The 123,878-nt window shown below is 35.7% G+C and overlaps 2 protein-coding genes, 2 non-coding genes and 2 pseudogenes across 8 annotated transcripts; 5 read left to right on the forward strand and 1 right to left on the reverse strand.

Moving 5' to 3' along the window:
- The first annotated feature begins 3,501 nt into the window (after window positions 1-3,501).
- RPL5 (ribosomal protein L5) lies at window positions 3,502-11,791 on the forward strand. Of its 2 annotated transcripts, none has more exons than XM_016134260.2 (8): window positions 3,502-3,602; window positions 4,822-4,891; window positions 4,979-5,094; window positions 6,280-6,414; window positions 7,361-7,563; window positions 8,626-8,803; window positions 11,054-11,142; window positions 11,620-11,791. In XM_016134260.2, exons 1-8 carry the CDS (start codon window positions 3,600-3,602, stop codon window positions 11,717-11,719), a joined length of 894 nt encoding a protein of 297 aa, XP_015989746.1. In that variant the 5' UTR covers window positions 3,502-3,599; the 3' UTR covers window positions 11,720-11,791. The 2 variants fall into 2 exon arrangements, with proteins under 2 accessions (XP_015989746.1, XP_015989747.1); XM_016134261.2 differs by having other exon boundaries at window positions 11,057-11,142.
- LOC118606462 lies at window positions 8,457-8,553 on the forward strand. The gene has a single exon (XR_004952417.1). It is a non-coding gene; the product is annotated as a small nucleolar RNA SNORD21 (small nucleolar RNA).
- On the forward strand, window positions 11,234-11,366 carry LOC118606466. The gene has a single exon (XR_004952422.1). It is a non-coding gene; the product is annotated as a small nucleolar RNA SNORA66 (small nucleolar RNA).
- Window positions 11,792-12,656: 865 nt separating the features above from the next.
- Window positions 12,657-103,449, reverse strand: DIPK1A (divergent protein kinase domain 1A). Of its 4 annotated transcripts, none has more exons than XM_016134257.2 (5): window positions 103,151-103,449; window positions 35,740-35,874; window positions 19,872-19,979; window positions 14,795-14,971; window positions 12,657-13,953 (listed from the first exon to the last, which is right to left on the reverse strand). In XM_016134257.2, exons 2-5 carry the CDS (start codon window positions 35,851-35,853, stop codon window positions 13,141-13,143), a joined length of 1,212 nt encoding a protein of 403 aa, XP_015989743.1. In that variant the 5' UTR covers window positions 35,854-35,874; window positions 103,151-103,449; the 3' UTR covers window positions 12,657-13,140. The 4 variants fall into 4 exon arrangements, with proteins under 4 accessions (XP_015989743.1, XP_015989742.1, XP_015989745.1 ...); XM_016134256.2 differs by lacking the exon at window positions 103,151-103,449 and adding an exon at window positions 102,579-102,707; XM_016134259.2 differs by lacking the exon at window positions 103,151-103,449 and adding an exon at window positions 102,144-102,349.
- LOC118602645 lies at window positions 49,547-58,139 on the forward strand (annotated as a pseudogene).
- An 8,437-nt stretch (window positions 103,450-111,886) lies between the features above and the next one.
- On the forward strand, window positions 111,887-112,005 carry LOC118604405 (annotated as a pseudogene).
- The last annotated feature ends 11,873 nt before the right edge of the window (window positions 112,006-123,878 follow it).

The raw sequence follows: 123,878 nt of genomic DNA on the forward strand, positions 1-123,878 counted from the left end.
CAATAGCCTAACAACAGAACAACTTGACATCCTCAATCTTAATTATGTTTGGTTGTCCTTGATATTCTGCTGATTCTTGGTCTCATTACAAACCATAGCTTTACACATTTTTTTTAAGAAACAAAGATTATTCTTTCATTGAGAGATAATTATTTTTTGTAGATAAAAGTACAGGTTTAAAATGTTTAAAATGTTTCTAATGGATGAATATCAATAAAGGATCCAACTGTAAAGTAGTTCACTCTTTTTCCTACTCTTCATGGATAACCATAAACTAAACTAAAAACCAATCGTAAAGAAAAAAACTTTTGAAATAACAAGATACTTTTTGATTGCAACTATGAAAGTTGATGGTTTCAATTACATAACTTGCTAATTAGGGCAGTAAGTAGGTACCTCAAAATTATAATATATGGGTAACATCATAGAAATATTTTCATATTTTGGTATTGTCATCACTATCAAAACTAAAAATTGCTGAATCATTTTCTATTTATAATGTACATTTGACACTTTATAATGCTTAGTTTACTTTCATTTTAAATAATAAAATAAATCTTTCTCATTCCAGCAGGAATCAACATTTTATTTTCTATTTTGAAATCATTTCAAAATAACAAATTTATTGTAAGAACAATACAAAGATTTTCCATATACTCTTCTCCCAGATTCCCCATTGGTAACATTTTAACACATTTGCCTTATAATTTTCTTTCTTTTTACAGACACGCACATTTTTCCTGAGTCATTTGTTGAGAGTAAGTTGCAGGAGTAATGCCTGTTACTACAAAATAGTTAAGAATGTATTTCCTAAAGAACAGTCTCGTACATAACCATAGTGAGCCTATCAAAATAAAATTAACATTGATCTATTTCTACCATCTAATCAACAGATTCCATTCAGATTTCAATGATTGTTTCGAGGATGTCCTTGCACAAAAGAAATAAAAAGCCTTCCTTTTTCTTTTTCCTTTATTGTCCAGGATGCAATCTAGGATCACACATTACATACAGTTGTTATGTAACCTTGTTCTCTTTAAATATGGAATATTTCTTTAGTCTTTCCTTATCTATTATGATTTCATCATTTTTAAATACAGACCATTTACTTTGTAGAATGTCCTTCAATTTGGGTTTGTTTGCAGTTTCATGATACATCAGATTAGATAAATTATGTAACTAGGTTAGACTAGATAAATTTGGCATGAAGTGCTTTGGTGTTCTTCTATCAGGAGGAACACAAAGTTAACTTGTCCAATTACAGGTAATTTTTAACTTTTACCACTTGAACAAGATTAGTTGGTCAAAGGTACTGGGCAAGCTCCCCCGGTTCCTGGTGTCACCAACTGCAGCGGCTGAGCCAGTCATCCTAGCCATGAACCCCCAGCTGCAACCAAGGGGAATAGATACACACATATTTTCTAAAATTTTTTAAATTTTTCAATTATAGTTGGTATATAATGTTATATTAGTTTTAGGCGTACAACATGGTGATTAGATATTTATATAACTTACAAAGCGATCACCTCGATAAGTCTGGTACTCATATGACACCATACATAGTTATTACAATATTATTGACTATATTCCTTGTGCTATACTTACATCCCCACAATTATTTTGTTATCCCTAAATTGTACTTCTTAATCTCCTCCTTTTTTTCACTCACCCCTCTCAGCCCTGCTCCCATCTGACAACCTCAAAATGTTCTCTGTAGATACACATATTTTTAACTTTATGGTCATAAATATTTATAAGGTAAGAAAAAGCAGGTTACAAAGAATATAACATTTAATTCAACAATGTGTTAGCTTGCTTCATAACTTCAAAACATTCATATGAATGGTATGTGGGCCTTCATATGTACTCTTGCCCTAAAACATGGAGAATTTAGGGCGGACCTATTTTCTATAGACTTTCCTTCCTGATGCTTCCACCTCCAATGTAAACAGGGCCTGACTATACTTGTGGCACTTTTTGTAGACTAATAACTTTATGAACAACCAAAATGAAAGTCTTTAAGTTTTTTTCTATAAATACAAATTGTATGCCTCTTTTTTTTACATTTCCAAAAGCCCCTCAACAAAGATTGAATTACACTCGTTTGTGAGGAGTGTTTTAGCATTTCTGCTTGAGGGTTCTGTCAACATTAGCCAGAGTGGACTCAGTCTACATTTTTTTCATAGAAGGATTTACAAACTGAAAATAGAGTAAAATGGCATCATAATTCTAATTTATTCTAGTGGTGCTTTTTTTGGAACCACTCAACCTTGTCACGTTGTTGGGAGGATCCTTCTCCCAGTTTTAACAGTGAGTAGTTTACACACTGATTCTTTCATGCTAGATTAAACTCATGAACACCCATTTCCCAAGAGAAGGCTTATATCACTGGGGGACGGAGGTACAGAGTTAAAATTCATTCTGAAGATGTCAATATTTTAAACTGCTGCACTGGTAAGTAATTTATCTTCTTTTCCTAGAAGAGTCAGTTAATTCCACTTTTGGGCAAACTGCAGTTTGTTTTCTACTTTCCTAAGACTTCTTGACTTGCTTAAGATTGAGGCCAGTTTTAAAATGTACATTCCAGCCCCCAAATCAGCGAGAATGATTCAGTAGAGCTGGTGGATATTCATATATCTGCATCTTAACCAGTACCCAAATAATTCCCATGCAATAGCACAAAGACCACCCTTGAAATATTGTTAGGTGAGGGAATTATTTCTCTTGAGATGTTTTTTGGTTGGTTGGTTGGTTCTCTTCAGTCTTCATATGGAGAATAGTAAAATGACTTACTTACAGTTATAATTAGTTTTAAAAAATGGAAAAAGGATTGAAACAGAAAAAAGTTAAGCTGGCTACATTAGAGCGATGGAGACAGGGAAAAGGAACTAAGTGGTCAGAGACCAGGGAAGATGATGTAGGTAAAAAGGTGGAAAGGAAAGAACAGTAGTTCTCTTATCATTTAACAAATCCCAAGCACTCACCAAATGTCAATACCATGCTAGGTGCTGGAGATTGAACTTGACTGCGAGGCCTACCCTCAGGAAGATTACAATCTAGGGTGAGCATAAGCAGGTACGAAGGTGCTGTGGGAAAGCAGAAGAGGGGCTCCTAACCCAGGTTAGAGCACCAAGGCAAGGCTTCCTGGGCGACTCTATGTTCCAGACCAGGACGAATAGTCCAGGAGGTAGTTTTCTGTAGAAGCAAAAGAGTCCCACAGCAAATTCATTCTATTTAATTTTTAAACTCTTTTCCTGCTTACCAAAGTAATATGTGTTTGTTATGAAACAACTTCCTAACATAGGGAAGTGAAAGCCTCCCTGCTACTGCTCACCGTCAATCCCTATGGATTGACGTCATCAGCTAGGAACACCGAAAATTTGTCGCGGCAGGGAGAAATCCAGCAGGATTCCTCCTACCAGCAGGGGGCGGCATGCCGCACGCCAGACGGCCGGCGGATTTCTCTTCCGCACGTCGCTTACGTGATCGCTGGCGCTACATACTGCGCCTGCGCACAAGCTGGGGTCTTTTCCACCCCGGAGCTGTACTTGGCCTGTAGGTCTGTGGCGAGCCGCGGACGCGGGTCTCTGTTCCACAGGATGGTAAGTGGGTATCCCGATCCCAGGGCTACAGATGGACGGGGGTTCTTTTTCCTAACCCTAACGCCAACCTACGGCCGGTCTTGCGTGGCGCAGGGGTCGGATGGCATTAGATTGCAGGCTCTGCCCAGGTCGGGCTGCAGCTCCCAGCGTGGCCTTAATGGCTGCCGCCGGGCGCGCAAACTTGGTGGGAAGGGAATTGACGAAGAAGAGCAGGACCTGGAGCGGCGGGCTGTGGAGGGTATTGAGTTCAGTAGACAAGCCAGGGAGACAGTGCCGGTTCTCCAAGGGAGCCACAGCAGGCGCTCGGGCAGGCGAGGTTGCATCAGTCAATCTCAAAGCTCGGTGGGGGATACCTGATTGGAGACGGGCTGCGACTTCTTGGACCCAGCCCCACCCTTGACTGCTTGGTGGTTTTCCCGGGAGAGCTTTGGGTCCAGCAGGTGTTTTCAGAAGCCTGTGTCGTTGGTTTGAAGAAGTTACTTCTAAGCCAAAACCGTCAGTAGATCTGGGAGGCTGCGGCGTCTGTGAGCCCCGAAAGGAAGCTCCTTTGGCGTAGTATGCGCTTTCTGCCTCTTTACATAGACTGTCTCTGGTACCAGTTTTTAATGATTCTTGGAGCGAGTGTTGCTAAGTTGGTGGGGGACAGCCCTGTATTAATCGGAAGTAATTGCTGAATATAATCTAGCAAGTTCAGTTTAGAGGCATAGTTTAGGCTTTTGAAAATTGTCCGTGGATGGAAAGTGATGGAAAAGAGTTTAGATTCTTGAAATGGGATAGTGTTCAGAACAGACGGGCGTTTGGCAGGACTGACTGCTGTCTGGAGCAGGGCTTTGCAAAAGTTGGCACAAGGATAAGTGTTGATCCGAGAATGAAGAAGTAGAAAAGTTGAGAGTAAGCATTAAAAAAAATAGTGACAGTTTTATATCTGCTGAATATAAGAAATCGGCTTGTGTTTTGTATGTTTGCTTTTTTATTCCATTTTTCCCCCAGTGATTCATCTTTATTTTGTTATATACAAAACTGTCTTTAGAAATGGAAAGTAGAAGAAAAAGTGATTTTTGACTCCAGATGGTTTGAGAAACACTGGACTCTATAAAGTGACAGTTGTCTAGATTCACTTCTGAAGTTCAAATGTTATTTTGTTTCAATTTCAGCTGTCAACAACTATAAGCTAAAACAGTTACCAGAGTTTTAATAACATTCTTTTTTTCTTTTTAAGGGGTTTGTTAAAGTTGTCAAGAATAAGGCCTACTTCAAGAGATACCAAGTGAAATTCAGAAGACGAAGAGGTATGGTCAGGTTTTCGTGTTCATAGTAGTGAAAAAGTCTGCTTACAGTGGTGTAGACTTTCTTAAACTTTTTTTTTTTTCTTTCAGAGGGTAAAACTGATTACTATGCCCGAAAACGTTTGGTAATCCAGGATAAAAATAAGTACAACACACCCAAATACAGGATGATAGTTCGTGTAACCAATAGAGATATCATTTGTCAGGTAAGTTGCATTCTAGACTCGAGCAGCGATGGTAAACCTATCTCCCCATAATTTACTGTGCTAGAGAAATTGTACTTGGAAAACAAAAACACATGTATAGGTTAAAAGGGCCGAGTGTAGTGCCTGGGACTCCAAAAATATTAAGTGAGTAGTTCTTTTCCTTTTTGTAGGTCTTAAATTGGAGCCTGGAAATTAATGCTTAAAAACATATTCTGACTGAAGGTCAGCCATGTTTATCAATCCTGGCCCAGTTTAATCCCATTTATTTTCTAATTGGGAGAGCAAAGAGGGTTAGAGCAATTTATGGTTCTGCCTTATTTTACAGGGGCGGGTGGTGTGGAGGATAATTTAGAGAGCAAGTAGAAGGTTTTTGCTCACACAGATTCCAGTAGAACAATAGAATATGCTGTGGACTAAGGACTGCCTTTTGCTGTATAGTCTTACATACCACATATTCATTACTCTGAAGAAGGGGATAGTTGTAAAGGTTAAATTAGGCTTTTAAGATTGTTCTTATTCCTGTTTTTTGTTTGAAGTAAGTTCTAATTGTTATATATGAAAGTGTCTCTTAAATTGCTCCAAGAAAGTGGCAGTTTGCTCCTAGAAGACAATTTTATGGGCTTTTAACAACTAGGGAAAATTTTTATACTTGAGATTTGCTGGGCCTTTGCAGGAGGCAGACCTCTTTTCTGGGCAAAAGAATTTGTTGGTTTTGTAGGCAAAGTCTTCCTCCGTGCCTGAGTTCACATAACTAAACACTGAGTGTCCAAAAACATTATTGGACTTAAATATGCTTAATTCAAAAGATGTTTGAAATAATTGGGGATTCCTTTGACTTTTCAAAGTGCCTCTTTAATTCATCAGCTAATCTGCTAAGTCTTCTATGTTTAGAAGGAAGTATAATTTATCCCAAAGGCATTTTAGTATTCAGTGTCTATATGATAATTTTAGTCTTACATACTGTGACATTAGTCAAACGTATTTACAGAGTCATAAATCTACCTGCTATAATTGACCAAGCCATATGTAGTTGGATGTGAGTAGGTTTAACAAAGGCAACTTTTAAGTGATGTGGGTCTATGTCTGGCGTTATTTTTGTTGTTGTTGTTTTTCCTTCAAGTCCTTGGAACAAGAAGGTACTTAAACAGCGAAAGCAGATTACTAGCCTTTTTTTTTCTCTTACAGATCGCTTATGCCCGTATAGAAGGAGATATGATAGTTTGTGCAGCTTATGCTCATGAACTTCCAAAGTATGGTGTGAAGGTTGGCCTGACAAATTATGCTGCAGCATATTGTACTGGCCTGTTGCTGGCCCGCAGGGTATGTACAGGACTATTTTAACTGATGTTTTTTGGAATTAGATCATTGTTTGAAATTTTCTGCAAGATAAATGTTCACACATGGATAAAATACCCTCACCTTTGAGGTCAATAGAGTGCTTGTTGCCTTGTGGCTTATAAGGACATCATTGGGAAAGATGATTTTATAAAAAGAAGGTTTGATTGAAACACCATACATTTTCTGACAAATTTGGGGGAAGCAGTTGTTTTCCTGTTTTTCTGCCCTGTTTGTTAGATGTATTTAGACTGGTAGAATTTTCTGCGTTGGCAGTTATCTTTAATCTGTGCTATTGATACAGTAACTAGTAGACACGTGGTTTTTGAGCACTTGAAATGTATCTAGTACTACTGATTAACTGAATTTTTAATTTACATTTTAATAGCCACTTGTGGCTAGTTAGTGGGTGCCTTGTTGGGCAGATCTACTTGAGTAGATCTGATTAGAAGCATACACAAATGTGCAGACTGTGCTCCAGATCCTGAGAATCTAGTTTAGTAGGATGTCCAAGTGATTTATGTGTATGTTAAATTTTGAGAAGCAATTTCTTAAACTTTTGGGGATGGGGCAGGTATTATGGAAGATTCATTTTTGTTTTAATCATCTCTGCCTCTGGGTGGCAGTATTTCCCATCATGCAGAAAAGATGAAAATGATTTTGCCTTGTTTTTGTTTCCTGAGTTACTGACATTGTTTTGCAGTGAGATTGTTAAGCATGCATCATTGTTGGGGACCCACATCTTCATTGGTTATAAATATGTTTGGGTGTGGGGAACATTGTCATTAACTATGAGAGCAGATTGGTGCAGAGTAGGATAAAGGGAGAAATGAATTGGAAGGAAATTTTTTCTCAGGTCATTAAAGTTGTGACTTGAGATGTTGTTTGAATATATTCAGATAGGTATTTAGATTGGTGTCTTTGTTAATAGCTTCTCAATAGGTTTGGCATGGACAAGATCTATGAAGGCCAAGTGGAGGTGACCGGAGATGAATACAATGTGGAAAGCATTGATGGTCAACCTGGTGCCTTTACCTGCTATTTGGATGCAGGGCTTGCAAGAACTACTACTGGAAATAAAGTTTTTGGGGCCCTGAAGGGAGCTGTGGATGGAGGCTTGTCTATTCCTCACAGGTAATATAGTATTCAAGGCCTCATTGCCTGGACTCCATACTTCACTGTTTCTAACTCAGACTTGGAGATTACTGAATCAGTTAAAGTAATAGTAGCTGTCATTGAGTGCCTGGTGTATTGTATACTAGGTGCTTGCAAAAGGAACCTGGTGGGGCTGGAAGGAACTGGTAACATTTTTATAAGAGACGGGTTGAGAGGTAAAAATGGTTTATCCAAGATTTTGGAACCAAGAAGTAGAAGAGCCGGGGTTGAAACCACTACCTTTTGTTTGTGACTTAATTTTTGGTTAGAAACAAGAGCTTGATTTCATCACAACCCCCCTTCCCCTTCCAATGCATTTTTTTTTTTTCCTATTCAGAAAGAAAATTACTGAGTTATGTAAAAATGTCTCAAGGAAAAAAGATTCATGAAAAAGGCTTATGATGGATTTCTAAACAACTGGATATAAGATTGTAGGCCATTCTTAGAAGCTAATTAAGTTGTTTTAATTGGGATGTTCCTTCGGATTAATGATGTCTGTTGAGTAGACACATCTTTAAATGATTTATTAGCTTTTTAGGAATGTTTTAATGGTTGGTGATTTAACATCCAAAAGAGTTGTGTGTATATATACGAAATGTAACCTAACTAGAACTTAATCTTATAATGTTGGGGAGGAGGGGTTGTGGATCTGCAGTTCTGTTTCAAGACAGCTATGTGTTCTTGAGTGACTCACTTAATTCCCATTTACCCTGAAGCACCAATGTGAAATTCTAGGATGAGTGGGGGGCAGTTTTAAAACTTTCCTATGATGATAAGGACTAACTTTATAGTGGTGAAAAGGCTTGGTTTATTTAATGGTTTTTAAAGGTGTCTGTGGCATGATTTTCCATCCTGGAATTCAGAAATTAGCTGCTGAATGATGATATCCCACTAACTGAGCAGTCAACAGTTGGTCCTTTGGTTGCACATGATGCAATTTAATTGTTTCAAGACGGGACTGAAGGCAGCTACAGAAATGAATTCCTACTAGTGAACTGATGTAAATCAGTGTATACTAAAATATGAAAAACTTTCTTTTAGTACCAAACGATTCCCTGGTTATGATTCAGAAAGCAAGGAATTCAATGCAGAAGTACATCGGAAGCACATCATGGGTCAGAACGTTGCAGATTACATGCGCTACCTAATGGAAGAAGATGAAGATGCTTATAAGAAACAATTCTCTCAATACATAAAGAACAACGTAACTCCAGACATGGTAAAATTTTTACCTAAAAATTCCTGTGGTTAATTATAGAACTAGGTTTACTATTTGTTTTTAGTGGGTACATTATATGGCTTCATTTCACGTTAACAGTTAATAGTTGAACATGGGCATGTTCACAGGTATAGACAGACTCAAATAAGCTGTCCTTGGCCTAAAATGAAATGACATGAAATTAGGATGTTGGATCTAGGGCAGGTTATAAACTAGGATAAGGAAGGTAGTATGAGGCTCGTCAACATGCTTTTTGGAATCTTTAGAAGACAAAGGATGGCAGGTTTCAGGCATCCAAATTTAAAGCCTTCGGTAGCTTTTATGTATTTGGCTGTTCTATATAGATTTCATTTCTGTGGTCATAGTTAATCTGTGTCTCTTATGAGGTTCTAGTTACTACACTTCACTCATTTTGAGGCCATGAGGAAGAAAGGTTCTTTCATAGCAAGTACGTGCTATGTTTTGGACTTTTCGAATGTCTTAAGCATGCAAACAGAAAGGGATATCTACAGATCTATTACTAGTCCTGCATGATGCTGAAGAAGTGAACCATGTTTGCTAAAGTGAGTTTAATGTTGGAGAATTTATCACCCTTAAAGTTGAGTCTCCAGGGCTATCTATCAACACACTGGAGTGACTGAACGTGATAATACCAGTTTTGAAATTGTAGTGAAAGCATAGAACACAGATCACACTGTTATAAAACTACTACAAATACAGAATTATATACAAATGAATGGATTACATATTAAGTGTTACATACTGAGTAATTGTTAGATTTTTTTCTGTTAGTGCAGTTAGATTTAGGCACTGCTTTGGTTATGAAAATTATTTTTAAAATAGCGTTTAAATTGGGAAAAGACTACCTTGTTATTTGTATGCTCAGTATAAAGGCTAGGGCTGATTGAGTTTTGAGCTAGGAAAAGTAGTTTTATATTAGTAATGTAGATAGGTGCATGTTTTTGAAGTCATCGAATGGATTTGTTAAGTACAGGGGAGAGCTGTAATCAAGTGCCAAGAGAGGTAGAGAAATTAACTTTCAAACGCAATTTAGGTAGTTGAGGTCTTGTGCAGTGAAAAATTTCCCATTATTTTTCCTTTGCTAATTAAGCTTTACACAAATGCATGTAGTAATTGAATTTTCTCCACTTTGAATAATTTTAGAGACCTGGATTACCTTATTCATTTTAGGGGCCTGTAATTTTTACTAGATTTTGGTAATGAACACTCAGGCATTTTACAGTTGCTCTTCATGACTTGATCTTGCATAGCTGACCCTTGGATAATGTTGGCAGGGGCGGGGGGAGGAGTAAAGGGTGCCAACCCACGCCATCCCTCAAGCAGTCAAAAATCCACTCCTCCCAAACTAACTATAATCGTCCCTCAATATGTGCAGGGATAAGGAGACCTGCTATATATTTATTGGACAAAATCAGTGTATAAATGAATCTATGCAGTTCAAATTCATGTTTTTCAAGGTTAGACTCTATTCTTAGTTGGTAATTGAAACAATTCAGAGTTGCAACATTGTTTTTTGATGAGTTTTAGAACAAAATTCTCACCAAGATGTCCAACTGGATAAGCTTTCAGGGTATGCTAGAGAAATTCGTACCTCTTTTTGGTTCCACAGAGGCTTAATGTTGCCAAGATACTAGTAACTCGTGGTGGTGTAATAATAGTAGTAGTAGTACAAGATATGAGGTCCCTGCTTCTGCAGTACTGAGATAGCCTTGAAAAACCTTTCAGATACCAATGGCAAATTTAAATCTGGGGAATGTGGGGAAGACAGAAATTAATTTGGCAATCACTTGGCCCCTTAAACACTTGTCATCTTAACATCTTAAAGCTTTGTTCTGTGTGTATCCTTACTTGAATTAATTTAGGTTAGACAGTATTTTAAATGACTATAAAATGTGTTTCTACAGAAATCAGTCTGCTTCAAACTTGAGTGACTTAAATATAGCCAAAATCCTCAGAAATGCATGAAAAAGTTTTTTGAGGAAGATCGAGTTTTGTGAATAGTGTCAACTCATGTTGCCTATGGTAAAAATTGGGAATTTCTTAGGAAAATCAATTTAGAAATATATATTTAGAAGTTTAAGCAGATACCACCACTGACCCAGTTTAGTACCTTTTGAGAATTTGGCTAAGAAGGACAAAATAGGCTTAAATAGTAGATTATAGTATGCTGTATTATTGTTTAGGGCATATGAAATGAAACCAAGTACTGTTTGCTTTGCTTTGTTTCAGATGGAGGAGATGTATAAGAAAGCTCATGCTGCTATACGAGAGAATCCAGTCTATGAGAAGAAGCCTAAGAAAGAAGTTAAAAAGAAGAGGTATACATCTTATTGTTGTCTTTTCAAGGGAAAGAGGTTGGGAGGGAGGGGTTCCCTGCCTTGTTTCATCTCACTCAAACTGGGTAAAGTTGGGCAAACTCGATCACTAACTCTGCATGATGTTGCAGAAGTGAGGGGAACCAGGTTTGCTAAAGTAATTGTGGTGGTAGAATTGTATTAGCCTCAGAAGCTACTGAGGTGGCCCATTCTATCCTAGTACAATTTCTGCTAATACTTAATGATTCTAAGCATTGTATTAACATGTTTGATTTGGGGCCCCATATGGTAATGAACAGTATTACAAAAAGTTGGGGTTTAGAAAAGTTAGCTTAAAATTTTAAATACATGTATTGGAATTTGGATTGCTTGACCTCCATCTTGTTACAAAAGTCTGTCTTTTCCAATTGAAGTTAAATGTTCTCTATCTTCCTCAGCTGCAGTTTTTAAAAATAACAGTCCTGTCTCTTTGTTTTATAGGTGGAACCGTCCCAAAATGTCTCTTGCCCAGAAGAAAGATCGGGTAGCTCAGAAGAAGGCAAGCTTCCTCAGAGCTCAGGAACGGGCTGCTGAGAGCTAATAAACCAAACTGTAATTTTCTACTAAGAGTTTTCATATAAAGAAAGTAATAAAATTATTGAGCATGCACCTATTTCTGTGTTAAGACCTTGTTAATCTGTAGGAAATACCTTGAAATTGACAGTACTTTTCTTTAAGAAACAAGTATAGCTTTTCCCAGAAAAAGTTGTCATACATATTGACTAATTGGGCTGTTCTCCCTGACAAGAGTTATCCTTCAAATTGTATGATGTGCTCTCCCAAAAAGTTTGGCAAGCAACAGACCAACCTTCCACTAGGAAATGTTTCATTTCTTTTAACCAGATGTTCGGTGGGAAAAAAAGATACCTTCAAAGTATACAATTTTAGAGAAAAAATCTGGCACTAATCCATGACTTTAATTTTTGAGAGAAAGCTGTCTAAGAGGTGTATCATATTAATGGAGATGTTGAGAGGTACATGCCAGATCTGAATAAATATAAAAGAATTGCAAATAAATAACTCATGTCAAGTCTACATGAGAAAATATTAGATAAATTTATGTGCCTCTTAAAAAATAGCCCTTTGGCCAACAAAATATAGTTTGAAAATGGAAAATTATTACTAAAAAAGTCTTAGGGTATCAGAATCCTGCTCTCAATGTCCTACTTGCCCATAACACAGATTCAATATCTGGATCTGGATTGGGTGGATGGTCTTAAGATGTTACTTTTGAAGGACTCGGATGGTTAAATAAGATGGATAGACCATATGAATCTAAGATGATAAAAGTTCATCCATTTTCAGCCTCTAAAATTGGCAATTACATGTTGCCAAATAAAACACTTCCTGAGGGATTCTTGGATTTTTAAAAGGCTTGGTAAGAGCCAATCAAAACATTGAGGCCACATTACATTTAATGTCATTTTAAATGAGTTAAAGTGTTTTAAGCTTATAACACAACAAACCATACTATTAACATCTGTTTATAAAGGAGTAATTTTAATTTACCTGCTTTGCAGTCTTAATTTCTGTTAATGTGCAAACTTTACCATGCTAACACATTAGTAAATTTATGTATAAATTTTCTTTTAAACAGCAGCTTCAATGCAAACACAATGTGTCCAGCAATGGTATTTTGGCTAACAAATCTACAGAATACTTTCACTGTTGATGTTTATGGAATGAGGCTTTTCACAGCATTATTTTAAGTCAGTCAAAATAGTTAACACAGTGAATCTACTGGGAAATGTACCAGGGTTTCCAAAAAAGCAGGAAGGAAATCTTTTTGAATGTTGATCCTATACCTCCTGCCATTACTTCAGCATTCAACATGTATTTTATGATGGCTTCTTGGGACCAGGGGAAAGGAGTTTTGTGTAACTGTCAGGGATCCGAATCAGAAGCCAAAATTTTTCTTTTTAAGTGGCAGGTTTTCTACCATTGTCACAATGTCCAAATGAACTAAGAGTCATTTGTGTAGGAAATTTTCTTCCACAGTAATGTTTTTAGATTATTTAGTATCAAAGAATGTTCCATTTCCATTTGATTCGCTGTGACTTTGAGAGCAATACAAGAATAAAGTTGCTTTTCTAATTCTTCACGAATTTCACTTGGAGCACCGCGAAGTAGGTAGTCTTTGAGTAACTGACAGGCTTTTGCCAAATTTGGTTGTATCACTTCTGAAGTACACTTCATTGTACTCTGGTCACAGCTAGTTCGACAATCTGTGCCATAGACACAGTCCAGATCAGTCTCACAGTGACGATCCTTTATAAGTTCTTTCAGGTTTGTCTCTGGCACAATTTTTCTCATGTCCACCATTTTCAAATCATATTTATCGTTATATCCTAGGTTTTTGGCACTAGTATCGCACATGAGGAAGTTTCCATAGGGTCCGTGGAAAACATCTTCCACAAATTCTAGGAGTCCTATGGCTATTTTAGCCTTTCTGGGCCATGATGGTGTGAACAACTGATCCATGCTTCTTCTGAACCCAGATGGAATAAAAAGTTCAATGACCCATGGAAGGCTTATTCCATAAAGAGAGGTATATTCAACACTTTCCATTACATAGAGATCACCACAGAATCCCATTAATTTGGGAGTATGTTCTTTGTCTTGAAGTATCACCATAAGAAGAAACTCATTTAATTGAAGAAGTGCCCATGCTGACTTTGCTTCTCCCAAGGAAACCTGGCCATCTTTGTCTCCATCAGCCACTGTCAAGATGAGATTAACCAGTTCAGAGAGGTTTCCTTGATCACCCAATTTTGCCTGTAAAGATAAGAATTTAGCTAATTATACAGAAAGAATGAAAATACGTCATGTTAACATACTAATAACTTCCTTTAGTACCATGCTAATAATTTTGCCACTGAATATTTATGATGCTAAATGAGTCAAAACTGTTTTATGTAATTGCAGTAAAACTCACTTGGCAAGTATATCTCTTAAGAAATGGCCACCCTAAGTCCTGTAACCCCCTTACACTAGATAAAATACAGTTAACCAAGATGCTAATTATTCTTCGTCTTATACATTTACTTGCAAAGTTGCAGTATAATGTGCTCATATCCAAAGTTATAAGAAGGGTCAACTAGAAATTATTTTCTATTTTATAGTTATCACATTAACAATTATTTTGTTGAAGTTGTATTGTTCCAATGATGAAAGTTAAAAAATGTTTCCCTGTGAAGCTTCTGTGGAAGAAAATAGTCTGAAAATATAAACTGTCCAAAGAAAGATGAGTGAAAGAGCAATAAAAATGAAAAAAAGATTATTTCCAAAAGGTGATTATTTTCATCTTTTAATATCTCTTTAATTTTTAAATATTTCTTTAAGAATAATTTGCAAGCAGGATGTACTAATTTTATTTCATCTTTTAAAAAAATGTCTCAGTTATGTCAAACTATAGAATGCAATCCCCTCTCATAACTGGACATTTTTAGCTATTAAAGTAGATATCTCTACACAGTTTTCTTTGAATTATTGCCTCAAGATGGAGTCCCTGATACAGGTCAAAGAATAGCCACATTTTTGTGGTTTAGGATGAGGTCCTGCCAATTCTTCCAGAAGAGTGCCGCTTCACACTAGTAATGTGAATGGGAATACTTACTTTAAAGAGACTGTAGACCATTTCCTTGAATTTCTGTACAGTAGTTCCCCTAGTCGGTTTATCAAATAGCACTATTTCTTTTCTTGGTTCCAATTCTGTTCCAAAATCAAGATGAAGTGCTTGTTCCATTTGACATTTCACAACCCCTGGTAGATTATCCCAAATCCCTAAATACATCTGTGAAAAAGAATGGCAAGTTATGCTTCAAGCTGAGTAGACAATTCTACCACTTTATTTTTAGTGTCCTCCTCTAAAAGAACACAAGCAACAACACATTTGAGATTGACTGACTGATATGCAACTTTGAAGTAATACTCCAAAGCGTTTTTCCTTTTTAAGTTATAAAAGTAATATATTACTAAATATTTTTGACCATGATCGTCAATTTTATTTTGTACATTGGTGTGGTAATATATCAAAAACATAAAATTTACCATCTGAACCATTCAGTGGTACTGCATTGATGAAATTGTGCTACCATCACCACTGTCCTTTAGAAGTCTTTTCATCCTGTAAAACTGACACTCTATACTCATCAAACAATAACTATTACCCCTTCCCCCCTCAGCCCCTGGCACAACCATTCTATTTTGTCTTTATGATCTTGACTACTCACTCTAAATAACTCATAAATGGAATCATACAGAATTTGTCTCTCTGTGACTGGCTTATTTCATTTAGCATTATGTCCTCAAGGTTCATCCATATTGTGGCATATGTCAGAATTTCCTTCCTTTTTAAAGTTGACTAGTTTTCCATTATAGATATAATACCACATTTTGCATTCCCATTCATCAGCCAATGGACACTTGGGTTGCTTCCATGTTTTGGCTATTGTGAATAATGTTGACATGGACATGGGTGTTAAAATATCTCTTTTGAGACCCTGCTTTCAATTCTTTTAGGTATATACCCAGGAGTGTTTTTGTTTTTGTTTTTGTTTTTGTTTTGAGGAGCTGCCATGCTGTTTTTTGTAGCAGCTGTACCATTTTATATTCCCACCAATAGTGCACAACAGTTCCTATTTTTCTACATCTTCACCACACTTATTTTGTTTTGTTGTTTTCTGGTTTTTTAAAATAATAGCCATCCTAATGGGTATGAGGTGGCATCTCACTGTGGTTTTAATTTGCACTTCCCTGATGATCAGTGATGCTAAACATCTTTTCGTATACTTATTGACCATTTGTACATCTTTTTGGAGAACTGTCTATCCGTGTCTTTTGCCCATTTTTGAACCCAGTTTTTTGTTGTTGTTGTTGTTGCTGCATTTTAGTTCTCTATACATTCTGGTTATTAATCCCTTACCGTATATATGATTTGCAAATATTCTCTCCCATTCTTTGGTTTGAGATTTTATTCTATTGATATTGTCCTTTGATACATAAAATTTATTAATTTTCATGAAGTCCAATTTCTCTATTTTTTCTTTTGTTGACTGTGCCTTTGAAACCATATTCAAGAAATAATTGCGAATCCAATATCATGAATGAAGATTTTACCCTATGTTTTCATCTAAGAGTTCTATAGTTTTAGCCCTTGCATTTAGATCTTTGATCCATTTTGACTTAAATTTTGCATATGGTGTTAGGTAAGAGTCCAACTTCATTCTTTTGCATATGGATATCCAGTTTTTCCAGCACCATTTGTTGAAAAGGCAATCCTTTCCTATTAAATGGTCTTAACATCCTTATTAAAAATCATTTGACCACATATGTGAGGGCTTATTTCTGAGCTATTTTATTTCATTGGTTTAGTCCAGTACCACACTGTTTTGATTACTGTAGCTTTATAGTATAACTAGAAATCAGGAAGTGCAAATCCTCCAGCTTTGTGGTTCTTTTTCCAACATTGTTTTGGCTATTCAGGGTCCACTGAGATTCCATATAAATTTTAGGATGAGTTTTTCTATTTCTGCAAAAATTGTCATTGGGATTTTGACAGGGATCTCACTGCATCTGTAGATCACATCTTAATGATATTAAGTATACCAATCCATGAACATAGGACATGTTCCATTTGTTTATGCCTTTAATTTCTTTCAGCAATGTTTTGAAGTTTTCATTATACAAGTCTCCCTGGTTAAGTTAATTCCTAAATATTCTTTTTGTTGCTTTTGTACATGTAATGATTTTCTTAATGTCCCTTTTGGATAGTTCATTGTTAGTGTATAGAGATATAATTAATTTTTGTGTGTTAACTTTGTTTCCTACTACTTTGCTAAATTTGCCTGTTAGCTCTATTTTGTGTGTAAAATCTTTTGGTTTTTCTATATTAGATCATATTGTCTGTCGACAGGAGATAATTTTACTAATTCCTTTCCAATTTGGATGCATTTAATTTTTTCCTTGTCTAACTGATCTGGCTAGAACTTTGTTGAATAGAAGTGGCAAAACTGGGCATCCTTGCTTTGTTCCTTATCTTAGAGGAAAAACTTTCCATGTTTCACCATGTTAGCTGTGGGTTTTTCATATATGGGTTTTGTTATGCTGAGGTAGTAGCTTTCTATTCCTAGTTTGTTGAGTGCTTTTATCATGAAAGTGTACTGAATTTTGTTAAATACTTGCTCTACATCAATTGAGAAGATCCCTTTTCCTCTCATCTGTTATTGTGGTGTATACTGATCAATTTTCTTATGTTGAACCATCCTTGCATTCCAGTAATAAATCTCATTTGGTCGTGATCTATGATCCTTTTAATATGCTACTGATTTTGGTTTGTTAGTATTTTGTTGAGGACTTTTGCATAAATGTTCATAAGGGATATTGTTTTGTAGTTTTCTTGTAGTGTCTTTATCTGGTATTGGTATTAGGGTAATGTCGGCCTTATAGTATAAGTCAGGAAATATTTTCTCCTCTTCAATTTTTTGAAAAAGGCTGAAATGAATTGGTGTTCTTTAAATGTTTGCTAGAATTCACCAGTGAAGGTCCAGGGGCTTTTCTTGTTGGGAGACTTTCGATTACTGATTCACTCTCCTTACTAGTTATATATAGATCTATTCAGATTTTCTATATCTTGGAAGGTTTTGTATTTATAGAAATTTGGCTGTTTCATCTAGATTATGCAATTTTTTGGTGTACAATTTGTCATTGTACTCATATAAACCTTTTTATTGTTGTAGAATTGGTACTAATGTCTCCACTTTATTTCTGATTTTAGTAATTTAAGTTCATCTAGCTAAAGGTTGGTAAATTTTGTTGATATTTTCAAAGAACCAATTTTTGGTTTCGTTGATTTTCTCTTTTGTTTTCGTAGTCTTTCCTTTATCTCTGTTGTAATTTGTATTATTTCCTTCCTTCTGCTGGCTTTGAGTTTAGTTTGTTCTTTTCTAGTTCCTTAAATTGTAAAGTTAGGCTGTTTATCTGAGGCCTCTCTTATTTCTTAATGTAAGCATTTATACCTATACATATAATTTTTAAAATTTCAAATTACACAGAAAGATGAAAGGCAAAGTTCATCTATATCCATTTCCCTAATCCCAAACTCCAAATTTAGTCATTATTAACTATCTAGCTATTTATCAAACTAATATTATATGGTGTTTATTATGTGCTCTGGTCTACTAATTTATTTTATTCTTTTACTCTTCATATCAATCCTATGAAGTAGATACTATTATCTTCATTTTACTGATGGGAAACCGAAGTAGAGAGAAGTGAAAGTAACACTATAGTGTTACTTAGTATGCTAAAGGTAACACAATAGTGGCAAAGCCAGCAATTGAGCCCAGGCAGTCTACGCCATGCTTATATATAAAAAACAAATAAGATTATTATATTAATCCAAACAAAGAAGATTATATCACTCACCTGCTTCAAATCCTCTAATTTAATTAGTATAAAATCCAAAGTCCTTTCCATTACCTGTTAGGCTTCCTATGAGCTGGCCTGGCCTACTTCTCCAATCTGACCTTGTCCCACTTACTCCCTGAGTATATCCCAGCTACACTGGTCTTCCTTGGGTTCCTTACACCTATCAATCCTATCACTGTTTCATGACATGCTTCATCTGCTGTTGATTCTCAAAGATCTTCATAGACCCAGCTCCTTCACGTCATTCAAGTCGTGGCTCAGATGTCAACCTTAGATAGGCCTTCCCTAACCACTCTCTCTCTAACTCATTACCCCATTTTATTTTCTTCACAGCCTTTAGCACTGTCTGAACATGGTCTTACTTATTAATTTATTGACCTATTATCTGTCTTCTTTCACATGAAACATAAGGCACAAGAGACCAGAGACTTTTATCTGTCTTGCGCCTCATGGTCTCTCCCAATGTCCTAAACAGTACCTGGCATGTACTAGATATTCAAATGTTGGACTTTGTTTCAGAAATTCTCTTAAATATGGTTAGTATCCAACTTAGAATTTATTTTAAATTTCTATAATTGTAAGAGTAATGTATATTTATACTGGAAATTGAGAAATAATACAAAGAAAAGAGATAAAAATCATGCAATATTCCACTGTCCAAGGATAGCCAATGCTGATGTTTGTTACATTTTCTTCTAGCCCGATAGTATTCCATTGTTTTAATTTATATTTCTTTGATATAAAGGAGGTAGAACATTTTTTCCATTATGTTTATCAGCTATTTACAGTTCTTGTGATTTGGCTCATCCTGCCCTTCGCCCATGCTGCAGTTTAATTCTTCATGCAGGTATGAGCTCAAATGTTATATTAAAAAGGCCTTCCCTGATCACCTCCTCTAAAGCACATCTCTACCATGCCCATCCCCTGAGTTCTCCACCAATTTGCCCTGTATATATCCTGTATAAAACAGACCACATTCTGTAATTACCTTGCTTATATATCTATCTATTAACTGTTTATATTCCCCACTCCTCTGGGATAATGTAAGAACCATAGGGAAGTAATTTTTTTTATCTTAATCACCATTGGATTCCTAGTAGCTAAAATATTGTCTGGAATATACTGGGAATAGGGAATGAAAGCATACAAAATTAAAATATATAAAATGTCTTAAAGCTCTGGTTCAATAATTATAATAATGCTTTAATTTAAAGTAAAATTGGAGTGCACCATCAACCTGGAATGTTTATTCATAATGTCCATACCTGATTGTTTGGCTTGGTAGATAAGCATTTTCCAAAGTAAAGAGTTTCTGTAACACAAAGGCTATTACATGCAGGCCCATCAATAACTCCAGTCTTGTACTTGTCACACTAAAAGCCAGGAAATATAAAAGTAGTTAACAGAAAAATGTTCACAAGCAGAAACGTAATAAAGACACCATAAAGAGATACCTACCTCTTTCAGAAAAGGTGCTATGATGAAAATAACTTACACTTTGGATTTGGACAAACTTAGATTTGAATCCAAGCTCGGTTCCTTAACTACCTATGTGATGAGATATCTTGTTGTGACTATAGTGTGCACAGAATTTTGAAACTATTTTTCCCACTTACCATGGTCTGAGGTGGCATGGTACCTATTCTCACCAAGAATAAAGACACTGTATTTTTTAAAATGGCTCTGGTTCTAAAATAAATTTAAAAATAAAGTTTAAATTACCAAAATGTTTTTAAATAAAAAACAAACATACCTCTGTCATCTTACCATCTTTGAGATCACCCAAAAACAAAAAAGAAAATTAAATCCTATCTTTGATAAAATAAGGTACCAACGTAACCCTAAGGCACAATAAACGAGTATGGCCTGCCAAATTCAGTGAAAATTACACCAGATTCCAAACATATGCTGAGATTAAATACCGCTGTGACCTCAATTCTCAAACAAAGTTAGCAGAACACTGAATAGGTGGTACGCCTGAAGAGAAGTACCATCACTCTATTTTGCAACGAAGACTTATGGGGGACAACAAGCTGTGGAAACTTCCAAGACTCTGTTTGGCATCATGATTAGCAGGGCCAGGCAGTTCTGAATGATAAAATCCTTAAAAATGTTATCTATATTGGAGGCAGTCTGTTAATGAAATGGGGGCTGAAAGAGACTATATTGTGAGCATCTTTAGTTGTTAGGGAGATGCTCAGGCAAAACCAACTGTGTGAGTGTCTCTCTGTCTCATCTTTTTTTCTCTATTTTGCACACACAACACACAGATACACATACTCTGGGCACAGCAGCTCCGCTATAAGCTCAGTTCGCTGACCCAGTTGTTTCCTACAAATACTCATGAATAATTTTTAAAAAAACAAACAAACAAGCATAAGATCTGTACAACAAATCTATAAGGAAAAGGAGGAAAGAAACAGAAAAAGCAAATGTTAGATAAATTTTCCAGAAAAATGTTACCATGAAGCAGGCCAAACATATTGCTATGAATTCAAAGGTCTTAATTAAATGGTTTAAAACAAGACCTCAAAGCAGAGGGCATGATGACATGAAACAGAAGAAAATATAAAATAAGCTAGCAGAACTCAGAAAGAAAAGAAAAAATCCTAGAAATTAAAGGTACATTATAAATGGGGGAAATGGGTCAGACAAAGATAAGACAGACTTATAAAGGGTAAGGTCAGAAAAGTGAGCAAAGTGAAACAGAATTTTAAAAAGAACTAAAAAGAATTTGAGATATAATTATAAATATAGGAGTTAAAAGGCATTCAGTATGTCCACATGAGGGAGAATGAAACAAGTAGCAAAGAAAAAATATTCAAGACAACTTTATATAAGTGAAAGAACACTTTAATCTACAGACTGAAAGACATAAGAAATGTCCCAAAGAAATCTGACATCGAATGACCTCTGGGATATATCCCATTGAATTTTACTGGACTTCAAAAAAAATAAATAATCTTTTTAGCATCCAGGCAAGAAGATAAGATACTATTAAAGGGAAAGAAATCAAATTGGCCTCAGATTTCTCTGAAGCCACAGTGAATGGTAGATAATAGTTGTGTAATGCCAGCAAAGTGTCTGAGAAAGGATGTTTAACTTGCCTGTCTCCCAATTTGCACATTTGTGAAAAAGAATGTGAACAGTACTTGATATATAGCGTTGTGAGGTAGATGGTATAATGAGTATAGAGAATCTGTGATTTAATAAGTGCTCAATAATAGCAGTTATTATTTTCCATAGCCAAACTTTCAAGTAAAAGGCATCAAATGATTTTGAATGTAAAAGAATCAGAAAATATAATACCCACTTACCATGAACTATTAGAGAATAAATTTCAGGCAACCAACAGAGAAACTAAAGATGGAAGCCATGTGAAAGGTAGGACTGGGATAAAAACGACCCTGGGAACCTATTTCATAATAATCATTAATTTGCTATCTGGTGGTTACTAGATGCTAACTATCTGTCAGGCACTGTTCTAGCGCTATACTTTTATAATCATGACAACAACTCTGTTATATCCATGGAACCTATTGTTATATCCATTGTAATAATAAGAAAACAAATATCTGTTGAGTAACTTGCTCGAGGTCACACAGTTATAACCTGATAACAAGATTCCAACCTAGGCAGTCTGGTTCCAGAGTTCATTCTCCTAAGCATTACTGTATATTGTTTAGAATATTATTAACTATACTAGTAAAATTAATAAAATTAACAAAAACCAAGAAGGGGAAATGTAAGAAGATGGGAGGTGGTATAAAGTTGTTGATTTCCTTATCTTTAACATCCAAGATCAAAATATAACATTTACATCTAATTAACCAAATAAGAGAGACAAAAGTATATTCATCTCAGTAGAGATGATCATGCACAAATAATGATGCGATAAATATCTTAGTGGCTAAAAATAAATAGAGATGATCACTTGAAGAACTCATAATAATGACTGATTCAAATTAAGTGGAGGAAAGGAGATGGGATGAATGGCAGTACAATAATTTTATCATTGATTGTGGTGGGGAATAAACAGATATGGTCCAAGGAAACAGAGAATGAAGTACATTTTTAAAAGTTATAGTATAGAGTTAACCACTAGAAGAGCTAAAAATAGAATACAACCCTTCCTAAATTATCAGAAGGAACACACGTAAAAAAATTAAAGAAATACACACCTCCTAGAGGAAGAGAGAAACCAAATGAATCCTAAAAACAGAAAGTAGATCATAAAATATGATACAGAACTAAGTCATATCTATAAATGTCAATGGGATAAGTACACCTATTGAAAGAAAAATATCCTCAGAAAAGTGACAAAAAAGTTGAAAATAAAAGATGGCACAGATGTACTAGCCAAATGCAAAGGGAAAAAAATAAGTCATAATCTTATACCAGATGAGGTTGAATTCGGAGGGTAGGGGAGAGTGAAATCATTAAATAAAGCCAAAAGGATGAAAGGCTCTCTATAATTATAAAGCACAAAATCCACAATGAAGACATTGCAGTCATGACTTCCTTATAAAGCAAATAAAGTAGCATTAAAATTCATTAAGTGGAATGTATAAGAAATAGAAAAATAAATAGAAAGGCATTAGAAGTAGGAGATCCTAATTTACTTTTCTTAGTTCGTGACAGATAAAAAAGTTTACAGAAAAAGGATATAAAAGAACTAAATAACCTGACTAATAAGGTAGATCTAATTGCCCTGAAAAGAGAGAACAGACTTTTCAAATGTCCTTTGAACATTTACAAAATTAGGCCCAAACTTTAATACATTCCACTTAGTAGAAATGGCACAAACAGTATTTTATAATCATAATATAATAAAACTTGAAATTAACAAAAATCTTATCCAGAAATTTTAAATACTCTTTTAACTCTTGAGTCAAAGAAAAAGTACAAATTGACATTTTCAGTCTCTAGGAAATAAATAACATTTTAAAATATATATCAGAAATAAAGCTAAAGATAAATTTGAAGAACTGTTTAAAGAATATTAAGTTGTAATTACACTAATAAATGGCAAAGAACAAAATAAATGAATTCAAAATTCAAGAAATTAAAAAAAAATGAAAAGCAAAAAAAGGAATTAACCAATACAAAATAAAAATAAAGGCTATATTCTCTATGTAGCCGAGACAATTCCTCTGATCTTCATCTCCCAATCTCTGCTTTAGACCTTCTTGCTATTCTCTGGCTTCTACAATTACCTTCTGTTTGCTCTTTCCCAGAATTCTCCCTGTCCATCTGGTTCCCTTAGTCTGATAACATGCTGCTCACAGATCGGTATTGTCCAGCTCTGGCTCTCTGGATCTTACACCCTATCAGAGGGCCAACATTGGGCTTCCTCTTACGTGGCACAGGAACTCAGGATAGTTTCTAGAGCCCTTCATTTTGGTGGTTTAAATTTTTCCGTGATCTCAAGGAAACATCCAAAGCACAGTGGACTCTGGTAAGTACTTAATATTTAAAAGAGGCCAAGGTGGCTCCTCAAAGCTGCCCACTGGTCCCCCCTACCAACACTTCCTACAGTTTGCCGTGCTGATAAGAACCTTGAAAGAGATCCAAACCCCTGCCCATGTGTAGAGTTAAATGCCAACACCTAGGAGCTGTTGCCCTTCACCTAGCAGAGCAGTTCCTGGGTGAGCCCTTGACCATGCCTGCTTTCTCTTTCAGACCTGGCTGTAACCAAAAATAACAGGTTTCATCTTCATAGGAGGAGCAGACTCAAGTTTGAGGTGGGGGCACACAGGGAGATGCTTAATACTTTCTTCCCCAGGTCATCTTCTGGGTATTTTAAAGAAATGCAGAGCCATCTGGTTGGTATCTCTGCTCAGAGCGAATGGCTATCAATTTCATTGGCATGTTTCTTCACTGAGGCAAAGGTGGTATGAATTCTGAGGGCTTACTCAGGGGCAGGAGTGAAACCTCCTGCAGGGATAGCTTAGGTTTCTGAGGAATTAAGATTGCATGGACTACGTTCTTTGACCACAAAGAAATAAGAAATCAACAATAAAAATAACAAAATAAACACAGGCATGTTCGGAAACTAAAAAGCACATTCCTAACTAATTTGTGGATTAAAGAAGAAATCACACTGGAAATGCAGAATATCTGCAATAAACAACAATAAAGGTATACATATCAAAACTGTGGGATTCAGCTAAAGCGGTTCTTAGAGGTAAATTTTTGGCTTCAAATGCAATGATGGAAAGATAAGAGACAATATAAATAGTAAGCATTCAACTAAAAAGGCTTTTAAAAATCCATTGTTGTTATAACACTAACAGTGTAAACCCTCAAAAGGTTTAAAGATAGAGAAATTAATGGAAAAAAGTCAACAATATCAAAAGCTCTGAAAATTCTAATAAAAGAGTAAACATTTAGCACGACTGATCATAAGGAAAAGAGGAGGCACAAATAAAGATGATTAGAAAAGGGTAGTGATAGTGAAAAAAATAATCTATGGCAATACATTTGATATGAACAATATTTCTAGAAAAATATAAATGATACAAGAATAGAAAATCTTAATATTAATAAGACTAATACAATTTTAAAAATTAGATCAGTAATGAAAAATTAGTAACAAAAATATCAGGTGAAGGAACAGGCTAGGAGAACCTCAGGGTGCCCACCCATCAAGAGAACAGCTGAATAAACTGTGGTATATTCATGAAATACTACATAGTAATTAAAATGAAAGAACTTGGCCAATACTTATGAACATGGAAAAATGTTGAAAACATAGTATCAAATGGACAAAGTTGCAGAATGATATGTATGGTTTAATACCATTTATTAAAGCTTAGGAACATGCAAAGCAATACTATATATTATTTATGTACCCATATACACATAGTGAAAGTACGAAAACATGAAGGCAAGGACGCACACTCAAAGATGGTGGTTAACCCTGGGGAGGAAGAAGGAGACTATCAGGGAAGTTAAGGAGAGCTTTGACTATACTGTAGTGTGTTTTTTTTTCTTTTTTAAAAATGAAGAAAATACAGCAAAAGGTTAAGGTCTGTTATATAGGTGGTAGGTATATGGGTGTTTATCCTGTTTTCTATATGTCAACATTGTTCTAGGATATTTTCATATATGTCTCTTTAACCCTCATAACCTCCTTATGAAAGAAGTATTGTCATTATCTACATTTTGCTGATAAAGAAACTGAGGCAAGAGAGGTTAAGAAACTTGAGGGTAGGTTAGTGATGGCACTGGAATCTGACTAAACTTGACAGTCTGCTTCCAGAGCCTGTACTTTAAACTATTAAGGTAAAAGGACCAGAAGTATCTTGGAGAGGAACATGCAGAGCAGGTTTAAAAATGGCTGTGTCAGAGGTCTGACCCCAGTGCTCCTACTAAGGGGCCCTGGGCACATTCATTTTCTCTGCACAAGTGACTCAAAGTTGGGCCAGGACTTCCATCTTGGTTTTCTTAAAACTGCACAAATGCCTGACACATTACCAAATGCATATAAAATGCACTTGCTGAACGGATGAAGTATATTCTGGGTTTTTACCCAGAAACATGGCATTTTATTATGAACAATTTCTGAGATAGGTCAAATAGAACTATCCCCTTCAACTACCCTGACCTTTGGCTCCTGAATCTTGAAGAAAACTTTATCCATAATTCTGCACCAGGTAAGATCTAAGCATGACCTTTTGGGAATTAACATTCCTAAATCTAACACCATTTATGTTCATATTATCTTCCCTGGTAGACAGTAAGATGACTTGAAGACAGAGACACTGTCATATTTACCTTTGAACTTCCCCTTCCCCTCTAGCAAATAGCACAGATTTTGGCCTTGAAGTGTCTGGTAAACGTTTATTAAACAACCACCATAAAGAGCATAGTAATTTTTATTTTAAACCCTCATTGAGGATAAAATAAATACTCTTTCATAACAAACAGACAAACAAAAAAGAACAAACCAGTATCTTATCAGTAAACTGGTAAGCAGTGAAGACAAGTCTGGCATTCAGCTACAAGAATCACATTCCTGTTTTGAGCAAAGACCTTGAGCCAACCCTGCATCAAAGAGGTAGTCACAAAGAACAGGCTCTTCAACTTGTGGCTTCCATCACAAACCAAAAGCAAATTTCTCTTATGCTTGTATAAAAAGGATGTTTGGCCACACATCACTTAGTTTTGTTTTTCAGACACAGCCATATACACAAACTTTAATCAGTCAATAATCTGCTCTTATGACTAAAAAGACAGAGATTATAAAGAATGTTCAACTTTACAAAAGGAAACTCAGTGGAAAACATCAAAGATTTTTCCAGCCCTAAGATTTTATTACCACAATAATTTGACTGGACAGCCTCTTTTGCTTGCACATAACTCATAGTACCAGAAGATGGCACTCATTGGCTAAATTTTACAAAATCCATCCAAGCTGAAGGAATAATTTCATGAACTATGGAAACTGTACCACAAGGGGAGATAACAATGAACAGATTGCATAGTACTAAGTTTTAAATAGTTTTCTCAGATCCATGTTCTAAAAATGTATTCCAGACAATCTTATCAATTTCTCCTTAGGAAAAAACAGCCGAGTTGGGTTCTTACACAATACCTGAGAATTCTCCAAGTCTCTAGTCAGCAACCTCTCCGTTGGCCTATATCAACTATTTAAAATCTTCACCATTCCCTGCACTCTCAGTGTCTTCAACTTTTCATTTTTTGCCTCTCTCCTGACTTTTTTCTTGGCCATTAATGGTTCTCCTTCACATTCCCTTTTCCTCTTCCTCTACACACACACACAAACACTCTCCCTTCTTCCCTTACCTTCTCTTATAATGTCTCTAATTTTTAAAAAATTCTTCAGCATACACAGCGTTTGTGCATGTGTATGTGCAAGTGAATTTATAGTCCTGGTGCCTCTAATATCCTAATCAGGAATGCAGGAATGTTCAGGTGCTCAGCTAATGTTCTAATAAGATAATAAGGAAACTCATACTCCATATCTTGATCAAGATTGATCCATTTCCGAGATTTTGTTAATTAGCAAATTTGGATTCTTTTGGTGAAAATTGTGGCTTGTTAAAATGCATGGTAATGGTAGAAATGGGCTATTGTTGAAATTAAAGGTATTTAAAATATGTGGATTGGCTAAAATATGAGATGTTCTCTACCTCTTCACAGAAAGGGCATAAGAACCAGTTGATGCTACAACTTCTATCTTTAGGGAGGTATTCAGAAATAATTGTTTTAAAACAGAGGTTCTCAAACTTTAGGGAGCTTCAGATCTCCTGGAGATCTTGTTAAAACAAAGACTGGTGAAACTCGGTGTCAGAGTTTCTGACTCATTAGGTTTAGGTGGGGCTGAAAATCTTCTTTTCTGGAAAGCTGCCAGGTAATCCTAATACTGCTGGTCAAAGAGACCACATTTCAAGAATCACTGGTTCAGAATTTCTAGTTCCCCAATGCTAATTGTAAGGGTACCAAGCCTGCCTCTGCAGTATCACTGCTTCTGCCTTGAGTAAATCTTGCATGCAAAATGACAGAGCACCTAAAAGGACAGAGTTAGAACTGTAATGAGTGAGTTTAGACTAATTATATAAAATAATCTATGACTATGTGTTGAACCGATGTCTATATGTGTAGCAGAAATAATTTTCATTATAACTTAGTAATAAGGTTGTGTGGGAGTAGTTAATACTCACCTATATCAAACATCTACCATTATCTTTCAAAATAGAATCTAAAGAGGATACATGGCCAGATCAGATTAGGTTAATTTAAAACAATTTCCCAGCCAAAAGGTAGAAGCAACCCAAAGGTCCATCAGATGACTAGATAAACAAAATATGGCATATACATAAAATAGAATATCATTCAACTTTTAAAAGGACATTCTGACACATGCTACAATATGGATGAAACTTCAGGATATTATGCTAAGTGAAATAAAATAGTCACAAAAAGACAAATACTACGTGATTCCAGTTTTGAGGTCTCTAAAGTAGTCAAACTCATAGAAACAGGAAGTAGAAGTGTGGATGCCAGGTCCTGGGGGTGGGAGGGGAGGGAAGGAAAATGAGAAGCTGTTTAATGGCTATAGAGTTTCAGTTTTGCAAGATGAAAACGTTATGGAGACTGGCTGCACACAATGTGAATACACTTAACACTACTAAACTAAACACTTAAAAATGATTAAGATGCACTACGGAAAACAATATGGACATTCCTCAGGAAATTAAAAATAGAACTACCATACAATCCAGCAATCCCATTTCTGGATATTTATCCAAAGAAAATGAAAACAGTAACCTTAAAAGATATATGCGCCCCAAATGTTAATTACAGCAGTATTTACAATAGCCGAGATCCTGGTGTTTTGTTTTGTTTTGTTTTGTTGCTAAATCTACCAACACTACTCCCAGTGTCAAGTATGTGCTTCTTGTTTATTTTTCTATATTCTCTTCTTGTCTATAAGCATCTTCAGGGTGGAGATATGTCTTATCTCTGCATTTCCAGGTTCTAGCACAGTGCTGGTAATCACATAACTAAAATAACATGGTGTTTCATTGCTGACTTGTTCTTCAAAACTGGCTTTAACCCTTAATCTCTTTATTGCTTCTCAGGAATGATGTGAATGATAACAATGATACCACCTGTCTCAGTATCACGGTGAACATCACATGACATAAGTATGCGTGCAGCATAATACATGAAGGCCACTAGAAATGCTATTATAATTTAACCAGTAAGATTATCCTTAGAATAAAGCTTATGTATGTTAAGATTTGAAATAAACTTGTTCTGTAAATATTTTTTGTAAGTTCATAAAGAAAAAATTAGTAACCTAATGAAAGTTGACATAAAGGAAGACTATACTTTTCTTCAAAGGAAAAAACTAAGCTTGAACTTTAAAAATAGTATATTCCAAGTAGATCGATTCTATATCTTTTAAAAATATAAGATAATAGCACAAAATGAACCTCTAGAGACAAATAATTGATGCTAAGCAAATGCAAAACTAAATAAAATCATTAATTATGTGTTGCTATCTAACTGAAAACACGGTTCTAAATATCTTAAATTTAGTATATATTAAGCTAGTTGTCTTAAGGAACAAACCATCACCTCTAGAAATCAAATCTTAAAAGAGACTGTAATAAAATTTAGAGGCTCTTTCATCTTTTAATGCTTCCATTTTAAAGCACATGCTCATAAAACAGTCACAAAGGTTCACCAGAATAACAATGAGTTTTATTAGTACCTCATTAGTACCCAGATAGAACCGCATTCTTGATTATAGAGGAACATGCCCAAAATATCAATATTAAACAACACTGTCCTGAAAAAATGTATAGAAGGAAAATTTATCTCCCTCTCCAACTTTTTTTCTTTTTTAAAGAACCCAGCAAACTGAAGAGTCATGCTGCGCCAAAAATTCTTTATAATTAAGCTCCAAATAGGATTTACTGAAATACTGAGTAAATTAGTGATTTCTATGATGGAGAAAATGTACAGTACAATGAGTTATATAACATATTATAATTAGGTTAGTAGAAGAAAAGAGAAAAGTACAACTGGAAAAAAAAATGAATCCTTCCAAGCACATCTAATTAGGGTTAGTTAGTGGTCGCTCTCAGTTTTAGAGAGCAGCCTTCAAACAAAGAGCAGAACACAATCCTCATTCCTTACAACTTCCACAAGGTTAACCTTGGCTTCCCATGGTGCACCAGCCCCACTTTATTTCCCTTCTCTGAGTTTTAAAAGCTTATTTTAACATTTGACTAGAATTGAGATTTAAATAATGAATGTGACAATGGAAGGTTTCATAGTTATAAAAAAAAACTGAAAACAAGAAACTTGAATTCAAACTGCAATAAATGTACAATGTGCAAAATTAATCTCAGTTTTGGTTCCTAGCTCCCTAAAAACTTAAGATAAATTAAGAATACATTAAGTTTATAACATCTTTTAACTAAAATTATTTATTAATCTTATTAAAGAAAACATCTCAGGGAAATAATAGTAATATTTTACAGTGATTTACAATGTTGAAGAAATAGACTTGATTACTAAAAGAGACTAATACACAGAGTACATGATTTATATGAACTACATATCTGGTCTGTTCAACATTCTAGGTTTATTTTTTAAATTTACAACAAAAGGACAAAAGAAGAAACTATATTAATTTATAGGCAGCCAATAGGCCCGACCACCAAGGCTATTAATGCATGATTCTGGAAATTCTCAGATTTTATATTAATCAGAATCTTGCTCTTTGGGATAAAAGTGCTAAGGCAAGCTGGGTATATAATTAGAAGGAGGAAGATGTTCCTCAATCCCTTTCTAAATTCCTTCTATTCCATAAAGCCCTGCAGAAGTTCTAGCTCCTCTGTGAAGCCTGTCTCTATTATTCTATCCACAGTAGAATAGTAGAGAAAGATCTGTCTTTCACTGAAACCTTCTTTAAATTTTAGTGGTGCAACTATTTATAGTACAAACTAAATATTTTTAATGTGATGTGATGGTCTGCGGGTGTGTCAACTTAGCTAGGCTGTAGTCTCCAGTTAATGAAGCAAACAATAATCTAGGTGTTGCTGTGAAGGTACTTTGTAGTCGTGATTAAAGTCTATAATCAATCGACTTTGAGAGAAATTATCTTAGATGGTCTGGGTGGGCCTGATTCAATTAGTTCAAGGGCCTGAAAAGAACTGCTGAGGCCTCCCTGATGAAGAAGAAATTCCATCTATGGACAGCAGCTTCAGCCCAAGCCCAGAAGTTCCAGACTGTCCTGGACAGCCTACCCTATGGATTTTGGACTTTTTTAGCCAGTCTCCACAACAGGCTAAGCCAATTCCTTATAATTAATCCCTTTCTTTTCTTAAATTGAGATATAACTGACATACAACATTATATTAGTTTCAGGTGTATAACATAATAATTTGATATTTGTATATATAGATGCTCCTTAGCTTATGATGGAGTTACATCCTGATAAATCCACTATAAATTTAAAATACTGTAAACCAAAAGTGCGTTTAATACACCTAACCTACTAAACCTCATATCTTAAATGTGCTCAGAACACTTACGGTAGCCTACAGTTGGGCAAAGTCATCTAACACAAAGCATGTTTTATAATAAAGTATTGAGCAGCTCATAATTTATTATGTGTATCACTTTCATACCACCATAAAGTCCAAAAATCTAAACTGAACCATCATAAAGTGGGGACTATCTATAATGTGAAATAATCACCACAATGAGTCTAGTTAACATCCATCACCATACATAGTTAGAAATTTTTTTCTTGTGGTAACTTTTAAATCTACTCTTTAACAACTTTTAAATATACAATACGGTATTAATAAGCTTTTAATACATGAGCTCATTTTATCCTCACAACCACTTGATGAGACATATAGTATTATTAATCCCCTTTTTACAGAGGCTAAATAACTTGCCCAGCTAAGGAATGGCAAATGTGGAATTCAAACCTGAAGCTCTTTAGTTCCAATGCAGATGCTCTTGACCACTAAAACAGACATGACTCCTTACATGCAGACAGAGAGGGAGAGAAAAAGACAGAAATACAGAGAAGAAAAAAAGCTATGTCAGCTGAGATATACTATGAATTTTAAACCTAAGTAAATTGCTCATCACACTCTGTTGATCACCTGTCATCCCTAACTCCTAAACAGTGATCTCAGCTTGGAGGCAAAGCTCCAAATGGGACAGCCGCAGTCATCCTCTGGAGACTTTAATTGATAAGAAATGGAAGCAGAATATAATTCTAGCATAATTCAATGCTTATTTTACAAAACCTTGAAAATGATAAAAATAAAAAAAAATTTCTGAGACTAAAATATATCTTTTCCTAAGGCTGGCTTTAAAAAAAAAATTGTAGTTGCTTTGTATTCAGGAGTTATGTTCTTGAAACTTAACGAAACTGGTAATACTAAGGTCAGTAGTACTAAGATAGCACTAATATTGCATAGGAATTGTTTGATTAGAACTAAAAAGTGAGCAGAAAAATATTTCTAAGGTATATAATAAAGCTGCAAAGTGCTAACAAGATAGTGAAAAATTACTCAGTCGAGATCTGGGAGAGGATAAAATTCAAGAGAGGTGAGCCTATCTTTGGTGGCTGAGTTTGCCTGGAGATGTATACCTGAAATACACAGTCTTGTGGAAGATAAAAATCTAGGCCAGTTCCTACCAAGGGTGGTACCCTGGAACACCATGCTTTGGGCTGAGACCCTGAAGGACCAAACCCCAAGAGTAAAGGTGAGCTAAAAGAACCTCAGAAGGTGAGTTGACTCTTACAACCTCTTTTTCCCTTAGGGATTTTGCTGATACAGGCATGCACAAGAGTATGAGAACCAGTACTGTATACTGGTAGGGAGCTGCTTTTATAGGAAACTAAGGGAACCTCAAGTACACAGCCAGTTATCTTGTTGGGATTTGCCAAATTTGAGGTTTTACAAAATGGGAGGCTAAAAATCTCATTGGAAAGCCTTTGAAAAGCAGAACAGATGTTTTTGCAGTCTTACAAGATATAGACTAGAGTTATGAACCTGCCAGAGGGAGACACCCCAATGAATTTGCAGGCTCTCAGCTGAAATTCCCGGAAGGCTATCCTCTTGGAATGGAAATGAGTCAAAAATAGCTTGAGCTTTACTGCAGGTGCAACCTAGCTCCCACTCAGCATAGCCCTGTTTAGGTGATCGGCTACCATTATATCTGCCTATTAGACGGAAGGGAAACTCACTCTGGAGGCATTATGAAAAAATTACAGGACATGCCAAAAGACAAAATGACATGATTAAAAAACAAGAGCTAAAATGGACAATAGAAATAGGTCCACAGATGATCCAGATGTTGGAGTCATCCAAAAAGGATTTTATAATGATGTTCATGTTCAAGTAAATATGGAAAAAGGTAGAGAAAAATAAATAAAACAACAGACAGTTTCAACAGAGAATTGACCTGTATTTAAGAGAATCAGGGAGACATTACTATATGATTCACCAATTTCACTTCTAGGTATATACACCCAAAAGAACTGAAAGCAGGAACTCAAACAGATACTTGACACCAATGCTCACAGCAGCATTATTTACAATAGCCAAAAAGTGGAAACAACTCTACAGCTGACCCTTGAACACCATGGGTTTACACTGCACAGGTTTACTTTTATATGGTTTTTAAAAAGCTTTAATATAGACTTCTAAAATATCTTTTCTGTTTGCATCTTAGTTTCATCAATTAAAGTGAAATTAAAGAAAAAATAATGAGGTATTTCAACTATAATTCATACTCTAAATATTAAAAACAAATCATGTACCAACATATGCCCTCCTTTTGAAAGCTATCGTATTAACATTAGGTAAAAGCGTATCTATTTCATTTTGGCTTAATTTCTTAGAACAGTATTTCTAATATCACCAGACGATGTTATAGGTCTTCCTGGGAGGACTGCAGTGGGGATGTATTTTTTCCTAATCAACTATATTTGCCTTCTCTGGAGATGTACAATGCACATTAGTATATTAAAGATCTTGAGAAGTCCTCAGTAAAGTCCGGTATTTATCTTCATTTAACCCTCTGTTTTCAAATACATATGACCATGGATATCTTTCCTTCCATGAAATACCTTTTAATATGCCCCAAGGCACATTAAGAAATATGGCCTGGAAGAAGGGAAATGAACATTTCAAATAGTTCGGTTATTTATATGTTATTATAGTTAATTACATAACTTCTGCTTCTTTCTTCTTCAGGTGAGTTTTGTGAGAGGCTTTGTTAGCTTTATTAAACTTTGTCAGTCTTTTCTGATACAGGGTAGCAGAAAGAGCATGAGCTTTAAATAGAGACAGAATTAGGATCAAATTCTGGCTCTACATTACAAGCAAATTCTTCTCTCTCTTAGTCACACTTCTTTATTTGTAAAATGAGCTTTTGGGGCTTTCAGAGTATTATCTTAAGTATTAATGACCATGTAAAGTACCCAATACATTGCCTGGTTCCAGGGGTTCCTCCTATCTTAAAGTTCCTTATAGATGTAGAATGGCCAATTGGAACGAGCATAAGAGTCACATCTTTGAACCTTGATTTGGGACTCTTCTTTACTAATTAATTCCCCTGGTTCTTATATTTCTTATGTTAGTAATTTCTCCTTTGCCTACCTAGTTAAGAGGCTGTAATACTCCTGGGGAATTTTTGTTTTTTTTTTAAATCTTGACTGATAAGAGTACCTACAGTTCTATTGATTTGTATTTTCTTAGAATGTTGGAAAGCTCAGATCTCCCTCTTATGTTCCTATAATACTTGCTATTGTAATATTTATCTTACTTTACTATAATTATTCATTTTTTTCCCTGCTAGACTATAAGTTTGTGTCATGTCCCCTGTTACATGCACTCACCTAGCACCACTGGCCTGGGTTAAGAGTAACCACTCAATAATTAAGGAATCTTTAATAAGTCATAACGATTGGGATCCCAACAATCATTGTTATCAAAAAATGTAATTATCAGATGAAATGGCTTAATATCATTTATATCAGAATATATTAGCAGAAAACAAGGAGTTAAATTTACTTATCCTCAAACATTTAAAATACAAGTGCTATGGAACGAATAATTATTACTAGAAATCTTAGACTGACAGAACAATTTTCCTGAGACATATCCAATTATTAGGACAGAAATTAAATAATAAATGTACTTATATGCCTTTTAGATACATTTACAGTATTAGAGAATAACTCCATTTCTTCAAAAGACATGTTCTGGAAAAGGTTGCCGGTACACACTTTCATACTCTAAACATTAAAAAACCCATCTGATTAAACTAAATTTCAAGTATATTTAAAAAATAAAAATCCCTCTTTGTAATTAGGAAGCTCTCATACTAGTCTGTATTATATATTTAGATTTCTGAATATCAGATTTTTCAAAGTAGAGAACAGTCCTATTATCTTGGTCATATAGAAATGTCGAGAAGTTCAGTACAACTTGAGGGTCAAATTAACTTTTACTTTTTGAAAATATTTATTAGTAAATACAAATAGTAAATATGTGTTATTAATATTATCTATTAATACAGATTTTTTCATATACTAGGAAATAAAAAAATACTTACTATTATTTTCTTACAGTCCTTTCCTCTGCACAGTTCTGTATAGGTGGAGTACTGCACATATATTATCCAGCTTCCAACAAAAACCACCAACCAGGAAAAGAAAAGAAATTTCATCCGCACATATGAAAAACGAGCCTGTGAGTAAAAGAGCACATAATAATCATTCATTCAGCATCAAGTCAGCATTCATTGTCCTAAAACATGATTTTTCCACTCTTCCTGGAAGAACTCGATATATATTCTAGGCTTTCATATGGCAATTCTCCTAGAACAAAGTGTACTTTCACTGAGTCCAAAAAGCACTGGTCTTAGAAAAGGAAGCTCCTTGGTCCTGCCAAGGAAAAGGGAACAAAATACCCTTTAAAGTGTACAACCTTTCAAACACCACTAGCATTGAAGTTTACTTATTAAGCACAAGCACGTGCACCATGCTACCCTGGACATCCTGTAAGATCAGGTAAAGAGAGATACAATTCCTATTTATACAAGCTTACAGAAGACTGTTTCAAATAAGAATCTTAAAGTTCTTTATGGATAATCATAAAGATAAAATTATATTTTAGAAAATAAGAACAGAGAATTTGGCTAATATCTCACAGTGAGGTACAAACAGAATAAGAAAATACACTTCTATTTCCCTGTTGTAGTCCCTAAGGCTTTACATTCCTTCTATTCAAGTGAACCAGATGCTTCACTTAATATGTATTCTAGAGAACTGAGAATATTACAACTATTAATGGCAAGTGACTGGAGAAGACAGGTTAAGATGTATAAAGAATACATTATTTTTTGCATGTCAGCTTGTAAAGCTACACAATGGGATCTTCTTTGCATTGTTTTGCTCCCAGAATTCTGGTATCAAATTGCAACGTGGACTGGTTGGTGGCTTTTCTCCATCAACCTATGAACAAAATATTGATGCCACCATGTATCCCCAATTGGGAAGTGCAGTAAAAGAAGCAGCTTTATTCAGGTGAATAGTTTGCAAACTGGGGAACACAGCCTCCAGTGAAAAGCAAAGTGTGCTCCCCCCACCCCAAAGAAGAGGCTAGTTTATATGGAGAACATGCCTGCCCTGGTCCCTTATTGGTCCATTTCTATACGCATGAAGAATCCAATTTTGCACAGTTTGATTGGTCCAAATAACACTGCCCTGATTGTTCATAATCTCACGTCTTGATTGGTTGTTATGGAGCTGCTATGATTGGTCAGTAAAGATGCAAATGAGGATATAGCTGTATAGCTGTGCAGCTCCAATTGGACAGAGCAGGTCTTAGTCCATTGGTGGAAATATGATTCCAGGGACTCCTTTTATAACGTTTGTGCTCACACAGCAGGAACACAGTGCAAGAGGCTGGCAGCTCACTCTGAGGCTTTTCCTGATGAGTGGTGTGCTTTAGAGACATCTGTAAACAACAGCTACTAGACTCTGGCTATAAATTTCAGCCCTGTTAACTATAAAGTGTTTGACATCATCAAACACTTTAATCTTCAAAAATGTGAGTTGGTCCAGATAATTTGACATTTATTTTTTGAGTCTGGAGCTCCAATGGTCTGGTTTTATAAACAGCAGAATTTAGGACTATGGAGAGAATGGAGCAGAATAAATTAAAGATACATAAACAAACAACGAAAAGCTAGTTTTGCTTTTACAATCACAAGCCAGTTTCTCACACTAGGAAACAGTAGGATACTGTGAGCACTGCGAGCACACAATGAAAGCAGAAAGAGAAGAAAGAAACATAAAAGTGCACCTGCAGAAGACAATGAGTGCAAAGGAAAAAGAAACTCATGAAATACTGAATTCTGTTAGCCATATATGGTTTAGATATCAGTCTATGAAGTTGACAGATGGCGAATTCTAGTACAATAGGCTTGAGTACAACAAATTCACGGTTAAATGATAGGTTTTGAGTATTATTACTTTAACTTATTAAAATATCAGAAAATGTCTTTAATGCAAGATATTTTTATATAGTCTAAATTAATCCAATGAAAGTTAGGATAATTCCAAATTAAATCACATACATGACAATGAGGGTATTTACTAAAGAGTTTGTTTGAAAGACATTTACGATTATTTGGCCCCAATAAGAGGTCTAGTCATTAAATAGGAATGGATATGTAATAGTATTATGAGGCTTAAATATGATTAAATGACATAATACCTATAGAAATAAGCACATTGCTAGGCACAGAGAAAATACTTAACAAATGTTAGCTAAATCAATATGCAAGGGACTGAGCAAAAGGTCAATAATACTGTCATTATGATTTATCCACTACCTTCTTTTTGGACTTGCCAAAAAGAAAACTGAATCTGAATCTGATCGAGCCTTTAGCTCCAACTACCAGTTTACAGAAAATACAGGAGACAGAGGAACATAAGTGACATTTAGATAAGTGACACTATTAGGATGCAATCAGCAAACTCTAGGCTGTGGGAAACACTGCAACAAAACAACCCAGTTTCTTAAAGAAATAAATTATAAGGGGGAAAATAAAGAGAAGCTGAAAAAAACCAAAGATTAAAAAGTATTTAAGAAATAAATAATCACAATACATAGATCGTTTTTGAGTCCTGATTCAAATGAAAAAATGTGTGAGAGGGAATGATATTTATGGGACAATTAAAAATTTGAAGACTGACAGGATACTTGATGGTATTAAAGAATCATTTTAATATTTTAGATATGATAATGGTCTGCAGTAATGTTTAAAAAAGAGCCCTAATCTTTTAGAGAAAGACACTGAAATATTTATAAATGAAATGATATTGTATCTGGAATTTGCTTCAAAACATGATGGAATGGGAAAAGTTTGTGGTATACAGTTAAAGCAAAATTGTCCATGAGTTGATAATTGTTCAAGCTAGGCAATGCGTACCTGCCTTCTTTTGTATCTTTTGATCTACTGGTTTAAAAATCTTTCTACTGTATAAAACGACACACTGCCACACCAAAATACATCCTTCCCACACATTCAGTCAGCAACTATTTAATGACTGTCTCCTATGTCCCAGGTACTGCCTTGACACTTTCAGCACATCTCCAGTTAGAGACAAACACAATAAATCTACTATACAAGTACCCTTAAAATTGTTAGAAATGTCACTTGAAGGACTGTAGCATGGCATGATTTTACTTTTAGAAATCTAATCTTATAGTAACATTTTATATGATATTTTCGATACAGAGTTTTAAAACGAAAAATCTCAATTCATTTAGTAAAAGAATCAGAAAAGACCTTACACAATTTTCTTTCTTCTTCTTTCTGCCTTGCTCCACAGCAGGAATAAGTCACCAAGTAAAGGAAACCAACACAAGCCTGGTAAGTAGAGCCCTCAGTCAGTGTTCAGGATTTGGTCCTATTTTACCTTCTTCTGGACAACCTGCCTCAAGGAGTCTAGTGATGTCACCTGTCCTTCAGATTCTCCATCAATAATTTTTACTCAGGTTTTTGTACAAGTGTTCAATAAAACTATCATAAAATGCTCTCAAATGAGCAGTAAGATTCATAGGTGTTGGGAGCTGAGACTTGTGTATATTTCTCCCTCCTGCTTATATAATTTAATAAATTTGAACGTGTTTTGCTTTTCTACATCACTCGAATAGCTCCATTTTTTATTATCTCTGGCATATGCTTAAACTGAAAAACACCTTGTGAACTGGTTTGCCTGCTGAGTTCTCGTCACGACACAGAATCCAAAAATTTTGGAGAGAAGTCAGATTAATGACGTTCCCAGCAGGGCACTGGACATCACCTCTTGTAGACATAATGACAAAAGGAGTGAAACACATTTTTATTCCAGCATGCCATGGAAAATTACTGTGATTTTGAGGTAACCCAAAACAGGAGAAGGATCTTCACGTGTCCTTTAATATCTGCAGATCCTGCTACCTCATATTTAAAAATAATGACTAAAGGAAAACAGCCATAAATGACATCTGCAGCTATTAACTAATTATATTTCCTTGTGTGGCACTCAGTGAAATGTTTCCAGTGGTCTGTTCTGTACCAATTACCTAGACAATCTAGTCTTTGATTAAGAAATGTAGTTATTGTTTCTGACTTTTTTTATTTTTGTTGAACTATAGAACTATCCAAAATACTGCCTAGTAGCATTTCTATTCTGCTGATTTTGTCCCCAGCTACTAATGGCACACTGCTTTATTCTATATTATGCTCCTGAAAAGCACGATAAAAATTTTAGTAAATATACTATAGTAGTGATTCTCAACTGGAGTCAATTTTGTCCCCTAGGGGAAACCTGGCAACGTCTGGAAAGGGTTTTACAACTGGTGAAACTTTTGATTTTGCTAAATAATTTTACGATAAGCTTCAAAAATAGGCATAAACAGGCAACACATCAAAATTTCACCATTTAAGACTATTACTATTTATTTTATATTCAACATCTTTCATAAACATATAAAGTCCCATTTACTTTACCCCTAAATAATCTCTATGTGGATGTTCTTAATTTGGGGAAGTAGGGAAGAAAAATAGTTACCATATCCTCACTTTTACTCACAAATATTTTATTTAACATATTTAGTGGACTTGAACACTCAAGAAATTTAATAGGTAAGGTTACTGCAAAACTTGAATACAATCATTTCATCATTTCATAGATAAAGCTGACAGACATGTTTGTCCATTTTATTCAAATTGTTAAATTACCAATTACTCTAAAACAATCTTCAAAAAATATATTTTCTTATTGTTATAGTGACATTGTATCTAGCTGACATATACAGTATATTTTGACGTAATCTGGCTGAAAAAACTAGAGTTAAAATTATTGACGCATATCCTCAAATACGACTTTTAACCTTTTCTTTAAATAAATTCTAGATAGTTATAGTAATATTTTTGAAAATTATGCTAGCCATAAAAAACAGAAACATGAAGAAACCATTTAATAGGGTAAATATTTACTCTATATCACAACACATGCAGATAAACTTTATTTGGAATGGATCCTATCCCTTCATTAAAAATTTATGCACTGCTAGCTGGAAGGCTATTGAAAAACCACTAAGAAGAATATCTAAATGTACCAAATTTATCCTACTGATAATTTTCACAAAAAAAGACAACTATGGTAATAAAAGAAACATTAAAAAAAGAACTTCTATGTCATTCAAAACAAGGAAAAATCTTAAAAATATGTAAGTTAAAAATAATGAAAAAAAAGGTTCTAAAAATGTACAAATTCCCCAGCTTGTCAAGAATGGTGGGATTATTGATTATTTCTATTTGTCTTCTCTATTAGACAGATTTTCTATAATGAAAAAATATTTTTTTAATCAGAAAAGAGGCATTTATATATGTATTTCAAAATATATCTCTAGGAGGTATAAATTTCCTGATTACTTTTTAAAAACTTCTTTACTGTTAAACGTATCATTCATATAGAATTATTAAAATATACAACTTAAATTATAATTAGAAAGCAAATAACCATGTAACTACCATTTAGGTTAAGAAATAAAATTTTTCTATAGCCTTCACTGTCTCCCATGGGCCCCTCTCCAATAAAGAGTTAATTAACAAGCTCCCAACTTCTATGATAATCATGTATGTGCTTTTCAATATAGTTTACCTACTGATCATGTATCTCTAAAATGTCTGATATTCACTGCTCTTTAACTTTACAGAAATAGAAGCGTACACCGTATATCTTATTGTGACTTGCATACTTCTTTCAGCATTATATAGTGAGATTCAACCACAATGATGCATATATCCATAGTTTGTTCATTTTCTTTGCTCTAGAGTATTCAACTGTCCAATTTTTTATTAAACCATTTAATTCATTTTATGCATAGTCAATATAAAAATTTTTAAATATATACATTTCTCTTCAAGTTCTGTCAAAAAAAAAAAAAAAAAGAAAAAAGAACACATAATACGAAGCCACAATCTATGCCTGGCTTCATGTGAGACTCTCTGGGTACTCTCCTATATTTCATCCAATGCTCTTGGAAATCATGGACCTATAAAGTTTGGGAGAGACAATGAGGGAATATACTTCAACCACATGCTGATGTGATATGGTACTTAGAATGATTAAATAGTTTGGCCTTCAATCAGTTGTGCCAGGAGGAAGTTTAAGGCATTACATAGGAAGTGACATAGAACTGTCCGGGTGGGTATGTGCAACTTTGGTTCTTAGGCAATGAAGAAATGACTTTTCCTGCCAAAAGTTGAAATCTACAAACTTTGCTTTGCTGCAACTTTAGAGAACACAAGCCAGGATATGTATAAGAGAGCTGCAAGGCCAAGAAAAGCCATCCTAGGATTAAAAAAGAGGGCGCACAGAAGGCTTTTATTGAACAAGAAGACACTCAAAATTTTACAAGGCATATGGGAGGGAGGTATAGCCTCTATTAGCATTTTGCATAAAAGGAAAATTAGCATTTGCAATAGCAAATGAAAAGAACTCAGTCATCAGGTTCTTTATTCTAGTACAAAAGGACAGGACTCAAGAAAGCAAAATGAAACTAGACTGCTATCTGTTACCATACAGCAAAATTAACTCAGAATGGATCAAAGACCTAAATATAAGACCTGAAACAATAAATTGCATAGAAGAAAACATAGGTACTAAACTCATGAACCTTGGATTTAAAGAGGATTTTATAAATTTGACTTCAAAGGTAAAGGAAGTAAAAGCAAAATTAAGTGAATGAGACTATATAAAACTAAAAAGCTTCTGCACAGCAAAAGAACTCATCGACAAAACAAAGAGGCAATCGACTAGATGGGAGAAGATATTTAACAACAATGCCTCCAATAAGGGGTTAATATCCAACATATATAAAGAATTTATACAACTCGACAATAACAAAAAACAATCTATCAAATTAAAACATGGGCAAAGAACCTGAATAGATACTTCTCCCAAGAAGTCATACATACGGCCAACAGATACATGTTCAACTTCACTAGCTATAAGGGAAATGCAAATCAAAACCACAATGAGATACTACCTCATGCCTGTTAGAATGGCTATTATCAATAAGACAAGAAATAACAAGTGTTAGAGAATATGTGGGAAAAAAGGAACCCTCGTATACTGCTCGTGGAATGTAAATTGGTACAGTCACTACGGAAAACAGTAAGGAGGTTCCTCAAAAAATTAAGAATAGAGCTACCATATGACTCAGCAATCCCTCTTCTGGGTACCTACCCCAAATTTTTGAAAACATTTCTTTTTAAAGATATACATACCCCTATGTTCATTGCAGCTTTATTCATGGTGGCTAAGACACAGAAACAACCAAAGTGCCCTTCAAAAGATTATTAGATAAAGAAGATGTGGTACATATATACAATGGAATATTACTCGGCCATAAGAAAAGATGAAATGCTGCAATTTGTGACAATATGGACGGATTTTTGAGATTATCATGCTAAGCAAAATAATATGAAAAAGTCAAGAACCATATGATTTCACTTATAAATGAGGTAAAAACTGAAAGTGACAAACAAACAAGACAAACAAAAACTCATAGACACAGACAACAGGTCAGGGGTTTCAAGAGGCAAATAAGGGTAAACAGGGTCAAATAAATGATGAAGGAAGGAGATTTCACTTTGGGTGGTGAACACACAATGCAGTATATAGATGATGTATTATTGAATTCTACACTTAAAACCCATATAATTTTATTAAGCAATGTCACTCTGATAAATTTAATAATAAAAAAAGAAAGCTAAATGTTCCAATTTTCTATTGCTGTATAACCAACTATCCCAAAACTTAGTGGGTTACAACAATAATTTATGTCTTTCATGGTTCCGAGGGTTGACTAGACTCTTCCGGTCAGTTATCTCATTTTTCATGCATTTGTGACTAGGGCTGGAGTCATGTGATGAAGGACTGACTTGGGTTGGATATGCAGATGGCTTCCTCATTCACATGTCCAACCCCTCAGCTAGAATAGCTGGAACAGTTTCATGAGGCTAGCCAGACTTCTTTAGAAAATGGTGTCAGGGTAGTCAGGATGGTTGACTTACTCCAGAGCAAGTGGAGTAAGAGACCAAGGTGGAAGCTGCATCATTTCTGCCACATTCTTTTGGTTACACAGGGCCACATCAGATTGAATGTGGGGCGGGGCACTACATAAGGGCATGGTTTACTGAGGGGGTCATCTTTGGAGACTAGCTCCCACTCCAGGATAGGAGCAGCAAAGCAGGGTCTAGGGGTGAGAAAGCAATATAGAGGTCCTAGCTAAAACAGAGACAATTTTCTCGGTCATTCTGATGAAGGGTTCTTCTTTCTTAGTTAGGAAGAACTGGAAATTGCAATTAAAATCCATTAATAGTATGTGTAGTGGTATTTATATTTAAAGTTAAATGAATATAGTTTTCCTTCTATATCATGGGCTCAACAACCATCAACCAATCTTTGGCTTCTACACACAATTCTCAAGTTAAAGAACTACTTCAGATGTGGTTATAGGTAAGTTTCTGAATAAGATTCACATTATCTTATTATTTCTGTTGAGATTCTGGCACCAAGAATGGGCTAATCAGGTGTCTGTTTTCCCCTTTTAATCAGCCAGAGGCACCATACTGGATTTAAAATTTACTAAAACATACCATAGTCACATGCAAATTTTATATGGGAATCCTAGTTGGGACTTAAATTCACTAACAGTTCACTTACTAAAAATAAAGTTTAGCTACATTTTACCTAAACTTGAAGATTAAAAAGCCTGGTCTTCTTAAATTTCAGATTCTAAAACATATTTTAGGGCAAAAATTACTTGGAATAGTTACTTATAAGGTAGCACCACCTTATTAATATAACATAATTTTCAACACAGTTTAGAATCTTGGCGTATCCAGAGGCTAACTGATTATCATTTAGATGAAACTTGATCATTGTAAAGGGACTTTAAAAAAGAAATTAATTTTAGTTAATATTCTGTGAGATTAATGCAGGAGGCTGCTGGGTTGTGAAGCTTCCTTTCCCTGTACTCATTTGTGTGGCTTCTAGACACACAGTGACAATTAAATATTGAAACCTAACACCCCTCTGACACATGAGAAAAGCAGATGTGTACATTCAAATTCTAGGATGACTGGGGAAGGGGTGGGGGAAGTTGTTCACTTCTGTGTGACAACATTTTGCCTTTGTACCGTGGAAAGGGCTGTCAGGGAATGTGGTCCATCAAATTTGGTCCATCAAACCTCCATCAAATTCAGATCTTAAGAGCTGTTGTAGTTGATTACTTTAGGCCTAGAATAATTATAAGCACAGAGAAATCTAAGATAAGCCTTCAGGTTATGTGGATCCAAGAAATGAGAAATATGGCCTTACATTGCCCATATCAGTCTCTCAGAGAACAGAGAAGTTACAGGAGCATTCCTTATTAAAATAAACATCACCAACAGTTTGATAGTAAAAAGTTCATAGCTGCAGCAGGTTTTAAATTAAGTATTATTTTATGATAGTCAAAAAAATCTGTTTGGAATGGTAAGATCCTATTTTGAAAATATTACAAATCATGCAAACCAGATGGCCACCTCTAATTTTGCAATTTCTCAGACAGGTGTTAATCTAAAATCGTCTTCCCACTTCTCTTTTAAATTCCAAAGAAAGCTAAAACAAAACCTATAGAAAATGCTTCAGAGGCAAATGACAGCTATTTTGATCATAGCAATTTCTTATTTAGAAAAAAAGGAACTGAATTCTAAAGAAAATGCACTGAACTGAGACAGTCTGTGAATGAAAATGTTTTTGCTGACATTGTGGAGAGAAGGGCATCTACCACATTGGCAGTTATTTACTGCAACCTGGGTACTTAGAGAAATAATAGGCTTCACTTTGAGGCAAGGGGAAATGCTGAAAAGTAATTACCTAAAAATCCTCATGAAAATATATTAATGGAATTACCTATAGTACTTAAGATAATGGATATCTTGTAAATTATGTTTGAAGTAATTGTTGCTACCAACCTCTTAAATACAGTAGTCTCCCTTTATCTATGGTTTTTCTTCCTATTGTTTCAGTTAATTGCAGACAACCTCAGTCTGAAAAGATTAAATGAAAAATTACAGAAATAAGCACTTTTAAGTTTTACATTTCATGCCGTTCTGAGTAGTGTGATGAAACATTGTGACACCCTACTCTGTCCTACCCTGGATGTGAATCTTATCTAGTGACTCCACACTGCAGTTGATGTTTCCCGACTGTCAGTCACTTAGTAGCCGTCTTGGTTGTAAGATCTACTATCATGGTATCACAGTGCTTGTATTCAAAGTAACCCATATTTCACTTAAAAATGACTCCAAAGCACAAGAGTAGTGATGCTGGCAATTCTTCAAATATACCAAAGAGAAGCCATAAAGTGCTTCCTTTAAATGAAAAGGTGAAAGTTCCCGACTTAATAAGAAAATACATTGTAATGCTGAGTTTGCTAAGACAGACAATAAGAACAAATCTTCAATCTAAGAAATTGTGAAGAAAGAAGAAATTTGTGTTAGTTTTGCTATCACTATTCAAACGACAAAAGTTTAGGCCACAATGCATGACAAGTGCTTAGTTAAGATGAAAAAGCATTAAATTTGTGAGTGGAAAATATAAACAGATAAATGTGGTCTAATAGATGGCAATATGTTTCTCCAGAAAGCATTGAGCCTATACAAAGACTTGAGCAAAGGATTCCTGAAATGAGTAACACCAAGTGATTTACAAGTAAGTGGTGGTTACATAGATTCAGGCCTAAGTTTAGTCTAAAAAGGATAAAAATTACTGGAGTGAGAAAGAGAGAGATAATTAAAATTTATCATAGATATGAATATATAGGAAAAAACATAGTATATATAGAGTTGGGTACTATCCAAAGTTTCATGCATCCATTGAAGGTCTTGGAAAGTATCCCCTGAAGATAAGGGAGAACTACTGTATGTAGCATATACTTGTAGGCAAAAAGTACCAATGGATTTTTAAAATTAGTCATGCCCACATAACAACAGTCAGATCAACCATGGACTGCATATACGACGGTGATCCCGTAAGATTAAAATGGAGTTGAAAATTCCTATTGTCTAATGATATCATAGCTATTGTTATGTGTTGGAGGTGATGCTGGTGTAGACAAACCTACTGCGCAGCCAGTCATATAAAAGTATATATAGCATATGCAACTGTGTCCAGTACATAATATTTGATAATGATGATAAGTGACTATGTTACTGGTATATTTATTATACTATACTTTTTTTCATTATTTTGGAGTGTACTCTTACACACAAAAAAAGTTTGCAGTAAAATAGTGTGACGTGTTACGTCAGCAGCAGCCTCATACATCCCATGTTTATTATGTCTTTTGACTGCTTGATTTAACCTCATATGTTTTGTACAGTAACATGCTGTATAGGCTTGTAGCCTAGGAGCAATGGGCTATACCATACAGCTTAGGTGTGTAGCAGGTTATACCATCTAGGTTTGTGTAAGTGCACTCTATGATGTTCACACAATGATGCTCGCACAACGGCAAAATCGCCTAATGATGCATTTCTCAGAATGATATCCCCATCATTAAGCGGAGCATGACTATACCAAAGACCAAAGTAACATGACACTATTTTAAGTATTTAGTTTCTCTTCTGCTGCCAATTCCTAAAAGTTCTAGTTATTACTATAAGGATCATAGTAACATTATTTGCTAAGAAATATTAAATCTGCGATTATGTCTTAGATAGGTATTAGCAACATCACAGAAGCATAAGTTGTTCAGAGCTAGGAGAGGCCTTGCAGATTACAGCTGGAATCTGTAACTTTATAACTGAGGCCTCAAATTGTTTGGAATTTGTCAGATACAAACCAGTTAGTAGGTTCTGTGATCTTGGACAAGTTGTTAAAACTTCCCTGAGCTTTATTACCTTCATTTGTAAAATGCGGATGTTATAAAAATTAAGCAAAATCACAGACAAAACGAAAGTATACTTAGAAATTCCCATTCATGGAAGTATAAAATGTATTTAAAATTAATACTGTGACACATATTAGGGGTATCTACTCCAAAAATTTTCCCAATAGAGATGCACAATGAAAAAAGTGCAGAGATCAGTGAAAAAAGACACAGCACTTGGGGACCTGGTATTGTTCTTTTCTCCAAAGTAACTGTCAGGTCTAGCCCACTTGCTCTTTTCACTATACCATGGGTCTCTACCCAGAATCTAATGACCCCAAACCAGCCCAGTTGTAAAGAAAAAGAGCGGAGTTACCTGTAAGGAGGAGCCTAGCCTCTTATCCTTAACGATGATCCCTCTGAATTAGAACTGCACCACCCAGCGATGGGCCAGTATAGGCAAGCTCACATTCTGGCTGCCTCTACTGTACCTATCCTATGATTAACAAAAGAGGTCAGCTTCTGAGTTCAACTAGGTTCTTTAAATGTTTAATATTCAAGTTAATGAAAAATAACTTAAAATGTCCAATCTATATTTTTAACCACTACGAGTTTTAAGGTACATATGTATGTATAAAATGTACATAAGTTTTATGTGCATGTATGTATAAAATGTCCTCAATAGATATTAATATATTTACATTTTTTCTGGACTCATTTCTTTCATCTCCTCAGCTCTAAGAATTCCCCAAAAATATGGTATATGTGTGTGTATATGTACCTATCTGTCTGTCTATTTATCTATCCATTAGAATTAGAATAGTGTTGAAGTTATAAGTTAACTAAAAAAGGTTAGTCTAAAATATTTCTATCATACTTAATGGGTAGCTTAAAAATCAGCAAATATTTTCGTACCTATTTATATTAAACTTAATAGTAAAAAGTTTATAGCTTACAAAACGGGATAGCTAAAGTTAAACACCAGATGCCACAGGCTCTATGTTTTACAATAGCTCCACATCAAAACTCACAACAATTTACCTTTATGGTTTTGAACATCATTTTGTGTTTTTTTTTTTTCTGGAGTGTTTTTCTTTTTAAAAATATATTAAAAATATATTTTTAAAATTTTATCAGTGGCACTGAGAGGTGACTGGGTGGGAAAGGTCACTAGAGAAATTTCTAGGGAGATGGAAATGTTCTGTATCTTAAAAGGGGTAGGGATTACATGAGGTAATACATTTGTCAAAGCTGATCAAATCGTGCAGCTTTATATCTGAGCATTACACTATATGTAACTTATACTTCAATAAGAACTTATACTGGCTCAACAAGTATAGAGACACTACTAGACTAAAAATATCTAAATTTCAAATATATAGCCCTCACAGAGTTAAAAAAGAAAAGTCAGGATTTACTGCACTAAAGCTTTGGCAATGAGAAATGACAGGAAACGAGGAAGGTTTGAAAGATAATTAGGAGGTAGAATTAACAGGATTTTATGGTTTAATGGACATGGGGTGATGGTGAAGGAGAAATCAAGCACTCCCAGGTTTCTGGCTTGAGCAATGGCATGGATCATGGTGCCATTTCCTAAAACGGAATAGTGGAGGACAAAAAAATTAGGGAAAGGATAAATGCATAAGTTCAGTTTTGCACTTTCTGTGACTAAAGTATCTGTAAGTCACGCAGGTGATATTTAAGAGGCAGCTGGAAATATAGGTCAGAGCTAAAAGTAGAGGTTGGGGGTAGGGGCAGTCACAAGGAAAGCTCAGAGGAGATATAGAGAAGGTAACAGAAACCACAGAAGTAGCTGCTGTCACTTCCAGAAAAAATTCAAAGGGATAAAAGGGTTGAGGACTGAGCCCTGGCAATCTCCACTAACAGCTGGAGATTAACAGCTGGTTGAAAAAAAGGAAATGATACAAGAGAGCATGGAGGAGCAGACAGGTTGGAAGAAAACCGGAAGAATGTTATAAGGTGGAAATCAGGAAAGAGGATTTCAAGAGGTCAAATGGTGCTGAGAGGTGACAAAGCTGAAACTGAAAGGTATCCATTGGATTTAGTGACACAGAAGTCCTGTTAATCTCGACAAGAGAAACTTCATGGGAAAGAAGCCAGATTACAGTAGGTTTAAGAGTAGGAGGTATGAAAATAAAGACAACAGAGTAAGCATTTCTTAAGAGAAGTTTGACTATGAAGAAGAAGAAAGACAAAGAGCATTAGCTGGGCTTAAGGCAGAGGTTTTTTAAAGTGAAGAGAAACTACTACATATTTAAATGTGCACAAGGTGTCGTCAGTAGAAAGAGAGAGGCTGAAAAAAGTAAGATGTTGACGGATTAAGAACACAAGTTTCCTGAGGTTAGAAGGGATGGGGTACCGAGTATAGATGAAGAGATAGCAACTCTACTGTACCTAGACGGAAGAAGGAAATGATGGGTGCACATATATCTGAGGGTGGGGAGCTGGGATAGTTTCTATCAGATGACTTCTCTTTTCTCTATCTTTGAGAATAGAGAGAGAGGGAAACCTAAAGCAGAAAAATTGCTGTAATCTAGATTTATTTTTCCTTTATTTTTAAATGATAAAACATTTCAAACAAATAGAAAAAATGTCTGTATAATTAGAGAAAGTAATATAAAAGGTAGCTCTGTATCCTCCACTAAATGTAAAAGGATGTCCACAGTTTGCTGCCACATTACTTTAAAACTCTTTTCTAAGAAGAAGGTTGTTATAAGCAGACCTAAACCCTCTCGTCTTAAATTCCTCACCTTTCCCTTCATCCTCAGAGGAAATCATTATCTGGAAATCAGTGTCTATCAGTCCCATTTATATTTTTGTATCTTTACTACATAAAGTACCAAGTTGTGTGTGATACACAGTACTATGTGCTCTGTGCTGTGAGGCACACAGATACAATAAAAGCTGCATACCAAAATGAGGTGTCTAAGACAACACACACATTAAAAGCCAAAAGGGCCAGGGCTGGTTTTCTGACTCCATCTCAGTCAGACCTTGGGTAGAGAAGAGAGAGGCTGAGAAGGGGTTTCTTTGGAGAGATGTATTGTTCTGCTATGAATACTCTTAAGAGGAATGGGTAGGGTCAATCTTTCCTTGCCACACGCCTAGAGAGAGTAGGCTTCCATAGAACAACTAGCTAGCTCAAGGCGTACACCCTGGAGTTTGGGAACTGGCTGGACAACTCTGAAGTAAACCTAAAGACTCCCCAGATGAAAATGTTTAGATTATTTGCTCAAAGTGGCAGAACAGAGAGAGGTCATTCAGATTTCAACAAACTGTAAACTACGTACCCCCAAAAAGCAGACTAGAATAATTTCTTTTCATCTGTTTTTCAGTAACAACAATCAATTTAAATGACTTCACTACTAGGGTTTGGGGGGAAAAATAAGGGTCAATTACTTTAGTTGGAACCTCATTTATAAAAAAAAAAATAAAGAATTAACGAGTATATTATCTTCAGAGCTTATAAAGTGCTTCAGCATTCCTCACCCTAGCTGAGCATTCCCTCTATACAGTCTGTGTAACTAAAACAGGAGTCTTTGCCTTCTTTATACCAAATAAATTATGAATGGTCAGGCAAGCCAAATAGTTAAGAAATGGGGCAGGACTTCTTCAAAATGATTAAGAACCAAAGGCAAGCAAGCTCCTTTTTGTTCAAAGATCTTGTTGATTCGGAACAAGTACATACTTAATTTGGTTAAACATTCTTTATCAACATGTGGGTGTTTGAAAAATTTTATCAGAGCTTTGCTCTCAAAATTCTCACCTAACCACAAATGTTGTATGCCACAAAGGAATTTAAAGGGCTCTTAGTCTATGGCCATGCTACCCTTAACAAACCGGATCCCGTCTGATCTTGGAAGCATCTCAGAAGCTAAGCAGAGTAGGGCCTTGTTAGTACTTGGATGGAAGACCACCTAGGAATACCAGGTGCTGTAGGTGTAAAAAGAAAAAAAAGTGGGGGGGGGGGAGGAAATTGTAAGCAGACAAGGTCCTTGCAATCTGTGAGGTCAACCAAGGGTTACCTCACCAAATATAAATAAATAAATAAATAAACAAACGGCTCTCATTTATTCACCATAAAAATTATAATTCAGTATTTCTCAAAGTGTGCTCCATTGATCTTTTGAATCAGAATATGCTGATATAATTTTTTAAGTGCATGTTGTCAGGACCTACTGAATCAATCTTTAGGGGGTGAAGCCTAGGAATATACACTTTAAAGTTCTCCAGATTATTCATATTAAATTGAGGGAGGAAGGGTTATAGACAAAAGCTAAATAAATCACCTCTCAGAGCACTCCTGTCTAGTTTACTAAAATGAGATTTTACTGAACAACTGCTTTACTGGTAACAGTGCCACGACTAGATTGTATCATGCAAGGTCCCTTTCATTCCAAGATTTCATTAAATAATAAATGATTTATTAATAGGTAATAAAAACTATTCTTAATAAAATAAATGCTGTAGCCCTTAAAAATCTGAACCAATAATTTAGTTATTTAAAATAAGACTTCTATTTGGGTTTTGTGTCTTCATTTTGAGATAACTATAGAATTATATGCAGTTTTAGGAATAATGCTAAGATCCCTTTGACCAGTTTTCCCAATGGTAACATTTTAAAAATTACAATATCACAACCATGAAAATGACATTGATATAATCTACTGATTTTATTCAGATTTCCTGTTTTACTTGTACTCACTTGTGTTTGTGAGAATGTACTTATTAGTTCTATACCATACTGTAGGTTTGTGTATCCACTACTACAGTCAAGCTCACGACAGTTTCATCACTATGAGGATTCCCACGCTGGTCTTTTATAACCATATCCACCTCCATTCCCACCACCCAGTCTTTGGCAGCCATTAATTGGTTTTCTATTTCTACAATTTCAGGAATGTTATATAAATGGATTCATACAGGATGTAAAGTTTTTGGATTGGCTTTTTCATTCAGCATAATTCCCTGCAGATCCTTCCAGGTTGTTGTATATATCAATTATAGTTCTTCATTTTCGTTGCTGAGTAGTATCCAACAGGTGTGTGCCACAGTTTATTTAACCATTCACCAATGAAGGACGTCTGGGCTGATCCCAGTTTTAAAGTATTATGATTAAAGATGCTATGAACTCTCATATACAGGTTTTTGTAGGAAAATAAATTTTAATTTCTCTGGAGTTAATGCCCAAAAGTGTAATTGCTGGGTTGTATTACAGTTTTATGTTCAGTTCTTAAAGGAACTGCCAAACTATTTTCCAGAGTCACTACACCATTTTACATTTCCACCAGCAATGAATGAAGATCCAGTTTCTCTGCATCCTCACCAACATTTGGTGTTGTCACTCATTTCAATTTGTTTTAATCACAACAATGCATACTTTAAAAATGAGTAATGATATGTATCGATATAAAGATACTTATTAGAAAGAGCTCTGGATTTTGGATGAGAATGTTTCACTTCCTGCTACCTTTCCCAGCACTTACTAACATGGAGAGATTTTACCTTAAAATAATTACCTTTGGAAGTTGACCTGTGGCAAATGTGGCTACCCTATCATGTAGAAGAGAAAGTACAAGAAGAGGGCCAAAGCGAAATGATGAAATTCACTCATGGGACTGATCAGATGAGGCACCTAAAATTTGTAGACTGCAGATTCAAGCATGAATGAAACAACATCTAAACCCAAGAGGGCAGCTGCTGCAGCATCCAGGTCATCTTAAGGATTTCAGTAATTAGTCATGCAATAAATGTCTTGGTTTAAAAAAATAAAAACAAAACACTTATATTATGATAGGTTCATGGCTGTTATGTTTTTATATTATGATTCATAACTTACAAATGTGATATGCATATTTATTTGTATGTGTCACACACCATAGAAATTTTTAAAAGAATGCAATACATCTCTCATTATAGATCTAAAGAATTCCTTACACCTAAAGGGGTAAAGGCAGAGAACAAAAGTGTTCTATGAAAATATAATTTTCAAAATACTATTGATTAGATACCTGTAAACATGTTTCTCCTGCTTGAACCTTGCAGCCCCTAGGCCCCCTTCTCCAAGGCCTGATGATGACTCTAAAGGTCTAGAACTTAAGAGTCTTAACATTTTCACTCCAATTTCCTCCAAAACCCAAGTTGGCCATGAGAAGCTAAATGTCAGAGGTCAGGTTTATAATCTAAAATACGCACTATTTTTTCTGATGTAGCTGTACGGAATATATCACTAGCCACAAAATCATGTACACATGTATAGGCATACCTTGTTTTATTGTGCTTCATTTTATTGCACTTTGCAGGTATTTTGTTTTTTTCAAATTGAAGTTTTGTTGCCACCCTGTATGGAGAAGTCCGTTGGCACCATTCTCCCAACAGCATTTGCTTACTTCATGTCTCTTTGCCACATTTTGGTAATTTTTGCAGTATTTCAAACTTTATCATTATTAGTATATTTTTTATGGTGATCTGTGATAAGTGATCTTTGATATTACGATTATAATTGTTTTGGGGCACCACGAACCTCACCCATGCAAGACAGTGAACTTAACTGATAAATGTGTGCGTTCTGTTTGCTCCACCAGCCACTGTACCTCCACCCCCCAACCCAGGCCTCTCTATTCCCTGAAACACAACAATATTGAAATTAGGCCTATTAATAACCTTACAATGGCCTCTAAGTGAAAGGAAGAGTCACATGGCTCTCGCTTTTAATCAAAAGCCAGAAATGATTAAGCTTAGTGAGAAAGGCATGTTGAAAGCTGAGACAGGCTCAAAAGCTAGGCCTCTTTTGCCAGTTAGCTAAGTTATGAATGCAAAGGAAAAGTTCTTGAAGGAAATTAAAAGTGCTACTCCAATGAACACACAGATAAGAAAGCAAAACAGCCTTATTGATGATAAGGTGCGCAAGTACGGTGGTCTGGATAGATCAAGCCAGCCACAACATTCACCCAAGACAAAGCCTAACCCAGAGCAAGGCTCTACCTCTTCAGTTCTATGAAGGCTAAGAGAAGTGAGGAAGCTGAAGAAGAAAAGTCTGAAGCTAGCAGAGGCTGATTTATGAGATTTAAGGAAAGACATCTCCATAACATAAAAGTACAAGATGAAGCTGCAAGTGTTGATGCAGAAGCTACAACAAGTTATCCAGAAGGTCTAGCTAAGATAATTAATGAAGGTGGCTACATTAAACAATAGATTTTCAAAGTAGGTGAAACAGCCAGTCTTTTAATTTTGACTACTTTTAGTAAGAGGTAAAATTCAAAACTGACTCACCATAATACTATGTCTTACGCAATTTATTCCTGAGCTCTGCAATTGGTGTATGAGATAGGGTTACAGATGGGTTGAGATAGTAATCACCTCAACCTTAGGTCAGTCACCTCCAGTAAACAATAGCCTTGTTTGTTTGCCCTAGTGCTTTACAAATTATCGTTCTCTTTTATGCTATGATGTGAAAAAAAAGGGAGTAGAATACCGGTTTATTCATTTGTCTCCCTAGTTGGAAAACATTTCCGCTTTGAGACCACTATGAGTATAGCTTCTGAGTTAGTAAATAAAGGATATAAAAAATATCCAATTTATTCTTCCTATTATTAGCCCCTTTATATCAATTAGGGTGAAAATAGGGTATTTTGCATGCTCCATGACATATTTTTTTGTAAGTGAATTAAATAATCCCTAAATTTTCTTCTAGCTCCATGGGCTGTAACTAATCGACTTTACTGAATTGACACATAAGGACAACATAATGTAACAATACTGAATATAAGATATTATATGCCCAGAGGCCTCAATCACTTCTCTAACTCACAGCCCCCGCTCTGCAAGAGACTTTCATTTTGTCCCACTCTGCCAGTCTCCTCTGATATATATATCTTTCTTTCTCCTCCTGCCAGGACCTCCTTCCTATTTTGCCAGACTTAGAAAATAAAGGACAAATCAATATTGCAATCCTAGAAAAAGGTAAGATAATTAGCAAGAAGTCCTTAAATCCAATGCACACACAAATGGGATGTCTTCTCACACAAAACTGAGGCATTCAAGCAAAACGTACTATGTTTTGAAATCAAAGAAAATCGGTGAAATTATTATTAGAATATGCAGAGAATATAATATATATGTAAGAAGTCCATTCTATAATTTTTTTTATCTTATTTGTATCTCTCTGACTTAAAAATCTGAGAAAGAAAGGGATTGAAAGAAAGTTTTAAAAAGTGGGAGCAAAAGGTGATAGAGGAGTGGAGTAGGTGCCTAAAACAATGCCTGGCATATATTAAGAGATCAATAGAAATCTGTAGAATGAATTGGATTAATGGGCATGAAAAGGAAGAAAATATTTTTTTAAATGTGGCATTGGGGGAAAAAACCATGAAAGTTGTTGAACAATGCCTTGAACTAGGCCTTGTTGTGGTCAACATTTTAATTATTAATCGTGTATGAAACTGCTTTTTATGAACTTTCTCTTAAAACAGGAATAGGAAGCATGAGGAGGTAGTAAGGGAGTGAGGGAGGAGGAATATGGCAAAGGAGGTGAAAAGAGGAAATCACACGTAAGAAAGTGAGCACACACAGCCATATGCCCTACTGCACTTCTAACCTTGGTGATCCTGGTGTTCTAGGCCCAGGTCTCTATTTTCCTTCTTCATCTTCCTTTGCTCTAACAGACTGCCGTTATGCCACAGCAGCACCTGCTGATCTGTCTCCTACTCTTTATTCAGGGCAGTAGGACTGGGGACCCAGGAAGATGAATTAGCATCCTCTAAATATATGAATACATATATTTACTTGTTACAGACTTTAGAACTATATCATGTCATTTATTTGAGTAGAAAGGAGTAAATTCACACACACATGCTGACAATCTCTCTCTCTCTCTCTCTCTAAAATATAATTAAGGAAAAATCTATATCATTACCAAGTAATGAGAGTTTAAAAAGCCAAAATATAACTTAGTGCAGGTCACAATACAGTAACTTCATTTTACTTACAGACAATGGATCTCAAGGCAATTTCCAGTTTTCTCTAATAACAGTGAGGACGGTATCAGTAAGAATAATTGGCATCTATTCAGTGTTCACTACATGCCAAGCACTGTGTTAAGAACTAGAAGGGATGTCAAAAGATCATCAGGGAACCCTCATACATTGCTGGTGGGAGTGCAAAATGATACAGCCACTTTCGAAAGCATTTTGATGATTCCTCTAAATGTTAAACACAGATTTATCATATGACCCAACAGTTCTCTTACGTATATACCCAAAAGACCTGAAAACATATGTCCACACGAAAAATTTTACACAAATGTTCATAGCAGCATTACTCATAACAGCCAAAAAGCGGGAGGGGAACAACCCAAATGTCCATCAACTCATAAATGGATAAACAAAATGTGCCATATGATACAATGGAATACTATTTGATCATGAAAAAGAATGAAGTACTAATATGTGCTACAACATGGATGAAATTTGAAATCATTATGCTAACTGAAAGCAGACACAAAAGGCCACATATTGTAGGATTCCATTTATATGAAATGTCTAGAATAGGCAAATCATAGAGACAGAAGGTACTAGTATGGTTGTACAAATCTGTAAATATACTAAATATACTAAAAACTACTGATTGTGTACTTTAAAAGGGTGGATTTTATGGTTTATGAATTTTATCTCAATAGAGCAGTTACTAAATATTATAAGACTTGGAGGAGAGCTTGTGCCCAGGGGCCTCTGCTTCCCGTGGCTGTGCAGGGAGATGCCAGCCAGGCCTCAACCGGGGGCATTGCCTGTGCCATGGATGCCCTCTACCTGTGCCTCGGCGGTGTGGCCCCCTCACTTCCTCCAGGAGAGAGCTAAGCCTCTGCTGGGTGCCTGCAGCTGCAGCGCAAATGCCAATTTCACCTCTTCTGCGAGTAGGAAGCTCTTTTGACATTCATACCTTAGTGTGTTTACTTGAAGAAAATGGGTTTACTACTCAACAAGCAGAAATCATTGTTATTTGCACTGGTCAAGATCACAAAGGCCAACATGGATCTCAACTACAAAGACATGGTGAAGATACAACAGGAGATCACTCTTTAGCAAATAATATCTCAGACTGCTAATCTGGAAAAAAAAGATATGATTATTTTGGAGAAGAGTACATTTTCAGCCCTCAGAGCAGAAAATAAGAAAGTAAAACCTGAACTACATTGGTTAAAAAAACAAATAATGGATAAAGTAATGAAAGTTTGAACAGATACCAAATCAGACTTCAATATATAAAAGCAGAGTAAAATAACTGAATTCTTTAAATGAATGGAAGCTGCTGGAAATGAGTATAGAAATGGTGACATTGCATGCCCAGCAAGATCGGGCAGTCACCTAGACAGACAGGAACACAGACACTGAGGTTGCTGGTCTCAAAACCATACTCGAGTCTCACAAGCTTGATAATCTTAAATATTTAGCAGGGTCTATATTAATGTGCCTAACAGTAGCCCTGGGACTTCATTGCCTATGGATATAATAAAATTTCTATTTAAAGAGAAAAAAATATCAGATTTGTTCCATCTTTAGTGATATGAATAAATAAACCACAACGACTTTCTAATTTTACTTAAAGATTTCTAAGAATGGAATTTACAATCTTCCCCCAGGATGCCATTCCAGTATCATATGCCCCCTAAGAAAGTATAGGTTTTCTTCTTTTGACTAATAAAAGAGAGAGGAACAGTCCTGATCCCAGAGTTCTTTCTTCTTTTTGCTGTAAAAGTCCCAGAATGACAATAATCAGAATTGACAATCTGAAACTCTTTAAATTTTTCCAATTTTATTTATTGGAAAGACATTTAGTAAAGTTTAAATATTCACCCATAATTCCACTACACTAGAATGACAGCAGTTTTTAATTATCCATTTTACCTTCTAGTTTTCCATGTGTAATTCATGTTGTACACAATATAGAATATTGTAGTTTTTCATATTATGCTATGCTTGTTAACATAGTTTTTTATAACAATCATTCTCGGTGTTGCAATAATGTTCCATCCAGTTGCTGTATCATTATTTCTCTATTTTCCCCTTATGTTCACTTTAAAGTCCTCTTCCCCCATTTTTTCTGTGTATAGACAAGCTGTATATAAATTTTAATATTTTCTTTCTTTTGAATTATTTCTTTAGGTTATTTCTCAAAAGTATAGTTTCTGGGTTATACGATATGAATATTTTTATTGCTTTTGCTTTATAAATGAGTATGAGTTTTTCAACACTATTTTGCACTGTGGTGTGTGTAGTGTGTTGATATAGATGGATAGGTTAATTTAACAGACCTGAAATGGCACTAACGGCTCTATTATTGAGTTTCATTTTTCAAAACTGAATCATCTTTACTTCTTAATTATGAAAATAGCAAATGCTCATTACCAAACTTGAATAATTTATAAGTATACAAAAAGAAAGTCGAAGGTTCCCTATCCTTCTCTCGGAGGATTAAAACATATTGCCTTCTAAAATGAGTTTACCAAAGTGTGAAATGTGATTTAATGATCAAAGGCACCAGGAAGATCCACGTAAAAACCCTATAACCTGGAAGCAACCGAAGTGTCCTAAGATAGATGACTGGATAAAGAAAATGTGGTACATATATGTAATAGAATGCTACTTGTGAAAAGATGAAATACTGCCATTTGCGACAACATGGATGGTTCTTGAGATAATCATGTTTAGTGAAATAAGAAAGAAAAGGTAGAAAACTATATGATTTCACTCATATGTGAGATACAAAACTGAAAGCAACAAAAAAATGGACACGGACAGTGGATTAGTGGTTACCAGACAGAATCGGGGGTGCAGGGGGTGGGGGGTAAAAGGGATTAAATATTTGGTGATAGAAATCTAGCTTTCAGTAGTGAACACACAATGGAACATATATATGACATACTGCTGAATCGTACACCTTATTTGATTTTATTAATCAATGAAACCCCAATAATTTTTCATTGAAAAAGAAAAAAAAAACCACTATGGCCTACAGAAGTCCACACTAGCTCCATGAAAGGAAAGAATATCTAAGTAGAGGGCTTTGGGGATGTGAGGACTAGTGGGACAAGGAGAAGACATTGGGTTAATACATTCCAAAAGGAAAAAGACAGAGGCTGTGGTTTATTTTCAAGAGTAAAGAGCTGAAACGAGAAGCTAAGATAATCACAATGCAGTCTAGACAGAATGGCTTGGCAGAAACACAGGGACCCATTTTATATCAACAAACAATCTCTTAAGGCAAACTGACACATAAAAGTACATTAAAATAAAATTAGTGGAAAATAAGTGTTAACTAAAGACTTTAACACAGCCTCATGTCCTTGGTAGAGAATAAGAAAATAAATTTATTACAAAGGAAAAATAAAATTGGCTCCTGCTTATACTATAAAGCTCAAAGATGATTGCTGGTCTAGCCAGAAGGTCATTTCTTGACTACAGACTACAGATCATTAAAAGTTTCTAATTTACAAGTATATTCCTCAATTTTACACTTTCCATGCTAAGCTAGCTCTGATGGATACTGTTTTACTTAAACCAAAAAACAGGTTGTCTCTTTATAATCCCACACTTTTCTAATCATTCTTACAACCCAAAGTCATGAGTGTGCCTATATACCATCTTTACAATTTTAGTTTTACTGATCTGTAGAATCTGTTTGTGTGGGTATATTCTGTATCCTTAATAAGACCATAAACTTCAGGGAGCATTTTCTTTTCATTTTTATCCACCCACACAGTTAATACTAAAATGTAGCTACATGATCACAGAACTTTCCTTAATTTTACAACGAAAGAAGATGGAGAACGGTAATACACAGCTTCACATTTGAATTACTAACGCCACCCACTATATCAGAGACTACCATTCTTTTTACTAAAAAGTTGCCCAAACATGAAATATCTTAACACTTCAAATATTGTCTATTACCTTAGCTTCATCTCTTACCCCACTCCACCTTACTGAACTTTATGCTGCAGAGATATCTAAGTATTATTGTTTTGGGAACATATGGTACTATTTCAAATCTCTGGGCCTTGGCACATGCTCTTTCTTCTCACTGGAGTACCTTTCACCCACTTGAGCATCTGAAGTATCTTCTTGTCCTTTACAACTCACTCATTAGTCACCTCTTCCCGGATCCCCCATGTCTACCCTAAAAATTCTACGATTCTTTCTTCTGTGCTGTCTCTATACCTGGAACACACTTCTATTGTTGCACCAAGTATACTGTATTGTAATTAACCTTTTTATATGAATTTATTCCAGTAGACACAATTCCAGGCTCAATAAAAATTATCCAGACAGAAGAGAATGGAGAAATAGGGGGAGAGAGAGACCCAAAGAAGTTTCTGTGACCTCTGTTATGCAGGAACCATGTCTTATTCACCTCCATATCTCCAGGGAGTAGGGAAGTACTTTGGACGCACAGTGATCATTAAATGTTTGATAAATTCATTTGACATAAACCTTACAGGAGAAAGAAGTAAACCACCTTAGCATAAAATTCTCAAAAGGAAAACTACACTAATCAAAACAATGTGTTATTTGAACCAAATCAACTGTGGTGCACACAGTACATTGGAGCCCAGCTTGAGAACCTATGGAATCTTAGTGCCAGAGCTAAGCTAGACACTTGGAATTCAAAGATAAGACAAGATTCCCTGAAAGGCTTCATAGTTTCAATGGAGAATCAGATTCATAAAAAGATAATTATCATGTAATATGATTAAAACTACATCCAGGACTTGTTCAGAACACCATAGGACAAAGAAGAGATAGATAGATCTTATCTATCTAGAAGTGATGGGTGTGGTGAATGGGAGGGAGGGAATTCAGGAAGGCCAGAGTGTTAAGTAGAAGGAAAGGGGTGTGGTGGCAGAGAGAAAAACATCAATGGAATACACGCCGGGGAACATGGCTACCCGCAAAGTAGCCCAGAGAACTGTATTCCAACGCAGATCTGAGCTCTCCCTGGGGACTCTCTGAACTAGTTGGGAAAGAGTGTGGAGGAAGCCAGAATTTCCACAACTGGGAGGCCAATGCAGAGTGAGAAATGTTTACTTGCTGCTGTTATGGACACTTTAATTATGTTTTCAATCCCAGGTTGCTTTGTCCAATGTTGTTGCATAAGAAAAGTATGAAGTACTATTCCAGTCCACAAGGAGTTTACGATTGTGTTTGGAAAGCAATTGCGTTTTAGTTTTTAAGTGCTACAGAAACACACTTTAGATGGAAAAATTGTGAAAGACTTCCCAGAAAAGGAAGGAATGAAAACAGAATGCAATTATGATATCAGACCAAGTCCTGAGGATATTTATAGAAAAAGTATGTGTGAAAAAAATTGAAGTAAAATAAGGTAGCATATACAGGCTTACTAATTAAGAGAAGAGAGCTTAGAGGTAGAGAGTTTAAAAAGAAAAAAAAGACAATTTGCTACATTCTGAGTACCTTTGAGGATAGCAGGAGGGTTGGAAGCTAGGAACCAGACTCAGGTGAGAGAGTGGCTGACTACAGGGCAAAGTCTCGGGCAGGATGTCTCAGAAGTAAAAACAATCTGGAGAAAGATCAATTCCTCGAGATTGGGTTACAGCCAGGAACTGGATCCAGGGGAAGGACCTACAATATTCTGACAAAGGAGGTGTCTCGAAAGATTTCCTGAGTTGGGAGCAGCAGATACAGAAAACTATCCAAGAAATCCTCATTTAAGAGGTGAGTTATTAACTGTCCCCACCTGGAACAGACAGGCGGCTCTCAACAAAAACTCTAGAACTTAATCACCTTGTGCTGCCCAGTGTTGGCAGGCAGGGAGTGAACATGTGGAACTGTCCAGAGCCAGCAAGGTAGTAGATTTCTGCTTTTCTCTTCAGATATCTGAGGAGGGGTGATCAGGAGGGCTACTTATTGCAAGAGATGGAGCGTGTTAGGTTTGGGTGTGGCTAAAAGTTTGTTCTCACCTCTACTTACAAGTACTAAATCAGGGTAGTCAAGAAGAAGAAGCACAATCAAGTCATCTACAAGAGGTGCGAGGCAAGAGACCAGGAGTTCTGTCCTCCGTCCCTTGGCACGCCAATTACCTGGAAATCCATCACACTTGAAGGTCATCAGAATGTGGTTTTATTGTTTACCCCTGGTTGGAGGACACTACACAAGGGTATTAAGGCCTCATAGTTGTCTTACAGTGTGCTTTTAAATTTAAAATTTTTAAATTGAAAAGGTTAATGCTTTAAATGCTCCCTTTTACATTGTTTTAGCTAATACTATAGTTTGAATAATATTTGTATTCTCTCATTTCACTGTTTAATAAAACCTTAGTTGTTCTGGCTCTTATTCTACTAGTTTATTATTATTAAGACTTTTTTGCTCAATAATAGCATTTTCATCAATTTTCCTTTAGTTTTTTCACTGAAAACAATGCTCATTTCAAAAGCTGAAAAACATAATAGATTAATCATACATAACCATTTAATTTGTTTAATTAGTATTTCCTTTCAGTCTTTTTTCTGAGAAGTTATTCTTTTCTTAAAAAAACATTATTGTACTGTAATCTTATTTAACTGAACTTCTAAATTTTGTGGTAAACAGTGCCCCACGAAGAGGAGTTTCCAAATGAATTGCTTGTGCCTGATGACACAACTTTGTCCTGGGGGAATAACAACTCATAAGGAAATTGCTTGCTTTTAAGTTTAATCCAGATGCCACAAGATACACATTCCTGCAGATTCATCAGTGTGCTCAGTTCCATCGGCGTGGTTTACTAGGATGAAGAGTCTACTAAGAACCCGTGATGACCTTCTACTTACTGGTAGTCGTTCCAAAAGTTTTCCAGGCCTTTGATAACATATACAGGTTTCCCCAGCTATCCAAAAGTAGAGCATTCCTATGTCAGCCAAAATGGCATAAATCGAAGAAGCAATTAACTACCTTAGGACACATCTTGCTAACAGACGCACAAAATAAATTGTGATGAAGCACAGATCCTCACAGACATGGCTCTAAGCTATAGTGGCTTGATGCTGAGATGCTGAGTGTGGTTCCCAGGGAAGAAGTTTAGTGGGGCCACTCCTGCTGCTGGAGGTGGGCTCTGTCTCTGCAATGGCTTGCTGTAAAATGAACGCTGAATGTTATTTTCACTTTTTGACTTTTTTTCATAAAAGTGAAAATCCTCCTCAGATTTCTTTTGGTTAGTGAAAACAGGTACTAATGTAGGTTTTTGTAAATAGTGAAGTGGCTGGCATAAATCGAACTTTTAAAAAATGTGATACCTGTATTCTATTCTTAAGTGCCTCATTTTGATTTTTCAGTCAACTTAGTGCTTTCTTTTGTTTTGTTTCAACAAGGTTATATGAATGGTGGGCATAGTGTTGAACCCTGGCATACAGAAATGTTTGTTACCACCACAAATGAAACGAAATGCATCTAGGTATAACATTCTCTAGTCACCACCTTTTCCTCTGAAAATTTTGGATCACTTTCTGACATTTGATGTTATCCATAGTCACCATGTTTTCCATAGTTTTCATCTATTTTACTTTTTTTCCAAGTTCCACGAAAATGTCTCGAATGTTTTGCACATCACTGCTTTAGTATACCTCAATGTGAATCCTACTTTTCATGTCTCCAATTTGTATTTAAATTCTGCTACTGCACGTTCAGAATTTAAATACAAATTGGAGACATGAAAAGATGGATAAGTAGACTATACTTATCCATCTTTATTGCCCCTTTTCATCTCAGTCTGCTTTTATACTTTTGTTTCAGTTCCATAGAGGCTACGTCTTTCTGCATCGACACAGGATACCAGAAAAGTTTGTAAAATTTTTTATAGCTCTTAATATAAATAAGTTTAAGAAAGTTGCTCTTCCTTTAAATCTTCACAATAATGTTTCCTTTCCCTTGTCCTAAAGTTTTTTAAGTCCCATATTATATGTGACCTCTTATTTGAGGATGAAAAAAACATCCAGACCTGGTATTTGACAAGAAGGAAATGCAACTGCCACAGGCCCTATTCTATCAAAGTATGTGCTAGTGTATTTACTCTAATCTACAGGTTTACAGTTGAGTTGATGGGCATAACTTCTGATCTAATTCTTGGTGTCTAACAGGCTTCCATCTGGTACAGGTCTGCTAAACTGAGATAAGGTCCAACTACCAGGCTTACTGATATGCAGAAATGATGAAATTTTTTTTTAAAAAACATTACAATCTCAAGTTTACTGTTCAACATGCTTTTGATTATGAATAACAGAAAATCTGTCTCTAATTTGTTTCAATGGAAACAGAATTTATGGTCAAATAACTGGAAAGTTTTGTACTATGGTGGGATACAGGGTTGTTGTTTTTTTTTTAACTTATTATGGAAAATTTCAAAACTATACAAATAGAAAGGTAGGATGAACCCCTATGTACCCATCACCCAGGTTTGACAATTTAAGATTCTGCTATTCTTGTTATCACCTAGGCCTCTACCTTCTCTCTATTCCTACTTGTCATTCTTTTAATGGACTTTTTTAGGTAACATTTACATAACACTTCCATTTCATCAGAAAGTTCCCTCATGTCTCTTCCCAGTCAACCCACAGGTCCTCAACTCCAGCCCTAGGTAAAATTTGTTCCAGTTTTTTTTCACCAGAGACAAGTTTTGCTTCTTTTACAAGTTCATAAAAATGAAATCCTTCTGCATATCTTTTTAATGTCTGGTTTCTTTTATTAGTGAGCAGTATTCCATTGTGTGCATATAACCACAATTGTTTACCTATTCTCCTGTTGATTAACACATGGGTTATGAAATTTGTATAAGGTGAGTAAACTGTGAGCAAAGCTGCTATGAACACTCTTGCACATGTCTTTTAGTACATGTTTTGATCTCTCCTGTATACATATGTAGAAACTGAATTACTGAGTCAAAGAACAGGTGTATGTTTAACTTCCTAAGAAACTGCCAAAAAAACTTCCATCCAGTGTATGATAATTCCAGTTGCTGCACATTCTTGACAACATATGGTGTTTAAAGTCTCACTAAATTAGGGCATTTGAAAGAACAGGAAGTATCTCATTGTGGTGTCTTGTATTTTTATGCTTATTAGCCATTCAGGTATCTTTTTTTGTGTGTTTTTAAGTCTTTTCAATCTTTGGGGGCATGTCATTTATGGAGTTTTAGGAGCAATTTATTTTATATTCTTGATACAAGGTTTTTGTCAGATATGTTTTGTGACTCCCCTACACCTTTATCTGTGTGTTCTGCATTCATATTTATTTCCTTAATCGCATCTTTTAATGAACATTGCATCTTTTAAAGTTTGATGAACTTTAACACACGAATGTTCTCATTCAGTGTTATTGTTTTCTGTGCCTAGGAAAATTCTGCCTCTCAAGTTGCGAATATATTCTATATTTTCTTCAAAAAACTTTATAATTCTAACTTATACACTTAGATCTCTAATCCAACTTGAATTAATTTTTGTGTATGATATAATATAGGGACTGAGGTTAATTATTTTTTTCCAGATAGCAGTAATTTCAACTCCATTTCTTCAAGCGTTTCTTTTCTTCATGAAATTGCTTTGGTGCTTCTAGAAAAAATCAACTGATTGTATACATGTGCCTATTTCTGGACCTCTATTTCTATCTACTTCTCTGTGTATCTGTCCTTATACCAATACCATGTGTATTGATTATTGTCACTTTATAACTAAGCCCTGATGTCAGAATAAGTCCCCCAGCTTTGTTCTCCTTTCTCAATATTGTTTTGTTAATTCTAAGTCTTTGGCATTTCTATACATTTTAGAAATCAATTCATCTGTTTTTATTTGCACAACAAATTGGCTAGGATTATGACGGGCACTACATTGCATCTAGAGATTAATCCTGGAAGAAGTGATATGCTAACAAAATAAGAGAATTCCAATCCATGAACATTATACACCTCCATGTATTTACATCTTTTAAAATTTTTCTCAGCATTATTTTGTACTTTTCAGTATAAAGCTGTGCATGTCAAATTTATTCTATTGATGTAATCTATTGATATAATCATATTTCCCCCTTATTCTGTTAGTATAATAGATTATACTTATTTTTAAATATAAAACCAATCTTATATTTCTGGGATAGAACCCATTTGGTCATGCTGTATTAATCCTTTTATACAATGCTGGGTTCAATTTGCTAATATTTTGTTAAAGAGCTTTATGCTTTATGTATTCACAATAGATTTTAAAAAATGTTTTGTAATGTCTTTACTATGTTTTAGTATCAGGATTATATTGGCCTCATAAAATTAGTTGAGAAGTGTTTCTCCCTTTATTTTCTGAGTCTGTAAATTTGTTATAGTTTCTTTCATAAATGTTTGACAGAATTTACCAATGATAATCTCTGGGCTTGGAGCTTTCTTTGTGGGAATGTTTTTTATTACAAATTTAATTTCTTTGACATAAACAAGACTGACTATTCAAATGTTAATTTAATTTAGTCATTTTTCTCAAGTTGTATTTTTCCAGGAAATTTTTTGTTTATTTTACTAAGTTGTCAAATTTATTGGCATAAATTGTTCTTAGAATTCTCTTATTTTTTAAAGTTGATGGATCTATAATGATACTCCTTCATTTCAAATATTTGTAACATGTTTTTCTAAGAGTTTTTCAAATATACTGATCTTTTGAGAGAATCTGTTTGGCTTTGTTAATTTTCTGTGTTGTCTATTTTCTATCTAACTGAAATATGCTACTTTCTTTATTTTCTTCCTTCTTGGGTTTACCTTGCTTATATTTATCTAGATTCTGGAAAGTTACATAATAAATTATAAACTTTCCTCCTTTCTATTATAAACAATTAAAGCTATAAATTTTCCTCTAAGCAATGCTTTCACTGCATCTCATAAATGCTAACATGTTTATTTTTCATTATCATTCAGTTGAAAATATTTTCCAATTTCCTCTGCGATTTTCTTGATCTATGGGTTATTCAGAAATACACTGCTTAATTTCCAAATGTTTGGGAACTTTCCAGGTATCTCTTTGTTATTGATTTCTAATTTAATTCCATTGTGATCAAAAAACATACTCTGTTAGATTTCAGCCTTTTGAAACTTTTTAAGACTGGTTTCATGGCCCTGTATATGGTTGAGCTCGGTAAAGTTCCAGGGTACCAGAAAAGATTCTGTATTCTGTAATTGCTGAGTGTTGGGTTCTATAAATATTAATGAGGTCAAGGTGGTTAACATATCTGTAGATTTTTGACCCAGTTGTTCTTTTAATTACTTTAAAAGGGATGTGCAAATCTCCAACTACGATTGTGGATTTAAATCCTTTTCCTTGAGTTTTATCAGTTTTATGCTTCATGTATTTTGAAGCTACATTATGCACATGCATATTTGTGATTATGTCTTCCTCATATATTGAGTTTTTATCATTATAAAATGTCCCTATTTATCTCTGGTAAGATGCCATTTTTAAGTCTACCTTTGGCCATTATTAAAATATCAATCCTAACTTTTAAATGATTCATGTCTCAATAATATATCTTTTCATCTTTTTTCATCCTTTTACTTTCAACTTTAATATCTTTGTTTTAAAAGTGTATGCCTTATTGACATCTTATAGTTGGGGTCATGCTTTTTATCCAGTTTGACAATCTCTGATTTTCAATTGAAGTGTTTAGTCTAATATTTATATTTGATTTGGTTTAATTTAGATTTACCATTTAGCTGTTTCCTATTTGTCTCATCTGTTTGTTTGCTTGTTTCCTGTTCTTCCTTTGTAGTTAACTGAAAAAGGTGTTTAGCATTCCATTTTTATTTCTTCATTGGCTTTCTAAAAACAGCTTTATTGAAAGCTGTTCAATTCAGGTACCATAACAATTCACCCACTTAAAGTAAACTGTTTAAAAAACAATTAAATGTTTTAAAAATTTACATGTGTGTGCGTGTGTGCATGCGTGTGTGTGTGTGTGCGTGTGCGTGTGTGTGTGTGTATGTGTGTGTATGTGTATGTGTTCAATGAGTTGTATAAGTGCAACCAAAATCTAATTGTAGAATACTTTCATCCCCTACCCATTAGGTGTCCCTCCTCATTTCCCCCCTCACCCACTCGGCCCTAGCAACTACTAATCAACTTCCTCTCTACAGATTTGCCTATTCTAGACACTTCATATAAATGGAATCACACGATACGTGGTTTTCTCTGACTAGTTTCTTTCATTTGGCATAATGTTTTCACTCAAGGTTTATTCATGTTGTAGAATGTGTCGATACTTCATTTTATACAATATTTCATTTTATGGATAGCTCACATTTTATTTTTCTGTTAATCAACTGATGGACATTTGGGCTGTTTCCATTTTTCGCTATTATGAATAATGCTTCCATAAACATTCATATATCTGTTTTTGTGTGGCTATACATTTTAATTTTTCTTAAGTATATACTTAAGAGTAGAACTGCTGAGTCATATGTAGCTCTATGTTAGACTTGTTGAAGAACTGCTAAACTGTTTTCCAAAACAGCTACACCATTTTACATTCCCACCAACAAGGTATGAAAATTCCTATTTCTCCACATCCTGGCCAACAGTAGTTACTATCTTTTTGATTATAGCCATCCTAATGGGTATAAAATGTTATCTCATTGTGGTCCCATTGACTTTTTAGCTGTAACTCTGGATTTTACTGGTAGCGTCAGAAATTAAAATATGCATTTTTAACTTAACACTATCTAGAGTTAATACTGTATTACTCAATGTTAAATACTGTCATTTTATAACAGTATAGTTCTATTTATCCCAATCATTTGTGCTACTGATATAAACTCAAAAATACACTGCTATAAATTTTGTTTTAACCACTAATACTTCCTTTAAAGAAATTAAGAGAAAATAATAAATACTCTTTTATATTTACCCACATTTTGTACCATTTCTATTGATCTTCATTCATTTCTGAAGATATAAGTTATCATCTAGTGTCATTTCTTTTCAGCCTGAAAAAATGCTTTTAGTATTTCTTATAGTACAGGCCAACTAAAAATCAGCTGTAATTTTGTATTATTGGTCCCTTGTGTGTAAAGTGTTGTTTTTCTCTGGCTGCAGCCAAGATTTCAGCAGTTTGACTAAAATGTACCTCATGTGGTTATCTTTGTAATTTATTCTTCCTGGGGTCTGCTGTGCTTCTTGGATCTGTAAACTTATATTTCTGCCAAATTTATCATTATTTCTCAAAATTTTGGCCTTATTTTCTCTTTCCTCTCGTTTAGAGACTAATTACATGTATGTTAAACCACTTGCTATTGTCAAAGAGGTCTCTCAGGCTCTGTCTAGTTTTCATGACTTTTTTTCTCTCTTGCTCTTCAATTTGAAAATTTTCTCTTGATTGGTGTCTTTAACTTAATTTTCCTTGACAACAAATCTGCTGTTAAACCCGTTCGATTTATTTTTCATTTCAGTTATTGTACTTTTCTGTGCTATAATTTTCACCCCAAAATAGTTTCTCCTTCTCTGCTCATCTGCTCAATCATTACGTGTATATTTTCCTTTCTAATCCTCGAGCATATTTATAATGGCTGATTAAAGGTTCTTGGCTTCTAATTTGAATATCTGGGTGAGCCTGGAGGTTTGATATTGACTGATTTTTTTCTTCAGTGTGATCATATTTTCCTGTTTCTTCATATGTCTAGTGACTTTTTTTATTAGATACTATACATTATGTTTATGTTGTCAAGACTCTGGATTCTGTTACATTCCTCTAAAGATTGATCTTTGTTCTAGCAGGCAGTTCATACGGCTGGACTCAATTCTCAGATTGTTTCCCTGCCATCAGCAACTGCTGAAACCTCTGCTCAGTTATTTTAGCTTACAGGTACTGCTTTTTCATTGTAATCCCTGGGACACATGGGAGTTCAGCAGCTTTTAAATGCAGGTTTGGGGAGTGATCTTTATGTAAGATTTTCTCCCTAAGTTCCTAGTTGCTCTGCTTAGTCCTGAACCCTGTTATCCATGATCACCTTTCCTTATGAAACCAGGCATGGATTGGGGACTACCCTCAAAGGCACTTTCTTTCAAATTAAGTTTCTCTTTTCTTTGGTTCCTTTGCAGTGCCTTCAAATAGTTGGTCACACACATCATCTGTGGAAAATTAGTGTGAGCAATCTCTTATGCCATTATCAGAAGCTGGAAGTACTCAGTGTTGTTTTGATTGAGCATCTCAATACTGTCATCCAAAAGTCAGTTTCTTTGATTCTCCATTCTATCTTCCAGAGGTTCATCTTCATCCTAAGGGTGATTTTCCAAATTATCACAAGATGAAACCAGCAGCTACCAGAGGCACAGGCTATCTCCAAATCCAAAGAAAGAGAAAAAGAGTTTATTACTACCCAACCATCAAACATGGTCTTGGGCTTCACTCCTCCAGAACAGATCTTTAAAACCTATAACCACCCTTGAACTAAACATGATGACCAGTAAAATGCCATGAGCTAATTGGCTTAGGCTTGGGTTAATTGGCCACATCCTCCCTCCAGCCTTATTTTTTATTTTTGCTCTTTGAAGGCCTAAAACCCCAGCTCCATGTCCTTTGTTGCTTCCTTAGGCCAGGGGGATGTAGTTGCTGTTATCATCTTCCTTAAGAACTTATTGTGGCTCCCAAGTTTAAACATATAGATTAGTTCTAATTTTCTGATTATCACAGGACTGAAGCCTTCCCTCCTTACCTTATGTGGCCCTTAAAACTACAGCTCCTACTCTCCATTGTCCTTTTGGCTTTACCTTTCTTTTTATGCCTGGGTTTTAGTTTCCTCTTCGTTTCTAGTATCTGAAGATTTCCTTTTTCTCTTATGTATTTTTTTTTAAACTAAGAAATCGAGTTTATTTTTTATTGAGCATTTCCATGTATTTGAAGAAGAAAGCAAGAGGTATCTTCTCATATCAGTAAATCAACCATAAATCACCTTCCTTAGCCTTTAGGGTAAAGTACAAATTCTTTTAATATACAGGGCCCTTCATAATATTATTTACCCCTAAGGAAAGAATTCTTTGTAATTTCCTGATTGTGGTATGCTGTTTCTTACCTCTATGCCTCCTTAGATACTGTTTTGTCTGTATAGAATATCATCTCCTCAAGGTGCTCATTCCCTAACACATAGATTTGTATCTAGTCAACTGCTACTTACCCTAAAAATCTCAAATGAAGCATGACAAGAAGCCTTTTCTATCACTCTTTCCTCCTTCCCAATCCAGACTACCACGGTCCCTTCCTGCATCCTATAACACCCTATACACACTTCTGACAGAGCCAATATCATCTCAACTGTTGATTTACTTTCCCCACTAGACTATACAGTCTTTGAAAAAGTATACATAATTTATTACTTTCAGGACTTCACTCTTTGGTATATAGCAGGTATTTAACACATGTTTGTTGAATGAATGAATTGAGAGACATACTCTTTCTTACTTTAAAAAAATAATAAATTTATTTTTAGAGCAATTTTAGATTTACAGAAAAATTGAGCAGAAAGTATAGAGAATTCCTATATATTCCTTCTACTCCCTGTCCTCATTTTCTTGCATTATTTGGTACACTTGTTACACCTGATACCCAACATTAATAAAGTCCATAGTTTACATTAGCGTTCACTCTTTGTGTTGTACAGTTCTATGAGCTTTAAGAAATGCATAGTGTCATGTATCCACCATTGTAGTTTCACAAAGAATAATTTCACTGTCTTTAAAATCCCTAGTTCTCCACCTTTTCATCCTTCCCCACCTCCAAACTCTGAAAACTGCTCTTCTTTTTACTGTTTCCATAGTTTGGACTTTTCCAGAATGTCACATAATTGAAATCATACAGAATACACAGGCTTTTAAGATTGGCTTCTTTCACTTAGCAATATGCATTTAAGTTTTCTCCATGTCTTTTTGTGGCTTGATAGTACATTCTTTTTATTGCTGAGTAATATTCCATTGTTTGGAAAATAATCCTAAAATTTATATGAAGCCACAAAAAAACCGAATAGCCATGGCAATCTTGAGAAAGAAATCTTGAGAAAGTTGGAGGTATCACATTACCTGATATCAAACTATAATAATCAAAACAGCATGGTACTGGCATAAAAACAGATACATTAATCAATGGAACAGACTAGAGAGCCCAGAAATAAATCCGCATCTATATGTTCATTTAATATATGACAAAGGAGATAAGAATATACAATGGAGTAGAGTAAAGACAGTCTCTTCAATAAATGGTGCTGGGAAAATTGGACAGATACGTATAAAAAAAGAAGCTGGACCATCCTCTTACACCATATACAATAGACTCAAAATGAATTAAAGATTTAAATGTAAGACCCGAAACCATAAAACTTTTAGAAGAAAACATAGGCAATAAACTCTCTGACATCACTAACATCTACTAGAAATGAAAGGGCACAGGCATTAGATTTCTTTAATAATTGTCTACAATAGTCAGAAATTTTGAGTTTTATTTCTGAAATGCAAATACGATGTAATTTTTCTGCTTAAAACCCTTCGAGATCATTCTGAAAGCAATGGAGAGTAAAATGTAGTGATACAAGAATAAATGTAGCAAGACCATTTAGAAAACTTTTGTAATGAACTAGGCAAATTAGGATAAAGACCAAAAATAAGGCAGTGGCTTTGGGAACAGAAAGAAGATAGCTCTAAGACCAGGAGACTAGATATGCAGGGAACATAGATTAGGATAGGATATATTTTTTAAAAAGGAATGGTAGCTATATTCACCAATCCAGGAAATATAGGTAGTAGACCAGTTTTAGAGTAAAAGAAGCTTAGTATGGTTTTGGACATGATGAATCTGGATGAAACTGGGATGGTGACAGGATTTTACAAGTGGTGAAGTCCAAGACGCAGTTGAATAAATATACAGGGTTAGAGCTCAGTAAATAAGCAGTAGTTGAAATTATTAATATGAATAGAGTCACTTAAGGCAAGTAAATAAAGAAAAATAAAAGGCAAATAATCAAATCCTAAGGACCATGAGCATTTAAGTGGTGAACAGAAAATAGTACCCACACGAGAAAAAACCTAAGCAATACTCAGAAAGGCAGGAAGAGAACAAAGAGAGTTGCATCACATAAACTAAGGGAGACAAAATAGGATAATGATTTAAACCCAAACAGATCTGTAACAACATGAAATATGAATGAACAAAATATTTCTGTTAAAAAACAAATATTGACAGCCTGTTAAAAGACAAAGATTGTTAAACTAATAAAAACAAAACAAAATCAAATGGTGTGGTATTCATAAGACTTGCATGTAATTTAAGAATACAAAAAGACTGAAAGTAAAAGAATGAAAAAAGTTATACTAAGCAAACAAAAACTGAAAGAAAGCTGGTGTAGCAATAGCTGGTACTATACCCGATAACACAGCTATATTAGTACCAACCAAAATAGACTTCAAGGGAAACTTCCTAACAATTAAATGTGAAATCATGAATATACAGCATTTTTGGATAACTATGCTCCTAATTATATAACTTCAACATATGTAAAGCAAAAATGACAGATCACAAGGAGAAACAGATGAATTCACCAGAATAATTGCGGGAGATTTTAATACCACTCTCAATAATTGTTAGAATAAGTAGACCAAAAAAATCAGTAAGACTGGAAAAGACCTAAATAACATCTGAATACCTCACCAAAGAAGACATACAAATGGCAAATGAGCGTATGAAAAGATGCTCCACCTTATATGCCATTAGGGAACTGCAAATTAGAACAACAATGATATTCCACTATGCTAAAATTCAAAACACAGTAACAAATACTGACTAGGATGTGGAGCAACAGGAATTCTCACATTGCTGGTGGAAAGCAGTTTGATAGTTTCTTATAAAATGAAATACATTCTTATAATCCAGCAATCAAGCTCTTTGGTATTCACCCAAATGAACTTAACTCATTTGGCCAGAGAATACTTGCCAGCGGAATAGCGTTTAGTCTGAGATAACGCATGGATTACAGTCCTAATTTACTCCCAAAGTTTGCCACAAAATATCTCGCTTTTATTATTACTGACAGTCTTTGAAAACAAATGACATCATTCTGTTTATAGCATTCTGTTCTTAGTAATGGTATTTCCATGTACAAAATATAGTAATTCTCGATCGCTGAAAATGTCAAATCCTAGAAAACATAGTATTCCTTCATGTGATGTTAAATTAACACTGGCAGCAAGCTGTACTTTTTTTCTAAATGGGAAAAGGGTTAAAACTTAAATCCACACAAAAACCTACACAAAGATGTTTGTAGTAGCTTTATTCGCAGTTACCAAAACTTGGAAACAAACAAGAAGACCTTTAGAAGATGAATAGATAAATGAACTGTGGTACATCCAAATATTAAATATTATTCAGTCTTAAAAAGAAATGAGCTATCAAGCCATGGGGAAAACCTTAAATAAATATCATTACGTGAAAGAAGCCAATCTGAAACAGACTATATACTATATGATTTCTATTATACAACATTCTGGAAAAGGCAAAACTATGGGGAAAGAAAAAAGAACAGTGGTTGCCAAGGTTTAGGAGGGAGGAAGGGATGCACAGGTGGGACACAGAGGACTTTCAGGGCAGTGCATTACTTTATATGATACTATAATGGTGGATATAAATCATTATACATTTGTCCACACCCATATAATGTACAACACCAAGAATGAATCTTAATGTAAACTGCGGTTTTGAGTGATAAGACATATGAGTGTAGGTTCATCAACTGTAACAAATGTTTTATCTTATTTTTAAATTAAATAGCTAAACAACATCCAAGAAGTTAGAAAAAGAACAGCAAAACAACTAAACTAAAAGATGAAATGGAAAAAAAATAAAACCCAAGGAAATAGAAAGGAATAAAAAGACAAAAACTAATAAACGATGACCCAAAGATCAACAAAATGAAAACTTTGTCCCTTGAAGAAAAGTTCGCAGAAGAAACAGAAAATATAAAACTAAGAAAGGAAAAAGTGCCAAGAAAGCAGACATACTCAGTAGTACCCAATGTCATAAAAAAAAAGTAGAGTAAAAATTGGACTGAAAATTGCCTGATGACTCTAACAATAAGAAGACCACTGATAACCTTAGCAAGAACAGTTTAAGTGAAATGGAATGAAGTAGAACAAGTTTCTAAATGGAAAAAAATATATATCCTGGACAAGGTAACATTAATACTGATATTATACATCTACAAGAAGCTTTATGTTATTTATTTTTACCTTTGCACAGTGTCTTATGCATAGATGCTCTAAACAGTATTTGCTGAATCAATTCAGTTGGATGAAGAAAGGACCACATACAGAGGGCTTTAAATAATTGACAGTTCTAAGAAGTGAATTAAGAAGTTTTAAGATTTGTAAACAAACATATAGCACAAGAAAGTTTAAAATAATAAATCTGGCAAGGTATTTCTGAATACTATATACATATTTCAGAAGTTTTCAATATATGTAAATACACACATAACTTCCACAGTTCAAATTCATTACCAGAGTCCATATATACTGTGAAAGGTTTCTCACTTTCCTCTTTTCATTTTGGCTCACCTCTACATCTTGAAACATAAATAGTATGGAAACAAATAACATGAGCTATCTCTGAGAACGTTTAGAATGAAGTAGATCAGCATTCCTTTTCTTTTTCACTAAACCATGTACTGCACCACAAAATTAAACAGACATCTCTAGGGATACATATCTGCCAAGAGCGTTTCTGGAAAAAATAAAATCTGGCCCTTCTCCAGAGTTCTATAAATAAACAGTAGTGCTGTGCTATTGATTGCTGGCTGGCTAGTCTGTGGTTACTTAGTAGTGTCAAGATAAAGAATATTAGGCACCTATCATTTTCATGTCCAAAGACTCTGACAACAAACACTCTGCCTAACTTCTTACATTCTGCTATAATGAGTTATTTACTGAAGAGACAGAATTCTAACCATATTTCTTTATTTTACAGATAAGCAAACCGAAACCCTGAGAAGATAGGTTATTTGTCTAAGATCATACCAACTAGGTTATTTGTCTAAGATCATACAACTAGTTGGTGACAGTACAAACTACAGGTCTCAAGACTCCTACTTCAATAATCTTTCAACTTCTCCACTGAGCAGTACTACCTTCTTAAACAATAGAAAAAGACCACGTTGCTTATATCTTAAGCTCTTTTTATTTAAGTCATTTCAAAAGCCTGAAAGTCATAGGCTCATAATCAGAATTTTGCTATAATTGGCAATATACTTTTACTTTGTGATTCTGTAAATAATAGTTTTTAAAAGGACTGTATATTTTAAATCCCTGAGTCACCAAAGTAAAATGAGGTTAGAATTGGATTAAAAACTATTAAAACAGAATTAAGAAATTCTGTATCTTTAAACTTGGTAAGAGTCTTTAAAAATTATAGCCCAATATACATTTAGAGGTGGCAGGGCACTGGAATCAAGATCATAAGACCAGGAATTAAATCTTAGCTCTCTTACTGACTAGCTGTGACTTGAGCCTGTTTCCTCTTTATCTATAAAACAAGCAAGTTAGATCAGTGTCACTAAAATTAATTCCGTTATTTATAATACAACTGCAGATAACTGGAGAATAAAATCTTTATCTTGTCCTTATTATCTTATAACTTATTCAAATAATAGAGCAAAGAAATAAACACATTATTCCATACTTGATTAACTAAACCAGCTGAAACATGAGAAATACCTCTACTATAAAGAAGTGGTAGATATGGCTCTGCATCAAGTCTGAGAACACTACTGTCAGAAAACTGTAGTACACAGTTGGAGTTATAGTGGTTTAGATCACATCTTTCTGCATTCATTTAACTAAGTAGTAGTTTTGAAAACCTGAGTCCGGTTTCTCTGTAGGGAATAGAGGACATGAAAGCAGCTCAGAGTGGTAGGTAGTCCACATCTGCCAGAACCACCATAGCAGGTACCATGCACCTCTGTTAGGTATCAAGAAGCTTGATTTATTGCTTTGATGAATGCTATTGTACGTACCCCTGGATGATTTAAGTTTGAGCCTTTTAATGAATAGGTCATTGATATCTTTTTTAAAAACCTACCATTAGTAAAAATAACTTTTGCTTTCACTTTTCTACTTGAGAAATTATTAGTTCACACAGACTGTAAATGTTCATCATATGCAATTCACTGTGTGCTACTCTAGGGAAAACCAAAAATTATATAGAGTCCCTTTACCCATAATCTCCCAGGAGCTTCCAGTTGATTAGAATAACACAAATTTGATGATTTCTGAGTTAAACTTTTGGAATAAAATTCTTACCAGTTTTTATGTCCAGTTTACATAATTGCATTTAGGTCTTAAGTCTATTTGCTAATAGACATCAAAAACAAACTTGATTTGTAAAGTGCCAGAAAAAGGGATTAAGGCATCACAAAGAGCTAATCCAATTGATGGTTGTAAAAAGACAATAGGAAAATGTGAGATTATCAAGTTCTGTGGATCAAAACCTTTCCAAGCTCCAGCTCATTTGTCAGACTACAAATATTTCATTTTGATTAAATGCTGAAGCATTACATCCCTTTGAGAGAATAAATCATTTTTGGGGGCTGTCTGTATCTCTGGTTTAATGTGCGTAGAGCAATTGTAAAGATGGTTGGAACAGAGCAATACTAGGTTATCAGTTTTATAAATTATTTATAAAGCTAATTAAGTAATCTGAATTTTCATTTTCTTCCTCTGTTAGACTGGAACAATATCTGTTTTGAAAACTCTGCAATGCTAATTACCATAAAGATCGAAATGAAATAGTATAAATGAAAGCACTTTGCAAACTATTCCATAAACATAAGGCAATACTATTACTGACCTTAATTTTTTTAAACCTTTCATATATAAGGTTCAGATCTACATTTTTCTCCAATCACTCCTACTTTCTTATTGTATGTTAACTGGTGACTAACCTGTCATGAATAATTTACAAGTATTACTGCATAGTCACTGCACATTATACTTCCATCTAATTCTAGCAGACTTAACTTTCATCTTATGGAGATCTCAACAGCTTTACTGTGCTGGAGACCAAAACAGAAATCCTTACCTGGTCTACTGTGCTGGAGACCAAATGGTCAACCAGGAAAGAAAAAAAGGTCTTGAAATGGTCTTTCAGTCTCCTTTTGTGCTAGGATTAGAACTTATTCTAGCAGTGAATAAACCCAACTATCACCAAAGTATCCATGCTGCTTTTCAAAAAATCTCAACGAAGGTCATCTGAATATCCAATTGCGGGGGTGGGGGAGGGGGAGTATCTTAACCTCTAATTAAAGCATATATAAAAAGCAGTTCCTAGTGAGCTATAATTCTAAATGTGAAAGATAAGGTAATAAAGCTTTCAGAGAAAAACATGAAATATCTTTGTGACCTTAGAGTATTTGAAATACTTGTACCCTCTTATTAAGACATAAAAACTTTGGCCATAAAAGAAAAAAAAAAAGATAAAATCTGATTACATTAAGAATTTCTGTACATCAAGAAACAATACTAATAGAGCAAAATAACAACCCACAAAAGTAGAAGATATAACAATATATCTGAAAAATAACTTACAGAGATTAGAAAATTCCTATGAATCAATAGGAAAATAAAGACCATCCAACAGAAGTGTAAATAAAAGACCTAAACTTTTATGATTTCCCTAAAGAGGCTATCCAAATGGCAAATAAACCTGAAAAGATATCTAACTTCATAAGTAATCAGGGAAATACAAATTAAAACCATAATGTGATATCATTCAACACCCATCAGAACATCTAAAATGAAGAAGGTATACAATACAAAGTGTTGGTGAGGACATGGAATAACTAGAACTCTCATACATTACTAAGAGTATAAACTGGTATAGTCTTTTGGAAAACTGATTTTAATTATTCATTAAAACTAAATGTAGACATATCTATGACCCAACAATTCCAGTCCAACACAAATGCTTACATATATTCACCAAAAGGTACTAGAAGGTCCAGAGCTTAAATATCTGTAATAGCTAAAAACTGGAAGTTTCCATTAAAGGTGGAATAGAATACTATACAGCAATGAGAATGAATATATATAACTACAGATGACAATATGGATGAATCTCACAAACATAACGCTAAGCAAAAGAAGCCAGACCCAAAAGATATAATTCCATTTATAAACAAAAATGGACAATACTAATCTATTCCATTAAGAGTCAGTATAGAGGTTACTGTTGCAGGAGATGGTAATCATGGGAAGAGACCATTAAAGGGGCTTCTAGAGCACTGATAAGGTTGTCAATAATAAAAGGTCAGTGCGGCCAAGCCAATGCTAACAGTTGGTCCCAGTCTGGGGTAGGTAAGAGAAGAAACTTTATATAGCTTGGAAACCAGGGTAACACAGCCTCTAGAGGAAACTGAATTTGTGCCTCCCAAGACAAAGGGGAGGCTAACTTATATAGGGGAAGCTCTCTCCTAACCTGTGATTGGTCCATTTTTATTCAAATGAGGACCCCAAATTTGTATAGTCTGATTGGTCCCTATTGCACTGTACTGATTAGTTGGAATTTCATGTTCTCATTGGTCATTATACAGCTGCTCTGATTGGTTGGTAAAGATGCAAATAAGAATATAGATGGGCAGCTCTGATTGGACAGGGACTGTCTCAGTCCCATTGGTTGAAATACAATACCAGGAACTTCTTTACAAGGATCAGCTCAGACTGCAGGAACACAGTGCAGGAGGCTTGGCAGCTGGGTCTGTGGCTTTTCCCTGATATGCAGTGTGCATGAGAGCCCTCTGCAATAATAGCTGGACTCTGGTTATGAATTTGTTCTCAGTTAACCACAAGGAATCCTTCTTGGCAGGTATTTTCTTTCTCAGGGTTGACAGATTCTATTTCTTGATCACATACACACTTTTTGGTATTTATATTTTATAAAAATTTAAGAAGCGATACTTTTTCTTGATATTTCATGTGAAGGGTATGGTTTTGCACGTAAAAAAAAAATCAGTTCCCCTTAAATAAATACCAAAGTATGCTATAAAGACTAATATTGAAACTGATTTTAAGCTAATGGCAAATTAGTCTTTACCAAATTCACAGCTTCACAGAATTTGCGATCTAGTAAGAGTCTAATGGTAGGAATTTGCTCTTACCTGATTTAAAAAAAATTAAAGGGGCATCAGAAAAAGATTATTTTCTTCCTGCTCCCTTTATCGTTTTTATTATTAGCTACACACACACAAGTGTACTACATATATTATTTCATCTAATCCTCATAACTCCATGAAATTAAATGTTTTAGGTTGGGCATGTTGTTTAAAGGCAGACAACGCATATGGGGTAGACCCAGGATCTGAATCCTGGTGTGTCTGACTCCTAAGCTCATGCTCTTAACTATCATTTTATACTGCCTCAGTGTCATACTGGGACTTTACAGCATGGAGTGATGATAATCTTCTTTGGCTTTTGCCTAATCACCTTAAAAGGCTATATATGAACAGAACCCTCAACCCTCACCCTGCCCCAACACACATACGCTTTTTTATAAAGACTTGTAGAGGGACTGGACTGTTAAGTAATGAAAGTCAGACATTAACGAGTCAAGCTAGAAAACCCATGGCTACAATAAAATTGTTTGACAGCTTTTAACAACTAGTTAAATGGAAAACTAGGTAGATGTCTCAGAAGACTGGTCTCAAATTGGACAACAATATGGAATGAATGTCTTTACTTAGGCTGTAATGGGAGAAGCAGAGACAGACAAAGCAATTTTGCTAAAAATGAAGATCAATGAGAAGGTTCTTGATTGTACATAGTTGTCTACATTTCTTTAAATCTTGCTCTAGAGAATATTGTTTCCAAAAGTTATGCTAACAAGTGTCACTTATTTAATATGAATACCAGTAAAGCTTTAAAGTTTAGATTGGCAGAAAAAATATAATGGATTAGATTATCTTTATTCAGCTTCCAATCTTTAGTCAGATACCTCTCTATTCAGAAAGGTATCACTTAGCAGATACCTTCCCAAGATGCAGAGGAAATAGGTACTTTAATTCATTCTACTTTGGAAAAGCCTAACCTTAAAAAGTAACTGTTGGGAACACCCTTCTAGTTGCTAAATGGGATGTTGCTCGACTCATGAATAGCTTAATAAAGCCAATTAGAGTAAAAAAGTTACTGTCAATTTGTGTCAAAGGTCCATTTCAGAATGAAAAATTATACCTTGACCTGAAGATAATTCCATCATCCTTCATTTATAAGGAATTTCAATTTATTTTTGAACCATTCAACATGAAGGTCATTTAAAACTTTAATGTTGCTCTTTATAATACAGAGAAAACATACTTGCTAATATTATTGAACTATATACTTAATTAATACATGAGAGTTTTTTATACAGTCATAATCAAACTATGAACTAAGGATACTCCCCACTTCCATCTCTCCCAACACCACTCGGTAAAGCAGCCTCTTAGCGGTGCTACAGTCCTCACAGCTTCTAAATTACAACCACCCACCTAGATGGAGGGTGTCACATCTAGACAAATATTTACCACTTGCCTCTTGAAAATATTTATAGATATGGGGAGGGGGATTCACAGGTGTCTCTCTTTAATAAATACAGGTAGTATCCATTTATATCTCCATTGTGCTATTCTATCTGGACCCTTTTCTCAAGTAAAAATGTAAACTTTTCTTATTCGAGGTAATACCAACATATTTGAAGAATCTTTTTCAAATCAGGTAACATAAATATGCCCCCATTTACTTATTGATAGTGAAGAAAATATGCTGTGTAACTTTACAGTTTGGTCAGTCTTTATCATTTACAATCATGAAATTTTTTATATTCAATAGAACAAAATTTTTAAATAACTGGTACATGAATTTTTAGAAATCCTTATGTAATGAATATGTTAAAAGCTCTCAATAAGTTAAAATATATAGATTCCTCCAATGTAATCATTAATATATAACCAAGATAAACGGACAATGAATTTGAAGGGAGAATTCGGTCATTTCACTAATTTGACTTCAAAAAGTTCTTAAAATAGTCAAGAATCTAACATAGAAAGTCACAAAATATCTTTTGAAAGTCATTTGAAAATTTACTATTTTTGGATATCACAGCATTTAAGAGGAAGCTGAAGCATTCCTCCTTCAATATTGAAAATACTGTTATTAGAGAGGTAAGAAAAAACTGTCCTATCAATTATCATCCTCTCACCAGTAAATGAAAGAAATAAGGCTAAGAAAGGTACTTGATACAAGTCAAATCACATGTTTAAAATCTTATGCTAAAGTATATTCATCTTACATTCGTGTAACATGAGAATTCTTTCTACTTTAAGTTCAAAATCACTTCAATAAAAATACTTGCTACATAAGACATTTATAACCCTATGATTTCGTATGGTTTATTTCTATCACCTTTGGAGAGGAAAGTATACATAACATAATGACTTTGACATTTACTTATCAGATCTGACTATGGGCTACTTTTATATTAATCTGATTTAATGGGATCTATTTTAAGTTAATCCTCAGAGAAACAAATTCCTTAATAAAGCAATTATTTTAAAATATTAACCAAAACATTCATAAATCTTGTTAAGCAATGTATTAGCAAGACTAAAATACCTCATTTTCTGCTTCTATTTGCAGCTTTCAAAGCTTAACTTGCTGCTTCTCCACCTTCCCAAATACCCACTTCCTCCACATTCCACTCCTCTATCAATTAGAAAATGATCAGATAATTTACATACATTGAATCACTGAAATTATTTACTCTATAATATAACTAATCCTACAAGTATTTGTATATTAAGTTGGCAAACTTAATGGTGAAATGGAAGGCTTAATTCTCTACTTAGGGACATCATCAAGCCTATAAAGAGATGGGGAGTAGCAATAAAAAACGGAAATCTGACATCATGCATTATTATCCAAAGGCAAATCTGACGCAGTCCTTTTAGGGTGATTGTTCAGGGAGGTTAATTTCACTCTACCCACCCTAAAACAGACTGCTCAAAGTACAGCCCTTTTCTGCCTCCCTTTCCTGTTCTTCTCTTGCCTGTTTAGAACACAGCTATTGAACACAACTGTATTGATTAAAACAGTAGGCATTTGAGGCCAATGATGTCATCTAAACACAGTACAACACTTTTTCCTTTTCTTACTCTTCTGAGCTGTGTTTAGTTTTCTTATTTACTTAATGGCTTTTTGGTACTACAGTCCTATCCTTAACCAACAGCTCCCAAGTTATTTAATATTTCAACTATCTCTGGTAATTAAGATTTTGATTTTTTTAAGTCCATTTTTGGAATGTAGCCCTTCATCAATACAGGTATTATGCTATCAAAATCTACTTTTTTGTTTGTGAGCTCCAAAGAATTTTGAAAACTATATATATCCCCTTGCACATTTTTTATTGACATCTAAAATTTTTTACCGTAAGTTTAAACGGTTGCAAAGGAATAATTTCTAACATATTGTAGATGTTGATATTTTAAAAATAAAGCTCTTATAGCACCTTAAGTGTATCAAATGGAATTTAAACTCTATAGCGATTTCATAGCCACTGTTATCCATTTCAAAAAACTGATGAACTGGTTTAGTTAGAATAGTGAGAAAATTTTTTTTCTTGAATCTATTTTTCTTTACACTTTCACTACAATTTTTTTTAAACTTTCAATTTGAAATATTTATAGATTCATAGGAAGGTGCTACAAAATGTACAGGGAGAGCCTATATACTCTTCATTCCGCATTCCCCAACATTAATGTGCTATGTAACAAGAGCACGTCACAAGCAGGAAATTGACATTTGTACAATCCAGAGCTTATTCATATTTCACCAGTATATATGCACTCAATTTAAATGTGTGCATGTGCATGTGTAGTCTATGCAATTTTGTCACATATGTAACTTTGTGTAACCATCACCACAACCAAGATACTTAACTGTACCATCACCACAGACTCCTTTGTATTACCTCTTTATAGCTACAGCCTCCCTCTCCCTGTCCCCCTTCCCTAGCCCCTGGCCACCACTAATCTGTTTTCCATCTCTGTAAATATGTTATCCCACAAATATTGTATAAATGGAATCATGTAGTATGTATCCTTTTGAGACTGGCTTTTTATTAAACATAATTTCCTCCACGTTCATCAAGTATTTACATGTATCAACAGTTCATTCCTTTTTATTGTTGAGTCATATTCCACAGTTTAGATGTAACATAGTTTGTTTAACTATTCATCCACTGAAGGACAGACATCTATCTGGGTTATTTCCAGTTTGGGACTATTACAAATAAAGTGGCTATAAATATTCATTTACAGATTTGTGTAAATGTGTCACAGTCATCTTGAGTTGCCACAACAAAATACCATAGACTGGGTTGCTTACAGAACAAGAATTTATTTTCTCAGTTCTGGAGCTGGAGGCTGGAAATCTGAGACCAGGGTACCAGAACAGTCAAGTTCTAGAAAGAGATCTCTTCCTGGCTTGCAGACTGCCCTCTCACTGTGTCCTCATTTATGATTGGGGCGGGTGGGGGGTGTTGCTCTCTCTGATGTATCATCTTATGAGAGCACTAACTAATCCCATCATAAGAGCCTTGCTTTATGATCTCATTAAACCTAATTATCTTCCAAAGGCCTCATATCCAAATACCACGTTAGGGCTTCAACATGAAAATTTGGGGGTAAGGTGGGACATAATTCATCTATGGAATTAAGTTTTCATTACTCTGGGATAAATGCCCAGGAGTTTAATTGCTGGACAATAAGATAGCTGTATATTTAGTTTTTTAAAGAAATTTCCAGAGTGAATATCATTTCACATTCCTACCATCAATGTATGAATGATCCAGTTTCTCTGTAACCTCACCAGTCTTTGGTGGTGTCACTATTTTTTATTTTAGCCATTCTGATTATATCTTATTTTGGTTTTAATTTGCATTTCCCTAATGGCTAATGAGGTTGAACATCTTTTCATGTGCTGATGTGCCATATGTATATCCTTTTTGATGAAATGTCTGTGGATGTCTCCTAATTTTCTAATTAGATTGTTTTTTTATTCTTCCGTTTTGAGAGTTCTTCATATATTCTAGATCTTAGTCCTTTGTCAGATATATGGCTTGCAAATACTTTCTCTCAGTCTGTAGCTTGTCTTTTCATCTTCTTAACAAGGTCTTTTGCAAAGCAAAAGATTTTAATTTGGATGAAATCAAATTTATCAATTTTTCCTTTTTTTGGATCATGCCTATGGTGTCAAGTCTAACAACTTTTTGCCTAGTCCTAGGCCACAAAGATTTTCTTTTTTTCCTATAACTTTTAGAGTTTTGTTTTCCATTTATGTCCATTATCCATTTTGAGTTAATTTTTGTATAATATTTAGGTCAAGTTTCTTCTGTTTTGCTAATGGATATCGAATTGTTCAGCACCACTTAATGAAAAGGCTACTCCTCCTCCATTTGAATTGCTTGTAGATCCTTTGTCAAAAATTAGTCATATTTATGTGGCTCTCTGTGTATTCTATTGAATCGTTCTATTCCATTGATCTATTGTCGATCCCTCTGCTAGTATCACAGTATCTTGATTTATAAAGCCGTACAGTAAGCCTTAACATCAGGAAAGGTGATTCTTCCCACATGAATTATTTTTCATGTAATACATTTTATGTTTGTATCTTATTGGCCACTCTATTTTTCCTCAACAAAAATCTTCCTATAAACGGAAAATAAAAATAAATTTCTTTGTTTTCTGTAATAAAAGACTCCAAGTTTTAAAACAATTTCTTCTGTTTTGAGTTTTCTTTACAATTATTATTACTACTCAATCAATTAAAATATAAATATACTGCAAGTTTTGATCTAAAAAAATTTTAAATGTAAGAAACTTTATTAAAGAGATGGGTGAAATTTTTTCTTCAATTAGTTCACGTTTCCACAGTGACTGTTATTTATTGCCAGAATGAAATAGGACTCAGCATTAATTCTATCCCTACTGTTAGTTTTTATCATTTTAAGTGGTGAGAAGCCTTTTTCACATCAATGAGAAGATGGGAATGGAAGTCTTGTTAGAGCAATTATTTTCCAATTCTTTGAAATCTTCTGAGTTATATGAGAAAAATAACAGTAACCTGCCATCAAAAATATACTTAACAATTATTAGTTAATCAGCAAGCAACTCAATTAGGTCTTCTTTCAGTTTGTGAGGGCAAAAAATTGGAAACTAATTGAACTGCAAAAGAAACTGTTATGCAGTCATTCCTTGAGATAGTGTTACTTAGTCATTCACTAACACAGACACCAACATTTTCAATTGCCCTTTGTTTGGCCTGGTGGTTTTTGCATCCAGGGACCTTTGTCAAATCCAAGATGGATGAGCAATATACCTTTCTTTTGTAATAGTAGGAGAAGGGCAACTGTGAAAGAGAAGATGCAAAAGCAGACCATGCTTGCATAGTGCTGCACATTTTCAGGCAGAACAATGTTAGAAAAGGTCCATGGAGTATTTCAAGATCTACGAATGGTTCCCTTAAACTATCTATGGCTCCATACTCCTTGAAAAGTGTATCTAACTTAAAGATAAAAGCAAATGTGCACCTGCAGCCCGCAGTATCAACCAGCCCAGGGACTATATGAAAGTGAACGGTAAATAGTTTTTGATGAGGAAAAGTGCAATAGCAAAATGACAAGCACCAAAATAGCAACACAATATATCAAAGGAAGAACTCCATTTGAAAGCTAAGAATCAGACTGAAGCAAATTAAGTTGTTGCTTAAAGCATAATAATTAAGGCCTTTAATTCACCAAACCATTCTGCTATCACAGACTGAAAAAGCTTGTTTATCCCTTCTCTGTCCTAGGGGAATAAATTATCTCGAGTCTTTCTATTTCACCAAAATGCTATTTAAAAGCTAATGAAATGTTTAAGTAATTCGTTAAATTAATATAAAAATCTTTTATAGGACAGAAATATGATCAAAATCAAACCACGACTAGCACTGAAAAAAGTAGGCAGGATACACTTTCTGATGGTAATGCCAAGTCCCCAGTTTTTTGCCTGGCTGGCTCCTACTTGTTAGATCTCAGGTAACCATCCCCTCCACAGCCAGGTTCTCCAACCAAATGGCCAAGATAGATGTCCTGACACTCATTACCATACTATCTATTTTAATTATTTGCACTGTGCACATAGATATCCAACATTTTTGGTTTTTAAAAAATTCATTTATTATCTAGCAGTACTCCTCCCCATAGACAACATGCAAGTACTATGAAAGCAGAGATCTATTGCATCACTGCTACAAGTCCAGTGCTTACCTAGTACATAGCAGGTAATATCCTGTTGACTCATAGCCTACAGAAATTGAGCACAAAACTGATGCTAATCTAAGACCCTGATCTTTAATTGAATAGTTTTTTCTTTTTTTTACTAAAATAAACTATTACTATTATACAGCATTTTCTGGAAAAATTTGTACCATTATATTTTTATGCCTCTGAAGTTATTGATTCTAATTCTCTTGTCTTATATTGAAATAATTTATTAATTATGCAATGCTTAAAACAGACACTGCAGCCATAAAGATAAGTAGGATAGGCAGGTAAACATCCAAAAGATAGTTTAATTTCACACCAGGACTTTCAGTTCAAGATGGTAGGTTGAAGACATATATGTTTACTATTAACAGCTTGCAAAACCACATTCAATAAGGGAGGCAAAAGCAGTAATAAACCTCTGATCACAAAAAGAAAGGGAAGTAAGGAGTTCACCAGTGAATCGAAGAGCCAACGAATTTCTCCAATTAAAAAGTCAGATGGAATTGTGTTAATGGATGAGACACGCAGGGAAAGCCACAGCCCAGAATACTCCACAAGGCAATCTAAAAGGAACTGGAAGCCAAACTGCTTTTTGGAATGCTAGAAGGAAATCTAGAGAGACAATCTGCCCCGGAACACCTGATGGCTCTGGGCTCTGCGCCAGCAGGTAGGAGGGAGGGCAGGAGTGAGAAGTGAGAAGTGGGCTGAAGACAGTGGGGATAATTGAAGGTCTGTACCTGGAACTGTGCTGGTTGGCACTCCCATCTGCTTCCCCCATCTCCACACAGATCACAGGCAGCCTGGCATTAACCCTTAGTGGAAAACCCAGATAACTGGAGGAACAAACAACCTGGGGAAAGGCAAGGCTTCTAGTAGGAGTATAGTCCACCCAGAGTAAAGCACAAGGGCCTCCAAAGCCTGAGCACAAACTCACCATACAGTAAGTAAGCCAGCCAAGGCATCCTGTCCTACACAGAAGCCTCAGGCAGCCATCCACTCAGGTGAAAGACTCAGGCGGGAAAAAGACCAACTTAAAACAGCGGAAGAAATCCACGCCACATCCTCAGTTTTTCTTTCTAAAATACAGACAATCAAGGACTACCAGGCACATAAGAAAATCTAGAATCATGAAAAAGAACAGCTAAGAAAAACATATAGAAAAACAAACCCCGAGGGGAACAAATAAAATTATGGGACATAAGAAAACATTTTTTAAATTATTTTTTAAATTAAGTTTATTGGGGTAACAACACAATTATATAATTTTCAGGTGTACATTATAATTTGACATCTGTATATTCTATTGTGTTTACCACCCAACGCTCAGTTTCCTTCAACTACCATATATCTGATCCTCTTTATCTACTTCATCCTTACCTCCCTATATTTGACCCCCTTTACCACATCTACCTCCCACTTCCTCTCACACCCTTTACCCTCTGGTAACCCCTGGTCTATAGTCCATGTCCATGAGTCTCTGTTTGTCCTTCCATTTGTTGCTTTTAGGTTTATATCCCACATGTAAGTGATATCATGTGATTTCCAACTTTCTCTGTCTGGCTTATTTCACTTAGCATGATTATCTCGAGATCCATCCATGTTGTCATAAATGGCCGAGTAATATTCCATTGTATATATGTACCACAGCTAATTTAGCCAATCATCTGTCATAGGGCACTTCGGTTGCTTCCATGTCCCGGCCACTGTGAATAATGCTGCTATGAACATTGGTGTGCAAATATCTTTTGGATATGGGTTTTCAAGTCTTTGGGGTAAATAGCCAGTAGAATAGATGGTAACCTTATGATCTTAGTTTTTTGAGGAACCTCCATACTGTTTTCCATAGTAGCTGTACCAATTTGCAGTCCGACCAGCAATGTATGAGGGTTCCTTTTTCTCCATATCCTCTCTAGCATTTGTTATTACTTGTCCTGTTGATTATAGCCATTCTAATAGATGTGAGATGGTATCTCATTGTGGTTTTTATTTGCATTTCTCTAACAGCTAGCGATGTTGAGCATCTTTTCAAATATTTTTTGGCCATTTGTATGTCCTCTAGGGAGAAGTGTCTGTTCAGGTCCTCTGCTCAGGTTTTGACTAGATCTTTTGCTCTTTTGTTGTTACTGAGTCATATGAATTCTTCGTATATTTTGGGTATTAGAACCTTATTGGAGGCAACAATTGCAAATATATTTTCCCATTTGGATGGTTGTCTCTTTTACCTTGTTGACAGTTTCTTTTTTGCTGAGCAGAAGCTTTTTAGTTTGATGTAGTCCCATTCATTTATCTTTGCTTTTACTGCCCTCACTTTTGAGGTCAAATTCATAAAATCCTCTTTAAGTCCAAGGTCCTTGAGGTTAGTTCCTATGTTTTCTTCCACGTATTTTATTGTTTCAGGTCTTATATTCAGGTCCTTAATCCATTTTGAGTTAATTTTGGTGTGCGGTGATAGACAACAGTCTAGTTTCATTTTTTTGTAGGTGGCTTTCCAGTTTTCCCAGCACCATTTATTGAAGAGCCTTTCCTTTCTGCACTGTATGTTTTGGCTTTTTTGTCAAAAATTATTTGCCCATATAAATATAGGTTTACTTCTGGACTCTCGATTTTGTTCCACTGGTCCGTGTGTCTGTTTTGCTGCCAATAATAACATGCCCTTTTGATTACTGTTATTTTGTAGTATAATCTGAACACGGACAGAGTGATGTCTCCAGCCTCGTTCTTTTTTCTCAGGATGGCTTTGGCAATTCAGGGTCTTTTGTGCTTCCATACAAATCTGATGATTTTTTGTTCTATTTCTTTAAAAAATGCCAATGGGATTTTGATGGAGATTGCATTAAATCTGTATAATGCTTTAGGTAATATGGTCATTTTAACTATGTTGATTCTTCCAATCCAAGAACAGGGAATATCTTTCCGTTTCTTTGTATCTTTGATTTCTTTTAATAGGATCTTATAGATTTCATTATATAGGTCCTTCACATGTTTTGTTAAATTTATTTCATTTTATTCTTTTTGTTGCAATTGCAAAAGGAATTTTTTTTCCACTTCTTTTTCTGACACTTCATTATTAGAGTATAGGAACACTATGGATTTTTGAACATTGATTTTGTATCCAGAAACTTTACTGTATTTGCTTATTGTTTCTAATAGTGTTCTTGTGGAGTCTTTAGGGTTTTCTATATAGAGAATCAGGTCATCCGCAAAGAGTAACAGTTTGACTTCTTCGTTTCCTACTTGGATTCCTTGATATCTTTATCTTGCCTGACTGAACTCGCTACGTCCAATGTTATATTGAATAACAGTGATGATAGTGGACAGCCTTGCCTTGTTCTTGATCTTAGAGGGAAGGTTTTTAGTTTTTCACCATTAAGTATAATGTTGGCTGAGGGTCTGTCATATATGGCCTTTCCTTCTAAACCGATTTTTTTAAGTGTTTTAATCATAAATGGATGCTGTATTTTGTCAAAGGCTTTTTCTGCATCTATTGATATGATCGTATGATTCTTATTTTTTAATTTATGTGGTATATCATATTAATCAATTTGCGTATGTTGAACCATCCTTGTGCCCCTGGGATAAAGCCCACTTGATCGTGGTGTGTAATCTTTTTAATGTGTTGCTGTATTCGGTTCGCTAGTGTCTTATTTAAGATTTTTGCATCTGTGTTCATGAGAAATACTGATCTGTAGTTTTCTTTTTTGTGTGTTATCCTTACTAGGTTTTGGTATCAGAGTACTATTGGCCTCATAAAATGAATTGGGAAGTATTGATTGCCTCCTCTTCGACTTTTTTGGAAGAGTTTGAGAAAAATAGGTATTAAATCTTCTTTAAATGATCTTGTAGATATTTAATCATGCTTGCTACCTTCAGTTTCTATCCCTGTCAGTGTTAGCAACAGTTTTTGTAGCGTTTTCTCAGATTCCTCTGGGGCTCCATGGTGATCGGTCTTGGAGGGTATGGAGGGAGGGTCCCTCTGGGTTGGGAGCTGGGGACTGTGGCTCAGCCTCGGTTTTGCAATGGTGGCCAGTAAAAATCAACTGTTGTTTCTCTGCCGTCTGCTTCTCTATTTTCTCCCCTGATGACTAGGCCCTGCCATAGCTGTGTGGAACTCATAAACTCTCCCAGGCAGGGCTGTTCAGGGAAGTCGCTGCACCTTCGCCCCTTTCCTTCCCCCTACAGGGAGCTCTGGAGGCTGCATGAGGCAGCTTCTTTATTTCTCCCAGTCCTCCACCCAACACCCAGGGTTCTGATCTGTGGTAGATACCTGCGCAGATCCCACACTCAGTCCTGCTGGTGGGCAGTTTGGGTGTTTTTTGTTGAGTTTTAGATGTTCAGCTTATTGTTGTTTCAAAGAGAGAAATCTGGGGACGTCTCTCACTCCACGATGTTTCCTTGGTGAAGAAAACATTTTTACAACTACTATAATCAAAAGATTCAAGAGGGTGTGCATCCATAGAAAACAGGAATAGGAAACCACAAAAAAGGAACAAAGAAACTGGAAGAACTCTTTGAAATTAAATTCAAAACTCGTAAAAGTTAAAGAGTGATTAGAAAATGAAACGAAATCAACAGATGATCTAGAAAACAAAACTGAGAAACTAAGAATGAAAGAGCATATGACTAAAAAGATAGAAATGATAGACAAAGTACAAAGGATATAAAGAGCTAATTCAAGAGGTACAACATCTGACTAGTAAGAGCCCCAGAAAGAAGGAACAGAAAAAAGAGAGGGGAGAGACGATTAAATAAATTATAGAATTTCCCAGAGGCAAGGAGGGAAGGCAAGTATTGAGACTGAAAGGGCTCAGTGAGTGCTGAATAAAACTAACTGATAAAAGATGCACATCTATACATTTCTTCATGGAAATCCAAAACAAATATAAAAAGGAGACTCTAAACAGAAAATACGGGCCACCCACAAAGGACTGATAATCAAACTTGCTTCTTGTCAGCAATAATAGAGGATGTTAGAAGGCAAGGGAACCATGTCTTTGCATTTTCTAAAGAAATTATTTCCAGCCCAGAATTCTACACCCAACCTAACTATGAACAAGTACTAAGGTAGAATAAAGACAGTTTTAGATAATGCTCAGAAAGTTTATTTCTCACACATTTTTCTAAAGAACTTATTTCAGGATATACACCAGTATGACAATGGCATAAATCAAGACAGTGGAAGACACAGGATTCCGAGAACAGTAATTCCAAGCCAGGAGAGGAGTAGAGGAAAACCCTTGGAAGACAGCTGTGCAGTAGCCGAGAAAAGCATATGATCATGAAAGGGGATTCCACAGAATTAAAAAATGTAACTAAGAGTAGAGAAAAAGTGAGGCCTTGATAAAGAAGGCATATTATACCAAAAAGAAAAGAAAAGAAAAAGAAAAAAGAAAAACAAAGGCAATTATGAACTCCCCGAAAATAAAAAAAAAGACAAATGACACACAAAAAGCTACATTTCGAATATGAAGCAAGCTTACAAGTACCCTGATTATAAGAAATTGATGGAATATGAGAAAAGAGGATCTAGTTGTTATTGATCTTAGAATCTCAACAGCCTTGGAGTCATGACCCTGGACCTGGAGAGAAAAAAGTATAATCCTAGCCAACAAATTTGCTGCACTAAGTATTTATAGAATCATATTTGAAGGGGTACTAAAAATAGAGATGCCCTTCACCTTAGGCCAAAACTAACTTTGATACCGTTGGTCAAAATACATAAATTTAAGGACCCTAAGAGAAAGGTGGGCCAAAAGCATTTCACTCTCCTTTTATTTTCTATAACCATGGCACCAAATGATAGCCAGTTTCCATCTTCAATGCTCTTCCTGAAAGTGAGAGTTCTTTTCATTACCCAAATGGTCTAGCACTCCAGAACTAGCTCCCTTCACTTCAGTTTGGGGGCACATAACAGAAGAAACGCCTGCTCCCCACAGCTGAGCATAACTAGGTAACCATTCCAAAAAAGAAGGCACATTGACTACTCAAGGGGGAAATTGTGGCCCTTGGTGATCTCAAATCATAACTCTGTTACTTCATTATAGATCCCAAAGACTAGGCTTTATTTATCATTCTTTAATTGGAATATTAAAAAGCAAGCAAGCATGATGTATAAGCAGAAAGAAACTTTCTATAGGGAATGTGCAGACATTACATATTCTCTTCCCTAATGGCAGAAATATGGTTTAGCTCTGGGAAGGAACAAATCCCACAGTACTTTGCTAAATAACAAGAGGCTTGTCTCCTGATCTTTTAAATTCTACCTGCTTTCCTGACAAGGAGAACATAACTTCATGTTGCTGTCAATGGGTCTTAGGTTCATAAGGGAGATTTTCCTTTATGAAAAAATTAACAAGTCATAATAATAAAATAGTATTTCTAGTTCTCATCTTTTAGGTTTAACATATATGGAGACCTGGTTGTGGTAAGAGGACAAAATATAAAAGTTATCAACTTTTACAATCTAGAAGTGTAGCTGATACAAAGTGAGAAAGACATATGGAAAAAGGAGCACATGTTCTAATACTCTTTCTTAAAAAGGGGGCAGTCAACTAAGACTGTCAAAAGTGGATGAAATGAGAACTAGTTGTCATCATCCAAGGTTATTAATTTAAGCAAGAGAAGTAAAATCAATAATGCAACTATCAAACACTGGAAGAGAATGAGATGACTGTAGTATAAGAAAACTACTCATTTTTTAAAGTGGAAAGTCAAAAAAGATATTATATGAAGTTGATAAATTAAAAAATAGAAGTAAAAAACCTATTATTCAGAGCAGCAGCTCCAAATCTTTTTGATCATACAACCCTATTTTACAGCATGAATCCCTAATATCTATATATTTACTTATTTTTATTCTATATAAACTTATGACTATATTTATCTATTACACGTATACTGTAACTTATACAAAAATAGAAATTAAATATAAGAATAATTTTTGAATAGATTTTTAAGCAGGGAAAATTCTTATTACAGTAATACACTAAATCACCAGCTATCTGACAAAAATAAACATTTTAAGATATAAAATAACATGAGAATAAAATTTCAAATAATTTCTTCCAGTACACAAACCCAGCATCTTATGCACCTCCCAGGATGTATACTATTTCCTGTAGACACATGGCTCTAGAAGTTAGAGGTATAGCCACTAGGAAATTCAAAAAGATAGGTGCTTCAAAGAGGCTACTTTTCAGGAGTAAAGCTGGAGGTAGTAGGAAGTGGAAGGGGAGATTTCACTATTGTATTAACATTTTGTTTCACAGAAGGAATTAATCTAATTGCTTCCTAAAAGGCTGTGTCCCTACAAGTGTTTATGCTGATTTACTCATTCGACAAACTCATTTATTGAACATCTATTCTGGGTTAGGCACACGGCACAGAGAGAAGAAACTGACATGTTGGCTTTCAAGGAGGTAATAGTCTGGGGTGGAAGAATGACATAAAAACCACTAATGACAATTTAATATCACAAGTGCTATTAACAGGTGTGTGTGCCAGATATGATGCACGCACAGTCTGGGGCACAGAAAAGGTACACTGATACTGTATGAGATGTCAGGGAGGGATAGATGAAAGGTCACCTTCTCTTTGAGTCAAAACTTAAAGGACAAGTAGAAAACTGAGAATAAACTAGGTGAAGAGGGATTCAGGGATATTTGGAAAGGGCATTCTAGGGCAAAGAGGTAATGATGAGGTAGATGGGTTGATACGTGAAAGAGAGCATGGTATGTATGGGAAACTGAAAGTGATTCAGGATTGCTACAGCAAATGGTACATGAGGTAGTAGTGGCAGGAATGACACTGCAAGACAGAAAACGATCAGAAAAAAAGGGCCATGATCAGAACTCTGCAAAGTCCCCTGAAGGCAAATGGAAGCCACTACAGGATTTCACTAGCAAGAAGAGAGGCTTGATCATAGTTGCACTTTAAGAAAGATTACTCTGAAAGCAATGTGAAGGATGGATCTGCAAGGGGTAAGTAAGGCAGGAAGACCATTCTGGAAGTTATTGCTTAGGCCTAATGAGACAAAAGGAAAGAATCATGGTACCAGCAAGAGAAAAATGGCTAACAGGTACATGAAAAGGCTCTCACCATCACTAATCATCAGGGAAGTGCTAGTCAAAACCACAGTGAGATATCGCCTTACACCTGTTAGAATGGCTTTCATTGAAAAGACACGGGGTAAGTATTAGTGAGGATATGGAGAAAAAGGAATACTTATGTACTGGGTGGGAATGTAAACTGGTGCAGCCTCTATGGAAAACAGCATAGAGGTTCCTCAACAATTAAAAACATTACTACTATATGCTCTAGCATTCTGACTTCTGGGTGTACATCCAAAGAACATGAAAACAGGATCTCAGATACATGTGCCCACATGTTCACCGCAGCATTACAATAGCTAAGACACAGAAACAACCTAAGTGTTCATCAACAGATAAATGGATGAAAGAAGATGTGGTATGTGTGTAAACACACATACACACACACCCAACAGAATATTATTCAGTAATAAGAAAGAAGGAAATTCTGCCATTTGCAACAAAATGGATGAAACTTAAGGGCATTATACTAAGTGAAATAAGCCAGACAGAAAAAGACAAATACTGAAAGGTATCACTTATATGTGAAATCTAAAAAAGAAAAAAGTCAAACTCATAGAAACAGAGAGTAGAAAAATGATTGCCAGAAGCTAGGGGGTGGGGGAAACAGGGAGAGGTTGGTAAAAGGGTACAACCTTTCAGCTATATGATGGATAAGGTCTGAAGATCTAATGTAAAATATGATGACTATAGTTGATAACGTTGTACAAGGAAAAAGATGATGCAATCAAAAATATTTAGGTGATACACTAGAGGACTTGCTGAGGGATTAAACATGAGAGTAAGGAAAGAGGAAGAATCTAAAAGGATTTAGATATATTTCTTTCTTGAGTATCTGGAGAGTATCGCTAACTGAAATGAGGAAAGGAGCAAGTGTGGGAAGGTGGGTTTTGGGTTAGACATGTTGAATATGAGGTGCTAGCAGGTTTCAAATAAGCAGCTGGAAATGTAAATCCAAAATTCTGGGAGAGAAGTCTGGGCTGGTGATACAAAGTTGAGACCCATTAATATCTGGCTTGTAGTAGAAGCCATGTGAAGAGATGTAATTACCCGAGGAGACTGTATAAAATGAGAAGTAGAAGGAGGCTGGAGTCCTGGGGAAAGCAAGGGGCAAAGGAAGATAAGACCAAAAGGAAAGTGTGGAAATATCAAGGCAAGAAGGAAGTGTCAGAGAAGCAAGGAGGTGGTGAATACTGAGTAGCTGAAATGACAGATCATCAGATCCTTAATGAACAGGAAAAGGGAGGAAGGCAAAGGGAGTTGACTGAATGAAAGAAATGAGAGTGGCAAGGGCCTCAATTATGATGACAATAATGAGGATGATATGATGGTGGTGGTGGTAACAGTAAAAAGTAAGAATGTGAAAGAGATAAGAGTGTATGCTTAGTGTGAGCTATCGGAGTTTAGTATCTTAGAGTGGTTACAAAATATTTTTGAATATATATAAAAATATGTATACTATACTGCATCATTCTTCACATCCTGAATTGCACATATGGTCAGGATAAAGGACGGCCTTACCGAACATTTCGAAACCACTTGAACAGTCATTTTTAAGAGAACGATCCCTCAAGAAATTTAAAACTTTGCAATCTAAAAGGTTTAAAAACCTTCACAAGTATCTAAGTATCTGAGACTTTGAATTCCATTGGAATTTCGCTAGCTTTTCACATGCAACAAGGAATGCAGGTGGAATGACTGGAATGGAAAAATACATATAACCTAAGTATAGAGAATTACCCTAAATTGTCTTAACTTTCATTCTTCAGGACTTAATGACAACGAGAAGGAGAAGGCATTTAAAGCTAAAACCAACAAATTATAGGGCTGCTGTGTTATCAGTCCCACTCAGACTATGAGTAAACCCTAAACAAAGTAGATACTAATTTGTAGAAAACACACTGCTAAAAACAGACAAACGCAGGTGTCTGTTACCACACCCAGCGGGCCACAAGTAGTATCACCACAATGGTAAGTGGAAGAAAACCACTGTCTAAAAATGGTCTAAACTGGTTAACATATCCAGTTTCTGATTCTACTCTGTACAACTGTTCTGAATGTACCGCGACATTTAGCCAAACCAGGAAGTACTATTTTCCTCTTAAGTTTTCAATAAAATAGTTGGAAAGGATGGAAGTGTAAGTCAGCGTGCTCTGGGAAGAATGCCTTGCCACAAAAAGCCTGTTGCTCAGGTAAATGTTGGCTATCTATTTTAGGTGGGTCACAAGCCCTTTTGACTCAGAGTGAGGTGGCATAAGCAAAGAGTGTGCCTGTAGCGCTCCTCTGGAAAAAAGTACTCTCTATACCCAAAAAGCTGGCATTGGTAGAATCTGCAACGAGGCACAGAGAGAAAGACCACATCAATGAAATAAACTCAGTTCTTTTTGTAAATTGAGATAAAATTCATATGCCATATAATTTATTCATTTAAAGTATACAATTCAATGGTTTTTAGTATATTCACAGTTGTGCAACTATCACCAGTATCAATTTTGTAACATTTCCATGACCCCAAAAAGAAACTTCATATTCATTTCCCCCCAACCCTCCCAGCCCTAGGCAACAACTAATATATTTTCGATCTTCATAGATTTGCCTACTCTGGACACCTCATATAAATGGAACCATATAATATGTGGTCTCTTGTGACCAGCTTCTTTCTTAAACTTAATGCTGTCAAGGTTTATCCATGTTATATAGCATGTATCAGTTCTTCATTTCTCTCTGTTGCTGAATAATATTCTACTATATGGATATACCATATCAGTTCTTATCTTCACAAGTAGTAGAATCTCTTTTGCTATATAAAAAAAGCTATAAACAGTGATTAGGCTCCACAATGGTCTATAAATGCCTATTTAATCCATGTTATAGCTGAAAATATATAATTAATTGCATAATAGCACAGTTCTCTAGAAGCATTATCAATTACCACAGTGATATCTGTATTAATGAAAATACTGGAAATAAAGTTCCTTTATATTTAAGTCAACTGCTTAAAAATTTTTTCTGTAATTTGTGGGAGGAAGAAGTAATTGCAAGCCTTAAGGCCTGAATATTTCAGGACATAAACTGTTTTTTTCTGATCCCACCCAGTTGAAGACAACCTGCAGAGCTGCACGTATACAAAGCTGCTCTCTGTGACCTCCCTCTCTTCTTGCTAGGCCCTTCATCTCTTCCCCCATGTTTGAAATACAATTCTTTCTGTACTCTTTACCCCTTCCCCTACCCCCACACAAACAAGATCTTTTATACCTGTTGACTAATTACAGCCTTACTTTAAATTAAAATAATACATTCACATATAAATGTTAAACCAAACATTTATTTTCTAAGGCATTCTCCCAAGACATGAAATGTGAATTAGTTTCCTTTAAATGAAGAATTTCCAGTAGGAACGAGCTGGTAAGGGGGAGAATTTTTTGTTTTGTTTTTACCCAGAGACCCTCTCAAATCACAGTCAGCCCACTCCATGATGGCAAATCAAATTTACTCAGTCCTCTCAAGGTAATGCATATCTAGGAGGAGGGTGGAGAAAAAAATAAGAAATTGTTATTAACTTTGTTAGGCATGATAATGGCAGTATGATTGTCTAAAAATATCCTTATCTGTTAGAAATACATACTGAGGTATTTGGATGAAATGATATATTTGTAAATGTTTGCTTCAAAATCCTTTAGGGAGTTGCAAGGAGGATATGAGGAAAGGAAAGGAAATAAAATACTCCTAATCGGTCAGGGAAGGTGATAGGTACATGAGAGCTGATTATTCTTTCCTGCTTTATGTATATATAAAAAATTCCTTGGTAAAATACCTTTAAAAGAGAGAAATAAACTGTTCCCTTCCTCTCAGTCTTTTGCTCCTTTCCTTTTCCTTCATAGCAATTACTGTTGTCACTATATATTTCTGAGATGATCTGATTAGTGTTTGTCTCCCTAACTAGACTTTAAGTTCCAGGAGGACCACAAAGGTGTTTGCTTAGCTTCCATAGAATCCCTACCACTTCACAAAGTTTCTGATATGTGACAGGCATCCAATAAATATTTATTAAGTGACTGAGTCAATAAGATAAGTCATATCATGCACTTAAGTCAACAAATGCCCAATAAATAAAGGAGCAAGTAGAAAGCCAGGGACCTTTGGTTGAAGGAATACAACATATTTACCTATATGTATTTACCATTTAAGTTCATGTACTTTTCTATTAAAAATGTGGTAAAGAGGTAAAGAAACTGATTTAACTTCATCTTATCCTCACCACATTCATATGATGTACTCAGCTAAGAACTATAACCACCACTTCATGATATGGGAACTATGGAACCAAAAAGTTACAAAACTTTTTCAAGGTTACAATGAACCAGATGTCCAAATGAACAAAACTCAGCTCTTATTCTCATGCCTTCTGTTGCTCCTAAACATTTTATTCTCAAAAATAAAAAAGGTATAGTACTACTGTATATAGAAATTCAACCTTCAGTGGTTGAGGAACTGAAGCACTGTATATAGTCTCAGTTGAAAATATTTTATTTTGACTTTGCCCAAAACAATTTAGAAGTTGAAGCATCTAGTGGTAGAAGTGGAAAGAGCAGAGGTGAGGCCGTTAGGCAATACGGAACAGAAGGTATGACACTTGAGTAATCTGAAGTCCTTTTTTTTAACTGGTTAAACTGAATGAGTATGGCAACAGACAACAAGAAAATTCATAAAGGGAATAAATACAGATGCCAAGACAATATTTAAAATACCAATCCCCTGGGTTCCAAAGTTTTAAATTTATCTCAAATACTCTACTCAATATAGTTCCTGTTTAATCATTATATAGAAACAGCCTACCAAAATATCACTATGTCCCCAAATACTTCTAAAATGCTTAAAATCTAAGTTTACTTTAATTTGGTAACAATTAATGATGTCCACAATCAGAAAGTCGGAAATACCAATGTTTGCCATTAATGGAAGCATAACTAACTGTAAAACTAATCTTAACTCAGCTCTTGTGCTATGGTGCCAAAAAATGTCACAGCTGTATCTGAGGAGAACGTTAAGGGCCAAAGAAATCAAAGTCCAAAACAAAGTCTCACACAAAACCTAAGAAATTAAATATAAATAGCTAGATAGTTTTAGTAAAAAACATTTTAAATAGCCCAATAAACTTATTTTGGGGATAGAGTCTGGAAAGGTAATTTTTTGCTCACATAAAGGTGCCTGGCTTGCTTGAATTCTAGACAGGGTTGCTCCATGGTTACTCGAGGCACAATTACTACTGGTGGAGCTGCTGCAGACTCAGAGTGTTCAGTTTTACTCCTGCACCCTTCATATTATGGGCTGTCAAATCATGTTTCCAATCTGCAGTACATCACCAAAGGTAGGATAATGGTTTATACATGCAATTCCCAAACAAAAATGTAAGAAGATTGGCTCACCCCATGATGGTTTCTTCTCAACTTTTAAAATGATTTATAAAATCACCAGCTGAGTATGAATTCTTGTTCCCAAATAATCAACATCTTTAAGCCTTTTAATGTAAGTGGTAAAGGAATACTATCCTTAGAATGCACACAACACTGCTGACCCACGCGACGCATTGATTTGTAGTTGTTTTTCCAGTGGGGTGATGGATTTGCGCTCAGCTACTCACGATGTCTACTAGGTCCCCCTGGTGACCAACACTACATGAAGGCAGCAGCACTGTTCGAAGACACAGACTGGCAGTGGAACAGAGTGGAATGGGAAATCATGAAAAATTAACACGCGAACAGTACACATGACATGACTGAGAATTACGTTTGCATTGTTGGGGTATTTGAGTTCACCACCAGACAATGTCCCCTTGCCTTTTAAAAAGCAAACACCATCGGACTCGCTCGGGCTTCCGAGCCCTACCTCTCATTTAAATCACTGTGATAAAAATACCGAACCGAGGAGCTCAGCACGAGGCACATGCCGCTTTTCGGGGGATTGGGGGAAACACTGATGTGACAAATTGCAATAGTATTCTAAAATATGGAGGAATGACACACCACCACCTTACCTACCACCGACTGAAGACTCAGGACACAGAGTCGAGAACAGTGAACCTGTCAGGCCCACTGGGGAGAAAGGAACCGGACCAGGGAGAAGACCGAGGCACGTCCCGAGCCCACATTGCCCAGCGCCTACTGCTAGAGGGGAAGGGTTGCACCCGGGTCACGTCCTGGGGCTCTCGGGATGCGACGGCGAGCCCGGGCGGGGTGAGCTGGCCGCACGGTCTGGCCGGCCCGGGCGCAGGAGGCGCCGCGGCAGCAGCGGGGGGCGCCGGCAGCGCCGCCGTGGGGGCTGCGGCGTCCGGGCGGCGGGGAAGGCGCGCCGCCAGGTGCCGGACGGCAGGGGGCAGCGGGGTTCGAGCGGGCGCCGATCCAGGGGAGGAGGAGGGAAACGGGCGAGTCCCGCGCGGCGAGGGAGGGCGCGCGGCGGGCTCGCCGCCGGCCTACCTGGAGATAATAGGGTTTCCTTAGCCAGGTCCCCGGACAGAGACTCCTCGCCATGGTAATCACACATCGCCCCGCCGCGCCGCAGTCAGAGGCGGACCCGAGCGCTGGCGACCCGGCTCCCCGCCTTCCCCCGCCTCCCCGCCCCCAGCCTGGCCGGGCCCGCCCACTCCTCCGCCCCCGCGCGGCGCGCACGGCGCTCCCCTCGGCTCCGCTGCGGTGACGGCGGCCCGCGGCCCGAAGCCCGGCCTCCTGCTCCGCTCGCCGGCCGTCGTGGCTGTCAGAGCCGTTGCCGCCGGCTCTGCCATAAAGGGGAGTCGCTCCTCGCCTCGGCCGACACAAATCCAACTGCGCCTCGCGCTTAAAGGGGAGGCGTGCGGAGGAGCAAGGGGGCGCCGCGGAAGCCCGGGCGTCGCACAGCCAGCTCCGCGAGGGACTAGCCCCGCGTGGGCTTGTTCCGCGCGGGCCGGGGCGCTGACCGCCTCGGACCTCGTGGACCTAACACCCGGCTCCCGGCTCCCCGCTCTGCGCCCGCCACGCATCCTGCCACCCCGCCATGCGGTACTGACGCTCACTTTGGATTCTGCTCCTTCAGTCCGGACTTATCTGGATAGGTTGCATGGAAATTCAGGGGACGCATGGGGCTCGGCCTCATCCTCGCGCACGTTGGCGGTTGCAGCCCAAAGAAAGGGAGTCTGTCGCCGCCCGAGACGCGGACAGGCTCATTCCCTGAAGACTGGACTCTGCCCCTGCGGCGGAGCCAACGCGAGCAGGTTTTTCTTTGTTGAACTCAGCGTGCCCCCAAAATTCAGTTCGCCTCTAAGGGCCTTAAACAATGTTTTAAATGTACTTTTAAAAAATTCTGACCTTTTTAGTTTGTATTGTTTTCAAACAGCTTCAGGGTTTTCCTGGCCCCACCCAGGAACCCTGATTCAAAAGAAAAAAAGAAAAACATTATTGAATTTAATACAGTCCTGTAGACAGGAGACCTGGGACGTGGCAAAGTTACTCGGTTACGGCTGCATAACGCAGGGTGTGGTATCGTTCTTTTGACAGTCAAACCCAAATAAGGGAAAACAGTCACCCTAGTGAGAAAACAGCTGTTGATAACGGGTGTCCTGTAGTTAATGGTGGAAGATGCGGTTTTGCTGCTTTTTAGCTCACTTTTTCACTTGATGCCAGCAAAGTTTAGGTGGCCATTTAAAACTCATTTAGAATTGATTCGGCCTGTTGCTCTAAGAATTAGTTTCCCCCGAAGCAAACATTCACGCTTTCTCAGTGTAATTTTTACCTAAGCCTTGTTCCACTGCTTTATGTTTTTGAAAAGATAATTTTCTGTCTGCTCCTCCTCTAACCCACACAGAGACACAGGTTTTAAACCTGGGCGGTATTGTATTGCTGGCAGATACTCATTTTTCACTGATTTTCATTTTGGGTTATTTCTGAGGAAGCTAAGAATGGATCCTGTTGGTTTAATTCATTCTTTCATTCATTCAAAAACTAAAATTAATTGAGCATCCAGACATTGTTTTAGTTGATTTTTTAGTTGATATATGTTAACCAAACAGACAAAAATCCTGGCCTTCGCAGAGATTACATTTGAGGGGTTAGGGCAACAGGCAATAAATTTTTTAAAAAAATTTCTTTATGCTTGTCAATGATTTATTTATTTATTTATTTTAAGGTAGAGTGTCCTGGAGGTGAGGCAAGAAGACCGTAAAGGGGAAAAACTGAAAATTGAATATGTGCAAGTGTAAACCAACGGAAAATACAAACACGGTCAGGGAGAAGGGGGGAATTCTCAATAATACAGGCAGAGTACTTAGGAAACACCAGCAACCAAAATTCCAACCTTGTAGCTTGGGGCTCAGTTAGTTTACATAAAAATTTAAAACTGTATAATGTTTCTTCACTAAATTCTATAGGAAAATTGGATACCTGGCATATGCTTACAAAGTCTGTCCCCTCCCTTTTTCCAATCCCAGGGCCCAAGCCTCAATCAGAGCCTGACTCACAGGGGCCAATCTTCCCCTCCCCATAGCCTAGACCTTGTGCTCTTTGAAAAGGAACATCCAAATGCTTTGGGGACAGCAACCCAGTCTTCCTACAGTCTGATTTAATTACAATGGTTTCTGACAGGGAGGGAGGGGGGATGTTATTCTCTTAAACATTTGCCCCTTGAAGTAGGTGAGGAAGCAGCTTTAAAAATTACAGAAATCAAATAGGATCATAAAGCTGATAGGGGATATGAAAAAAATCAGTAGAGATGAAGAAGAATAAAGATAGAGTAGGCTTGAGGAGAAAGATCAATTTTGGACATGTTACATTTGAGATCTCTATAGAGATCCAAGTGGAGATCTGGAGTAGGCAGTTGTATATCTGAGTCTGGGTTTAAGGAGAGTGGTCCAAACTAGAGATACATGAGCAATATCAGCATTTAGATGATATTTAAAGCCAGGAGACTAAACAAGATCACCAACAGAGTGAGTGAAAATGTAAAGAACCAAGGATGAAGCTCTGCACCTTCAAGGTGTGAGAAGTGAAATGAACTAGCAAAGGAGACTGAGAAGGAATAGCCAATCAAATAGGAGAAACAAGAGTGAAGAAACCAAGTGAAGGTAGTGTATCAAGGAGGAGTGAATGTTCCTATATGAGTGAAAACTGAGCATTCGCCATTATATTTAATACCATTGGTAGCATAGCAGTGGGGCAACAAAGTGAAAACTTGATGAAAGTGGATTTAAGAAAAACGAGAGAATTGGAGATCGCTAACATTGTAGACAATTCTTCTGAGAAGTTCTCCTGAAAAGGGGAGCCCAAAAATGGGACAGCAACTGAAGTGGAAGTGGAGTCAAAAGTAGTTTGACAAAAAACTTGGAAGAAATATTTGTTTTTGATGAGAATAATCTGGAAGAGAAGGAAAAATTTAGGAGCAAGAAGAGCGCAATGGAGAGGTGTCCTTGAGAAGGAAAGAGAATTTGAAATCTAAAACCCAAGTGAAAAAATAATATGTAGACAGGAGTGTAGACTGACTATTGATTTATGAAAACAGGCTGACAGGTGGGTAGGAGTGGTGGTACAAATCTGTGAATGTTCTCTTCTGATCATTTCAATTTTCTCAGAGACAGGAAGTAAGGTCATCAGTGGAGAGGCAGTGTGGGAGAGTAATGGAAGCTTGAGAAGAGAAGCTAAGGTATGAAATAGTTACCTAGGAGAATGGAAAGATGAATGGATGACGAAAAAAATATCACATGCTTGATGAGTGTCATAAAGGGCCCATTTGAGTTCATGGTCATGAATGAATTTAAGTAGAACAAGTCAGTGTGATTGTGTGTTTTTAGTCCAGCAATAATCAGCTGCCAGGTGCAGGCTCAGAGTAGGCTTAGAGTTCTATTTAATCAGGTTTTACCAAGGAAATAAGAGTAAGGAGAGAGGAGCAAGGGAGCTGAGGATGTAAGTAAGGGAGTGATTATGATTCAACATGGAGTCTAAGATGAAGAAAGAGTAAATATGGAGAGATTAAAGTCAGAGAAAAGGTGGTAGGATCAATGAATTGTAAATCCTTGTAAGATTGAGGGACTATAGGAGTCAGAGAACAAGAGGGAACGATCTGGAAAGATAGGAGGTGCATAATAAACAATCTGGCTCCATTTTTAATATTTGCTGACCACTTTCAAGCCCCACCACTCCTCTTTTCCTGTGCCCCAAACCTGGAAAAATTGATAAGAAAGCCTAGGTGCTCATTCTTTCAGTACCAGTGGGAAGTTCAAATAGTGCAAGACCCAGCCCATATGAAGGAATATTCGCCCTGGTTCTACCCCCACCTCAACCACCATAAAAACCTAAGACAATCTCCTTTCTCTGCCCCCTCAAGCCATATTCATATCAGCATGGAACCTGCCCTGTTCTTCCTAAAAAGCTTCATTATATGAGTAATGAACCTTTTCATACTCTCTGGGTATATGTGTGGTATCTTCAGTCTAGATATCCAAACCAAATTTTTGGCAGAGTTCACCTCACTTCTGCAAGACTGACAACAATGATATGGTAATTGGAGTGGGATGCATGAAATTAAGATTATAAAGAAGTGATAAAGTCCAGGGTGTAATGGCACAACAGCGGTGAATGGCTGAGGAGTGTGGAATATGGTGTCATTGGAAGAGAGTCAAAGTGAGAATGTCATAAGGATTATTTATGGTCATATTGAAAACAGCAAGACTTAGGACAAGAGAAGTGCTAGACAAGATGCCAGTAGCCAAAGACTAAAGCCCTTGAGAAATAACAGTGATCTATGAGTAAGTGACTACCATGATGAAGAGAGGGACAGCATCAGAAGATGTGAGTCAAAAAAAAAAAAAAACAAATACCAGGAAGGGGTAGGAATTAGTGAGAAAAGCCTGAGAGAAGCAATGGAGAGCAAAGAGGATCCCTCTTCCACCTCCAAGCCCAGTGGTGTAAAGATTGGGGTAAGAGGGGCACAGCATTTATGGGGGATGAGCCAGGTCTGCTTTAGAACAAGAAAGTGAAGGAAATATTCAGAGAAGAAGTTGAGGATACAGGAAGTTTGAGGCAGATGGACTCTGAATTTCAGAAGATGTAGTGGAAGAACCAGAAACTGAAGGGTGGTGGGGAAAATGTCCTAAATATGTGATATAAAGAGCCTTGAGTGGGTCAGTGGGTGGGAGATGAAGGGTGACCTGGGAGTCTGGGTTTCTCATGGTCAAGGATATAAACAGATAATAAGGACTAACTGTCAACCAAATGAGAAGAAATGATTATTCGGTTCTCATTTGGAGTCAAAGATTAAATGTAGTTAATATTGTTTTATTTTAAATGGGAAAATTAGTTTAGATTATTTTCATTTCAAACTTAGGTAGTTACCTTGTCATCACATGTCTCAGGAGTGTGAAAGAAAACTGGGCCTCAAGAACCCCCCAGGGGCCAGACCGGGAACCTCATTATAAGTTGGTTTGATGAGCCCTCATATTATTGGACTTGCGCTTTGGGCTTTAAATCTACCTGTATGAGTCTCAAGATGGAGCCAAGTAGGTTAGCCCATAGTGAAGTTGATCTGGCCCTTGTTTACACTTGTTACAGTGGCCCTACAAATTCTTGATGTAATACACTGGACCTACCTTACAAACATCTAAATTTACATGTTTACCTGGCAGCCATTCTTAGGGAGCTTAAAAGTTTCTATTTTCCCAAGTAAAAGCAAGTTAATCCAAAATTAACCCACATGGTTGTTCAGAGGTACTAATTTCTGGTTCCTTAATTGCCATGTGTGATATAACTTTGGCCTTCCAGAGACAAAGGAGTAACTTCAGTGGTTTCAAACATAGGAAAATCAAAATCAGTGGTCTTCAAACTTTTTTGCTGTCACACTCTCAAAAGAGTTTTGGAAAACATATGTATCCCTTCCCCATTTTTATATCAATATACAATTTTTTTCTCATAAAATTAAACAACTGTAAAGGAAATAATTTTCAGGGTTATGTTAGAAATATTGTCATTTAAAAATAAAATGGTCACACACTCTTAATATGGAATAAAGAGTGAAATATAAATGCCATGGCGATTTGATATCCTTTAAGGAATAAATGAAATTTTTTTCTTTAGACTTCAAATATGTAATATTGTTCTGTTTTCTTCTTTTTGAACTTTTATAGTTCCACTTCTCTTATAGAATTTGATCCTGTTATATATTTTTATGCATTCTAATCTATTTTTCGACCTACCATACTTCTCTGCAATAAAAAATAAATCGACATTTTAATGCCTTTTACTTTCATTTTTAAATTTTATTTTAATTTTTGAACATAATATTCTCACCTGGTTTAAAAATTAAAACTAAATAACAAGTATACATTGAGAAGTCTTATTCTCACTCTCATGTCTTTTTATCTTGTTCCTACCTCTCATAAACATTTTTATTAATGTTTAATGTATTCTTCCAGTGCCAATGTTCCTTTATGACTACAAATAAAAACAAATTTGAATATTTTTAGATTAAATTTATATTTATCTCCCTTTTCTTACATAAAAGATGGATTACTTTATTACGATTTTTTAAAACACTGCAAAATGACAACCTACTAATTAGACTAATGAAAATGTATTAATTAGACCAATATCAAATTAAACTCCTTATAATAACCCTTTCTTTCCCTTTTCCCTTAACAGTAGGGTTGGATCACAGAACTCAACTCGCATTCTTCAAGGACATTTTGAAAACCTATGGTGCTTTTATTTCTTTAAATTCAATACCAATGGAAGCAGAAGTTGCAAATGGCAGCTCTAGGCAGACATGTTTTGTTCAGTCCAACGATTACAGATTGGGACATTTGACATGAAGACCTAGATTTCTGTCTCCTTCGAAAGCCAGATGGTCAGCTAGCCAAGACTTTCCTTCACTTAACCACAACGAGCTGGCACTGAGTACCACATTCTCCTCTGCAGTTCACCAGTTACCCTCACTCCCTAATTTTCCTGCTCCAGCTCCCAGAACTTATTTATATTTCCAGTCTGATCCCTATAGACCACTTCATGACCTCAGAGTTAACTACATAGTGAGTGATTTGGGAAAGCAGACACAATCAGGAGTTTCTTTGAAGTTTCAAAATAGGAAGCAAGAAAGGAACCAATGAAGAGAATAGAATAGAGATTAGTCTCAAGATAGATGATTCAGTTAAAAAAGAACCCAAGTTTTACATGAAATTTCTCAGAGAACAGAATAAACATGTTGACTTTACAGTGCATAGTCTACTTCCATTAGAAGGTATAGGGTATTGGTAAGGCAAGGTGGTGACTGGATTTGCATCCCAGGAAAAATGAAGTCTGTTGCAATTAGATCATGAGAACATAGAATAAAATGAGAAACAGAGCTCTTTTATAGTCTATGAAAAGGCAAATTGGATATTGGAATCTAAAAATACAATGGTTCTCTAATTTTTCACTAACACCACCACCAAATATTATGAATCTATTGTGTCCAAAATGTTATAAAATTATCTTAATAGTATAGAAGAGAAGAAATTTAATATGAAGTAGGGTAGGTATTTTGTGCATCTGATTTTAATATGGACTGTTTTAGGAAAAAAAGGAATGATTAAAATTTGAGGGCACATGCTAATTCATTGTTATGTCCCTATTACCCAGCACAGTACCTGGCATATAGAAAGTAACCCATAAACATTTGTTGGAAGAATGAAATAATGAATAAATGAGACTGCCAGGAGGATAAAAAGTATAAAAACAATAGATTTTAAAGATGTTTTTTAACCGGAAAGCAATATTCAAAATTTGAAACAGTATCATTAATGACAATCGTCTTTATTCCATTCCTTATTCTCATGGGTACATTTCCTGAAGAAATGTTGGTTTTGGGGGTGGGGGGAGTAGTTCCTCAAGAAAAGGAACAGCCAATAATAATTTGGTGCTAGGGTTTTGTTTGACTTGAGGCATAACACCATAATTCTGGAAATTGAAATTTCCTTTAATAAAAATGTTGCACTAAAATATTTATATTGAGAATTCACAATGGCTGTGGCCAGCATGTCAGAAGTGATCATTTAAAACCTGTCACATGGGAGTTATTGAGGGGATTACTTTTTTCTGGTGGGTTATGAACAGGTTTTGAATAGCAGGATATATGAACTTATCTTGAGACTGATAATATTATCAGCCTTTGGAAATAGTCTCAGGGTTTTATATAGACAAACTATACAAAATGTCAACATCATAATATTTTAACAGCATTCCACAATATGGTTTCACTACTCTCTTAATTTTGTGTAGAAGGATATGCCATGCACTCTACGAAAGGGTAAAGTTGAGTAGAGACGTCATGCAGCAAGAGACGACCTAGTACCTAGTAGGCACTGCCTGAGTACTGTTCACTGAGTGATTTGTGGTGTTTTCTTTCTTTTGAAGACCAGCCCTAAATGTTTTCCAATCCTCGAGCACAGGAATAACCATCCAAATGCAGGAAACATCCGATTCTCTCAGATGATAGCAGAGCTCTTAGAGGACCCAGATGTTTCCTCACTGATTACCCCCAGTAAAATCCAGTTAGAACCAACCAATTCAGAAAATACAGTAAGGGTTCCAAACTTCTTGTGGAGTATTTGTACTCCTTTTCTTTCCTGAATTTTTTTGCTCTTTTTGTTGTTTTGTTTGTTTGTTTTCATTTTCTCTTTTTCAGTGTGTCTTGATTCCATGTAGTGATTAGGAGGTGTCTGGAGACAGACTCTGCTTGTCTGGTTTTGCCACTTACTAGCTGTGACCTCAGGCAAGTTACTTGAAATTTTTATGCCTCAGTTTCATTTTTACTAACAAGTTTATTAGGCTGATTAACTTGTGTGTGGATTAAATGAGGACATACGTTAGTCATAAAGTTCTTAGCATAATGCCTAGCACAGAGTAATCACTAGCCGCGCATAGATGTATAAAATGCCATGTTTGAAGGCCATGTATGATGGCTTTTTTTTTTAGTGAAAAGAGACAACAAAAGGAGGGTTTTTTTTTTAAGTTAAAAGTACACTGGATAAGTAGATAGGTTTATAACAATTTTTGTGAAATTCTTTGTCGAACAAATAAATGCAAAGCCAGTATCTTCAACAAAACTTCCGCAAAAGCTTTAGGTAAAAACAATCCATTTTTGAGTTCTAGAGAAATGAATTTTTCCACACAAACCATTTTTTTAGTAAAGAATACTAGTCTCTTTAAGTACTAACTCTTGTAAAACTTTTGACCATTGTTACATTAATAGAGATTTTTTTGAGCTATGTCACCCATATCCCTGTCTTAGTGAACAGAATATAATAAACGTAATTTACCAATTTCATGCTGCTATTGTTTCATACAGTACAGAATCATATGTCTGGCATTTGGAGAATAAGTTGAATTTGACCTGCTAATACCAGAGAGGAGAAGAGAACCAGTCTTGAACATAATGGCTGGGGTAGGATTAGATCTTGGGAATTTGACATGCCAACTGGTATTCAAAATATTTCAAGGTATCAGACCATAGTTTCCAAAAGCAGTTGTCAATGTGTGGCCCAAGGCAACAGTTGAACACCAAGTCAAGTTAGCACAAAATCAAGAAGCTCATAGGAAGATAATCCTCTGGGATTTACACCAGCAAGTTGGAGGTGGTAACTGTCCAAAGATGGTCAGAGTCTGTAACCACCATCTTGTGAAGGGCAAGGCTCTAAACCTAGAAGGATCAATTGTGCTAGATTGGCAACTGAAAGATAAATTTTGGAATACAGATCAGGGCCAAGGACTAATTATAAGAACACGGTTGTTGGGTCTATGGCCATGCCACCCTGAACGTGCCCAATCTCGTCTGATCTCAGAAGCTAAGCAGGGTCGAGCCTGGTTAATACTTGGATGGAAGACCACCTAGGAATACCAGGCGCTATAGGCGTTAAAAAAAAAAAATACGCATGCATGAGAAAGCTAAAGTTTAGAATCTGATCAAGGTGAAACCAACATCAAAGATGACTTGACCATAGGTCACAGACTACGAGGTTGGAATTGGTTAATAATTTCGGTTGAGGAGTTGAGCAATTTGTCCAAGGTCATGGTGTGAAGCTGCACAGCCAGAAATTTCAGAGATCATCTGACTCCCTATGTATTTCTTCTGGTTTGCTCTATTCACTTTTAAAGGAAACAAAGGTTATACAGTACAGCTGAGAATAAATCTTTATGTCAGTTATCTGTTGTCCTAACAGAGAAAAAAGGCCCCAGAGAATGTGCCATCTTCTTTTCTCAGAACGTTAAAAGCCTCAAGAGAATCAGAAACCATTATTGTCTTTTTTTCAAACCTAAAAACATACTGCGTTTAGTGCTGCAGTTCCTAAAGAAGTGCATGGATTTATGAAACGCAGTTGTTCTCCAGGCTGTGTTTTACGTGCTTCACCTCCACCAAACCTTAAGTTGAAAAAAAATTCACATGTCCTTGTTCCCCTGATCTCCTTTAGGTTTGTCTTATTGGAGGTGCTAATGAGGAGAGAATGAAGAAGTCAAAGAGCGAGTAGAAAGAAATTAAAGAAAGGTTAATTATTAAACAAAAATAAGTTGAAGTACTGTACAATGGAATCCATGTATCTACTCCGTGACTTGGGCCCATTGCATTTGCAGAGACTGGAAGCTATGGCACAGTTTGAATTTGGATTAATAATAGAATGGCTCATTGAAACATTTACTGTACAATTCTAGAGTCACAAAATTCATAATTTTGAAAGGACAAAGACAAGTTATATATTTATTTATAAGAAAAAATATATTGTTGATATGGAATAGCTTGCTCTATGTGTACCTTAAGAATTAACTCTCTTAAATTCATACAACCTCTCAAAAAGGAAATGAAAATGGCGCAATTCAATTAGATCAATTGAACACTGGTTTCAAATTTGGTTTACTAAAAATAAATTCTCTGCTATAAATATATGCAAATGTTAAAATATTTTACCCATTTTTAAAAATGTTCAATATTTGGTGATAAGCTAAAAGCATTCAGTTCAAAGGAACAGAATTTTCTTGGTATGAAAAATAGAAAATTATTAGGAATCGGTAATCTATCAGGGTTCTTATTTTAATTTCTTCTTAGATGGTTATTATTTTATTACTCGTTACCAACAATAAATGGCTTTCTATTTGATTTCAGCTCTTTTAAACTGTACGTTCTCTGTTTTTGCCTTCCTGAGATTCTTATCTAAAGAAGGATAAGCAACCCTCCACTTTAATTCTGCATTTCCTCTTTCCAAAAGGGTATTTCCTCTTGATTGCTCCACCTTAAGCCCTAAAAATGTCAATTCTGGGACTATGAACAATAGTGGTACTTTGTAAAAATGGATGTAAAAAAATCAAACAGGTAAGGGAAGCTGGCAGGTGGTATCTGCTAGGCAGTGGGTCATTGAGCATGGAAAAACAGGGGTCGAGAAGTACACAAGACTCAAAGAACAAGAAAGATCGGTGATCCAGAAGCCAAAGGCATGCAGAATTTAGAATGTGCAGAATTGAGAGCAGATAGCAATCAAGTTGACCAGAAACACCAAACAAATATTTTAGGGAACCAGGAATGCCCAAAGCCAGGCATGTGATTAGGATCCCTGTGGGAAAAAAGGTGGTCAGGAGGTAAGAGCACAGCCTCCCCAAAAGATCTAAATAGCAGAAGTCAAGTACCCAGGCAAAAAAGTCTCCAAAGAAACTTTTATTTTCAGGCTAAATGGTGTCCAAGCTTGGACTGTCAGGAAAAGTAGAAAAAAGGAAACTTTAGTTGCTCAGGGCCAACCAGAACAAGTCCTCCCATTTCCCTCTGTTAACGAAAATTTGACTCCATGACTAGATTGCTGGCTAATCTTCTTTACTTCTGAACACTTTTATCCAGATGAGAGTTCACAGCACTCTGTCGCTCTCTTCCTAGGCAATGTGGAGTTCTTAATCGGTTCCCACAGATGCTACACTGATTCAACTTGGCAAGAGACTTACAGTGTCTCAGGACAAGTTGAGAACTGAAAATAGATCCTGCCCATTGACTCAGCAGGATTGGAGAGCTTGCTTCTTAATAATCCCACAGCGAGTTAGAACTTGTCTCTAGGACATCCTTTTCCATCCAAGTGTGGGTCTAATTTTGTTCCAAAGGTGGTTTTCTTATTAAAACAGAAGTATCGACAGTTGGTGCCATGTTATATTCTCCCTTTTTACAGAATGCCAACAAAATTCTAGATAGGAAAATCTGGTGACATTTCCTTTCTCTTTATAAAGTACAGGTCTCTCAGAACCCACTGCCTGTCAAGGCCATCTGGAGAAACAGTATTTTATCTCTGTAGGCAGAAGGATTTATCTGTTTCACTTCCTTTTTTTAAGCTGGGGACCATCTCATGAAGTTACTTTGATTGATAAAAGACTTTCTGCTCATGTCTTACCTGGCAGGGTTGATAGCAGAAGTTGAGGGCATTTCCTTAGAAGATGAAATTTATTTTACTTTGGGTTCATGGAATGAGAACTGGTGGATCCAGTTTTTCTATTCCCCCCTCATTTTCACATCCCTATAAGGTCTGACAAGCAATTCGTTTTGTTGAGACCATATGGTGAATGTTATTTACATGGATTTAGATCAGACTACCTGAGTTTTCTAGCTGTTTGGCCTTGGGTAAGTTACCTAATTTCTCTGGTTCCTAGTTTTCTCACCTCTAAAAGATAAAAAATGATACTTCAGTCACAGACTTATTGTGTGGATTAAATATGTCTGAAAGTGATTTGCATATTTTAAGTTTTCTGTAGACATTAACCAAACTGTTAAGTAAAAGCCTTGGTACATGAAGGAGGTGGGGCAGACACCAGTTCCTCTAGGTTACCCATCACAAGACTACTTACAACTGAGACTGTTATGCACAGTGCATAATTTGATTTAAAAAAAAAATTCCCCAAGTGCCCTTTTTCTATAATTGGCTTTCTTGAGTAAATGGAAATTTCCACATGCTGGTCTCAAGAGAAGGTTTAGCTTAAATCCCCATGTAACTTTAATGGTAGTTTAGTAGGTAGCTTGGCATCATCATTTGCTTAAGGGTCAGTTTTACACTCAAGAAAACTTGCTTAGAAAGGTAGAATCATTTATCATCGCTCAATGGTTCATTGGTTTAGTGTCATTCCACTTGTCTATTGCTGTTGCCTCAGCTAGCACCACTGTCCCTCAATATTTGCATTTAGCCACAGGGCTCTTCTTTCATTTCCTCCATTGCACTGTGTACCCTACTGCCACATGGCTTTTGCACCCTTTGTTTCCACTTCCCCAAATGCTTCTTGCCTCTCCCTATTCTCTTCCCAAACTTCTACTTATGCTGCAGATCTCAATACAAAGGAGTCTTTCTTGACTCCCAAGACAAATTCTGATTCCACATCATATGCTCCCAGAGCCTGTTTGTGACCTGTAATTACATTTGTGGGATTATTTGATTAATGCCTTTCTTCACTTCTATATTATAAACTCTATGAGGGCACAGGCCATGTCTGTTTTTTGTTTACTCTTCTATTCATAGAATCTAACTGCACGCCTGATACATAGCAAACTAGGATTAAATATTTAAATAAATGAATAAATTAACCAGATCTGGAGTTCAAGTGTTTGACATTTTTTTCACTAAAATCTACAATAGCTCGAACTAGACAATGTTGACTTCACAAGGATCTGTAACTCTTATGGTCACTCAAGGGTTGTGACAACAGAATTCAGTGTTGATGATGAGGACACTGGTGTTAATATGGCATAATTAGAAACTTTGAAAAAAAAGATTTAAGGTCATTTATACACATACATAAAATATAACAATAAAAATGTACTAGTATAAATGAGAAAAAGAGGTAAAGCAAAAGTGAAAATGTAGAAAAATGTAATATTTAGGGTTAAAATTAATATATTATAATACAATATGATACAACATGATATATAATATCCAGACACTAAAAATGCATCCATAAACTTCTACATAGGCACTGAAAAGCACGAAAATTTGGCTCAGAGTTTTCTACTGCCCCAGGGAAAGCAAAACTACTACAAAGTTCACAGTGTCCATTAGATCAAAGAAAACCAGATGTGCAGGAAGAAACAATCTTTTCTACATTTTTGTGACATTTTTGTGACATCTAGACAATGTTCTCAATAACAGTTCTACAGTATATACCATGGTGACTGTAATGTGGTTGTTTCTTAAAGCACCTCTCAGTGTAGACCTGAGGCAAAATGCCAAAATGTAAAACAGAAAAGGGGCACGTCATGAGGGAGTAGGGTAGAGACAATGTGGCCCAAGAGATCTCTCCAAGGATAGAATCTATCTCCAAATCCGACAAAATTGAAAATGGCTAAAGAATGGATTCATTCCCATCAGGCAATTTCCCCTGAACATGTTTTTACAACAAAACTTTTGCTAATAATTTAACACCAGGTAATTCAAGATTATGCCTTCTGAGAAGAACCTGAAGCGTAGAAGTTATATGGTATAATTAAACACAATCGACCTACAATTGATACCCTTTATAAAAGGAAAGCACCTAACCAGTATGCATACCTAAATAGAGAGTCACCTAACTCCCCTGGAGGTGGACTGGAAAACACAGGGCCAAGATGTTCCTAAAAATTCGTGTGGGTTTTTTTTTTTTTTTTTTTTGGTGGGGGCAGGGGGTAGTGGTGAGGGATTTATTTCAACACACACACAATGGGCACACAGCATAAATTCTCAGCAGAAAAAAGAAGTTTTAATTACAAAATAAACACTTATAAAATACTCAAAACACACAGAAAGCCTTCCTACTCCCATCTTCTATTCTTGCTCTGGGTAACCACCAGAGGTGGTTTCTTGCACCTTCTTCCAGGCCTTTGTCTATGCACAACCTTAAAGAAATCCCCTTGAGGGTGGAGAGAAGGGGGCTGGCAGCCTGAGGCCCCTAACTCGATTGTATATAAAGATTCTCTTTTTTCATGAAAAGCCAATGAGATGAACAGACGGGAACTACTGTCTATTATTCTTAAGCAAAGTACACCAAGATATGTTAGGTCATTCCAGGAATATAGGACTCATATCTGTCATAAAGGAGAATTTGTAGAGCATCCATAAATACCCTGCTTTAAGCATCTTATTATAAAAAACAATGCTTGCTTTTTGTGTTTATACAAAAGACTGAGGAGAAACCTGTCAACCCTTCAGGGACTCAAGTAAAAGGCCAAAGTTGGCCATCATCAAGGGGTCACAGTTTAGGCCCTGAGTAAATTAATAGGAAGCATCAGAACATCTTTTCTGCTTTGGAACTTTTGCTTGCTTGGTTTGGGAAAGATTGGGCAGAGGGAGAATACATCTCTCCTGTTGTTGACACTCATTGCCTAGTGAGCAGAGCTCATTCTGGGGCCCAATCATTGAACAAGATCACCGTTAGTCAGATGGGCATGGGGCAGTTTGGTTGGTATCAGGACAATGCCCGGTCTGACTACAAAACAATACACACACACACACACACACACACACACACACACACACACCCCTTTCCTGTAATAAAACAAAACAAACCTCTTCTACAAATCTCTTGGTATCCTTTGATTTTTGCCTTATCATGATTTTTTTTAAATGAAAAAAGGGTCCTAGATAAGGAAGCCAGGCTCTATATATGTGACATATATAGGCTTTATATATGTGAATTTTTTAAAAATAAATGAGATTGTATTTTATATATTGTCCTATAATTTGTTCTTTTCATTTAATAGTAGATCACCTACATGTTACCATCTAAATTCATCTTATTCTTTAGACTATATGTATATGTATATGTATATACATAATACCATTGGGCCATAGTTATAAATGATCATGTTATAAAATTGTTTTAAAATGTGCCATCATATGACTGTACGATAATTTAAACTTTTTTAATTAATAAATATCTTACTTTGATTCCAATTTTCCCTTATTCAAATAATCCTTTAAAGAATATCTTTACACATAGTTTTCTGGAGTACAGTTTCCTAAAAGTAAAATTTCTAGTCAAAGGATACATGGATTTTAAGTTGTGGTCAGTAGTGGAAAATTTTCTCCACAAATGCAGTACCAATTTACATTCTCATAATAGTATATTAAAATGTCTGTTTCCTCATTAAGATTGGTTTTTGAAACTTTGTCAATCTCTTAGGGAAACAAAAGTTACTCTTTGTAGATGTGAAATTGTGCATCTTTTTATATGTTTACTAGCCATTTATATTTCTTCTTATGTGACTTGCTCAATGACAGTGTTAATTCTTTAGAGAAAATGGCCCCTTAGGAAGCCTGCTCAAAGGCTGAAACTAGTCCCTTAGTGTTTTCTTTGGTTACGATTAAACTGTAGAAAGTATATTGTCTCAGGTAACAAAAATGAGGGGTGAGTAATGTAGCCAAAGGGGCCTCAAGTGTAACTGGAGCAGGGATTTGAATACCTTCAGAACCCTTCTTTCAGTCTTCACTGCCCTCTGCACATAGGCTTTCCTGAGGATTGTCCCATGACTTCCAGGTGCTCCCAAGTTCTTATCTCCCAACCTTGGCATGCTCATTGGCCCAGCTTTGGTCATGTGCCCATCTCTGTGACCAATGAGAAAGTAAGATAATTGGCAGCCCTCACTAAACCCAATGCTTTGTAAGAGAAGAGGAGGAGTCCCCAAAAAGAAATGGATATAGCAAAGACTAATTAGATGTTTCTCAGTATTCTTATTCTCCTTCCTTCTAATACATGGCAGCTCAGAATGAAGACAGCATTTCCAAGTTCTCTCTGTCTGCATGTGATCACATGACTAAGTTCTTGCCAATGGGATGTAAGAAAAAGAGTACATGTAACTTTTAGGAAATGTCTGAAATAGAAGGAGCTTGCCCCTTACATCCTTCCCACTACATGGAATGAAAATGTTTTGACTGGACCCAGAATAGCCGGTATCACAAAGCAGAAGCTGTAGCAACAAATTAGAAGGAATCTGTGTCTCTGATGATCATGGAGTCATAACAGCCCTAAACTGCCTAGATTTATGGACGGGAAAAGAAAAAATTTTGCTTGTTTTAGTTCCTAGCATTTTGAATTTGTTGTTACTTGCAACCAAAACTAAACCTAATTGATACAGAAGGCAATATTATAGCAGAAGGGAAGGTTGCTGGGTGGAAAAAAAAAAGTTCACTGCAAAGATTTGGTTAATAATGTTTAAATAATGTTCCATTAGTTATCCACAAGGTTAACTTTCACGCTTTCTTCAAGTTTTTGTTTTACAATTTTAAAAACCTGTGTTGAGATATATCGATATATAGTGTATATATAGTTGAAGTGTACAATTTGGTAAATATCGATATATGTATACACCTGTGAAGCAATCACCATAATCAACATAGAGAGTGTATTCATCACCTGCACAAACTTTCATGTACCCCTGAACTCTCTCCTGAGCCCCTCCCTATCCAGGTAAACATTGATCTATTTTCTGTCACTATAGATTAGTTTGTATTTTCTAGAGTTATATATGAATAGAATAATATAGTGTGTGCTTTTGAGGGGGGATCTGGATTCTTTTACTCAGCATGATTATTTTGAGATTCATTCATGCTGTTACGTGTATCAGTAGTTCATTGTTTTTTATTCTCATTAATGTGCAATTGTATGGCTATGTCACAATTTCTTTATCCATTCACCTATTAATAGACATTTCAGTTACTACCAGTTTGGGGCTATTACAAATAAATCTGCTATGAACATTCATATACAAGTATTTATGTAAATATATGCTTACTTTCCTCTTGAGTAAATATTTAAGGGTTTGCTGGATCATGTGATAGGTGTATATTTAACTTTTTAGAAAGGCTTCCAGCTGCCTTATGCCCCAGCCAATCACATGCATATGAGCCAGCTCAAGAACACTACCATAACTGCTACTCAATAAAATCCAGGGTAGAAATGCAAAAGTAAGAAAAAGGACTGGACTTCCAAACTTGTTGGTATTGTTTTACATTCCCACTGGCTGTGTATGAAGTTCCAGTTTCTCCATCTCCTTGACAACACTTATATTGTCTGTCTTTTTATTATAGTGGTTGTGTAGTACTATCTTATTGTGGCTTTAATTTGCATTTCCCTAATGACCAATAATGAGTATCTTTTCATGTGCTTATTTTCCATCTGTATATCTTCTTTGGTAAAGGTATTCAAACCTTTTGCCCATTTTTTATTGGATTGTCTTGTTGAATTGTAAAAGTTCTTTATGTAGTCTGAATATAAGTCATTTACAAGATATATGCTTTGAAAGTGTTTTCTCTTAGTCAACGCCTTGCCTTTTCGCTCTCTTAACAATGTCTTTTGAAGAGCAGAAGTTTTTAATTTTGACGAAGTCCAATTTATCCATTTTCTTTTATGGATTGTGCTTTTGGTCTAAGCAATTTTTACCTAGCCTAAAATAACAAAGATTTTGTCTTTTTTTCTCCAGAAGTATCATGGCTTTAGGTTTTGTATTTAGTCTATGATCCATTTTGAGTTAATTTTTGCATATGGTATGAGATGTGGATTTAAGTTCATTGCTTCATATCTGGATATACAATTGTTTCAATGCTGTTTTTTTTTTTTTTTTTTAAAAAAAGACTTTCCTTATTCCACTGAATCTATTTGTTGAAAATGATATGTAGGTCTTTTTCTCAAGGTCTCCATTCTATTGTTTTGATCTATTTGTCTGTCTTTACCCCCATACCACACAGTCTTATAGTAAGTCTTGAAATAAGGTAGTGTTTGCCTTCCAACTTTGTTCTTTTTTTTTTTTCAAAATTATTTTGGCTATTATAGGATTTTTGCATTTCTACATGAATTTTAGAGTTACCATGTCGATTTCTATAGAAAGCCTACTGAGATTTTAATTAGAATTGCTTTGAATCTTTAGAACAAATTGAGGAGGATTGACATCTTAACAATATTTAGTTTTCTGGTCCATGTACAAGTTATAGCTCTCTATTTATTTATTTATTCTTTCATTTCTCTCAACAATATTTTACAGTTTTCAATGTACAAGTCTTTCACATCTCATGTCGAATTTACCCCTAAATATTTCATATTTTTGACATTTTTATAATGGTATTTTAAAATTTCAATTTCTAATTGTTCATTCCAAATGTATAGAAATACAATCAATTTTATGTTAATCTTGTTTCCTGAGACTTTACTAAATTCATTTATTAGTTCTAGTAGATTTTTGCAGATTCTGTCAGATTTCATACATAGGTAATTACTTCATCTGTGAATAAAGACAATTTGACTCTCTCTTTCTGACCTAGATGTCTTTTATTTCTTTTTCTTGATGCATTGTTCTGGCTAGAACGTTCACTATTTAAATATAAAGTGGTGAAAATAAATATAATTGGCTTGTTTCTAATCTTAGGTTAAAGCATTCTTTCACTGATAAGTATGATGTTAGCCATTGGTTTTCTTCAAGTTGAAGAAGTTCCCTTTTAATCTTAGTTGCTAAGAGTTTTTATCTGCTGGATTTTATTGAATGCTTTTTCTTTAATTATTGAGATAATTATATGGCTTTTCTTTTTCAGTTTGTTAATGAGGCACATGACAATGATTGATTTTCAAATGTTAAACCAAGCTTGCATTACTGGGATAAACTTTATTGGTTATGTTGTATTATCCCTTTTAGATATTATTGAATTTGACTTACCAAAAATATTTTTAGAATTTTTGCTCTATATTCATGAGGTATATTTGGTCGGTAGTTTTTTTGTAATGTCTTTGTTCTTGTTGTTGGGATAATACCAACCATATAGAATGAGTTGGGTAAAACTCCCTACTTTTCAATTTTCTGATAGAGTGTGTACAGAATTGGTATTGTTTCTTCTAGTTAAAATTTGCCAGTGAAGCAATCTGAATTTACGGTTTTCTCCCTTTAAAAAAAAAAAGATTGATTTTTAAAAAGCAGACTGCCCCATTCAGTGCTTCATTTGGATGTATCTGAAGTCTTAGAAGTTTGACTTTCCTATCTATGTTTTCCTACAAATGCACTTTGAGAGCTTGTGGAGTTTTCTTTGCAAGAAGGTTTTGAACCAAAAATTTAACTCTTTAATTGAAATAGGGTTATTCAGGTTAATTATTTCTTCTTGAATAAATTTTAGTAATTTGTGTCTTTTAAGGAATTTATCCATTTCATTTATGCTGTTGAATTTGTAGGTACAAAGTTATTTATAATATTTTCTCATTATCTTGTTAATAGTTGTATAATCTTTAGTGATGTTACCACTCTAATTATTGATGTTGATAATTTATATATTCTCTCTTTTTCCCTGACCATTGGATAGAAATTTTTTAACTTATCAATTTTGTTAATCTTCTCAAAGAACCAACTTTTGGTTTCACTAACTTTTGTTATTGTTTTCTATTTCATTTACTTTTATTTTTATCTTTATTATTTCCATTATGTTTAATTTATTTTTTTTTCTTCTAGTTTCTTAAGGTTGTTTCTTAAGTTTCCAAGGTATTTTATCCGGGGTTTTTGTTATTATTGTCACCATTTCTGGCAGAGGAATAAATTCAGTCCTTATATCCCATCGTGCCTGGAAACAGAAGTCGGATTTAGTTAATAGTAATCAGCTCTTCATCAAACTTTTATTGATCATTGAACAACGATTTTTTCTTCCGTAGGTTTTAGGCCTACAGATTCTAAATCTACCATTTGATACCATTACTGTTGAATAGACATTAGACTTCCATAAATTGTTTTTTTGTTTGTTTTTCATTTGTTTCTTTGAACAAAATTAGAATACAATTAACGATTCCTTCTGAGTGAAAAACCTCTTCTTTTTAAATACTGTGGACTTTCTTTGTATTTTGTGACCTTAGAGCTCGACATATTTTGGAGGTTTGAAGAATATAATAGCATGTTTAGCAATCTGAGGGAAGGAATATGCATTTTAAAAATTTCAGGGATCTAATGACACCCAGAGTTTACTCACATGTGCTCAGGAGGAGTTAGTGATGGCTTCTATAGCTCAGTGGGATAATTAGTGATGGTATTTAGCATTCTGAATATCCAGTTTGGGCTGAACTCTGCAATTTGGCACTATTCCCTGGAGATAACTTTACGATTAAGAGGAAACTAATGCAATGGATGGATCCTACTGCATGTGGAAGTCTTTCTAAAGTTGGACTCTGTGGTAGTTTTAAAATATGTCCACAAATTATTTGGTATTCCCACTTCAAGAGTCTTCCCTTCTCTTAAGTCTGGGCTGGACTTAGTGAATTGCTTCTAACAAGTGGAATATGATATAATCAACATGTCAATTCCAGGACTAGGCCATAAAAGACGTTGTAGTTACAGCTTCTGTCTAGGTCACTCTCGCTCTCAGATGACTTGTTCTGGGGGAAACCAGCTGCCACATTTCAAGGAAAGGTCGACTCTACAGGGAACTAAGCCAACAGCCAGCCTTGGAAGTAGATCCTCAGCTCCTTTCCTTTCAAGTCTTCAAATGACATCTTGACTGCAAAGCCATGAGAGATGGTAAACTGGATCCAGCTTACTAAGCCGTTCCTGGATTCTGGCCTTTGAAAACTGTGTAAGGTAATAAATATTGCTTTAACTGCTAATTTTGGGACCGATTTATTATGCAGCCATAGATAACTCATACAGATTCACTGTGAAATAAGAGTTTCCAGAACTTGAGATAAACCATAGCACGTTTCTAGAACTCAGAAAGTACCGAGGTAAATTTCTTTGCCAGATTCGATAAATAGTTTTTAGAACATTGATGGAAAAATAACAATGATAAG

Source organism: Rousettus aegyptiacus, unplaced genomic scaffold (genome assembly GCF_014176215.1).
Source record: "Rousettus aegyptiacus isolate mRouAeg1 unplaced genomic scaffold, mRouAeg1.p scaffold_m13_p_1, whole genome shotgun sequence".
NCBI lineage: Eukaryota > Metazoa > Chordata > Mammalia > Chiroptera > Pteropodidae > Rousettus > Rousettus aegyptiacus.

What these genes read in the sequence shown, in the direction of transcription:
- RPL5 (XM_016134260.2), top strand. An exon ending in GAAATTCAGAAGACGAAGAG is followed by an intron (nt 4,892 to 4,978) that starts GTATGGTCAGGT and finishes TTTTTCTTTCAG; the next exon opens with AGGGTAAAACTGATTACTAT. An exon ending in GCCTGTTGCTGGCCCGCAGG is followed by an intron (nt 6,415 to 7,360) that starts GTATGTACAGGA and finishes CTTTGTTAATAG; the next exon opens with CTTCTCAATAGGTTTGGCAT.
- DIPK1A (XM_016134256.2), bottom strand. Translation starts at nt 102,632, where the DNA reads ATGGCGAGGAGTCTCTGTCCGGGGACCTGGCTAAGGAAACCCTATTAT. An exon ending in AGGACTGTAAGAAAATAATA is followed by an intron (nt 19,980 to 35,739) that starts GTAAGTATTTTT and finishes CCTGGCTTTTAG; the next exon opens with TGTGACAAGTACAAGACTGG. An exon ending in CTACCAAGCCAAACAATCAG is followed by an intron (nt 14,972 to 19,871) that starts GTATGGACATTA and finishes TCTTTTTCACAG; the next exon opens with ATGTATTTAGGGATTTGGGA.